Source organism: Triturus cristatus, chromosome 4_2 (assembly GCF_964204655.1).
Source record: "Triturus cristatus chromosome 4_2, aTriCri1.1, whole genome shotgun sequence".
NCBI lineage: Eukaryota > Metazoa > Chordata > Amphibia > Caudata > Salamandridae > Triturus > Triturus cristatus.
The window spans coordinates 396733192-396877370 of NC_140586.1; positions in this window are offsets into that span (position 1 = coordinate 396733192).

Genomic DNA, 144179 nt, shown 5'->3' on the forward strand with positions numbered 1-144179 from the left:
TAATCATTATGCTGACGAAGTTGCACGTTACTGTAAACTAAACGTTTATACTTTCAATGGTGAATACAGAAAGGAGGGAACAGATGAAACCAACTTCAACCTTTTGATGACAATTGCTGATACATGGGAGGAAGTAAAGAGGTTGTAAGAGAAAGTTACTGAGGAGAAACAGGAAGCCTGGATCAGAGCATGATGTGGAAAATGAGATAGTGACATTGGGTTTCAGGAGATAGAAGACCAGTACTGCCTAATAATAGTTTGTTGTGACGAGGTACTATCCCTGGTCAATGCATTTAGGAAGAGATGCCATGGTGAGGTTGTTTAGGCAGACTTGGTTTAACCCGAAGTTTCGAGCAATTGCTCAGGCATTGTGTTATCGTTTTTGATTTGTCAGCAAATGAATGTGAGAAAGCGAACTGCTTTTACACTGAGTGACATAGGGAGATCTGGAGGACCATTCAATAGAATGCAACTGGATTTCATTGAGATGTCAGTGTGTAATGGATTGAGGAAACCTTTAGTAGTAATGTGCATCTTTTCACATTGGTTGGAAGCCTACCCAACCAGAATATGTGATAGCCTCACTGTAGCTAAGCTGTTATTGAGGGACCTCATTCCAAGATTCGGATTTCCTACTTTATTGGAGTCATACCGAGGAACTGAGAATGCTATATGCAGCATTACAAGTGGAACATAGATTACATTACAGTTATTGGCCAGAAACTTCAGGTATCATGGAACAAGTCAACTGCACTTTGAAATCTAGACTTGCTAAAGTGTGTGCTTCAACATCTCTGAAATGGCCCAATGCTTTGCCTCTGCTGCTGACGAGTCTTCGCCATTAGAAAAACAATGAGAGAGAAAGGGTATTCTGCACGGGAATACTCCTGGTCCCCTTAATCAATATAATCAAACACTAGGAGGAGTACACCCTGGAGGTACCTCAGTGCCTCCGTAATAGAGAGTGGTGCACCAAAAGGACAGAATCGTCCTTTTAGAAGACCCCTCACTCACCAACCTAGTTGGTGACATGCTTCATCATCGGGGTCCCACCCGGATAGCCGAATGCCATCCGGTTGTGCTGCGACACCTGATTACAGTGGAGCTGGTATTTTCTTTTGTTGTGTGCAAGTGAAAAGAAGTGATTTAGAAATTGGCCAGTTTTAACTCTCTATGGATAAAAACTCTTTATTCTGGAGCAACTGGACAATGTTAAAAATTCAGGCGATACCATACGAGGTTAGATTGACCTCAGGTATCTAAAAGTGAAGTGAAAGATAAAAGTGGTCTACATGTTTCAACCTCGTGGAGGAATCACCAGATTTTCGTCAGGACCAGTGTTAATAACCAGGGCGGTCTACACACACTAAGGTGTACCCTACCCTTGGTTAATGTGAAACCCCATCATGTACTCACAGTGGGGATAGATCCTTTCTTGAAATTCTAGAAAGGAAAAAAGCTTGCGGCGCTAAGTTAGCGTGCCTCATGGGTGCCGGGGTCAAGGAGCACATTCCTCCCACGATTGCGTGTGGAACAATATCGGCTGTTGTGCCTAATCCAGGACCCGCATCGGCGCCCGAGTCTTCGCCATTCCCCAGATAGAAGGACAGGGCTGTTGCCTCATGAGATAATCATGGAGAGGGCTAAGCGATTGCCTGGTGTGCCTGCAAATATGCCTGTAAACATTGTGGATGATTTGAAGCTCGATTACTTTAAAGGATGGCTGACGTGGTTCTTTCTGTGTCTCACCAGGTAGAAGCGGCAACAGCACCACCACATCAGGAGCAGTACCACAACCTTAGTCACAGTGACTGGGTCGTAGTGAAGAAGCGTGTGTGGAAGAACTGTCTTGAGCCTCATTGTAGTGGTCCATACCAGGTGATCTCGGTCACTACAACTGCTGTAAAGTATGGTGGTCTTCCAAATTGGGTGCATACATAACATAGCAGGTGTATTTGTAAAGCACACAATTACCCGTAGGTGTCCTGGCGCTGAATAGCAGATGTTTATTGTTACCCAACTCAATGGTACTCATTGTATTGACCTCAGTTGGATGAAAGGCTGAGTGGACCTGCCGGGTTTTGAACCTGTGACCACGAGGTCGAACACAGGCCCCTGCAGTGGCTGCTTTAGTCCACTGAGCCACCAGACCCGGCTTACAGCACCTCTCCCAGAAGAGACACCAACAGTGGTCTAAAGGCCACAGGAAGAGGTCAGCCAATCTGTATGGGACTAGACAGTGCCTGAGGCAGCACTTGAACGATCTGAGGGGGGTCTCGATGAACCTGAAGCTGAATCCAAACTTGAAGCAGCTGATGTTGTGCTAGTGAACGAAACAGATTCTGACCCCAAAGAAGGAAATAATACTGTAGGATTTCAAGTGACAGTGGAAGAAAGCTGGCCAAGGAATGAATAAACAGAGGAAAAGGTTGAAGTTATACCCCGAAAGATCTCTTGCACCCATATCAGAAGCATCTGGTGAATCAGAGTTGAGTGGATATGATAGTGAAGGATCAAATCTCAGAAGATCCAAAAGATCAAGAGTGCCTTATCAGAGGTACTCTTCTATCAAGTGTACTTATATGACCATTAATGACATGAGTACTTCTAGACATTCTGGAATAATACTGGAAATCCTTCTGAAACTTTTGGATCTTGATTTGAACTATCTATTTACATTTTCTCTTCCTTATCCAACAAGACTGAGTGCTTCGAGAAATTTAGTGCTGAATGAAACTGAACTCCCCTATCTGAATCCCGAAAAGTCTTCTGTGCTTGTTGATGGATTGCAAATAAAGCCATTGGACATGCATAATAATGAACTTGGTCCTCACATTATTAGAGATGAAGAATGAACTTTGTTGAGGGCTTAGAGAAGTATACCTAGGTCTGAGTGGAAGAATAATAAAATTAGGGTTAACGTTTAGAAGAACATGGAGTAGAGGTAGGGATGCCTCACGAAGATTGTATATATTGTGAATAAAGAAGAGTGCAATTAACAAATGTTTTGCAGTTTGCACAAGTGGAGACCAACAGAGAACATTCTGTTGGTGCTATTTCTTTACCCACTTGGTCTGAATCAAAAAGTATGGAACCAAATAATAATAGCCAAAGACATTGATATATAATAAGTATAAAGGTTGAAAGAGAGAAAACTACATCTGTACAGAAACTATCACACAAAGTAGGTGAAGGGTTATATTTATTAGAGGAGCAAAATTGACATACTGATTTATCTAGTATAAAGGTTGAAAGAGAGAAAACTACATCTGTACAGAAACTATCACACAAAGTAGGTGAAGGGTTATATTTATTAGAGGAGAAACATTTACATACTGATTTATCTAGAGGAGATTTCACATTAAATGCTTACACTAATCTGCTTTATGAGCATGTCAATACGATGGAAGCAAGGGACTGTTATGTTTGCATGCAGATACCTTCTTCAGTGGCTAAGGAAATTACATACTATCACATACCATTGACATATGGCATTACATGTTGTTTATTTTCTATGGTCAGGGCCAGTTTCAGTATTATCATTCTAATTATGATTTAGACTTTTCAGTAGTCCCACTGGTTAAACATTTGGACCGACATTAAATGCTCAAGATGTAGAAACTGTTAGCAGATATTTTCCCCAGATTAAAACACTGGACACTGCTTATGTTCATGGCTATAATTTGACTTGTGTCCTTACTGACATTGAAAAGAAATTCTTAGAGCAGGTAGAAGATAGATATAGAGCAGTGAAGATTCATGCAGCTAAAGGGGTTCGTGTTACAAGCTGGTCACCAAAAGAGGTAGATATTCAAGCTGCAGGGAACACTGGAGCATTGACATTAGATTGGCAACACCAAGGGAAATTATGCATATACAATGATAAGAATGAATACAATACCATTGCTTAAGGGGAACATGAGTGTGATCATACTTTTGAAGTTTGAGGATCTTGGAAGTTATTTCTTGATGGAACAGACCCCATGATTCCTGGAGTTTATTTTATTTGTGGGAAGAATGCTTATTTTAAGTTGCCAAACAAATGGTACTACGGCACATGTTATGTAGGAGTAGTTTTTCCAAAGATCTAGCATATGGAGAATTTTGATCATCCTGTGTGGGAGGAGAAACCTAGGTCCAAACGAGGTGCCATGGAAATTAAGTGAAGTTGAGGTGTATATGATTTTTCCAACAATATCAGCGCAAACAGCTAGATGAACAATTGCCTGTCCTTGCATAAACTGCTTGTCAGAGACTAGAAGTATGTATAACACCAGATTTCCCAAGGTCCTTCTCAAAGAGATACCTGTTACAGAGTTTCATTGAAGTGATTGCTTTAGTAGTAAAGTGGCTTCTCTAATGGCAGGCTGCATTCTTAAGGTTCCCTAATCTCTGAAGATATCTCCCCAGCAGAAAACTATGTGAAATGCAATACTTATACCACTTTTGTTGTCCAATCAATGTTAAGGGACTTTCAAGCCCCGGCAGACTATATGATTTAGGAGTTAGACTTTGAAAAAGCAGAGCCTCATCTCAAGAAATATGGCTGGCCCTTAGTTCAGCTCTCAAGTACCAGCTTTTGCTGTATGTGCAGAATGCAGATGCCACCGACTGTCCTGAGGTATTTATGAAGTGCCACTTGACCCCAGCCGAGACCGTTGAAGGCAATCCCACATACTGTGCAAGACCAAAGGCACGGAATGGCAAGGACCTGCCACAACACTCACGCTCTTCATACTCAAGCAAGCAATCATTGGATTCCCACTCAACAATAGAGGTGCCGGTGCTGCCGCTTCAGCCATTGAATGTTAAGACACCTCAATAATTCTAACATTGGTACCGAGCTTTAGCAAAGCAAAAGCAATGCTGCAGGGGTCCTGGTGGCTATGATCGCAATCATCTTAGCTTCCTAACTACTTTGGGCACCTCCCACAGTCTAAGAGTGCTCATGACACCAAGCATACCAGCAGACCTCCCTGACAATCCCAGAAGGTGGCCATCTTGGATTGGGACCAACTTCATATGAAGAGACTTCTCTGGCATGAAGCCATATCGGAATAGTGGTTCATAACTAGCAATCCTGCCATCTAGCAGCACCCGGTAAAACTCAATCAATCAGCGTTTGTAAAGCGAGGCTACTCGCCTGTGAGGGCACTAATATTTAAACTAGCACCGAAAGGCCATAACAACTTCCAAATTATTATTACAAAACCTTTGCACTTTCTGAGCTGGGGGCAATTTATGACTCACAGCCCCCAGCTAAGTGACTCCGCAGGCAAGTAAGGATACCGCGCCAGGGTCCTAAGGATACCGCGCCAGGGTCCTCTCATGCAGTATTAGAAAGACGGAACCGGTGTGATTCATAAAGTGGCCGGAGCCATTTTTTCACTTCCCCCATCGCGGAAAAAGCTGCATCCAGTTTTTTTTCCCAAAAAGTCAGGAGCCGCGTTGTACTTTCTCCCAGTTGCACCAGAGTGGCTAAAGCCGCAACTCGTATTCCTAAAGCGGTAGGAGCCGCGTTGTACTTTCTCCCAGTTACACCATCGTGGCTAAAGCCGCAACTCATATTCCTAAAGCGGCCGGAGCCGTTTTTTTCCACTTTCACTCATTGCGGCAAAAGCCGCATCCAGTTGTGTTTCCCAAAGGCGGCAGGAGCTGAGTTGTAGCCGCAAACAGTATTTCCCAAAGCGGCAGAGCCGCGCAGCTTTTTCCTCATTGCAGTAAAAGCCGCAAACAATGCTTCACGAAGCGGCAGGAGCTGCGCTGCACTTTCCCTGTTACAGCTAAAAGCCGGAGACAGTATTTCCATAATCAGGGTGTTCAAAGTGACAGGAGTCGCGTAGCCTTTCTTTGTCATGGTAAGAACCGCAAAAAGTGTCTCCCAAAGCAGCAGGAGCCGCGTAACCTTTCTTTGTACAGTTGCAGTTTATTCACGATGATTTTTGACGCCATAATATTTTGATCCTTCTATGTCCGAATTTATTTAGAGGCGCACAACAGGAGTTGGCTGCACCGCCTCCAATGCTAAGGTACCTTGTGACTTTGTGTTATAGATTTGTTGCCTAAACTCCTAAGGAGGGATCACTGGATGAAGTGACCTGTTTTTCTCTGTTATGATTGGTACTTGTAACTGTCATTTTACCCCATTGAAGTGTGCATCGAATCACCACCACTTGCGAGGAAATTTTGCTTCAGAATTAATTCCTCACGGACGCTGCATTGTGGACACTCTTGCGGGACTGCGAGGACCAGCAGCCCTAGCTCTTCACACAGCTGGTGCCTCTTCCCGGTGACCTCCCATCAACTGCCTGCTGCCTTTAACTGCTCGCGGCCCCCGCTTCGCGGGAGCTGCTCGTAGCAGCATTGTGGACATTCTTGCGGGACTGCGAGGACCAGCAGCCCTAGCTCTTCACACAGCTGGTGCCTCTTCCCGGTAACCTCCTATCCACCTGGCGTGGTATTTAACCACGCACCCTTGACACATCGCGGGACGCGCGCCGGCCGAAGCCCGGGCCAAGGGCAGGCCCGTTTGAGCCCGTTCAAGGACGGGACGGGCCCCCCCCTTAACATCGGCAAGTAAGGTTAGTGTACCAGTTGTAAATCTATGCCTAACCTCTCTAAAAAAACTATGGCGGGTGGCCTAACAGTAGGTACTTTGGACCAGTTCCTTGTTAGAGATTCGTCCGTTTTAGCGCATGAAATCGAACTAACAGAAAAAAGACTATCGTTGGATATTGCGTTTAGTAAACGATCTTCCCTGGGTAGATTAACCCTAGCTAATTCCCGCTTACCCTCTTCGGTATCGGTTACTGATGCAATGATAGACACCGATGAAAGAGAGGAGAATTCCCCTTTACAGACGGATGGATGTCGGACTGATTTGCAGCTACGTAAAATCCGTACTACTGCCACTGCAAACTCTAAATTGGACACTAGAGACTTTGGGTCACCACTATCATGTGTTAAGACTAGATCTGCCCATGGTAATAAAGCTGGGGTGTGTCACCAAGCAGTAAATAAAACATACAAAAGGAAGCGGAAAGGAGCACAAACACAAGTAAAGGGAAGGAAAGCCAAAGTAATGAAAACCAATGGTCCTTCAGCTTTAATATCTAAGAACAACCTGAGCTAGTCAGCTAGTTGTTCTTAGATATTTGTACTGCTGGAGGGTGAACCTAACCGTTAACCTCTAATTTCCCCCCATTTTTTGATAACCTTCAGCTTTAATACCTTCAACTAGCCCCATCACATGCCATCCAAACGTTGAAATAGACATGGTCCCCCGAGCCCTACAGTGGATGTTTCGACAGATGAATTGGGATCTAACTTTGGAGCAAGTTGGAAGACATATTTAAAAAGACTTGCCTCCCAATCTATGACAGACTTGATAGCATTGAAAGTAGATTAGTTTGTCTAGAACTTGCTGTTGCATCGGGCCAATTGCGGGGTGGTGTGTGGGTAAATGGAGTAAAAAACACTAAAAAGGCTCAAGTGGAGAAAACAGGAATCGTAATGGCCCCAGTTTCCTCTCAGGGGGGAAGGAAAAAAAATGATGACAAATCTATGGGCCTTGGCCTTATATCTTTACCCATCGATAAATCTCCAATAGAACCTATTAATCCACCCCCTTCTAGCGATAGGATAGTGGCAACAAAGGCTCCGAGATTTAAGACTCAGTCTCAACTGGCGAGGGATGCTCCCACCCTTGCACCACACCCCTCACAAAATTTACCACGCATTGATCTTCCTCCGGATTCTACTCCGTATGTGGTGGTTCTTGTGGGTGTTCCCCAATTGTGTCAGGATAACGGGGAGACGTACATGGAACATAAGAACAAATGTATTTTTTGGCTTAATACAAATCGCCCTCTCCCCCCTGAAGTATTGGTGGAAATATTGTTTGTGAGAAGAGTGGATTGGGTGGGGGAGCAGAGAAAGTCAACAGACGGTGATTGTATAATTATCAATTTTAGAGATCGGAGGGCTGTTGATCACTTTTGCAAATGGGCTTACGAGGTTTCAGACACTGTGATTTAGTCATTACCCTTGACTTTTTTTTATCCAATAATAGTTCCAGCACCCAGGAAACTGTTATCGAATAGAGGGGTTTGGAATAGGAATAATGTAAGGGGTTTTACAGATCGCAATAGATTCGAGGTATTGTCAGGATTGGAAGATTGTGATTGACGTCGATCACCACCACTAGAAAGAAGTCTACGGGTCATGCAGGTGAATGATGAGAATCTATATGAAAGTATACCCCGGAATTTAGGTGTGCACCACTCAAGCTTAGAGACTATAGTTCAATTAGAACAGGAAGGTAATGTGACGGTGACTCCATCATCTCTAATTGAATTGGATGTAGGTACAGGGGGGGTTGAAAATGTTTATAGCAAATCCAATAGATCCTCATCCTTGTTACTGGTATCTTGGAATGTGGCGGGTCTCGGTTCCAAATTGAATTTGGCTGATTGGTACACCTTTGTTGACACATATGACATCTGCCTCTTCCAAGAGACCTGGTTGGTGGAACCTGCCTTTCGTGAGGGGTATGTGAATTTCTTTGTCCCTGCTGACAGAAAGGAAAGGGGACGACGGCCTATGGGAGGATTAGTGATTTGGATCAAACAGGGACTAAGTTGTAATATGCGGCAACTCCCGGTTCTAAATAAAGATATATTGGCGGTGAGACTTAGTTTGTTGACTGGTGATAGTTTAGATATTTTTAATGTATATGCAAGAGGGCTCCCAGGAGGTAAAAAATCGATGGTAGTTTTAGCCTTGGATAACTTAATTGAGATCCTACCAATTAACTCATTCCCGCTTATTGCGGGGGCTTTTAATGTTGCATTCGAACCGTTAGGCTATGAGGACCAAAAGATAACGGAGGAGGAAGACTCCAGATGGGGTATTCCCCAACTTGAGTTGGTACCCATAAAAAAGTGGACTGAAGCTGCTATTCAATTTAAGGGATTATGCATGGGAAATAATCTAAGGGCCGCCAATGGCCGTAAGTACTCTGATAGGCAGGGAAGTTTTACGTATGACAACGGCTATAGGTCTAGCCGAATAGATTACTTGCTTGTCCATTTAAAATTATGGCATTGCCTTATGGACATGGCTGTCATTACACGCCTAGAGAGTGATCATAACCCACTTACCTCTTCCTTTAAATTGGTAACAGGTAGATTGGGAGTAGTTAATTATGACAGTATAGTCCCTGAAGTAGCCCTAGCAAATGACGAGAGACATCTTAAGTGGAGCCAGGTCGCTAAGAACCCCGAGACATTGATGCTAATTAGGGAAGACGTAAATAAAGTATTGGTAGATTTGGGATCCCTTGTGAAGATTGCTGACCCCCAGTCCTGTATTGTTCAAGAGCATGGAAAACTCTTTGATCACCTGAAGTTTTACTTTTGTAAATCGGGCCTTGGAAATAGGAAAGCTGGTATAATGCGGCTTGTAAACAAGCCAGATTGAATCTGGGTGTGGCTATAAAGAAGCGGGATCCCATTTTGGTTAGAGAGGCGAGGGGGCTGTATAAGAAGGCTCAGAATGAGGCAAAGAAGCTATGGGATAGATGTAAGTGGCAGGAGCTGAAAGACGCATGTAAAGCTAAGAATCCAAAATTGTTTTGGGACATATTTAAATGGGATAGGGGGGGGGTGTCCAGAACGCCCACAGAATAATGTTGCGCAACACATGTGGGTAGAGTTTTTTAAACCACAATATGCACGTAGTGGCAGTTATGAGTGTGGTCACGCTAATCAATATACATTTTATAAAGAAGTTACCTTTAGTTTGAAAGATGTGGACAGGGCTGTGGAGACTGTATGAGATGGTAGGGCCCCAGGCATGGACTGCATTCCCGCAGATGTTTTTTTAAATGGAAAGCAAACATGACGGGTGTATAGAGCTCAACTGGCAAATGCTATAGCCCTGGGTGGGGCTGTTCCCTCCTCATGGAAGGGGGCAGAAATAGTGCCGGTTTATAAAAAGGGGGACAAGGCTGTTCCAGGAAATTACAGGCCTATCAGCCTGATTGATTCCATAAAAAAAATTATGGGAAGGCTAGTGCTATTTAAAATGCAGGATTGGATGGATGATAAGAAAATCTTGAGTTTATTACAGGCGGGATTTCGTAGGAAAACAAGTACAATTGATCAAGTTTTTCGTTTTGTAACTTTGTACTGGCGCACTGTGGTCCTAGGGAAAGGGTCCCTGTATGCAGTGTTCGTGGATCTGAGGGCAGCTTTTGACCTAGTCCCACGCGACAAATTATGGCAGGTTTTGAAGGATTTGGGGATGGCCCCGGAATTATTAACACTGATCGTCCGCATGCACAAGGACACTTTTGCACGGGTTCGGTGGGGAATACAGGGGGAGGCTACTGAAGCCTTCCCCGTTGAGCGGGGAGTGCAGCAGGGGTGCGTTATGGCGCCTACCCTGTTCTCGCTCTTTGTCAATGGGGTGGTGGATTACCTTTCTCTGACCCCCACCGATGCCCCGATGCTGGATGGTATTCGCATCCCTGTCCTCTTGTTTGCGGACGACACCTTGGTCATCTCTAAAACTCCTTGCGGCCTTCAGAAAGCCTTGTCGCGCTTTGTAGACTTTTGTTGCCTGCATGGGCTGGAAATAAACACTGTCAAAACCAAGTTCATGGTGTTTAATGAACACAGATCTTTTAGAGGCAATATAGTCATGGACAAATGTCCACTAGAACAGGTGGACGCTTTCACTTACCGAGGGGTGACTTTGCAGAGAGACATGCGTTGGAATAACCATATTAATTTGGCTGTCCTTAAACATCAGCAACAAGCAGGTTGTCTCCTACAAAAATTCAAAACATCACAGACTAAACCTATCCGCCCAGCTCTTGAGATCTATGGGATGAAGGTGTTAAGTTCAGCCCTATATGGAGCTGAACTATGGGGCTTTGAAAACGTATCCCGCTTGACTAAGGTGGAAAATGAGTTTCTTCACAAATTGACTAGTGTACCACAAAGTACCCCTTTAATCCCTCTACAATGGGATCTAGGGAGAAAAGGGATTAAAGATTTAGTAATTTTGCGGCCATTGTTATATTGGTGTAGAATATGGAGTACAGAGGAGTTAACGCATTACGCTCGCGGCCTTATGGATATTATTAATAATGATCATTTTCATAAAATAAAATGGCTGAGTGGGATTAGATCCCTATTAGAAAGATGGGAATGGTAGATCTGTGGGATAATCCTCAAAATGCAACCTTCCCATGTAAAAAACTTTTAAAAGCAAGATATTTGGAAATGGTCCACCATTCAATAATGTTGGAGAAGTTACCAACAAATCTCACGGGTCGGTTTCTCGAATTTAAGACCAGGCCTATGCTTGAAGAATATTGGGATGTTATTGAAAGGCCATATGATCGTAAACTGTATTTTCAATTTAGGGCTGGTACCCTTCCAACTAGGCAGTTTATGATGAAATGGGTGGGGTCTTCAAGTGACAGATGCCCCTGGTGTCCGGATCAACAAGAATCTGTCAGCCACATTTTGTTTGGCTGTCCTCAATATCTTGCACCTCGCCGAATGTGGATAAGACCCATTTGTCAGCTTATGGGTACTCAGAGGTATGTGGACGCCCTGAGAATTTTAAGTACAGATTCTAACCCTACATTTGCGATAGCAGTTGCGAAATTCCTCAAATGGACATGGTCAATTCGCTCTAAAAGCTGTTTTTAAACGTCTTCTTAATTTGAGGATATGGATATTTACTATTGATTTAAATGTGTTAGAAATGTTGAATATGTTATAGACTATAGTAAATTGGGAATATTTTAAAGATATTGTAGTTTTATATTATCTTTGAGAGTTGTGTCATGGAATTTATTGTTAATTTTAACTATTTTATATTTTTGGGAAATTTGTCGTATCTTGAATTTTGAATAACTGATGTATTTTTATATGTTGTACTTTGATGACTCAACCGTCGAATAAAGTTATGATGATGATGACTCACATTATTGACTTTCATCATTCAATGTCTGGGAGTAAGGTGTCTGGACAGCTCTCATACTTGGAGATTCTATTGGGTTTGAAAGGAAAGATAACCGTTACACCAGAACAACTAATTGCACCACAAACATTAGACACTCCTATAACAGAATTGAAGGACATTAAATCTTCCATACAATCAGTCAATCAATCCTCAGTGGAAACAATGAAGGAGATGAAAAACATACACATGGAACTGTCCATGTACAAATCACAAATGATTCAGCAGAAAAGAGGATAATAGTATTAGAGGAAAGAGTTCTGGGGGCAGGCATTGTGGAATCTTCAAAAGCAGCTCACTGACTTAAAAGACCACATCAGGAGGAATACTGTAAGTCGGTACAGATTTCCAAAGGGGGTGATGAAATACAACGATTCTTAGTAAACATTATGCCCAATATCTTGGGCATTGACTTTGATATCGCTATTGAACTCCAATGGGCACATAGAATGAGATAAAAATGACGCACCAATGAGGATCGTCCAAGACTCACAATGATGTGTCTGCTACAGCATTTGCATGCCAGGTTAATCCTCCAAACCACTAAACAGCATTTGCCATCCACTTACAAAGTCTTCAATACATTTTTGCTGTGGATTCCCAAATGACAACCGTGTCCATAGAAGGAAATCTTATCCTTATGCCCCTTTCTCAAGCGAGAGAGTATTCAATATTTTAGAGCTGGCCACAATGCTGTTACCCATCAATGAGAGAACAAGAGAATTCTATGATCCACAAATAGTTGAAGACTTATTGGAGACTCTTGAACAGTTCCCAATGGACTCGTCTTTATCATCATATACATATGTTCTTCCGTGGAATTCCATCCATGAGGCTCATTCTACTGCACAAATTGATTCCACCCCAGCTGTTAATGGAACCAGACATCATCCATGGGACAAGGCAACCTCCTAATTATAGAGACAAGTCAAGATCCCCCTCAATGCCTGATACCTCCAAGGTGGACTCATAGATGCATGAATCTTTAGTTAAGCTATACAAACTGATCCAAGCTCACACACATGGCCCGTACAGTGTTATTTCTCTAACGTCTTGTCAAAGGAGAGGAACGTCCCACAGCTGAATTGGGGGTTGCCTACCCTTAAAAAGTAAAGAGAGAGTAGGGAAGGTCCATTTTACACCTTAACTTGTTTCCATACTTGGAGATACTAAATAATTAATTCTAATATTATCAGTTATTAATTTGTGAAGTCCAATTCTTCGCACATTTTTCAAGATTTGTTACGGATCTTACCTAAAGGCACTTATGCCATACATCCTCGACCACTGCATTAGATGAAATGTTGTCAGTGTGGTCTCTCAATATGGAATATTGGAATATGCCAGATGAAAAATGATACTGTCGTTTTTGGGGTCCAAAACACCAGACATTGTGTTAACCCCTTCGCCGCGGGGGTAGTTCCCACGTGGCGCGGGGGTGGCGGTGCTGTGCTCATGACGAGCCCACTAATTGATTCTCCCGCACAGGTGGGGAATCAATTATGCGTGTTAGTGGCGCGACCGTTATGACGAGCCCAGCTCGTCATGAGCACAGCTCCACTGTGCCTCATGATGAGCTGGGCTCGTCATGAGCATACAAGGGGTTAATGAAAGAATCCCACATCTTCAAAGGTGATAGAGAGGATCATATATGATTGGGTGGGAATGGCTATAGCAGCCTCAACTTCAGAGCCCCCACTGGTATCAAAGGATTTTTGAACACTACCATATGGAAAAGGTGGATCAGACATCCCCCTTACAAGTAACTGTCAGCAAAATTGAAGAACACCACATACTGAGTTGATATGTATTTGTTCAATTAACATGCAAAGGGCATACATATGTTTGGTTATAGATATACCCTGAACGCGGAGAAGAAAGACTTTTCACCAAACTCAATAGAGTGATGACATAGATCTGTGAAAAACTGGTAGTTGGAAGAGTTTGGAATCGCTCAATTGATCCTGTTCTACACACCTCTTTGGCTGCTCTAATCTCAGACGCAACAAAGACAGGCATTCTTCATGACCTGATAGCTTATCACTCCCTTGTCTTCCCTTGGAAACTCACACATCTAACCAATAGAGAGTGTACGTTCCTCTCACACCCACACAAAATTGAAACGCATATTGATCACTTCTTAACAACTGCCAAAGTCTTTCCAAAAATCAGTTCAGTTCAGTTCACAAAACTTTATTCGGATAAACATAGTATCCATAAAAGTATGACAATGGTTAAAAATGACAGGGAAAAAAGTAACAATACATAATAGTTAGAATTACAGTTGTATAAACACAATATCATAAAATTCGGATGACAGAATAAAACAAGAGTCCTCAATAATCAATAAATCACTAATATATAAAACCAATCCAATCGATGGCTAAGAACTGTCCGTGCATGAATAAAACTCAGTGATTAGACATTGTCTTATGCGCCCTGGTGGCAATTCTCAAAAATGTGCTTAGACGAAAAACCAGGTCTTCATCAGCCAAGGCAAGCATACATGAATAAGCAGAAACCAAACTAATAGGCCTGCTCTTATTAAAAAATGGGAAAAGAAGCCACTTGATATATTTCATGTAATATTTGCAGAAAAACAAAAAGTGTTGAATTGATTGGCCACTCACCCCGTCACATGGGCAGGGTAGTGAATCGAGTTTCGGATGATAACCCAATGGGAAACACAAAGCAAATTTAACTGTCCTAGCCCTCAGGCGGAATAAGAGGCTCCTTTCCCACCGACTCATAGGTAAGGTGAGATAATTTGGTAGGGGGTAGCAGTGCCGTTCGTAGACCATGTAACTGGAAACAGTAGGTTTATTTGATTCCGACACAGTTCTCACTGTGCTATATAACGAATAAAGAGCGCTTCTAAGTTCTCTTGTATGTACAGTTTCTGCTTCACTAGGATTTAAGAAAATGCAGCCCTTATTGACGCTGCATAAGCTTTGATACACTCCAGATAGCCAAGGAATATCCATCCCCTTTTTCACACTTCAAACAGTCTGTTATGATGTTTTTAGTTAAGGTAGCTGCCTGATTCTTCCAGACTGATAGCCAGAAGAGAGCTGGGCGAGCGCGTATAAAATCAGATATATAATTTAAATTCAATTCCCTGTGGCAAATGTATTGTGGGGTCGAGATTGGGATACTCAACAGCTTTCTACAAACCGGTTTTCTTCCTGCTGAATGCAGGAACTATCTGCGGTGCCCCAAATCTCAGCTCCGTACGTGGCCACAGGGACACATTGTAATTTAAAAAAAAATTAAATTGCTAAAATAGCACCTATGTTCTTTGGGAGGGGAAAACTAAATATAGAATTAATAGTCTTTGAGAACTTGCTCCTGGAGTGAGTAAGATGCTCAGTCCAGGAGCTGTTCGCAGCAAAGACTACTCCGAGATAAGAGAATTTACAGGTACTTGTCAATTTTTGATTGCCGGCAACAATAGAACTAAGCTGGCGTTTTCTAGGGCCACAGGACATTAAAAATGATTTTTTTAAATTTACGCACAAGTCCAAACTATCCATGAATTTAACAAAGGACTGTACTAGGACACATAGAGAGTTAGGAGTGTGGCCTATAAGAACCGCATCATCTGCGTAAAGTAGTACAGGAAGAGGTTTCCCGAGAATCATGGGGACATCTTGGGTCATAGGTACCAAAGACTTAGTTATTTAGGCCAATAATATAAATATTAAAAAGGAGGGGGGCTAGGACACATCCCTGCCTGATCCCCCTTCCGACCTTAATGACTCCCGAAATCTCCCCCCCACTACCTATCCTCACCTGAGCCTCGAGGTCTTTATGGAGATATGCAAGAAAATGAACCAGTGTCTCATCCAGCCCATAGGGCAGTAGGATAGCCCACAGCCTTGACCTGCTCACAAGGTCAAATGCTGAGGACAAATCCATAAAGGCCAAATAGACCGGGGAGTTCCGAGCGATAGTATACTTCCCAATTACAAGGTTGAGATTAAGGCATTGTTCATTAGTACCAACCTTGCTACGGAAACCTAACTGGCAAGGCTCTAGAATACTACACTCTGACCATTCCAGGATCTTTTTGTATAAAACTCTGCCCAAAATTTTAAGGGTATTATCAATCAATGAGATCGGCCTATAATTGCTAGGCTGAGACCGATCCCCCTTTTTAAATATTGGGACAATAATGCTCTTTGCCCAGGTGCTAGGTAGCGGGTCGTGCATTAAATTGTTAAAAACATTCAAAAGGAGCGGGGCCCAGAAATCCGGGTTTCATTTGATTAAATCTATTGGTAACCCATCTGGGCTGGGGGCCTTATTCCCGATGCTGTGATGATTTGCTTCCTCTACTTCGGGGAGTGTTATCTGGATGCCGGCGGATGGGCCAAATTCGTACAGGTCCGTCTCCAATGATGAAGTGGCATAAATATACATATTAGAAAAGTGGTTTACCCAAGATTCACTGGATATGGTGCAGCTGATGAGGGTTAGTAACTGTTCTGTGGATCGGAGATCCCTTACAGCAGACCAGAACATTTTGCCCTTTTTATTTGTGGCTGCCTGAGATAAGGTTTCCCAACGATCGTTTAAGAGTACTCCTTCCTGATGCTAACCGCTGCATTATAATTCTGCCTTGCCAATTTGAACTGCACTATCAGAGTGCAATGCATTTTGAACCATGCCCCAATAGCTATGGATTTGGATCTACAATTGCAAGCCCCCAAGGACCGGACTTGGAGGATGGATGTTTTCTGAAACAAACTCCCTGATGAAAAGAAACTATTGCTTATCTATTTTAAGGAGTATTTAGATATAGATGAGAAATACACTTATGTTTGTATATTTTTCATATCAGTAAGGAAATAATGTTTCAAAGCCACAGAAGAGGAAGATAGGTCGAAGAAGATAAACAAAAAAGGAAGAACATGGAAGTCAAGGGCATTTATGTCTGAGAGTTCTGTTTTAATACTATATAGTATTTTACACTAACAATCTTTCTCTTTATAAAACGCTACTCTCTTGGGAAAAATAGATTGGAATTTCACCTCAGCGCGTTTATTTCAAATGACGCTGACATTCTGATGTTTGCGCTTAAATAGTTCTTATCTTTTGAATGCTACTGTGCCTAACTTATTATGGCGCCCAAATATCGAGAGACCCTCTTGTGCGTCACAATCACAAAGCATCACAAGACCCATGATGCCCAAGCCTGGACACGAGCCTAGAAGCTGCAGCCGTCTCCCAGTAAGAGCTGTGTGCACACCCCTAGAAGAGTTGGAATCGACCTGCCTCTTTGGAAAATTAAATGAGGCCTACATGCCCGTCTGATGCCTACATACTGGCCGGATATCGCAAACAATAAATTATTGGCTCACATGCCCCGACGACAGTTCTTTTGACAAAACACATTTTTTCTTACATCTGTCACTCATTCGCTCTCACGCAACGTTAACACTGTTCCTAGTATTTTAACTCCACAACAAAACTATTTCGCTTCTGTAAATTAGCAGCATCCCGTATTGATTAAAATATGCATACCAAAATGCTTGCCTTAACATAGAACATTTATTTAAAGCTTGAAATCCATTATTAATATCACAAAATATCTGTAAACATCAAAGGAACTTATTTGTCCAAAAAAAGTATTTAAAAGAGATGAAGAGTATTCTAAGATTGGATTACTTTTGGACTGCAGGGTTATAACTCTAGATTGTTGTTGTTGGTTTTTCTATAAAGGTGCTGCAGGAGTGGCATTAAAAGATGTTAAGCATAATGATAGCCTGCGGTCTTGAAATAAATTCAGTATACAACACCCAGACACTGTGAGCTGCTGAAAACTTTCATTTGCAGGGAATGATGATAAGGGATCCCATCTTGGATTGTATAACTGCATTTGGTATTCGGACAAAATATCAAGTAAAAAATATCGAGATGTCGAAATATTGAGTTTTTAATATTGCGATCCACAAATATCGTCATGCAGGAATATTGTTGAGAAGAATATCAATTTTCTAAGATAAGTGATATCAATGTTAAAAAAATATTGCTATTGGTAATATCATGTACAAAAATATCTATGTTGTTATTATCAATGGTATAAAATATCTATGTTGTTAATATCATTTGCAGAAATATTGTTGTTAATAAAATTAATGCGCCTGCAACATTGTTGCTACTGGGACTCCCTGCTGGGGTGGTCCTCCAATGATCATTGATACAAAAAGAGATGGGGAAATCCTGCCTAACATGCTAAAAGTGCTCAGCTGCCCTCGTGGCGTGGGACGCACCTGCAACATTGTTGCTATCTGTTAAATGCTAGGGAGACCCAACGTGTACAGCCAGTATGGTAGGTGGGCAGCATGCGCTCCGGAATCGGGGTAAGAGAAAACACACACCTACACCTTGGTTGTACTTCGGTGCACTGACCCGGATCATCCGGTCCAGCCCCCATTTATTTACTTGACCTCTTCCGGGTCACAGCCTAGACCACCCGCTCCGTGAGCAGGGGGGTGTTCCCCTAGAACATAACATTCCTCCTTTATTATAGCAAAACAAAAACCAACAACAACACCGGTTGGAGAAAACCTTCCAGTATAGAAAAGGAGAGAGAGAGAGAGAGAGAGAGAGAGAGAGAGAGAGAGAGAGAGAGAGAGAGAGAGAGAGAAAGAGAGAGAGAGAGAGAGAGAGAGAGAGAGAGAGAGAGAGAGAGAGAGAGAGAGAGAGAGAGAGAGAGAGAAAAAGAAAAACACTGCATTTCTTTTCCTCAGTCCATCACAAAACCTTTCAGTCGAGACGACACCGCCGGATTGGCTCGGAGATGATATCTGTGTCCACCTCGACCTTCGCTCCCATCTCTACTGCATTCAGCTCCCACTGCCCCTGGCGAATGTTCCACAGCTGCCCCGGGCATTGGGGGGGCTGACCCAGGTGAGACACTCTCCTCGTTGAACACGTCACCCATCGGTTCACCATCCTCAGACTCTGGCACCACCTCACTTGGTTGTGCCGGACACTGGTACTTTTTGAACTGGGAGATGTTCCGGGTGACTGTCTCGCGACCCCTCTGGGCAGTGACCATCGTGCCCTTGACTGTCTGGATCACCCAGGGCTCAGGTTCAAACGGAAGGGAGAACTTCCCTCGGGGATGTCGATTCTTCACCAGCACCAAATCACCGGCCACCAACGCTCTGCTTCTGGCATGGCGCCTCTGGGACATTCGGTCATTCTTGGCCCGCCTCTGTCGGAGGCGTTTGGATACTTGACGATATGCAGGCGAGGATGGTGTCAACTGAGGAAACACATCATTCAGCACCCGTTGATTACACAAAGACCCAGGGCTGGCCATGGTGGTCGAGTGAGGCGTGAGTCTGTATTCTTTCACGAAATTGTACAGGGCACACTCCATGTTCTGTTCTCGAGACATTGCTATCCGGAGTACTTTGTTTAGGGTGCGCATGAAACGCTCAGCCTCACCATTAGCCTGTGGCCACCGGGGTGTGATCTTCACATGTCGGACACCTCTTGACCGGAGGTATTCAGAGAACTCGTGGCTGGCGAATGGCGGGCCATTGTCTGTGCGTAGCTCCTTGATTAGCCCATGGCTGGCCATGATTTTCTTGAACCGAGGTATGGTGTTGCTCGCAGTAATAGAGTCCAGTATCTCAACCTCGGGGTATTTTGAGAAGTCATCAATGACGACAAGCATGTGTCGGCCATCCGGTAGGCTCCCAAAATCGGCACTCACCCGGTTCCACGGGTGAGGAGGTATGTCTTCCATCAGGATTGGGGCTGGCGGATCAGCGGGGCCCACCGCTTGGCAGAGCGCACAGGACCGGACAGTCCTCTCCACCACACTGTCCAAATCCGGGAACCACACCTTGCACCTCAGGCGTGATTTTGTCTTGACCACCCCTTGGTGCGCGATGTGAGCTAAGTCCACCACTCGCTGCTGTAGTGACCTGGGGATGACCAGACGCGTACCTCTCATCAGACATCCCTCGGGGGACACGGCCAACTCGGACCGGACGTTGTGAAGAGCTTTTAACGCCACTTGTGCATCATCTGTACGGTGTGTCAGGTTCTCCAGCAGGGAATGCCACCTTCCTGATCCAATCGCTGATATCACCATCTCCCAGCAGTCATCCCGTTTGGTCGCCTCCAGGATGTCCTCTAGCCTGATGGGCAGAGGCCGAGAGCATTCCACCACCAGTCTGACGTACTCCTCCGTCTCCTGTGCTTCAGACTCCTCTTCTCGGGTAACCGGCCGGGCATGTCTGGATAGGAAGTCCGCCGGGTTTTGTGTCCCGGGGCGGTAGATTACTTTGAATTGATATTCTTGCAGCTGCAGGATCCACTTTTCAATTCTTGGAGGTGGCTTCGACGACACGCCCATGAAGAGAGGAATCAGCGGTTTGTGGTCAGTGTGAAATGTGAATGGCTGTCCATATAAATAGAGGTGGAAGTGGCGACACCCCCAATGTATCGCAATCGCCTCTTTTTCGATGTGTGAGTATCTTTGCTCTGTTTCCGTCAGAGCCCGGCTCGCGTAGGCTACCGGGGCCCACTCACCGTCCAGTTGCTTCTGGGACAATACGGCACCCAAACCAATGGGACTGGCATCCACCGATAGTTCAGACTCTCGGGTGGGGTCAAAATACGCTAAGGTTGTTTCGGCGGACAACGCGTGTTTGGTGGCCTGAAAAGCATTCTCTTGAACGGGGCCCCATTCCCATGTGGCGGCGTTCTTCGTGAGGTCCCGCAGGGGCGCCGTTAGGTTCGTGAGGTTCCGGATGAAACGACCACAGTAGGTGACCATGCCCAGGAAGCTTCTCACTCCGGTAACTGTGGTCGGGGCAGGTGCCGTCTGGATGTCACGGACTTTCGCGGGGTCGGGCGACACTCCTTGTTGTGAGAAGTGATATCCAAAGAACGCTATTTCTTTCTTTAGGAATTCGCACTTTTCGCGATGCAACGTAAGGCCACTGTCCTGGAGTCTCCGGAACACGCATCGTAGACGGTTCATGTGCTCCTCCAGAGTCGGTGCATGTACTAGGATGTCGTCACTGACGTTTATGACCCCACTGAGGCCAGCCAATACACTCCTGATGGTGTCCTGAAACACTTCCGCCGCGCTGGACACTCCAAATCTGAGGCGCTTGTAGCTGCGCAGTCCCACATGGGTGGAGAAAGTGGTTATGGCCCTTGACTCGGGATCCAGCAGGAGTTGATGGTAGCCCGCCCGAAGGTCCATCTTCGAGAACCAGTGTGATCCGCTGACCTCCGCAACGATGTCGTCGACCGTGGGTGTCAGATGGCGTTCCCGCTTGATGGCATGATTCGGCAAACGCATGTCCACGCATATTCTGACTTCACCTGGTTGCTTCGGTTTTCGGGCTATCACGATGGGGGAGACCCATGGTGTCGGTCCTTCCACTCTCTCAATGATGTCAGCGGCCTCCAACTTTCTTAGTTCTTCCTCGACCTTCGGCCGCAGATGAAACGCTACTCTCCGATGCTTGAGGGCAACTGGTTGTACTGATTGGTCTATGTGCAGCCGTACCAGGTGGTTCTTTAAACATCCGATTCCATCAAACAGGTCTCGAAACTCGTCCACCAGTGACTCAACATCCTCCAGGTGCACAGCGAAGGCAAACACCACCAGTTGCAAATGTTCCGCCGTACGACAGCCCAGCAGCATTCCCGCACCCTCCTTGGTGACGTACACTTTTGTGCGAACGGAGTTAGCCTCATGTGCGATGTCGGTGGTGAAGACGCCTAGCACAGTGAGTGGTGTGCCGGAGCCATAGGCAAACACCTGTATGGACGTAGGCTTTAGGACAGGCTGTATCGGGAAGGATCTCAGCATGGACTGGGCCATTATGTTTATGGACGCACCGGTGTCAATCAGCACCGGCGTCAGATGTCCTGCAATCTTGACGTTACACTTTGGGGCCCTCCGTCTCGGACATCCATCAGGTTGCAGGGCGTGAATTACATGGACCGTGCCTTCGTCCTCATCGTCGTCCATGTCATCTTCCTCAGCCTCCTGTTGAGGGGCCTCCACCGCATTGATCTGCCGACTTTGTTGCCGCTGACGTCCCGCCGAGCGGCACACTTTGGCTAGATGGTTCAGACGACGACACGCCGAACACCTTTTCCCTTGTGCAGGGCATGGACCTTGGTGTGGGTACGGTCCTCCACACATGTAACAGGAACGAGACGAGGGTGGTGGTTTGCTGTGCTCCGATTTCTTTGCAGGTGCTTTCTTCGAGGTGGTCGCCACCACCGCGTTCACTGGCTCCGTCTTCACTTGACGTTGAAGGGCTGTCTCCATATGTGCGGCGCGCACTTTGGACAACTCCTTAGATCGGCCCATGGTGAGAATGTCGGCCATGGAGATTCCGGGCGTTTCGAGGACCCTTTCTCTCAGCTTGACGGACGAACAGCCCTGGATAAACTGCGCCCGCAGCTCGTCATCTGTGTCCGGTAGGGTACAGGTACTTGCCAGCTCCTTCAGCCGAGCATAGAAGGTGTCAACGGATTCCTCCGGTTGTTGCCTAGCTTGTCGTAGGAGAAAACGTTCGTAATCTGGATTTGCTAGGGGTTCAAAATGCGCGGTCAGAGCTGCCTTGAGCGTAGCATAGGTGTGGGGAGGGCCGGTTTCCACCACGGATTTGGCCAGTCGGTGAATGGCAGAACCACCCAGATGCAGTAGCATGGGCCGATGTCGTTCGGGCTTGAGGCCGACTGCGGCATAATAGTTCTCCAGGCGCTCCAGCCACTCTTTCCACTTAGCCACCTGGGCGGATGGCGGGCCGTCCACTATGAACGCTTCAATCGGGGGCACCGTCGTCATCCTCACACCGGCTAGGCGGGAGGTCCGATTCAGCAGGCGCAGGCGGACCTGGGCGCGACAGAGTATGTGCTGCAGGGGTGGACGCAGTCAAGAAAACCAACCCCTCACCTCCGGCGCAGGCAGTGATGAAAGTGCGGCCTACAGGCACTCAGCAGCCAGGCCTCAGGGTCCGGGCGGTCAGCGTAGGAGGGCGCGCCCCACGTGGCAATCGGATAGGCCCCCTGGGCTAAACACGGCAGTCAGGAACACCCCGCCGTCTCCCAGCAGCCCTTAAGATACACCGATGCTTCCACCACAGCCAGCAGGCCGCTGTATAGGGCACACACACAGGAACTGACCGGGAAGAGCAGGCTGTAGGTGGCGTCCTTCTTTCCTCCGTGCAGCACCACCGGGACTCAAATCTCCTGCGAGGAAGCAGCCAGGCAGCAGGCCGGCCGAAGAGAGCGCTCCCACACGCGCTGTATGCACGGCGCCAGGCACGTGCGCGTGCTTCGTCACCGTGACGACATCGGCCCCGATGCGGGCCCTGGATGAAGAGCAAAACAGGGAGGCGGCAGGTACAGGCCGCGGAGACGCACGCACGTGCGAGAATCAGCGCTCCGAGTGGCAGCCGCCACCAGAGCGGGTCAGGCAGCGCTCCGGCGCTCAGGAACACACACGGGCTCCGGGGGAGCAGGCAGCGAGGATTCAGCCTTCGTGGGTCGGGAGGTCATCAAAATCCCACCCTCGTCGCCAGTTGTTAAATGCTAGGGAGACCCAACGTGTACAGCCAGTATGGTAGGTGGGCAGCATGCGCTCCGGAATCGGGGTAAGAGAAAACACACACCTACACCTTGGTTGTACTTCGGTGCACTGACCCGGATCATCCGGTCCAGCCCCCATTTATTTACTTGACCTCTTCCGGGTCACAGCCTAGACCACCCGCTCCGTGAGCAGGGGGGTGTTCCCCTAGAACATAACACTATCGTATCTTGCCGCAACTCCCTGCCCCCCATGGTGTGGAAGGCACCTGAGCACGTGCCTGGGCAAAGACCGGACCAGGAGCCAGCTCATCTGCGCCTGTCCACGGCCAGATGAGGATGGGCCCACTCTCTTTGAGGCACATTATTGATCATTTCTGGTTGAGATCTTGCTTATTTACCTAGGTGAGGTGTGTGGAAGTTGGGAACAACAGTTAAGCGAAAGATTGCTGTGTCTACTTTGGCCCCCCGCCCCGTTGTGACTATTGATAATATGTTGGAGAGGGCGTGTTGGAATAATTGCCAACAAGATTACACTGGTTGAACGTAGACTCTCTTTGGACACTAGCTTATCCTCCAGACAGTTGGATGATCACATCTCTATTGCTAATGACAGTGTTGACAGCCCTAATCCCAAACTAGGCACCAGCCCGGTTAATGAATGCCTGGAGGGTACTGAGGTTATTGCTGATGAGCCAGATACTGCCACTGGTCAATGTATTATACATAATAGTCCACATAACAGTCCACCTAAAAGTCAGCCTGCAATAAAAAGAAGGAAACCTAGAGGGCGTGCCAGGCATCCAGCTCAACTGCCATCCCAAGTGAAGAACCCCCACAATGTTGCTACCAGAGTCAGTTATCATCCTGGATCAAGCCGCAATTTATGACCCAATCAACTCAGACATTGCCTAGTGAAGTCGTTCAAGTACAGTATCTCTCAAATACTACTGACCTGAGTGCTCAAATCAGTACAATACTGGACCAAGAACTGAACCCTATAATGGCACATCTGGTCCATTTTGAGTGCCTTATAACAGGCCTAGAACATTAGAAAACAAATTATAATGGGAAAAGTCTTTGTCCTTCAAATATGCCCATCCAGAATCCTGCCGAACAGGCGATGATTTCCCTCCTCTTATATTGGATAAATCTCAGGGAAATGATTCCCGCATCTGTAGCATCTCAGTTACAAATGACTGGCCTCCGAAAACTGCTAGTCGACCCAGGGCTGATGGCAGTATTACCCAAGCCGCTGCAACAGGTGTTCAGGAGGCAAGTTAAAATGTATCACCTAACCAAGCCTAGGAGTCTAATCTCCCACTTTGCAAAGACATATTGTATTTACTGCCTGCAGTTTGCCCATACAAGGTTATATTAGCTGGTGTCCCTGCTCTCAGAAATGGCCTTGAAGAATAATGGGTCCAACTGAGGAGTAAAACTGTGCATTGGCTACAAAGACATAAAAAGTGCGATCTAACCTACATGGATGGCATTATCATGATTAGTATGGTGAGCTGGGTGGGCAACGGTCCTCAGAACATTGTAGGGGACTGCATTGTAGTTTCATTCTTGCACGTAACATCTTGAGAATGACGGAACAGGTACATTTTACAAACTGTCAAATTGCAGCACTTCCCCTTGGTTATTTTTATAGGCCAATTGTACCTCTACTCTGCGTAGTTGCCCACCCCCCCCCCCCCCATGGCAGTTACCCTCAGTTAGCTGTGAAAATCAGTTTATTGTTTTGAGCAGTATTGAAGAAGTTGAATGACTACAAGAACCTCTGTTATTTACTAAGTTCACTTAAACAAGTTACCATCTAAAGCGGTCAGATTTGTTGATGACCCATCACACACTCAGGGTATTCCGCTCAGAACTGTGGCTGGGCTTCGTTCTAAGCTTCACCTGGCTGACTGGTTGTCATTTATTAAGAGCTACAACATTATTATGCTCCAGGAGACAAGGGACACTGTGCCCACTATGATTGACGGTTTTCAGTGTTATAGTACCCCAGCTATCCAGCCCTGGTGTGATTGAGCATCTGGTGGGTTAGAGGTATGGCTGAATGTAGCTCTAAGAGGGAATGTTGAGGTCCTAGAGGCATCAAGTGCTAGTTTTGCATTTTGTTATGGAGGAACCACTTTAGATTCTATTGCTACATTTTTATAATAATGATTTTACTAACATCTTTTAATTATCTTGTTGTCGGAAGAAGTTACCATCAGATGTATCTATGTTTAGCAGGTGACTTTAATGTCCATCTTTCACCCAGCTTAAGCTCTGCTACCTGTCCTCCCCGAATGTCTGACCCTAGAAGGCAGGAGTTAGTGTCCTTTCTTACGTCATTGGATTTAGTAGACTCGATGGAGACAGCTGGCAGTGACACTGCTGTTCTACCCATAAATAGACTTAGAGGTGCATCCTCAATAATAGGTTATATTTTTTAATCACAAAGTCTGATGGATGTAATTATGCAAGGAGCAGTTGTCCTATCCACCTTTAGCGATCATAACCGCCTTGAGATTTGTCTCCTAATGTTCCAAAGAAAATGTACAGCACAGAGATATGAGCTACTAATGTTCAGCCCACCCCGGACAACTTGCGACTGGTCTGGAGAATGAGTAATTCATCTCGATATTTGAGACATTAGTAAAGGGAAATCTAGGGCTGTTGGAAATATGCTTGACTAAGGAGGACCCAAAGCATCTGTGTCTATGCTCATGCATTAGGCATGCTCTTCTCAAGCCTGTACGGCTCATAAGTAACCTACAGTGTGGTTGAAGTACAACTGCACTGTCGCTAACCAGGAGTTAATATTGGCCTTAGCAAAGACCCCTAGAGACCAATTTCAAGTTGCTTCCCTGCAGAAACAAATTACTTCTAAACGCTGGCAGGAGGTGATATCCGAACAGTGGGAGTTCCTAGGGCAGGCAGCTTTTTTAAAAGATAGCAAGCGCTTCTGAATAACTGTCTTGGATATGACGCGCAAGAAGCAACCCATGTCCTCAATTTCTTGTCACGTTACTAGTGAGGCATTTTTGGAAAGTTTATGCAGCCTCCCCATCCGAGTGTGATTTTGAAATGAACCACAGTCTGTTAAAGACCGTTAAGATAACTATGGGTGCGGTGGATTTGGCTATCAACCAAAGTATAGGGGGAAAGACTCCAGGGGCCAACGGCATTCCAATTTATTTAATAAAATACAACACCACATTATGGGGCCCCCTTTTGACTAACATATTCAATGCTTGCTTATTCTGAATTGCCTACTTCGTAGTGTACATCGATTATTGTCCCAATATTTAAGATGGGTAATCGTACCGACCCCAGTTGTAACAGACCCATCTCATTCATTGATACCACAGTTAACATTTTTGGTCAGTAGTCTCTAATAGTCAAGGAATGGATCGAAGCAGAGACTCTATTATATCCATCACAATATGGTTTTAGAAATAAGATAGGGACAATTTAGCAATGTCTAAATTTGAAATTGGTGCTTGGTAAATATACTGTTGCTGAGCAGATGCCTCTGTACCTGGCTTTTATGGACCTGTCTGCTGCAATTGATTGTGTCAGTCACTCCAAATGTTGGGGAATGTTTTTATTGTGGGGGTTGAACAGATCACTTGGGCACTTTCTTGTTTATTTGCACATTGACATGAGAGCCAGGGTCAGACTTAGTGATATCTAAAGACATAGATATCTCCAGGGTTGTGAGACAAGTATGTGTTAACTACTCTTTTATTTAATCCATATATAAATGACCTTCACCTTTTTTATAGGCAATTACCAGTGACTTTCCAAAAATGCGAGGTAGAATAGTACCCACATTCCTATATGGGGATGACGCAGTACTTATGGCACATACCCCAAAGGTACTGAGTTCATTAATGCGTGCCTTTGTTGAGTGTATGGGCGCACGGGGTTTGCACAGCAACTTTTCCAAGTCACATATTATGGCCTATGGGCTTAGGTGCAGCCAGCTCTCAACTTTATCTTTCGGTCCCAACCGGTTGACAAATTTAAGCAGTTTCCTGTATTTAGGAGTTAATTTTGCAGCCTCTGGCTTGTGGACCCCAAGTATTATACAATGTAGAATTCAATAATCTAAGGCAATTTGCTCCCTACTTAGTCTTCAACAGCTTCTGGGAGATGGACAATTGGCACCACTGGTGCAGACATATTAGTTTCAATGAGTCCCCTCAGCGACCTATGGGGCTGAAGTATGGGGAACCACAAACTATGAGGAAGAAAATAGGTTCTGTAGACCGACTTTGGCAGTCCCAAGCTGGGTTTGTGCTATCTAGGGGATTATTTAAGACTCCGATCAAAAGTTCTATGGTTGTCAATCTGGAAGAACGAGGAGGCTGCCCTACATAGAGATATCACAATGGACTGCATCTCTTGTGATAATAGTCTCCATATCCCCAGGTCGACATTTGACAAAATGGAACTTGGTAAGATTTGTCATCAAAGGGTCTTTGCAGAGCCAGATATATGTCTAACTCTTAATAAAAAGAGGTGCACTTGCACTTTGTGATTAGGAGGAGACCTGTTGCTTTAGAAGATTAGAAGGGAAAATGCGGATTATGGCATATAGATCTCTGAAAGCACTGAATTACTCCACAAACTATCTTTGGCTGCAATGGGGCAGTGGGAACGTTCTCTATTATTTCTTCTAAGAGCAGACACTGCCAAATACCTGTTGTGCTTCCCCCTCGGTTTTAGGAAAAACGTAGCTGCCATCCCTTGTGTTTGTGATGGTAAAAGAGGACGAACAGTGATGCATTTTTATGTTTTTTTTGTAAATATTATGAGAGATTTACTAGGATGTTTTTATTGCCACTTTTCAAAGAGAAACATTGTAATGTTAGTGTTAGGCATGTTAAAGATGCATTTACGCTTCTGCAATTACCTGATGAAGAGGTTTGTCTTTACGTGGGTTGCTTCCTAAAACATGCTGTAAGTGCTCGAGGTACTATGCTGTTGTAATTGTGTTGTTGAGCTACGCTACTATTCCCTCCTTTTAAATGTTTTATCACATTTTATTGTTCTATTTTTTCTTTTCCTTTAAATGATGTATTTATACTTGTTACTTCTATGCGTGAAATTTCACCCGAATAAACTGATTTGATATTGTTTTTTTATTATTTTGATGTATTTTAGCATATATTTTAATAGTATATGTTATAAAATTTTTGTATAATTATTGTTAATGTTTTTTTAAAATAGTTTGTACATTTGTTGTTGTTTTTAAATTTCATTTAAATGATTATTGTAATTTTTAGTGTTGTAGTGAGTTGTGGGGTTTGTAGGGGTAAAGGCTGAGAAGGTAATTAGTTAATTAATAATTAATCATTAATGTTAATTAATATTAATTTCTTAATTGATCATTGTTGGACTTGGCCCTTTTTGGCAGGTTCACCCCTAAACTTTTTGCCATAAGTTCTGACATGGTGTTGGTGGTTTTGGGCCTTTGAGCACTTTTTAGCACTGTGGTCCAGTGTAAAGTGCGTGTGCTCTCTGTGTTACATTGGTAAGGTTGACCTGCCCTCCCATAGGAATGCATGGGGGATTCCCTGATAAGGTGTGTCAGTGGTAATTCCTGGTATGAGAGGAGCAGTGTGGTCAAGTCTAGTATGTGTGAATTTGTGAGAATAAATGCTGCGCAATGGTGTGCGCCGATTTATGAAGACTGGTGGAGAAATGCCACTTTTAGAAGTTGGCATTTCTGTGTGCTATATGTCTGCCTGCCTGATGTGAATTGCATGCCTGGCTTGTGAGTGACAGAGGCTGGGCGGTGTGTGTGGCTCCAAAAGGGGCAGGGTGAGTCATCGCTGGGCTGAATAGGATATCTGGGCTAAGAGTGGTGGGAGGGGTAATTCCCTGACTCTGAATAGGATTGTGCCTGCTCTGTACAATGCTGGCTCCGCCCCCTGTGGTGTGTCTGATCACCTAGCCCCCACCCAACAAAGGGGAAGAGGAGCTTCCAAAACAAAGTGCTCCAAATACCCCCTAAACCAGTTGCAACTGGTTTGCCCAAGCCCTGCACTAAAGACAAAGGAAATGTGTGTATAAATGTAGGGGCTGTGACCCCATGAAAATGTTCAGTTCTTGTTTCTGAATTCTGCCGGGGCGTGCTACTGCTGGGGCCCGGGGGGGGGCTGCCATGGGGGCTTGCCTCCCTGGGCCCTGCATTGCCCCTTGATCTCCATGGACTTATTCCTTTCTGGATAGTACAGGACCTTCAGGGCCTTTTTGTTGTATTTTGCGCACTGGGAGAGCTTTATTCTAATTATCCCCAAGTGAAGGAGCACAAGGGCTCTGCAGCGCTGAACTGCCCATGGAGGAGGGAATCCCCGGCGTAGGGATTCCCCTGTATTCTTGTTACACCGAGCTGGAGCCCACCCCGCCTATTGAATCCTAAATATGCGGACGCTCACCCCGCTTATGCGTGTATTTTTAATGCGGGTGCCCACCCCGCTTTATATCTTAAATTACAAGGGAGCCTACCCCTCATTGCCGCCTAAAGAAGAAGATCTCCGCCGCGATCCGCTGCCCGCCTGGTTATGGGTGGGGCCTGATGGACGGAAGCGGCAGACCCAAGGGAAAGGCGGCGTCAGCTCAAACAGGGATCCCGTGTGCTGGTGGGAGCACTGCATGTGCCCAGAGAAGTCCTGGGTCCCAGGAGGGGGCCCGGGTGAAGTGAGGAGAAGAGTGGGCGAGGTGAAGCAGACGAGTCCTCCCCCCCGCCAAAGAGGAAATCCTGTCCAGAGCCTCGCAGGCTCCATGTTGAAGTCCCGGGTCCGGGTGAAGTAGGCAGAAGTGCTGGTGTCAGCCCCAGTCCCCACAGAGAGCCTGTGAGTTGAGACGGCTGGGGAGAGGCGAGATTGAGGCACAGGTGCCACTTTCATGAGCGGCTCCGCCTGACAGAGGGCCACTCCAACGCTTGGGGGCAATTTTGTTTAGTGAGTCCCGGAGAGCATTGGCAGCTTGCCCTGACACTTTGGACATAGGGCATTTGAGCCCTGGAGAAGGCCAGTTGGCTGGGGGGGTCAGTGATTTATGTGATGTTAGGAAAGGGAGGAGTCGAGGACGAATCTGAGGTTGCGTGCGTGGTCGGTAGGTGTGGGTGCCGTTCCCAGCATTGTAGGCCACAACGAGTCGTCCCAGGCAGAGGGGGTGGATCCGAGGATGAGGACCTCCGTCTTGTCCGAGTTCAGTTTCAGACGGCTGCTCTGCATCCATTCGGCGACAACCTTCCTTCCCTCGTGGAGGTTCATTTTGGCAGTGTTCGGGTCCTTGGTGAGGGAGAGGATGAGCTGGGTGTCGCCGGCGTAGGAGATGATTTTGAGGTTGTGCTGACGGGCTACTTGTGCGAGGGGGGCCATGTAGATGTTGAACAGCGTCGGGCTGAGTGATGATCCCTGGGGTACGCCGCAGATGATGTCGGTGGCTTCGGATAGGAAGGGTGGGAGTCGGACTCTCTGGGTTCTGCCGGAGAGGAAGGATGTGGTCCAGCTGAGGGCTTTCTCATGGATCCCGGCTTCTTGAAGGCGTGTTTTTAGGGTGCGTGTCGAAGGCGGCCGAAAGGTCCAGGAGGATGAGGGCTGAAGTTTCGCCGTTGTCGAGTTGTCGTCTGATGTCATCTGTGGCAGCGATGAGGGCTGTTTCAGTGCTGTGGTTTCGTCTGAACCCGGACTGGGACGGGTCCAGGATGTTGTTGTCAGGAACACTATAGCTTGTCTGCTTAATTGTTCCCCCAAAAAGAAAAAGACTTTCTTTGCCCTTTACCCTCATTGGTATCAGCAACGCTTACATTCTAAGATGTTAATTTATAGTTTGTTGTCAAAACTCGCCAGCATTGGTTTTCCCGGAATTCCAAGATGGCGGCCGCCTTCAAGATCTAGTGTTGCAGTCTAGCTTTTTGCTCTCGCGCTGAAGTTTTCTTCCAGCGCGCGAGCCCGCCAACCGGCACACTTCAACTGTGGATTCAGAGCTGAGGAGAAGTGTCTTATCTATGCGCCAAATTCTGTGGAGATTTTCTTGTAGTCATCGCTTTGAACTCTGCCCTCAAATAGCGGTGTGCACACCAAGGACAATATTTCTAAGGAGACTAGTGTCTCAATTCTTCAGTCACGAAGAACTTCAGTTTTGGTTCTTAGAACTCTGGGTGAAGACTCGTTTTTTTTCAGCCTTTATGTAAACGAGTCAGAAGGTTCCGAAGCATTGAAAACTTCTCAGAAGTAAGAATGTTCTAATTTGTCTCTATGATTTCAAAGACCTTTTGTACATATTTCAATGATTGCCAAGAACTATTGAGTTTAAACACAGACTAGAGGTTGAACTCATCTATTCAGAGAGTGGCTAGCCTTCTATAATGTCCAGGTTAGTGTACCTACACATTTGTCGAAAGGTTTTCCAGACTAGAGATATTAATGAGATTCCCCTTTCAAAAAATTGCTGTATTAATTTATACACATTAATATTGTACAGGTCCTGCTCTCCCCTTTTTCTGATGTGAGTTTTCACGAGTGTTCAGTGAAAGAAGTAGCAGAGGATACTGGATCAGGAGGCGGTCTCTCTTTGTCTTCCCATTCCCCTTTCCCCCTTGTAGGTGAGTTGCCCAGATTGTTTCCTCAGTCTGGTCACTCACCTGCCTGCGGGAGTTGGGATTATAGCATCCGCATCAGTGGAAGGAAAATTTGTTCATTTGTCAAAGCACTCTGACAGATTGAAGTGCCCTAAAAACTATTAATTTCCACTGAGGCGGTATGACTGAGGGAATCGATTTAAATGCCATAGCGGCCCTTATGGATGGAATGCAAAAACAATTGACCCTAGCCTTAGAGGAGAATAAAAGTCTTAGAGAAGAAATCAAAAGATCCCATATTGAGACTCAACAGTTAATGCAAAAAGTAAGTGAATTAACTTCTCAGTCCAGCGGTACTTCAACCAAAACTGCCTCCGCTACGGCCTCAGAAGTTACTACTCAGGTCATTCATTCCCTTTCTCCTATAATTCCTTTAGCACCTCCTGAACGTTTCAATGGGGATCCACAAAAAGCCCAGATTTTCATCACTCAATGCACAATACACTTTCTGTGTAGACCAGTCATTTTTGCGGATGATCAATCTAAAACCGCCTTCATATTGTCTTATTTGAGTGGGGACGCAGCTTCTTGGTCCATGCCTTTGGTCTCGCAGGATGATCCTTTGCTCTATGATTTCGTAAGATTAAAGGCAGAATTTCTCCGAATTTTTGATTGCAGAGCAATATCCCAGGCTACCGACAATGAGTTACTTGACCTTAAACAAGGAAATCGGGATTTGGTAGCTTATCTCGCACAATTCAATAAATTGATTGTGGAAACAGAATGGCCAGAAAGCAAGAGGTCAGCTATATTCTATCGTGGGCTTTGCGATGAGTTAAAAGATGCCTTAGCCCAAATTCCTGATCGTCCTACAGAGGTGTCAAAATTGATTGACCTAGTTTTGCTGATTGATCAACGACTATTCGAAAGAAAATCAGAACGTAAAAGAGAATTTCGTCCCCTACCTCCACGATTTGACAGAAGTAGAGCTGAGACCTCAAAAACTACCGATTCCCATCTCTCTGAAGAACCTATGCAAATCGGTAGTGTGAGAGGACCTTTAACAAAGGAAGAATAAGAAAAAAGAAGATCAGGAAATTTATGAATGTATTGCGGTCTTTTGGGCATTTCGTTAAAGAATGCCCAAAGAAACCTAAAGGAAGCAATTCGGTAAAAGAGAAGTCCCATCAGTGAACAGGGTTGCCCTGATGGAAGACCGACCTAAGCCAACTCCTCACCTTCAACAAGTGGCAAACACTTTACAGTCTGCTTCCCCACATCTCACAGTATCGTTTGAAATTACTTTCGGAACCAAGAAATTATCCGAAGTCTCAGTCATGATAGACTCTGGGGCTACCGGAAATATTTGTGATATTCAATATGCCAAAAGAATCGGAATTTCCTTTGTCAGAAAAAAGATTGCTGAACCAGTGAGAGCAGTCGATGGTACAAATTTGTCTTCCGGTCCTATCACCGACGATACGGAACCAATAGAATTAAAGGATTCTCATGGACATCAAGAGACTATATCATTCAATTTGATCAACGCTCCTCAATTCCAGTTAATCCTGGGTTTACCTTGGTTGACAGAACACAACCCAGAGATACATTTTTAAAATCTGCCAAAACCTTAACCCCCAGACAGTTGAGGTGGACCCTGTACTTGCGGATTTTAACTTTACTATTACTTATCGACCTGGTTCAGCTAATGGCAAGGCGGATGCTCTTTCAAGACTTGGAATAGAATCTGGGGGTGGAGAAACTGCCAAGATACCAATCATTCCTGCGGACAAATACGCTTGTGTCCTTCAGTTTTCAGAAATCAAAGAAAAGATTCTGGAGCATATGTCAGAAGAAGAAATGACTAAATGGGCAAGTGAAGGTGATGACAGGAGGATAAAAGAAAAACTTCCTTATGTAAACGACGCTTTGAACCTACCCACTCATGAGCTTCAAGAAGTCGTTCTACGAGCTTGCCATGATGACCTTTTGGCAGGTCACAAGGGTATTACCAAAACCATTGAACTCATTAAAAGACAGTTTTGGTGGCCAGCTATGATCCCTCAAATAAGACAATATGTTCTGACTTGTGACAAATGCATTAGAGGAAAGACCAATCGACAGGCCCCTAAAGGGAAACTTATACCTCTACCTACAGCTCCTCACCCTTGGCACACCATAACCATGGATCTGTTTGAAGATTTGCCTCAGAGTCAAGGGTATAACACCATCTTAGTGTTTGTAGACACTTTCTCTAAAATGAGTCATTTTATTCCATTAAAAAGAATACCAGGATCTACACAACTAGCTTTATTATTTTCACAGCACATTGTAAAAGCACATGGCATTCCAGTAGTTGTGATTTCTGACCGTGGCACCCAGTTTGTTTCTAAATTTTGGAGATCCTTTATGACTCAAATGGGTATCGATTCCCGATATTCCACAAGTTATCACCCTGAAACGGATGGTCAAACTGAGAGAGTTAACCAGGAGATTGAACAGTATTTGCGTTGATATTTTTTGGAACAAGAAGGAGAGTGGTCCGAGTTAATTTGGACGGCAGACTTTGCTTACAATAATGCTGTGCACTCTTCCACTGGTTACTCTCCCTTCTACCTAAATTCAGGTAGACATCCGAATGTCATTTTGGGAAAATCTGATGATTCAGTCCCTGCAGTGGAAGAATATAGTAAGAAAGTTCAGGAAAGTTATCAACTTGCAATTGAACATTTGGAAAGGGCCAAGATCTCTTATAAGAAGCAGTCTGACAAGAAAAGGAAATGTAACCCAGACTATTCTGTGGGAGATTTGGTCTGGTTTTCTACACGACACCTTAATCTAAAAGGAAACAAAAAGTTCCAACCACGATTTTTGGGACCTTTTAGAGTTTTAAAGATTGTAAATCCTGTGACCATTAAACTAGCTTTGCCTCCTCAAATGAAAGTCCATCCAGTTTCCCACGTTTCTCTTTTAAAGAAAAGTCCTCCAGGCATAAGGGTTTCCACCCCTCCAGATCCAGTTATCTTAGACTCGCATCAAGAGTATGAAGTGAGCAGAATCTTAGATTCAAGGTTAAGGAATGGGAAACTGTTCTACCTTATAGAATGGAAGGGGTTCGACCCTGAGGAAAGAGCTTGGGAACCATCTCATAACGTACATGCTCCTAGACTAGTCAAACAATTTCACACTGCTTATCCCAAAAAACCCCATTTGGGAGGGCCTTCTTTGAGAGGGGGTACTGTCAGGAACACTATAGCTTGTCTGCTTAATTACAGCTAGGCACTTTGCCAAAAAAGGGTCATTTTTCGCTGTGAAATTGAGGTGTGTCTACGTTACGTCTTGCGCCGTTTCCTGTCGTGGGCACAAGGCCGACCCCCCACAAGTGAAGTACCATTTTTCTCGGAAGACTTTGGGGAATGCGGGGTGGGTGGAAATTTGTGGATCCACGCAGATTCCAGAACTTTCCACCAAAGAAATGTGGGGAAATGTGTTTTTTTTGGCAATGTTTTAGGTTTGCAAGGGATTCTGGGTAACAGAACCTGGAAGGAGGCAGTCAAGTCACCCCATCCTGGATTCCCCTGGGTGTCTAGTTTTCAAAAATGTATAGGTTTGCTAAGTTGCCCTAGGTGCCGGCAGAGCTATGGTTCAAAAACTACAGCTAGTCACTTTGCCAAAAAAGGGTCATTTTTCACTGCGAAATTGAGGTGTATCCACGTTACGTTTTGCGCCATTTCCTGTCACGGGCACTAGGCCGACCCTCACAAGTGAGGTACCATTTTTCTTGGAAGACTTTGGGGAATGCGGGGTGGGTGGAAATTTGTGGATCCACGCAGATTCCAGAACTTTCCACCATAGAAATGTGGGGAAAATGTGGTTTTTTTGGCAATTTTTTAGGTTTGCATGGGATTCTGTGTAACACAACCTGGTGGGATGCAGTCAAGTCACCCAATCCTGGATTCCCCTTGGTGTCTAGTTTTAAAAAATGTATAGGTATGCTAGGTTTCCCTAGGTGCCGGCAGAGCTATGGTTCAAAAACTACAGCTAGGCACTTTGCCAAAAAAGTGTCATTTTTCACAGCGAAATTGAGGTGTGTCCACGTTGCGTTTTGCGCCATTTCCTGTCGCTGGCACTAGGCCGACCCACACAAGTGAGGTACCATTTTTCTCGGAAGACTTTGGGGAACACTGGGTGGGTGGAAATTTGTGGATCCAAGCAGATTCCAGAACTTTCCACCACAGAAATATGGGGAAAATGTGTTTTTTTGGCAATTTTTTAGGTTTGCAAGGGATTCTGGGTAACAGAACCTGGTGGGAGGCAGTCAAGTCATGCCATCCTGGATTCCCCTAGGTGTCTAGCTTTTAAAAATGTATAGGTTTGCTAGGTTTCCTAGGTGCCGGCAGAGCTATGGTTAAAAAACTACAGCTAGGCACTTTGCCAAAAAAGGGTCATTTTTCGCTACGAAATTGAGGTGTGTCCACGTTATTTTTTGTGCCGTTTCCTGTCGCGGGCACTAGGCTGACCCACACAAGTGAGGTACCATTTTTCACGGAAGACTTTGGGGAACGCGGGGTGGGTGGAAATTTGTGGATCCACGCAGATTCCAGAACTTTCCACCAGAGAAATGTGGGGAAAATGTTTTTTTTAATTGGCAATTTTTTAGGTTTGCAAGGTATTCTGGGTAACAGAACCTGGTGGGAGGCAGTCAAGTCACCCCATCCTGGATTCCCCTGGGTGTCTAGTTTTCAAAAATGTATAGGTTTGCTAGGTTTCCCTAGGTGCCGGCAGAGATAGGGTTAAAAAACTACAGCTAGACACTTTGCTATAAAAGGGTAATTTTGCATTGTGAAAATGTGGTGTGTTCACGTTGGGTTTTGAGCCATTTCCTGTCGTGGGCACTATACCTACCCCTACAAGTGAAGTACCATTTTTATCGGGAGACTTAGGGTAATTTAGATTTGTAAAGGAACTGTTATTACCTATTGACTTTCGACGCATTTCTGCCTTCCAAATGAAAGACATTGTGGAAAAAAGAAGTCATTCTATAAAATGACTGATAATTCTCATGCTAGTATGAGTATTCCCAATTTCGGAAATGTGCAAATATCTACTGTTTCTAAACTCTATATTTTGTCCCCATTTCAGAAATACCTAGGTGTCTTTCATACCGATTTTCCATGTACACATTTTTACAGAATAATTACTATATACCCGGTACATAATAAAAAAACATTGCAAGTTGCTGCTCAGTTTTTGGCTCTGGGTTCGTCGGGTTCTTGGTAAACCTACAAGTCCTATATATCCCCACAACCAGTAATGTCCAGCGGATGTTACGATATATTGCTTTCAAAGAGCTGTCATAATTAGAAGAAGTTACAGGTGAAAACGTTGATACAAAAGGCTTTTTTTTTCAACAAATTTTCAATTTATCCTATATTTAACCGTTAGTTTCTATAAATAAACCTTGATGGATCTACACAAATGACCCCTTGCTAAAATTCAGAATTTTGTTTACGTCTCTAAAATGTATAGCTTTCCAGGATCCATTATTGCTTTTGTACCCATTTCTACCATTAACTGGAAGGAGGTCGAAAGCACAAAAAATAGCAAAAGTAGGCCATGTCCCAGAAAAATGCCAAAACTGTGTAAAAAATGTTGGGTTTCTGACAAAAGTCTGGTATCCCCTAAAAGCTGGGAAAATGGTGATTTCAGCCCCACAAACCCTTTTTTGATAACATCTGCAGGGAAAAACCCAGATACTTTCATTTGCAGCCCATGTTTCCAATTTTTCCAAAAAATACCTAAATGTTGCTGTATTTTGGCTCATTTCTGTGACCCCTCCAGGGAATTCCACAAACCCCGAGTACCTTCAGAATCCCCATGATGTTGGAAGAAAAGGACGCAAATTTGGCGTGGATACCTTATGTGGTCAGAAAGTTACAGGGGCCTCAGCGTGCACTACCCAAATAGCCAAAAAAGGGTGTGGCACAGGAGGGGGAAAAGGCCTGGCAGCGCAGGGGTTAAAGATAGTTGTTTTTCAAACAAATCAATGTCATTGCAATGAGCATTTGTGTGTGTGCCCTGAATTTTACAGGTCTATGACCCAGATAATATTTTACAGCATTTAGGCCGTCTTCATGTTTAATACTGGTGTATAATGTGGTTACATCAATGGTTGCTGACAAGAAATCCTTTTCCCATGGTAGGTCATACACCGGCTTTAAAAAATCCCCTGTGTCCTGTATGTATAACGGTAAAACTTCACTAATGGACAGAGGAAGGAATCTGCAAACTTGGATGTATTCTCAAGGGCGCTGCCCATGGCAGAAATTATTGGGCGCCCAGGAGGATTTATGAGGTCTTTGTGAACCTTTGGAATCAGGTACATAACTGCGGCTGACAATTAAAATCTCTGATTTTGTCAAGACAAGGCTTCGTCATCTTTTGTGAAAGGGAATTCCCGTTGATTTATTTCAGACCCTGCTTGGGTGGTCCACAGCGGCAGGCGATATATATATATTCACTTAAAAAACCATAGGTTTCACACATGTTATAGTTAGCTGGACATTTCACTCATAAAAAACCATTGAAATTCCCCCATTATAGTTAGTTCAGATAACTATAACTCGCGCGCCCGCAATCCACTGCTGGTGATGTCTCATATTACATCACTCATGATATGGTCAGTGGCATCACTCATGACATCACTGATGACATCATCCTTGTGATAGAGTGGCGGTCGCGCGAGTTATAGTTATCTGAACTAACTATAACGGGGGAAATTCAATGGTTTTTTACGAGTGAAATGTCCAGCTAACTATAACATGTGTGAAACCTATGGTTTTTTAAGTGAATTTGCAAGGTTTTTTAAATGCTAATTCCTAACTATAACGTGTGGGAAACCTATGGTTTTTTTAAGTGAATTTGTAAGGTTTTTTAAATGCTAAGTTATGTATGTTTTATTATATTTTTTATATATTTATTTTACAATAAGCTACCTATGTACATAGATATAGATTGACTCTATCCTGTAATATGAATGGCTCGTTTAAAATTTTTTTTGTATTTTTTTAATGCTTTTCACCGTGCACGCACGGTGCGCACACCCCGCGGTTTTTTGAAAAAAATAAGATGTTTTTTTCACCCTTCGGGGTCCTTCAGGGACCCCCTCACAAAGGCTAGGGGGTCAGGAACTCTCTACTCTGCCCCCTTTTCACGTTCTCCACCTTTCTTTTTCACTGTCACACACAAAACACACAAAATAGCGGCCGGAACTTCCTGATTTCGACCGATTCGAATGTTGACTGACATGTAACCACCAATCAGAATTACGCTTGCGCACGTTTTGGTGCGCTCACCGTGCGCACTTATAGATATTTATGTGCTTTTAAATGCGATTTTCTCAGGAACTACTGAACAGATTGACTCCATATATGCAAAAGGCACATCCCTGACCTGAGGACTACCTCTTTGCCAAATTTCAAGTAATTCTGTTCAGCCGTTCGGGCTGTACCTTCGACTAAAGGTCCTATGGGAAAATGCATGGGGAAAACGCATTTTGGGACCCCCTTTTTTCTCAGCCCCCGCTTTACGAATCACCCCGAGACTTTCAGGGTAGGAGCTGAGCGGAGCGCCCCATTAGTTTTGAAAATTTCGCGAGGATTCGTCAACCGGCGCCAAAGTTATTCAAAATAGAATTTTCAGATTTCCTATGGAAACACGGTCCTAACTATAACTATCTACTGGCGACCGCCAGTAGATAATATATATATATATATATATATATATATATATATATATTTATTACCTACTGGCGGTCGCCAGTAGGTAGTTATAGTTAGAACCTATTATCCATAGGAAATCCACAACATTCTATTTAGAATAACTTTGGCGCTGGTTGACGAATCTTCGCGAAATTTTCAAAACTCATGGCACGCTCCGGTCTGCTCCTATCCTGAATGTCTCGGGGTGATTCGTCAAGTGGGGGCCGAGAAAAAAGGGGGGTCCCAAAACGTGTTTTCCCCATGCAATTTTCCATAGGGACCTTTAGTCGAAGCTACAACCCGAACTGCTGAACAGAATTACACAAAATTTGGCAGAAAGGTAGACCTTGGTTCAGAGTCATGCCTTTTGCTTAAATGGTGTAAATCCGTTCAGTAGTTCCTGAGAAAATCAAAAGTAAATTCACATATATATCTGGACGGAGCCTAACCACAAATCTCATCGTGAGATCTGATTGGCTGTCAGCACTTCATCCGAAGACCAACATACATGATGCACCTCATTAAAAAGCTTTGCAGTTAATAGAAGGTTTTAAGACTTTAGTTACATTGTAAATCATTTGTTGATTGTACCATACTCATTTTAGGAATTGTGGTATGTTCCAAGGTGATTTTACCATGTGAAAAAGCCTTCTGCTGGGACATCATGAATCATGTTTGAGAGAAAACGATTTTCTCATGCTTTTCCCACAGAGGTTTGGAAGGTGATCTATAAGCTAAACAGAGCATTTTTTCTGTAAATTTACATTATCTTTCTCAGTCATGTGAGAATGAAGTCTGACATTCTCAGTAAAACATGTACATCCAACAAGGGCAGAGACTGTCAGTTGATTCCTTTGTGTTCTACTGCAGCTTCCCAGAGTGTTCCAAAGAACAACTAGAGCGCTAACAGTCCTACTTATGATAAACGTATGGCACACCTGAAGCCATCTTGATTGGAATAAAGTGATCACTCTTAAAACATTTAACTTAAAAAGGAACAAAATGAGGTGGTTCATTTTGCCATAGAAATGATGATTAGTGCTGAAAAAAGAAAAATTAGGGCACATTTTGAGTGACTTCTCAAATCCTCTTCTATTTCATTAAAAAATTCTGACATGCACTTCCAATACAAGCAGCAGACTTCCCTGGTGAGCAGTAGCTTTACTACAGTGATCTAATGAGAAACTAGAGTGCTAACATTCAGAATTTATGGCAAATGTGTGACACATCTGAATGCCTTCTTGATGGAATCAAAGTAAAAAACCTGAAAGTATTTCCTACTGAGGAGACTGTAGTAAATGAGGAAATTAGGCAACTTCATAACAAATAAGTCTCCCAAGATGGCCACCGGAGACAAAGAGCCCAAATGTAGCACAAATATCACCCAGATGCAGCCCAAGTATCGCCCAATGACAGAATGTCCCAGAGTGTTCTAAAGCACAACTAGAGCGCTAACAGTCTTACTTATGACAAAAGTATGGCACACCTGAAGCCATCTTGATTGGAATAAAGTGGTAACACTTAAAACATTTAATTTGCAAAGGAACAAAATGAGGGGGTTCATTTTGCCATATAAATTATAATTAGTGCTGCAGAAAGAAAAAATAGGGCACATTTTGACTTCTCAAATCCTCTTCTATTTCATTAAAAAATTCTGACATGCAAACTGAAACGTGCACTTTAAATACCAGCAGCAGACTTCTGTGGTGAGCAGTAGCTTTACTACAGTGATCTAATGAGCAACTAGAGTGCTACCATTCAGAATTTATGGCAAATGTGTGACACATCTGAATGCCTTCTTGATGGAACCAAAGTAAACAAGCATTGAAAGTGCAATAGGTCTCGCCCTCGTTTAAGTTAAAGCAATTCTGTTTGTAATTAGGTGGCTTTTTAGCTTTGCTTGTATTAGTGTTTTTCAAACTTTCATGTACATAACATGCATATGTATGCATATATGTATATGTATATGTATGCATGCATTTATATTAGTATTTATATAGATATGCAGATTATATATATATGTTTGTATATGTATGGATATATATATATATATATACACATACATATATATAAATGCATATGCATATATATGCATATATATATATATGCATATGTGTGCGTGTAGAGAGCGGTAGAGAGAGGTGTAGGGGTAGAGGTATAGAGGTAGAGGTGTAGAGGTAGAGGTATAGAGGTGGAGAGGTAGAGGTAGAGAGGTAGAGGTAGAGGTAGAGAGGTGGAGAGGTAGAGAGGTAGAGAGTAGTAGAGAGAGAGGTAGAGAGAGGAAGAGAGGTAGAGAGTAGAGAGTGAGTAATAGAGAGTAGAGAGTGAGTAGTAGAGAGTAGTAGAGAGAGTAGCAGAGAGTGAGTAATAGAGAGTAGTAGAGTGAGTAGTAGAGAGTGAGTAGTAGAGAGTAGTAGAGAGTGAGTATTAGAGAGGGAGTTGTAGAGAGTGAGTAGTAGAGAGTAGTAGAGAGCAGTAGAGAGTGAGTAGTAGAGTGAGTAGTAGAGAGTAGTAGAGAGTAGTAGAGAGTGAGTAGTAGAGAGTAGTACAGAGTGAGTAGTAGAGAGTGAGTAGTAGACAGTAGTAGAGAGTGAGTAGCAGAGAGAGTATTAGAGAGTAGTGGAGAGTGAGTAGTAGAGTGAGTAGTAGAGAGTAGTAGGGAGAGAATAGTAGAGAGTGAGTGGTAGAGAGTGGGTAGTAAAGAGTGAGTAGTAGAGAGTAGAAGAGAGTAGTAGACAGAGAGTAGGAGAGAGTGAGTAGTAGAGAGTAGTAGAAAGTGAGTAGTAGAGAGTAGTAGAGAGTGAGTAGTAGAGAGAGAGTAGTACAGAGTAGTAGAGTAGTAGAGAGTGAGTACTAGAGAGTAGTAGAGAGCGAGTAGTAAAGAGCAAGTAGTAGAGAGTGTGTAGTAGACAGTGAGTAGTAGAGAGTAGTAGCGAGTGAGTAGTAGAGAGAGTAGTAGAGTAGTAGAGAGTGAGTAGTAGAGTGAGTAGTAGAGAGTAGTTAAGAGCGAGTAGTAGAGAGTGAGTAGTGGAGAGTGAGCAGTAGTGAGTAGTAGAGAGTGAGTAGCAGAGAGTGAGTAGTAGAGAGTGAGTAGTAGAGAGTAGTAGAGAGTGAGTAGTAGAGAGAGAGTAGTAGAGAGTGAGTAGTAGAGACTAGTAGAGTTAGTAGTAGAGAGTGAGTAGTGGAGAGAGAGTACTAGAGAGTGAGTAGTAGAGTAGTAGAGAGTGAGTGGTAGAGAGTAGTAGAGAGTAGTAGAGTGAGTAGTAGAGAATAGTAGAGAGTGAGTAGTAGAGATAGTAGTAGAGTAGTAGAGAGTGAGCAGTAGAGAGTGAGTAGTAGAGAGTGAGTAGTAGAGAGCGAGTTGTAGAGAGTGAGTAGTGGAGAGTGAGTAGTAGAGAGTAGTAGAGAGCGAGTAGTAGAGAGTGAGTAGTAGAGAGTGAGTAGTAGAGAGTGAATAGTAGAGAATGAGTAGTGGAGAGTGAGTAGTAGAGAGTAGTAGAGTGAGTAGTAGAGAGTGAGTAGTAGAGAGAGAGTATTAGAGAGTAGTAGAGAGTGAGTAGTAGAGTAGTAGAGAGTGAGTGGTAGAGAGTAGTAGAGAGAGAGGTAAAGAGAGGTAGAGAGGTAGAGAGTAGAGTGTGAGTAATAGAGAGTAGAGTGAGTAGTAGAGAGTAGTAGAGAAAGTAGCAGCGAGTGAGTAGTAGAGAGTAGTAGAGAGTGAGTAGTAGAGAGTGAGTAGTAGAGAGTAGTAGAGAGTGAGTAGCAGAGAGAGAGAGTAGTAGAGAGTAGTAGAGAGTAGTAGAGAGTGAGTAGCAGAGAGAGAGTATTAGAGAGTAGTAGAGAGTGGGTAGTAGAGTGAGTAGTAGAGAGTAGTATAGAGAATGTAGTAGAGAATGAGTAGTAGAGAGTGAGTAGTAGAGAGTGAGTAGTAGAGAGTGAGTAGAAGAGAGTAGTAGAGAGTAGTAAAGAGAGTAGTAGAGAGTGAGTAGTAGAGAGTAGTAGAGAGTGAGTAGTAGAGAGAGAGTAGTAGAGAGCAGTAGAGTAGTAGAGAGTGAGTAGTAGAGAGTAAGTAGTAGAGAGTATTTGAGTAGTAGAGAGTGAGAAGTAGAGGGTAGTAGAGAGTGAGAGGCAGAGAGTAGTAGAGAGTGCGTAGTAGAGTGAGAGCTAGAGAGTAGTAGAGAACGAGAAGTAGAGAGCAAGTAGTAGAGAGTGTGTAGTAGAGAGTGAGTAGTAGAGAGTGAGTAGTAGAGAGAGTAGTAGAGAGTGAGAAGTAGAGAGAGTAGTAGAGTAGTAGAGAGTGAGTAGTAGAGTGAGTAGTAGAGAGTAGTTAAGAGCGAGTAGTAGAGAGTGAGTAGTGGAGAGTGAGCAGTAGAGAGTAGTAGAGAGTGAGTAGTAGAGAGTGAGTAGTACAGAGTGAGTAGTAGAGAGTAGTAGAGAGTGAGAAGTAGAGAGTGAGTAGTAGAGAGTGAGTAGTAGAGAGAGTAGTAGAGAGTGAGAAGTAGAGAGAGTAGTAGAGTAGTAGAGAGTGAGTAGTAGAGTGAGTAGTAGAGAGTAGTTAAGAGCGAGTAGTAGAGTGTGAGTAGTGGAGAGTGAGCAGTAGAGAGTAGTACAGAGTGAGTAGTAGAGAGTACTAGAGAGCGAGTAGTAGAGTGAGTAGTGGAGAGTGAGTAGTGGAGAGTGAGTAGTAGAGAGCGAGTAGTGGAGAGTGAGTAGTAGAGAGTGAGTAGTAGAGAGTGAATAGTAGACAGTGAGTAGTAGAGAGGGAGTAGTAGAGAGTGAGTAGTAGAGAGTAGTAGAGTGAGTAGTAGAGAGTGAGTAGTAGAGAGAGAGTAGTAGAGAGTAGTAGAGAGTGAGTAGTAGATAGTAGAGAGTGAGTGTTAGAGAATAGTAGAGAGTAGAAGAGTGAGTAGTAGAGACAAGTAGAGAGTGAGTAGTAGAGAGTGAATAGTAGAGAGTAGTAGTAGAGAGTAGTAGAGAGAGTAGTAGAGAGTGAGTAGTAGAGAGTGAGTGGTAGAGAGTAGTAGCGAGTGAGTAGTAGAGAGTGAGTAGTAGAGAGTAGTAGAAAGTGAGTAGTAGAGAGTGAGTAGTAGAGAGAGATTAGTAGAGAGTAGTAGAGAGTGAGTAGTAGAGTAGTAGAGAGTGAGTGGTAGAGAGTAGTAGAGAGTAGTAGAGTGAGTAGTAGAGAGTAGTAGAGAGTGAGTAGTAGAGAGTGAATAGTAGAGAGTAGTAGAGAGTGAGTAGTATAGAGAGTAGTAGTAGAGAGTGAGTAGTAGAGAATAGTAGCGAGTGAGTAGTAGAGAGTGAATAGTAGAGAGTAGTAGAGAGTGAGTAGTAGAGAGTGAGTAGTAGAGAGTAGTAGAGAGTGAATAGTAGAGCGAGAGTAGTAGAGAGTAGTAGAGAGTGAGTAGTAGTAGTCAGTCAGTGTCAGTCTGTCAGAGTCAGTCAGTGTCAGTCAGTCAGTCAGTGTCAGTCAATCAGTGTCAGTCAGTGTCAGTCAGTCAGTGTCAGTCAATCAGTGTCAGTCAGTCAGTGTCAGTCAATCAGTGTCAGTCAGTCAGTTTCAGTCAATCAGTGTCAGTCAGTGTCAGTCAATCAGTGTCAGTCAGTGTCAATCAGTCAGTGTCAATCAGTCAGTGTCAGTCAGTCAGTGTCAGCTAGAGCAGCTCTGCTGACCTCGTTCTCTGGCTCTAAAGCAGCTCTGCTGACCTGGTTCTCTCTCTCTAAAGCAGCTCTGCTGACCTGGTTTATCTGGCTCTACAGTAGGGTTGCTGACTTGGTTCTCTGGCTCTAGAGCAGCTCTGCTGACCTAGTTCTTAGGCTACAGGGCAGCTCTGCTGATCTGGTTCTCTGGCTCTACAAAAGCTCTGCTGGCCTGGTTCTTTGGCTCTAAAGCAGCTCTACTGACCCAGTTCTATGGCTCTAAAGCAGTTCTGCTGATATGGTTCTCTGGCTCTAGAGCAGCTCTGCTGACCTGGTTCTCTCCCTCTAGAGCAGCTCTGCTGGCCTGGTTCTCTCCCTCTAAAGCAGTGTAAGGATCGCGGATGTTCTGCAGGAGCGTCTGGAGTCGTGAAGAGAAGTCCACAGTCGTCCCCCGTGTTCCTCCGACTCTATCAAACTCTAGAGTGCGGAGAAACCACCGGGGAAAACAGGGAAACAAAACAAGGATAGGTGGGGGGATCCGGTAGGTCTTGATGGGTGATTCTGGCAGGAGGAACAGCAGGAGCGTGATGGATCGTGACAGGACAAACAAGAGGGTCTCCCAGCTGTAACATAAAGAGGGTTAGTGAAAATCTCTGCACCGCCACCTATGCTCCTTCAATTCTGTACTTCCCCAACACCTACCGGGAATATCGTCAGCTGCTTATGTATGAGTCTGTGGGAACAAGCAGGTGTATTCTAAGTAGAGGTTCCTTTGCGAGCAGTTGCGGGGAGTAGGTATAGAGAGATGGTAAACTCAGGGGGTAGAGTATGCCTCTATTTCATAGGAGAGGAGTGGGAAGATCAAATACCTTGCTTTCTGTGAAGAAGAGCGGGAAACCTAACCCCCTACTCAATGGTCCTCGCAGTTATCACCTCCGGATACCTGATAGAAACTCAGGATGACGTAGGGAATGGATATATACCGGGTGAAGGTGAAGGGGAGTAAATGATACTGGGGGCGAGGTACAAACACAAAGGAAAATACTCCACAAATGCACAACCTTGGAGTTACCTTAACCACAGGTAATAATACAACTATATACAACTATACACACGCCTGATAAGGCTTCGAATAGGACTCTTGTAAGAAGCGAGGTGTTGGTCTGAAGACACCCAGACAAGAAGCGCTGGCAAGGAAGAACACGCTCCGCCAATCTCCTTCTAATACTCAGGTAAGGAGCGACGCGAGACAGGAAACCCCTGTACCTCAAAACACCCAGCAGACCTTACTTGAATGTTGATACTACAATCGGAGGAAGCGGGTGTAATCCTCGCCGAATATCCTGGCGAGAGAGAGGACTCCGTCAGCGCCACGCGTCACCAGGATCCACAACACAACAACCACCGGAGCCGGGACTCGTCCGCGACTCACAACCGGAAACCGGAACTACAGCTACAGGAAGTCAGGCAACAATACACAGGACGGAAATGGGGCGCGAAGCGGCGTTTACACGCTCTTCGCCCCTTATATACTCACTGCCTGTAGAGGCTTAACCGTGGGGCATGACAAGCAGCTCTACTGACCTGGTTTCTCTGGCTCTACAGCAGCTCTGCTGACCTGGTTTTCCAGCTCTAGAGCAGCTCTGCTGACCTGGTTCTTAGGCTCTAGAGCAGCTCTGCTGACCTGGTTCTCTGGCTCTAAAGCAGCTCTGCTGACCTGGTTCTATGGCTCTAAAGCAGCTCTTCTTACTTGGTTCTCTGGCTCTAGAGCAGCTCTGCTGACCTGGTTCTCTGGCTCTAAAGCAGCTCTGCTGACCTGGTTCTCTGGCTCTAAAGCAGCTCTGCTGGCCTGGTTCTCTGGCTCTAAAGCAGCTCTGCTGACCTGGTTCTCTCCCTCTAAAACAGCTCTGCTGACCTGGTTTCTCTGGCTCTACAGCAGCTCTGCTGACCTGGTTCTCTGGCTCTAGAGCAGCTCTGCTGACCTACTTCTTAGGCTCTAGAGCAGCTCTGCTGACCTGGTTCTCTAGCTCTACAGCAGCTCTGCTGACCTGGTTCTCTGGCTCTAAAGCAGCTCTGCTGACCCGGTTCTATGGCTGTAAAGCAGTTCTGCTGACCTGCTTCTCTGGCTCTAGAGCAGCTCTGCTGACCTGGTCCCTTGGCTCTAAAGCAGCTCTGCTGACCTGGTCCTTTCCCTAATATAAGTTTATTATAAGTACAAATATATTATTTTTATGAATATCTTACATAATCTCTTGCCCTAATATGTATATTAAAGACACATACATATCATTTTGGAATATTATTTTTTTCTGCGCGCCCCAGCACGTATATGACGTCACGCGGGACCCGCAACCGCGCAAACATCTCGTACCGTAATGCGCATGTGTCGAGAATGCGGGGGAGCAGGAGTCGCAGACTGGTCGCATACCAATCGCGCACATCATGTGATATTAAATGTATATGATGTAACTGAAAAACACGCAGCCGTCGCACACCATACGTGGATCCTTCATGACTTTTCTAAAATGGCGGCTAGAATGCGTGCACCCATCGTGAGGTGTACGCTTTGAGCTCGCGACTCCGAAAAAAAATTGTATTTTATTTTTTTAAAGAAAATTATGTAAATATATTAAAATGAAAAATGAAAACAAGAAAATTAATCAATATTTCAGTTGTAATTTTTGTTAAAATTTTTTTTGCCAATTTTCTGAAAAATATATGTTATTTAATAAATAAAATATTTATAAATAATCGGTAAAAAAACTGTAGAAAATCAGTACAAAAAAATAGATATAACTACTATCACACTTAAAATTAGCATTTAAAAAACCTTTGAAATTCACTGAAAAAAACATAGGTTTCAGAGACGTTATAGTTAAAAATTAGCATTTAAAAAAGCTTTGAAATTCGCGGTGCGAGGGACCAAGCGGACCTTTGAGCGCCTCCTGGCGCGTGTTCCGCTGACGGCGTGCCCCAGGGGATCCTGGGTGGTGTAGTCCTCGGTGTCGGCGGAGCCAAGCCCGGCCAGTACGTCGATGAAAGTGGGGGGGGCGGAGCCAAGGCCGGCCACAGGGACAGCAGGGCAACAGCAAACAAGCAGGCTGAAAGAAACTTGCAGAGCGAACACACGGGGAGACAAGGGGCTCTGCACCAAGCGGACCTTTGAGCGCCTCCTGGCGCATGTTCCGCTGACGGCGTGCCCCAGGGGATCCTAGGTGGTGTAGTCCTCGGTGCCGGCGGAACCAAGCCCGGCCGGTACGTCGTTGAAAGCGGGGGGGCGGAGCCAAGCCCGGCCACAGGGACAGCAGGGCTACAGCAAACAAGCAGGCTGAAAGAAACTTGCAGAGTGAACACACGGGGAGACAAGGGGCTCTGCACCAAGCGGACCTTTGAGCGCCTCCTGGCGCATGTTCCGCTGACGGCATGCCCCAGGGAATCCTGGGTGGTGTAGTCCTCGGTGCCGGCGGATCCAAGCCCGGCCGGTACGTCGATGAAAGCGGGGGGGGGGCGGAGCCAAGCCCGGCCACAGGGACAGCGGGGCTACAGCAAACAAGCAGGCTGAAAGAAACTTGCAGAGCGGACACACGGGGACTAGTATATCAGATTGTCACGTGGATGATGTCATCAGTGATGTCATTTGAGATGTCATCAGTGATGTCATCAGTGATGTCACTGACCATGTCATGAATGATGCAATATGTGACATCATCAGCAGTGCATTGCGGGCGCGCGAGTTATAGTTAGCAGAACTATCTATAACAGAGGAATTTGTATGGTTTTGTATGGGTGAAATGGCCAGCTAACTATAACATCCCTGAAACCTATGGTTTTTTCTGTGAATTTCTAAGGTTTTTTAAATGCTAATTTCTAACTATAATGTCTCTGAAACCTATGGTTTTTTCAGTGAATATATAGATATGTATATATATAGTTGTTAAATTGTTAAATTAAAAACCATTACAAAAATATAATCTAAGTTAAAATGCATATTTTTTAATAGTTTTATATTATATATGTGTCTATATACATACACACTTTTTATATATTTGTGCGTTTGTTTAAAATATTATTCAAACATATTTAATTTACATTATATTAATGTTCTATGTTAAAATATTAAAGTTTTACCTATATAAACTACATATATAGTTACAAACTATATTTTTGTATATATTTTTTGATATTAGTGTGGAACAATATTTGTTTCTCAATATTTTTGTACTTACGTTTAAATGCATAGAATTTTTTTGTGATCGATATTTTTGACACAATATTTTGGTATCACAACATTTATGGTTTAGATATTGTGTCAGTGATCCACTGCATTTAGCACAAAAGCCAATCTGGACCTGGGAAAACAAACATTTACCAGAACCTACCATTCTGCACCTACTGCTGATGTTCTCCATTCTCTCGCCACAAAACATATATGAACTAAGCAAAATTCTAACAAAAGAGTCTGAAAGCCCTATTGACTACATCAGGGGTCACCATTAGGAACACAGTATAAAAGCTGGCAGGCGGTTGGCCTACCATCTAAAATAAACTATAGAAAAATCGATCATATCAGATGTATATGATAATCAAAATATACTACTCAACTGCGTCAGTGATTTTATAACTGGATTTTCTACTTCTTTATAGATAATATTTATTGGCAGCCTCATGGGATAATACCCGAAGCAACATTTCTGTGACTGACTCCCAATTCTGCATCTAACTCTGGAAAGTAAAGAGAAACTTGATTGTGAAATTACTTCAAAGACAGGCACGGCATCTAGGGAAGACAGATTCCCTGCATAATTGTATAAGCTGATGGTGAAGTACATTTTAGGAGTCCCTGACTAGGAGAGGACGAATAGCAGATTTTAACAGAGCCTATATTTCACTAATCGCAAAACTTGGTACAGATCTGCTACACTCTGAAAACTACAACCCCATTTCCTTGATTATTTCAAATATCTGCAAGAAGACAAACAATGTTCATCCCTTTACTGGTACAAAAGAATCAGTGGGATTCATTCCCCGGCACTCTTCACGTAACCATATATGCACCCTATTGTAACTGTAGTGGCATGCTAAACAAAGCGGTGGTCATCTCCCTCAATGCTGAAAAGACCTTTTATCAAGCGGAGAGGAATAGAGTGGAGCTACCTGTTTCATTTACTTACCAGCATGGGCATGGATCCTACCTTCCTAAAAATTACTCATTGTTCTCGTAAATTGGAACAGCTTTGTGGAAAAAACCATTACAATTAACAAAGGAACTAGACGGGGCTTCCCCGGTCTTCCCTGCTGTAACAACATTATCTGTAGCAGATGCCCATTGCCACAATTTGCTCACCAGATATTGTAGACATTGACACCAGAGCAGGCAACAAGAAGATGATGATTTAAGCTGAAGATACATTCATGACACTGACCTCATCTGTCACCTTTATATCAACTCTATTCGAGACCATCTCACATTTCTCCACCTTCCCAGGCTAAAAAGATTAACTGCTTTAAAAGGCTAGCTTTGCCCACAACAGCTGTCACATCAGTGCACTTGTTGAATGCCCATCCATTTTGGTGGGTACAAGCAAAAATAAATACCTGGGCATCACGGTAAGCAGTAATCTGCAAACCATGGTCAGAGATAATATGGCAGTTTTTTTTTTTAACCATTCCTACTCTACCTGACTGTGTGTGTCTGTGGCCCTACCTGCACTGATGCAGTTTGAGCTTGTCAACATGGAGAGCTGCACTGTGGCTGAGGTAAAGGAGTATTGCAAAGAGAGGAGGCTGCTTGCCAAAAAGAGAACCAGGAAGGCAAAGCTCCAGAAGGCCATGAGGGCAAGGGTAGAGGCCCACGAGTTGCCAACAGATGACAGGAGGAAGAGGAAGGATCAGAGTAGGATCTGCAGGAGGGTCTTGAAATGCAGACTTCTGAAGAGGGTGTTACCTTCTCCCAGCATTGGAAACCCTTCCCCGGGCAGAGAGTAGTGTGTCTTCCAGGGGTCTGACCCCAAAGGAGTTACAGGACAGAAGACAGAAAAGGAAGCTCAAGTTAGAGCTTGCTAAGAAGGCAGGCCACTGGGTCAGCAACAGGGTCCACAAGAAGGTATCTGAGGGGGGATCACCAGAAGGGTGGGCAGGGTACCCATCAGAGGAAGCAGGGGAGATAGAAATAAAAAAATGAGTTCTCAAAATGGCCACAAACTAGTTCCAAGGATCAGGACTCCCAATCCCCAACTGAGCAGAAAAAGAGATGGTTCCCTGATAGCAAGTATTCAGGGAAGGCACCACCTAAGTGCTATGATAGTAAATGGGAAGAGCACTTCAAGGGAGATGCCAAATGTCCCAAGGGGGCACAAGTCCCCACCGGTAGCCAGTCACTGTGGTTGGCTAGTGTAGCGCTTAGAGAGGATATTGTCCCAGTTAGTGGGGGGACAGTGTAGATGGACAAAGGTGAGAGACACTTGAGCTATCATGAAAACTGTCAGATGTCATCTGGTGACCTCAGAGAAGGGAGGGCTCCTCCATTAGGCCGGAGGAGCATCGCCCCACTGCTTTCTCGCAGTGCGAGAAGTAGAAACCTAAAATGGTAAAACTACCGTTTTATGTTTCTGCTTCTCGCACTGTGAGAAAGCAGAAGGGTTTGGTTGGGGTGGGCAGGTGGGTGGGTCTGCTCTAGGGAAGGGGAGGAGTGGCTTGCCCACTGCTGAGGGTGCTGACTGTTTGGTCGGCCCTAGACCAGTCATGCGCACTCTGCCTTTTCTCCATGACCAATCACAACGCTGTCATTGCAGCGTTGTGATTGGCTTAGGGGGAGGGAAGCTGCCTGATTCCTGTTCCTGCGGGAGTCAAGAGAGCAGAAAAATGCGGGACCCGCATACAGATATGTTTTTTAACATCTGGGTACTTGCAGATTGCCTTAACGGAGGGGGCCAAAGAGAGCCCAGCGTTTTCTACCCCAGAAGTGCACGCCCAGATTGGGGTAATGCCCTTCAAGTTGAAGACGCCCCTGCCATCTTCCAGTGGTTGGTAAACCACGTCCTGGCTGGGCTGGAGAACTTCATTGCCACCTATCTAGAGGACATTGTGGAATTCAGTTCTAGCTGGAAGGACACATGTACCACCTCAGACTCTGCAGAAGGTAGGCCTGACTATAAAGGCTAGTGCGTGCTGGATAGGGCAAGGTTCAGTAGTCTACTTGGGTCACCAATTGGGAGGGGCAAGGTGCAGCTCCTCCAGGCCAAGATTGAAACCATTCTGACTTGGGAATCCCCCAACACCCAGACAAAGATGAGGGCCATCTCAGGCCTCACTGGCTACTGCAGATTTGTCAAGGGGTACGGCACCATTGATACACCCTTGACAGAGCTGGCTTCCACAGAGCAGCCACGTCAGGTGAACTGGACAGTGTAGTGCCAGAACGCTTTTGATACCCTAAAGGAGGCCATGTGAACAGCACCCGTGCGCAAGGCCCCTGAGTTCTCCCAAGAATCCATTGTGCAGGCAGATGCCTCAGAGCATGGCATAGGAGCAGTGCCCTCACAGCTAAGCAAGAGGACCTGTAGCTTTCATTAGTAGAAGGTTATGTCCCACGGTACAGAGGTGGCGTTCAATAGAGAGTGAAGCCTTCACAGCATTCTGGGCACTGAAGAAGCTGAGACCATACCTGTTTGGTTCTCACTTGCAGGTTCTGACAAACCACAGAGTACACACCCATCCGATGGTTAATGCAGATGAGGGGTGAGAATCCCAAACTGTTGAGATATTCCATCTCCCTACAGGGAATGGACTTTATGGTGGAACACAGCCCTGGAAGAGACCACGCCAATGCTGATGGTCTCTCCTGGTTCTTCTGCCTTAGTGTAGAGAACTCCCAAGAGGTTGGGTAGTTCTCCCCACTTTCAGCTGGCGGGGACTCATGTTAGACTTGGAATCTTTGGTGTGATTTTCCCATAACCTTTTGCCATCATACCTCCTGTTTTTATTGACTTCATTTTTCTGGCCTTAGGACTCTGCACACTTTACCACTGTTAACCAGTGCTTTTTCCCTAAAACATGGTAACATTGGCATATACCCAATTAGCATATTTCATTTACTTTGAAGTCCCTAGTAAAGTAGAACTACATGTGCCCAGGGCCTGTAAATTAAATGCTACTATTGGGCCTGCAGCACTGGTTGTTCTACCCACTTAAATATCACTTTAAACATGCCTCTGGTCTGGCATTGGAGAGCCTGTGTGTGCAGTTTAAACTGCCATTTCGACCTGGCAAATAATTTTTTTTTACTAGGCCCAAACCTTTCTTTTTAATGCATATAAGTCACTCCTAGGGTTGGCCTGGGACAGCCCAGAAGGCAGGATGCAATGTTTTCTTTAAAGCAGGGCATGTACTTATAAGTTGTAGCTGCCCTGGATGTGAAAAACTCATACATTTGTTATTCACTACTGCACTGCCTATCTCTCCCATAGGATAAAATTGAATGTGACTCATTACATTTTATAAGTGTACTTTCCAAATGTGAAGAGATGACCGTTTCATGTTTGGTGTCTCTGGAATCACAATTTAAAATCCTACCATGGTGAAGTCTGATTTTAATTTGCAATACTGAAAATGTCACTTTTAGAAAGTTGCTGCGGCAACAAATGATGGACAGAATGCGGAATAAATCAAACATTCACCCCCAGTCAGGAGACCTGGGTTAAATCCATCATTCTGTTTTTTCACTACGCCACCCTAGTTTGAACCCAGCCACATGCAAATCATTCTTGACCTTGCTCCTCTTGGGAACCGTCCAGCTCGAACTATCAAGCCAGGTCCTCCCTGGACTGGAAACAAAGCTGCTTCAACCTTTCATTGTTTCCTTTCTTTCTTTCTCAAACCAATTTCTTCAGAGGGAAATAATCTACACCCACTCAATGCCTAGATTATTTTATGTTTATTTAGATAGAAATTCTTTTTTTCCTTAATCCAATTTTAACTTTGTCACTTTTGTTCTGATGGGACAGAGCAAACGTCTTCTTCTTCTACCCCCACCAAATGGATTTGTTTCACTATTGCTACAATCTATGAAACCAGAGAAGTACCATTACCGCAGTCCAGTGGCGATCCATCAGAGGGATTTCAGCTTCGTGTGGTGCTTTCAATTGAGCTTCACCAAGAAGATGTTTATTTTTAGGACTGGGCAGAGTTTGCGGACTTCCGCTAAGTGGAACTCTGAGTAGGGACAAAAAACTCTGCAGCGCTTTGCGGAAATTCGCAAGCGGCAGAGTGTGTTACGTCACGCCGTCCGTGCTGATTTTTAGTGCCAGTCTTTTGTCCTGTGCTGTAAAATCAGCACGAACAGCAACATGCGCAGCACAAGAGGGCGCTGTTTCTTTCTGCTGCTCGAGTACATGTTCTACTCGAGCAGCAGCTTCCACAGCACGAACGTAAGCGGTAGCAGCCATCCACAACAACCCACATTGAAAAATCTCGCCGGGAGGTGGTCTGGGTAAGATTTTCAACTCAAGCAAGGAAAAAAACTCTGCAGAGTTTTTCAGAACTACGTACTACTCGAAGTGGAGAAACTCTGCAAACTCCGCGAGCAGAGCAGAATTTCACACCCAGGCATATTTATTTAGCAGTCACATGGTCGTCGACTTACACTTTCATGACTCATTCTCATTTATTGGGGGGAGGGTGGTTTTCCACGGGTTTTGCTGCACATGTTCTGAGAAAGTAGTCCTTCAGTTGTCACCGTTTATTTTTTAAACCAAAGATTCCTTCATCTTGTCAGTGTTCCCAAGAAATAGTTCTCCCTTCTTTCTTTGCCAGTTCACTATCTTCAGAGAAGAAACATTTACAGGTAAACCATTTCTGAAAAGCTTTTTCTATTTATTTGGACAGAACCTCTTCTTCTCCTTAATCCAATTTTTACTTTGTCTCTTTGGGTCTGATGAGACAGGGCAAATGTCCTTCTTCTACCTCCAGCAAGTGTATTTGTTTCGCTATTGCTACAAGATATGAAACCAGAGGAAAACAGTGGCCAACGTAGAAGGCTGTGATGAACGCAAGAGCGAAAGAGATAAGAAATGGAGGGATATATTCTCAAGAACGTGTGATAACTATAGCTAAAATTACTTAACGCAACCTACAACATTGCAGTCGATCACAGGAATTTTTACGCCGTGTTAACCAGGTATTCAAAACACAGCGGTACCATGCGACAGTCACCAGATAACGCGTCAACTGACCGCGATAAAATCAACGCCACGCCGCAAAAATGCGAAATGCAAATGCAAAAAAAGCTGCGATGTGGCCAATCGCGGTACAAAAATTAGCTAAAACCAGCTACAGGCCTGCAATTCACATGCATCAGGCGGGAACAATCACCATAAAAGTAGGAAAAAAACTGACACTCAAATGTCAAACAACAGCCAAGCACAATAGATGTTGCCGGAGCAAGTATGGAGGAGAACCAGAACCCCACAAGCCCCCCGGAGAACCTGCCTGGGACCTTGGGGTCAGGGAAGGGCAAGGAGAAGAAGAGTAGAAAGAAGCGCTTCAGTCCACAGGAAAACAGGATCCTTATAACGGAGGTGGTTGAACACCATCAACTACTGTTCATCACCTCCACTTTGTCATTGGCAACAAAAAATGGACTATGGCAGGCCATCGTGGACAAGGTGAATGCAGTCGGAGTGCTAAAGAGGACAATGGATGAGGTCAAGAGGCACTGGAATGACGTCAAGAGCAAAACCAAGCTGAAACTCGCAAACAACCGGAAGGCAGCAATGCAGACTGGAGGTGGGAGCCCAGCGCCACAGGAGAAGCTGGACTAGAAGGAGGACATGGTGTCCACAGTCATCAGTGGGGAGACGGGGGACCTGACACTGCTCAACAGTACTGGAGACAACAGCACCAGGGTAAGTGATGACCAGGGACTGGGGGGACGGGGGGAGATGGGCACAATGGCACACATGCACAAGTAAGCACAGCACATCTGCGGACAAACCATGCCCCAGACCCCAACTCCCACCAAGAGAACAATGTACCCAAGGCTGCTACATGTCAGCACTGTACAAGCACCGAAGTCAAAGGCACACCGCATGAAAGGGATAAGGAGCAGCAAAACAGAGCAGCAGGGGCCACCCCCCAATGCAGCACACACACATAACATGCAGAGCACATCAACACTGACAACAAAGTAGCACAAACCCCAACAAGTCCACACCAGAACACAGGACACAACTGGTGCTGACTGGGTGTAGACATTGGCCAATCACAAGTGGCATTGCAGGGAAATCTGAGTTTATAGTGTACAAGTACAAACACACATCCTTGATGTTGTCGAAAATCTCCACTGTCCCGCAGCAAATGGGCGCCCCTCCGAAACAGCCACGTTGTACACAGTCATGCAGTCTGTATGTAAACATGTACAATGCGACAACACACATGTGAACCCATTGTTAAAAAGCATCTCCCCTTCACATTGAGAGGAACAATCAACACCTCCTGCAGAGCAGCCCGAACATCTCTTCTCCAATGACGAAGAGGACCACCACAGCTTCGACTCCGACGCCCTCCAAGAGTTCATTAACAGTCTCTGCAGCCCACCTCCAGGAGCAGGGCAGCCCAGCTGCAACGGGAACACCCAACCCCCTGCACAGACCACACAGCAGGCAGCACCCACCACCACGGCTGCCTCCCAGGACCACCACGAAGAACACATGGTGTGGGTAGGCTTCGACCACATGGCAGACAAACTAGATGCCATACATGGGTGTCTAAGTCCCATCAGGGACCACTCACAGTCCCTAACGGACACCGACTGTCCGCTCCATGCCCTCCAATGAACAATGGTTGACATCGCCAGAGTCCTGACTGTGCAACAAGAATGACTGTCTAGTCAGGGTGGCTCCAGCGAGCTCGCCCGGGAGTTGAGACTCATGCGGAGGCTCATGGAGACCATGGAGCGGGCCAATGCGGAAAGAGCGGCTGCCCCGGCTGCCACGGCTGCACACCAGCGAGAGGTAGCTGGGTTCCACAATGACCTAAAAACCATCCTCATGGCATTGCTGCCACAAGGCCTGGCGCCAATGCATGCTGCTGCTACCACTACATACACATCTCCGCCCCTGAAGTGTCAGTGCCACACAGTGCATCAGACATTCCACCTCCGGCCCCTGAGGTGTCACTGCCACACAGTGCTGGAGAAAGGCCAGCACCACCCACACATGAGGCACATGAAACAGCAGAGGATGAAGATGCGGATGAAACCGCCTTACTGGTATGGAGAAAACTGCAGCATTCATCTCCGCCATATGGCCAGTTTCAGCTTGGTTCTGCTCTCTGCATAATCACCTTCCACTGTCACCCGATACACTCTGTGACACTCACCTTGGACCTCGCAATGGACTGCCATATTCTGTTTGATCGCCAATGACACAGCTAACAGACTGCTGAGTGAACTCTTCCACTTCCTTTGGACTTGTCATTCCCCGAATGACTCTGGCTAGCCATCCACGGGCCAACATTGTAAAGTGGGCTTTGCATGGCCCTGTACTGCTCCAGATGCAATACTCCACTGAATGTGCATTTAACATTCCGAATCACACAGATGTGTCGTGTATATGGTCTTTCAAGTTTGGTATTATGGATGAATGTAGGGTCAGTGAATTCCTCTTACGTCCATGTGGCTCATGTCGTTGGACTTGGATCGCAGGGTGACACATAGCCGTTTGTCATCCGGGTGGCACCGATGCAACAAAAGCGACACATGCGTTTGTTACTTCCTTGTCCAGCCCCATACGGAACCACACCCAGAGCCCCGGGGTCATTGTTCAAACTCTTATGCTGGACTGGGATACGCCAGGCCAGCCCACTATGCTTACGCTCCAGGGAGGGACAACAACGCCACATGTGCCAGGACTCCCCTGTAGTGATCTGCAGATCACAGGTCTAGTTGTCAGCATGCCACAGCCACTCCCTCATGGCTGGTTTACACACACACCACACCCATCCAGCACACGCGTCACAGCACATGTGACCCTGCCAATAAATAGGGCCGGGCGCAAGTGCACTACGCCATTTCCAACATCTCTCAGACGTATTCGTGTGGTGTGCATGTAGGCATGTAGGCATGGGGGCCCAGGGGCCTGCAACATCACATTCTGCAGGCCAGGAGGTGACATGATGGCCTCCGCACCACGATACCCAATCATGGATGGTCCATGACTAGCGGGGCACAGACTTTGTGGCACTGGATACACTGCAGCTGGCACAGGCACACCGCCACGAGACGGTGACTTTCAGTGCACTGAGGTAGGGGCACCTTAAGTGCTGAGTGGATGTGCTGCCTGCGATGATGCCCCATCCCGGCGGTCCAGACGGCTCAGGGTTTGTGTGCCCTGCTGGACCGCAGTGTAGGCCTGAGCCAGCGGGCAGTGCGGGCCTACCGATACATGGCATTGCTTTCTGGATCACAGAGTTAGTGGCACCTATGAGGCTGAGCCGGGTGCACTGGTATGTCCTCTGCCATGCCAAATGTGAGACCTGGTGGCCTGCGGAGCGGGGCTGCATGATGTGGAGGGTGTCATGTCCGTGGGCCCCGGGCTTGTGGCTTGCAGCGGCACATGGTGGGCCCTCATTGCTACACGCCAAGGGTGGAAGGTGAGAAGTGAGGCCTGGGTGTGCAGGGGCGGGCATGCACCGCTGGGTGGCGGGAGCAGCGGGAGGGGCTGGGGTGCAGCTGCCTGGGTGTGCAGGGGCGGACAGGCGATGATGTCGCGTGCACTTGTATGTACTTTGCCATTCAGGTATCTGGACTCTGTTTCAGATGACGGGTCTGTCTCAGATGTGGGACCTGATGAACTGCACTACATACCGGCACATGGTTGGAGACACACCGGTGGCAGCAGGTGAGCAGTGTGGCCTGGGTGCGCACTGTCGGCACTCTCTCTCCCTGTCCCTCTCTTCTTTTCTCTATCTCTCTCTCCCCCTCTCTGTCCGTCTATCTCTCTCTCCCCCTCTCTGTCCGTCTGTTTCTCTCTCTCCCTCTCTGTCCGTCTATCTCTCTCTCCCCCTCGCTATCCATCTATCTCTCTCTCCCCCTCTCTGTCCGTCTGTCTCTCTCCCCCCTCTCTGTCAGTCTGTCTCTCTCTCCCCCTCTGTCCATCTGTCTCTCTCTCCCCCTCTCTGTCCGTCTATCTCTCTCTCCCTCTCTTTCTCTCTCTCTCCTTCGCTCTCTCTCTGCCCCTTGATGTGCGCAGGACACACCTTCTTATCATGATTTTTTTTTTGCAGGCTGTGACCTACGGAATGTCCCGAGGGGAGCCGCCATGTGTCTTCATTTCTGTGCTGTGTTTATTTTAATTAAATATCATTTGTTGCTTCGAAGGTGAATGTGTGATGCTCGTTTTTGTGATGACACATGCATGTCACCAGATGTGATTGTGCAACATCATGCAGGGTATTTGGTACATGATTCAGTGTAGTTGGTGTGGCATGTCTTTGGCTGGGGGGGCCGGAGAGGGGGGGGTCCTGGGGGTGGTGGTGGTTGGTGTTGTAGCCCTCTTGGGTGTCCGGCACGCATGTTCAGTGGCTCCATGGCATCTGTTGCTCTTCAGGTGTGGCTCTGGCCTGGTAAAAGGTGTTAGTTTCCTGGTGCTAACGCGCCTTATCGTCTGTTTTGTGATCTTATGGCAGATCAGGCTGGTCGTTGAGAATGTTGTGGAGTGGTGTTGTCGCGGCTTTTTGCACGGAAACGCCTACTCTGCATCTCATTAGCGATAGTTGCCGGGGTCATCTGTGACGATCTTTTTTGCTGCTGCTATCGATGGAAAACTGGTGATATGGCCTGTTAGCACCAGCTTGTGAATAGGGCGGTAAATTTATCGCGACTTTGGCTGCGTTACAGTGCCGTTAACTCGGCGATAGCACCTTGAGAATATGGCCCGCAGTGTGGTGATAGAGACATGAGGTGGAATTGAGACCAGCAGCAATGATATTTGGCAACCCCAGCATTCGTGCACCGTACTGGACTCCAAAGAAAAACTTTAATTGATTTAGTGGGAATTTCCTTTATCACCCAATTGTTTCTAGTCATTTGAAAGAGGATTGAAAAATGCAAAAATTCTTTAAAACCAATGATTTATATTGCGCACAACTGTATACTTTTCGCGACTTGACAATATTTTATTTGCAAGACAAAAAACACTGGCACTGTACAAATCGCAAATACCCACAGTCCAATACCATTAGCAGACTTTTCAAAGTCGGTTTAGCCAGGGAATGGGATGTAAATTCAGCATTATGTTCGTGCATCGAACAGAACATAGGATGTACACTGTCATCACAAACTGAAACGTGTTTTTTTTTAAACAGCTATTCCATACAACATATACTGAAGATATATTTGTCTCCGTTTTCAATATGGTTAGAGGCAATGCACTTCTTATTCCGTGGACATGAGATGAAATCTGTAGGTTTTCACGAAATAGCTAGATCTGACCCAGAAAGCGTTTCTTAAAAGATTTAGAGGCCCCGGTTGGCATGCATGTAAAATTAGTTTCTTGGATTAATTCGTTTCATACTTCACTAATGCAAAGCAGTCAGCAACATTTCATAAGTGTGACTGTCATCCACTTTTGGTTTTTTCAACTAGCATCAACAAGCATTCTGGGACTTGTAGGCCAACGCCGGAGCAACTAAATGGTTTGCTTGGGCACTGCCTGATGTCTGAAAATACAGGACTGGCTAAAGGTGACTTTCATGACACTGGTCACTTGACAGGTGTGCATTAAATGCAGACTATCCTCTAGATTTTCTGCTAAAAAAAGCCAAGCCAGGATGCTCCCAAAATATTGGCCTACTCCAGGCTCATACTTTCATTGGCTTGCGGAACTTGTGCCACTGTGTTAAAACAGCCATTTTCAACGGTCAGGCCCTTAGTGGAAAAAATACCTTTCTGCATCTGGTTGAACTGTGAGGAACTTTACAACAAAAAAATCCATACTTGCGTCTAAAGAGAAAGGTGCATCACTGCACCCACAATCTCTTTAGTGTTGACTGACATACCAATGATAACACTAAGTGGTGCCTGCTTTTTCACTTCTGGTTTCTTTACTTGGATAGCGACTTTCAATCTTAGCATTTGTTTAGAGTTGCCAAATTGTTCCATGTCAGGTGGACTCAGCCTACCAAGCTTTCATTCAACAGAGCTCTGCATTCTGGAACTTACAGTCTTAGTCTGCTTTGGTTGTAAGAAGTAGACTAATACACCACGATAATAATTATTTGTCCAAAAAAACAAAGCCGGGATTGGATGTATGGTGTTGTACAGCGTTAAGATCTTAATGTATTTGTTCTCAAATTCCCTTTCATCTCCTTCAGCTGTATTTCCATTATCATATAAGGCCTTAGCCATTCCAGGCCTTAAATACCTTTGCATCCAAAATATGTGATATTTCGATTATCAAACATGGCCACATTCACTCCAAGGCTGCCTTTCTCCTCAAGATAAAAAAACGCAGTTGCAGATGAACTGAATTTTCACAATTCTTATTCGGCCCATACTATTGGGTAAAACGAAATCTTTTTCACCTCTTTCATCAATGGATCGATCTAGGTGATCAATGCATTGCTCAAGTGGCAGAGACGGAGAAACATGGAGACCGGCGGCAGATAAGTGAACAGAGGGACACTGAATGTGAATGACATTGAAATAAAAGAACGTACTATGTAAATTACACACTAGGGTAGCTACTTACTCACCAATCGAGGAAACACTTTAAAGCCTCACAAAAGGCATGAAGAGTCCTATATAAATGCAAATACAAGACAATGGAAAATGGTACCCAATGGTAGGAAAGTAGATAAAAGGATTCTGGAACATCAAGGCCAGAAATATGGCTATATTGAAAAACTGGCTCTGTCAGATGCCGGGGCAGGTCAACCAAATCACTTCCACACAAAACTTTCCACGTACAAAACACTACACTAAAAAGGCTTAGGAACTGACTGACAAAGGTAACATGGAATGATGCAAAGTCTGTACTAAGACCTTTGTTGGAACACCCACAACGAATGCAACTCTGTCCATTCCTACAATGGTTAGGTGGAGGACTGTAAGACCTGAAACTGCCACACCACAATCCCCCCACAGAACACTCGACAAGTAAAATCCTCAAAACTGACAGATGCAGTTCTCTTGAGTTTAAGGGACAACCCAAATACTCCCCTCCTTTTTCTCCCATCCCAAGCAGCATCAATATAGGGAAACGTCACACCCTACAGGGCAGATACTTGAGCCTTGTAAAATGTCGGATGAGCCACTGCTTAGATTTGGGGGTCTCTAGTTGGCATAGGTAGGTACTTGTGACAAATAGGGACCCTTGTGTGTAGTCAGGGTAAGGGGGTACACTCCTAAAATAACCCCTGCTCACCCCCTTGGTAGCTTGGCACGAGCAGACAGTCTTATCTCAGAGGTGGTGTGTAAAGCATTTGTGAACACATACAGTAATCAAGTGACAACACTACAGATGGACACCATACAAGTTTTATATCAAAAATAAGTATTTTTTATATTGATTTATCACAAGACCACAAACGACACAAATCCACAATACTGTTACTTTAAAATGGTAGAATTTAGCTTAGTTCTCTTAAGATGGTAAATGCGACACTCAGAGTTCAATGTGCCTTAAGATGCGACACGCAGGGCAATGAAAGTGTTGCAAGGACGGTGATGCGTTGAAGCTCCGGTGCAAATAAACAAAGATGGCGCTTTCTTCTTGATGCGACACGCTTCCCGGTGATGCGGCAGCGCCTGATGCGACGTCGATCCTCTTCTCCGGTGATGCGAGATGTTTCCTCACGATGCAAGCTGCGACAGGCACTGCGACACGCTTCCCAGTGATGGTAGCGGCGTCTGCTGCGACATCAATCCTCTCCCCTGGCGATGCGAGTTGCTTCCACAACGATGCGAGCCGCAACAGGCCCTGCGACACTCTTCCCGGTGATGTGGCAGTGTCTGCTGCGATGTCGATCCTCTTCTCCAGCGATGACCTGCGACAGGCCCTGCGATACGCTTCTCAGAGATGCGGCGGCGTCAAATGCGACGTCGATCCTCTTCTCCTGCGATGAGCCGTGACAGGCCCTGCGATACGCTACCCAGTGATGCGGCGGCATCTGCTGCGACGTCGATCCTCTTCTCCTGGCGATGCGAGGCGCTTCGGTGGACCTACGATGACTCAACGATTCTTCTGCGACATGCTTCCCGGTGATGCGGCGGCGTCTGCTGCGACGTCGATCCTCTTCCCCTGCGATGTGAGGCGCTTCATGTTGTGAAGCAGCAGCGGCAGTTCGGCGACACGCTTCTGGTTCTTGAGTCGCGCTTCCAGCTCACTGTGACATGCAAGTCCTCAAAAAGTCCAGCACAACTGCAGGCACTTTAAAAGAACACTTGGGGAGCTGGTGGGTGAAGTCTGTTGTCCCTGAGACTTCAGCAGGAGGAAAGCTCTTTTACAAGCCCTTGGAGATCCTTTACAAGTTGAATAAAAATGCACACAAAGTCCTTTCTCCTTTCTTTGGCAGTCAGGCAACCACTGCAGGCCAATCCCCCAAGCAGCACTTCAGCTTACGGATAGTCTCTCCTCAGTTTCTTCTGGTTCCACTCCTCAGGAAAGGTTTCTTCTTGTTTCCCAAAGTGATCTAAAGTTCTTGGGTTTGGGTCCCAATATTTATACTAAGTTTCTCTTTATTCTCTGAAGGCAGAGAGGCCTTTGCCTAGTCCAACCCAGTTCTGGTCAGTTGAGGAGCACTTTGTTTACAAGACTCCTTCTTTCCTTTCAGAGTACAGGTCAGAGACATCAGACACACCACAGGAGGTGGAGCGAGCATTGTGGATGGAAGGCACAGCCCTATTCAGGTCCCAGGTGCAACTCCTCCCACCCATCTAGATGCAGATCTCTCTATTCAGCCCTGTGCTGACTCACCCTGTCTCCTGGAATCCCCCGGCCCCTGTCACTCAAACTCCAGACAAGGAATACACAGCCTAGCAGAGGCAGGTTTGGATGGTTAGACAAGAAAATACCTACTTTCTAAAAGTGGTATTTTCAAACACAGGATGTTAAAACCAACTTCACTAAAAGATGTATTTTATCATTCTGAGTTCAGGCATACTCAATTCGAATTTCTACCATATTCCCTGAGTCAGTTAGGATTATAAAATGTAATAATCAAACTGCCCATTCTGGCCTATGGAGAACAGGTAGCCTTGCAATAGTGAAAAACGAAAATGGCTGTAATTCACTATTAGAACATGCCACACACACCAGGGCATGTCCTACCTTATACTTACAATGCACCCTGCCCTTGGGCCTACCATAGGGGTGTCTGATATGAAGAAAAGGGAAGGTTTAGGGACTGGCAAGTGGGTGCACTTGCCCAGTCAGCATGACAGTACCAGACTGCACGCAGGCTCTACAATGGCAGGCCTTAGACACAATTTTACAGGCTGCTTCTGTGGGTAGCACAACCAGTGCTGCAAGCCCACCAGCAGTATTTGGATTGCCAGCCCTGGGCACTCCTGGTGCACTGTACTAGGGTCTGACAGGTAAGCCAAACCAACCAATCATGGAATCACTGATTCATACATTAATTTACAATAGGGAGCACTTGCACTGTGGCACTGGACAGCAGTGGCACAGTGCCCAAAGCATCTAACAAAAGCAAAAACACATGAGGCAACAGCAAAAATGGAAGGGAGACCCACGCCAAGGTGCCAGGTCTAACACCACCCCTCGTTGCATAGATCTTCATTGGGAAAACCAATGGAGCAGCATCATTCTGGCTCCATCCTTCGATGTTTGACTAGGCCACATATATATTTACAGTTGGCCTTATGTACTTGTGTGATGCAATAATACTAATGCGATATAGTGCACTGAAGGTATGGAAGTGCATTTATTGTGTGTTTTTATATATACATGTGTGCATATTAAATTGCTTCCTTTTCAGAGACATCTGGATTGCTAATATTCAATCGTCTATAGGTTTAGATTGTAAGGTGGTGAGCTAAAATGTATTTAATGCAGTGCATGTGCCAAGGATTACTGAGAATAAATCCTGTGCGTTTAATGCTTTCTTTATAGATTGTGACCAGTTGTCATTTTTGCTTAAACTTACAAGTATTAGATATTGTGCCACAAATAAGACTACTGCTCTATATAGCTTGATTCATTATTAAAGATTTAATTTATTGGATTAAAGGAAGCTTGAAGAACTAAACATTTTACAGAGGAATGTTAAGTGAGTGTGATTGTGAGCCTTAAGCTTGCAGTTGAGACATTTAACTGTAATGTGAAAGATGTTTTTCTACATATTTTTCTCTCCTCTGCAGGTACAGATTAAGGCATTCGTTAGTTAGTGAAAAGCACATTGTTTTAGATAGAAAGGTGAAGAAGAGTTGGGAATGTCAAATCATTTTTATGAAGAACAAAGGGAGTGTTACTAGTTGGTACTATTAGACCAAGGCAGGAACCAAGCACATTTTGAAAGCAGAGACTGGATGATGGGAGTAGTGTTTGAGGTGCCAAGTTCTTTTCTTGGATCTGAAAAACATATTATGATGTGTTTTGGGTCTTGTTTTCTCGAATGTTCTCTGTGTGCTTTCATTAGCAAACATACCTTGGTTTTATACTTTGGAGAGGTACATACCTCTCTTGACATCTCTGATTGTGTGGCTTCATGCTATACATGACTCTTTACTTCAGAACTTACACTGAGGCTGTGATGCTGACACCTTCCTTGCTACCTTGTTTCAATAGGGCTTCCCATATCCTTATGTTAGTGTAGGGTTCACTTTATGCTGCAAATCTTTTCCATGTATGGAGAGAAGGACCGAAATCATTGATCGACCCATCAAGTCCTTTTTTTATATTTTGTATTGCTGCAGCTGAGATTTTGATATGCTCTTTGTTGTTGAGGACCAATATTGTAAGATGCTTTGTTCTTCCTTTGATGATGTTATACTTTTACAGTACGTGCTTGAGGTTGATTTATATCAGTCTGGCTTTGAGTCTCTAATAAACATTTTAATGACAAGGGATTCAAGTTGATGCTAAATCGCTCTTTCTCTCATGCTACTACACAGGTCTAATGATCAGAGTTAAATTGGAAGAAACAGACCAGAGCATTCTCACACATAAAAGGCAGACTGTACTCAATCTACATATCCAAGTCCCACAACAGCGGCCCAAGACAACAGAATTGGCAGCACTGACCTACACAGAAACCGCAAATCATGTCAATATCAAAATGGAGACTACTGACAGGAAACGTGGTAGAGCTTGTGGGACTGTTCGGTAATGAGGCAGATTATTGGTCACATCTTTGGCAAGCCAGTGAAAGATTATCTAAATGTTCCCATTAAAATCTGAGCCATGAATATATGTAGCGTTATATAATTTTGCATTCAAGGCTCAAACTTGACTGTTTATATGAGGCAGGCGCATTGCTGCTTGTGCGAAATAAGGATATTCATGCAGCTTTAATATTTATGCTTTCGTTTTCTGGAATTCAAGCACTCTTTATAGAGATTTTCATTTATTAGCAACTTGTATTTGACAGTTTATTTCATGCAAGCCTCCAGCTTTCATTCTTTGCATAATGCGTTATTATTTCTAAATGCAAAACTAAAAGGTTCCATGTGGTCTTTAAATGGCAAGGGGATGCCTGCTGCATGCAATATTAAGAAGTAACAGAGGCAAATCATAACAGCTCTCACTTAAAAGGAAAAGAAGTGCTATGTTTGCTTCCTTGACACATTTACACTTTGATAAAGAATTCGCAATTAGAAATACATGTGTTAAACAGGCAAATTCCGTTGTGAATTTATTTACCTTATGTCTGTAAAAGATCAATGAATCAATGTGTGTTTGAGGAGGTGAGAGTGGGGGAGCGGAAGTGAGGGGAGGAGAGAGGAGAGGAGACAAGAGGAGACGAGGGTAGTGGAGGGGAGTGGAGGGGAGGAGAGGGACAGTAGAAGAGAGGAGAGGAGAGGAGAGTTGGGGAGAGGAGGGAAGGGGAGAGGAGAGGGGAGGAGATGGGAGGGGAGGAGAGGGGAGGAGAGAGGGAATGGGAGGGGAGGGAGGGGAGAGGGTAGGGGAGGAGAGGAGAGGAGCATTCCATTGGTCTAATTTAGATTCCTGTCTGCTGATGGAGAAGTCTGTCCACCCGAGTGGAGGGGAGAAGAGGGATAGGAGAAGAGAGGAAAGTAGAGTTGGGGAGGGGATGGAAGGGGAGAGGAGAGAAGAGGAGAGGGGAGGGGAGCGGAGGGGGGAGGCAAGTAGAGGGGAGGATTAGGAGAAGGGAGGGGAGGGGAGGGTAAGGAGAGGAGAGGAGAGGAGAGGAGAGGAGAGGAGAGGAGCATTTCATTGTTCTAAATTAGATTCCTGTCTGCTGATGGAGAAGTCTGTCCTCCCACGGCCAATGAAAATCAGACCATTGAGCGGGAGAGGAGGATGGAGGTCCAAATTGGTCTTCATTATGTTGCTTCTTTTACACCCCGCACCTCATCCAGTTGTGAGCAAATCTCTGTCCTTATTTCTCTCCTTTCTCCCAGTACAGTGCTTCAAACAGTGACATCTGCAGGACTATAGCCACTGTGATAATCCTCTGTAAACCCCTATTTAGTGCTGGATCCACCACCATCTGCTTGTTCAATCCCACTTCATAGTAAATCCTCTCACTTCCCTCCCCATCAGTAAGCATAAGGCTCTAGGGAAAGAGGCAAGAAAGGTCCAAATCAGTTCTCTAGTAAGGAGATAGAAAGACCTGTTTTTCAAACTGAACATGGTTTGCACCCACTATTCCCTCCAGGACACACCTCAGTGAGCAGGGTTATGATCTGGTCAAAAACATGAAGAGCTAGAGAACAGTTTCACCTGAAATGTCACTGTCACATCCTGTTTAATTCAAAAATGAGGTTAAAGCTGTCTTTCATAGCATGGTGTCATATGTATGAGCGAGAAGGAGTAACTCTAGAGGTCTGCACGAAATGCACTTAACATGTGAGATTGTCACTTCCCTTGGGATGATGCAACAATTGTAGCCTTATAGGAGCGCACCTGGAATTCATTGTGTGTTCAGAGAAAGTCAGACATTTGCATGATGCAGAGAGTAAGGTGACTGGCCTCTAGTTGGATAACATTTTAGAGTCCCAGGCAGGTTTTTTTAATAGCATAAAACATGCTTTCCTCAAATGTGTAACTTGCTGAGAGTCAAGAGACAGATTAAAGAACCCAGTGAGGTGTGGGGCAATGACATACATCACTAACTTAAGCTAACGAGCTGGGCAAGGATCGAGAGGCAATCTGGAAGGTAGGGGCACCATATTTGCAAGTATATAACTTTCTTCTATGGGTGAGGAGCACAAGAGGGTTGAAGTCATTGTCTGAGAGATGGCCTCCAAGATGGGGGTGCAACCAGAGTGTGTTTGAGAGTGCATAAGATGGCCATGGATTTCTTATGAAAGTAATCACACATGTCATTGTTAGAAATGGGGTTCTCTAGTTGGCAATGGTTTGCACTGTTGTCCAAGTAGGGACCCTACTTTATAGTCAAGGTAAGGGGGATACACTTCTGAAATAACCCCTTCTCACCCCCTTGGTAGCTTGGCACTAGCAGACAGGCTAACCTTGAAGGCAGTGTGTAAAACATTTGTACACACATACAGTAATACACTGAAAACACTACAAATGGACACCACACCAGTTTAGAAAAATAAGTAATCTTTATCTAAACCAAACAAGACCGAAACGTCAAAAATCCACAATACAGTTATCATAATATGACTTTTAAAAAGTAGAAACAGCCCTGTTTAGAGCAAATTGCAGATGTGACACTTTCAACACAAAGTACCTTGGATGCATCGAAATCAAAAGCAAGAATAGCCGCAGTGAAGGTGATGCGCTAATTCCTTACGCTCACGGAAGGTGATGCATCGGTTCCTTAATCCAGGGGAGGTGATGCGTCGGTTCCTTACTGAAGGTGAGGTAATGCGTCGGTTTCTTACTGTGCGGGGAGGTGATGTATCGGTTCCTTACTGCGGCTTTGGTGTCCTTGTAGACTTGGCGCCCCAGTGCGATGCGTGAGGATCAATGATGCGTTGGTTCTAGATGCAGAGGCACAACAGCACTTGCGTTGATTTCTTCAGCAGCGGTCCCACAATTTGTTGGTTCTTGCAGCCACACAGCTGGCCTGCATCGGAATCGGTGCGGTGCAGTGATCTCGGGCTAAGGAGATCGGTACACTTGATGCGTCGTGTGGCGATTTCTTGCACTGCAGGCAGGCGCTGCGTCAGCTTCTTCGACGATGTGTCGGAAAACAGGCATGGATGCATCCAGCTTCTCCTCCTTGCATTACTTTTCCAGCTCCCAACACCAGGAACAACCTCCAGAGGCCAGAACAGCAGCAGGCACTTCTTGGCAGGTTAGAACTCCCAGCAAGGAAGTTCAGGGGAGCTGGGAGTGAAGTCTTTGGATCCCTGAGACTTCTAAACAGGAGGCAAGCTCTACTTCAAGCCCTTGGAGATCTTCCTCAAGCCTGGGACACAGCACACAGCAAAGTCCTTGTCCTTTCCTTGGCAGAAATTGCCACTGCAGGCCAACCCCAGATAGCACACAGCAAAGGGGCAGTACTTCTCAGTTTCTCCTGCTCTTCTCCTTAGCAAAGGTTCCTCTTGAATTCCAGAAGTAATCTTTGAAGTCTTTTCTTTCCCTGAGTTTTCCAACTAGAGGCAAGGTCCACTTCAAGGCCTTGGAGAAAACTCTAACAGCAGGATGATGAAAGCACAGTGCAGTCCTTTCCCTGCCCAAGACTGAAGCAACCACTGCAGGCCAACCCCAACAGCACACAGCACAGGGGCAGTACTCCTCCTCCAGCTTTCCCGGTTCTTCTTCCTGGCAGGTTCATTAGTTCAGCAGTAGTCTAATGTTCAGGGGTCTGGGCCTCACTTTTTATAGCACAAATTCCTTGTTCTTTGATGGCAGAGAAGCTCTTTGCCCAGCCAAAACCAGTTCTGTCCTCTCTGGTGCAGCTGCCCAGCAGGAGGTGGAGACAGCATTGTGTAAGGCAGACAGGGCCAATTCAGATGAAAGGGAAATCTCCTCCCACCACTCTAAATGCAGACCGGGCCTATTCAGGTGCTAGTGAGAACTCCTCCCCCTACTCTGAATGCAGCCCAGGTCTATTAAGCCCAGCCCTGATTCATTCAGGAAATGCAGGACACATATCAGCTCCACCCCCCCCCACTGCAGCTGTCTGAGAGAATGCAGCTCCCCAACCCCTGTCACTCCAAAACCAGACAGTCAATACACAAACCAGCAGAGGCACACAGGTTGGCTATGCAAGAAAATATCCACTTTCTAAAAGAGGTATTTTCAAACACACAATATAAAAATCATCTTTACTAAAAGAGTTCAGGCATATTAAACTCCATCTTTCCATCTTGCCCCAATGTGAAGTTATGTTTATAAGATGTTATAAGTAAACTCCCATTCTATCCTATGGGATAGATAGCCTTTCTATAGTGAAACATTAAATTGGCAGTATTTCACTATCAGGACATGCCACACACATCAGGGAATGTCCTACCTTTCACATACACTGCGCCCTGCCCCCAGGGGTACCTTGGGCTTACCTTAGGGGTGACTCATATGTAAGAAAAGGGAAAGTTAGGGCCTGGCAATTGCGTGCACTTGCAGGTCGACTTAGCCGTACCAAACTTCCACACAGACACTGCAGTGGCAGTTCTGAGTTAGATTTACAGGCTGCTCATGTGGGTGGCACACTCAGTGCTGCAGGCCCACTAGCAGCATTTGATTTACAGGCCCTGGGCACAGACAGTACACTGTACTAGGGACTTACCAGTAAATCAAACATTTTAATCATGGAATCACCAATGCATCATAACAATTTACAGGGAGATCTAATGCACTTTGGCACTGATATGCAGTGGTAAAGTGCCCAGAGTCATAAAACCAACATAAACAGGGTCCAAACAGGAGGCCAAAAAGCAAAAAGTCTGGGTATAAACCTGTTGGACAAGCCAGGTCTAACCGTTATCAAATAAGGTCTGTGAAGCACACCAAGAGATGTCTATCCTTCTGGACAATTGAAGGTATTTCAAATGTTAAAAAATTCTTTACTACTATCAGCACCGTTTGGATGTTATTTCAATAATAATTACTTCTTGCAGTACGTACAGTATTGTTTAATTTCTTTGCACTCAGGAGAGAGCACAGAGTGGAAAGGCATGAGCCATGGAGGTTTAATCGGCTGATTAGGAACAGAGGTGTTCAAAGCAACATTGTCACTCAGCTTGTAAAGGGTACCTTGTTGCTCTTTATACCAGAGGAACACACCGGAGAAGCCTGTAGAATGGCTACTAAAACTTTATGACACATACTTTTGGCATAGTCTGCTTTGATGCACCAGTGCAGCTGGAGCAGGTGGAGGTGTGGAGCAATTGCAAGGAAGCATGAATATTATGGCCGAGTGATCGGTCCACGCCACTTGGAAATGTGCAGTTATTGTCCAGGTTAGATGACACAAAAAGCAGGTCAAGTGTGTGGCATTTCACATGAGTGGGTCAGAGTACTAAATGATTCAGCTTAAAGTTGGTACAGCCATAGAGAAGAGTGCAGGTTTTTTTGTCAGGAGAGATAGTGTGCAAATTAAAATCACTGAGTGTGATTTTTGGTACTGATTGTTGGTGACACCTAAGTTCGAGAAAGGCAGGACCTAAGGCCTTCATTTATGGGATTTTGGCATAGGGTAGCACAGCAAGACACTTTTCTGCGCTCCTCTACGCCAAAGCGAAAGGGCAGGAATGAACTGTATTCATGCAATATGGTGTATTCCTGTCCTTTCCCCTGTGCTGGCGCCGATTCAGCAGCCTAGCACCAACATGGGAACTCTTGCACCATGATGCAACGGTGCCTCCGTGGCCTTCAGGATTGTTCTTGTGCAGGAAGGGACACCTTCCGGAACTAAAATAATCCTAAGAGGCGTTTTCCTCTTTCTATGTGTGCAGCACACAAAGAAAGAGGAAAAAACAAGGAGAAATTAACATATCACCCGGGAGGCATATGGGTGTGGTGCTTTCCAATGTTCACATAATTTTGTACGGCGGCATAAAAATGTATGGGTGTTGCATGGGAAAACCCACTGCACCACCCATGGAAAGCCTACGGGGTGCAGAGTAAGGTGACACAGCGGTTTGTGCTGAGTTGCCTTACTCAAGATTTATAAGGCCATTCAAAGCCATGCTGGGTGGCTCTGCATGGCTTCATAAATCAGATTGAGAGCCCTGCATCATGCATCTACCACCTTACGTGGTGCAAAAGTGACACAAGACTCTAATAAATAAGCTCCAACAGTTATATTATTGTGGTAGAAGGCCAGTAAACTAGAGGAATTTTTTTAATTATTAAATTTGGAGAGATGCAACAGCTCAAAATAGAAGAGCCCAGCTTCATTCAAAAGCAGATTATTTAATGTCCTTGTAGCTAGTGTGTGTTTTATAACAGTTAATCTGCTGTCTTTGCAAAAGGCACAGTACGGTTGCGTTAGAGAATAATATCAGGAGGTTGTAGGGCTAGTGAGATATCAAGGTTGGAATGCTCTTAGAGCCATGTTTCAATGGGAACATTATGTCCACATAATTACCAATAAGATAATCATAGAGCTCTGCATTATATTTTGCTAGAGCTTGTATATTAATTAGTAAACAATTGATGCTTCCTTCAGAGAGCTGGAATGCAGGAGTGAAAGGGAACACCATTAAATAAAACGTTGTATATGGGAAGGATCATCATGTTAAGTAGATTCATTCTGCCATCAATCATTAGTGTGAGATACATCCATTTTCCAATATTAACTCCACCATCTTGGTTACTATTCTAATGTCAATGGAGGGAAGGCTAATACCTTATTCCATTAACTATATTGCTCAAGGTAAGGTCTATATTCCAAGCTTGGCTTCAGAATTATCTTTATTGATCAAATATACTGAGATCTGTCCATAGTCATCTGCCAGTTTATTCTCCCATAATATTGGCTCCTGGGACATCAGAGATGTAGTTTATGAAGAAAGATCGCATGGCATTACAAGACCTTCATCTGTACTGCTAGGCAGTAGATCTGAGGAACATTAGGGCAAGATTTGACATATTTAGCAAGGAAACCAGAAATCCACATGCCAGAGTCCTGTGTAATGCATTTGGTAAAGAAACCTTTATGTTTAAAATTTCTACTTCAAAATATATCATGGTTAGTCTAAAGGTGGCATATTCTACAATGAGGGATTCTAGACAGTTAGCAGATATCCCTTCTTATAGTGTTATGGCCCCAATGCACCCCAATGTAGACCTAGTTAGTTGCACAACCTGTTACCTACATTTGTCCTACCTTGAGCTACATGATAGCTCTGGTGTGCTGACCTTTTACCTAGTTAGGTGCCGAATAAATGTTGTGTGGTTTTCTTCGAAAACTAGCCTCATTTATTGTGAGAAGTTGGCCTGGTATATGCTGGTCACTAGATAAAGTGGCCACCTTGCACCAGTACAATTTGACTCTTATGGTAGATAGGTTTAAGACAACCTTTTAAAGAAAGCTATCCTAGTGGTAGCTGTGGAGAGCAGCCGTCAGGCTAAGTCTCAGAGGAATGTAAAGCAGCTTGTTTTACCTTATAATCTCTTGAATCACTAAATGAAAGGACACCACACAGGTATATATATAAAATATATATGTATTTATTACTAGACACACTCTACTAATCTCTTTATGAGATTAGAAGTCAAGGACATATGCACAAATCAACGTTTCACAACAAATTAAGCACTTATATGGCTGGGGCCCTAGGGGCATACCAGACCATATACTAAAAAAGAGGTATAAGAAGAACGACTTGAGAAGGGAGAAGGCCTAAGGTCTTCAGAAGCGCTGGGGCCTCACTAATCCACCCAAGGCAGGTAATTAAAGGACACACGGGAGACACATGCAGTGTGAGAACACAGCCGCGGATCCCAATAGACTTCAATGGAGCAAGTCGCGGTTGGAATTTTAAAGTTTTAGGATACTTCAGGAGAGTCTACAAGCAAGTCACTTACAGGGTAAGTAGTTCTAGAGCCAACACACACAGGAGCACTGGAGTACTCGAGTTACCTCACCAAGGGAAGCCGGGTGCATAGGTGTCTTTTGGTGTCGTGTCGCGGCGTCGTTTTCAATGGGAGCCAAAGAAGACTTGCTGCTAGTGAAGACAGGAGAAGTGTCCGGTGGAATCCAAGGCTGGATTCTGAAGAAAGAAGACCTGAAAGCAGAGGATACAGTGTTCAAAGTCACTTGCCAGTGACCCGGGGCCAGGAAGCTGGATGTCCACAGTAGTCGGTGATTTCAGGTGATCACAGGTGTGTTGACTCTACAGCCACGAGGTCCAGGAGGCATTGATGACAACCAGGAGCTGGATTCAGAGTGTCCCACAAAGTCTGCAGCTTACTGAGGTATCGGCAACTGGATTGGAGCCAACAAGCCTTGGCAACAGCAAGTCTTGTGGAAAGTTAAGAAAGTCAGCAGTGCAGACCAGCAAGGTCTGAGGGACTCCCCAGCAAAGGTAAGTCAGGGCAGGACTGGAGCAACCAGGGGAGCCCTTTGGTTCTGTAGAAAAGTATTCAGGGGACTCACAAGCCAAACGGCAAGGGATCGCAAAGACCCCTTGAGAGGATTCACTTCACAGGAGCCCACGGTCACTTGGAACAAGGCAGGCCTCTGATCTTCAATGGAAATCCTGCTGGAGGCTTGGACCACACGTGGTCCAATGCACAGATTCATAGACTGTCGTGAAGGGGTTGCACATGACAATAGGGCACGGTACCCGGGTATTGCTGTTCCTCCTCACTCGTGGGGTCCACTCACCTCAGCTTTGCTGGGGACTCACAATGGCCATCGAGAAGTCAGGAAATCTACTTCTGGGGCTGCAGGGACTTCGGACTTCGGTGGGAGCGGGAAAGTTTGCGACCGTTGATGCAAAGTTTTGGTGCCTGCCAAGCAGGGGAGTCACTCCTTGACTCCAAGGGAGATTCTTCAGCCTTCCTAAGGTAGCGGAAGGTCGAAGGTCCAGGATTCTTCTGCAGAGTGTCATCCAGGGATATCTAGTTTGCAATGGCAAGGGTTCCCTAACTTATACTACAAGGAAGGGAGGGACTAGCTCTATGACCACTCCTATGGTAGGGTCAGGGGAGTGGGTGGCTACACCCACTTCCCTTTGTCCAGTTTCGCGCCAGACCAGGGGCTGGTAGCCCCTGAACCGGTTTGAGCTGGCATATGCACAGAGGAGCCTACTGCTCGCCCAGTGCAGGACTTCAAAGCACTGTAGGAGTGCACCCACCCAGCCCCAATACACTAAATCCTGTCGAGAAGGTGGTTACACCTCCCTGTGACAGGATGCCTATTGTTGGGCCTCCTCCACTGCGAGTTTCGGTCAGCAGCAAGAGGGCAGCCCAGTGTCTGTGCTGGTGGCATCCATTTTGTGATGCCAGGGCTCTTCAGGATTCTGCCGTGTTTCCACAGTGGGTACATGTCTATCCCTCTAGAAGGGTGGGATCATACTCCTACACCAGTTACTGGTGTGGGGGTATGATTCCAAAGTGTTTGACACCACGTTTTGATGCAGCCATCCCAAAGTTAGCATTTACCGCTAGGTTATAATGCACTTAAGAGTATATGGTTTAACCGCATCCACAAACTGCTACAGAGAATGGACACTGAGAGCTGCAGAGGGGCCCTGATCAGGCAGAGGCACCCCCTCACATGGAAACCAAGCACCTGCCCTCAGGATTGTTAGGGCCTGCCTTAGGGGTGACTGATAGGTTTATATGTGTGTGTAAGGTGAGATATAGGGAACCTATACCTCAGTGAGGAGTGCTAACACTACCTCACCCAGGCTGCAGTAGAAGGCCTGTGGTGTCAGATTTAGTCTGCTTCCCAGGGGTGGCATAATACATGCTTCAGCCCCTGGTAGGCCTGTAAAGTACCTATGCCCTTGATACCTAAGGTACCATATACTAAGGGCTCATAAGGTACCACAGTATCCAATCACTAGTGCATCTAATATGCACTCCAAGTTGTTTAGAGAGAACAGAGAGGCTGGGGCCCTGATTAGCAGGGTCCCAGCCAGACTATAGCCAGAAACCAGTGTAAACATCAGAAAAAAAGTGGGGGCAACATAAGTGCAGATCCTACTCTCCTACATTTATTATGCATGAAGATTCTTGGTATCACAGCAGAATTACCATTTACTGCATAGTAACTCTGTACAAAAGTCACCACTATCATCATTCTTGGCCGACAGTCCCACAGTAAAATGACACATCTAGGTAGAACCCCCTGAGGGTACCTTTCGGGTACATACGTACCACATCTTCTTGGGCAAAGATAGAGGAGATGCTTCCATGCTGATACGAGATGCTGAATTCCCAGCATGCAGACACTCCAGCACGCAGTGGTCTGACACCCCTCGCGGGGTTCACAACTTTAGATCAAAACGGGGTCCTTCATTCTCTCCCATCAGGTAATGGGGTTGGCTCTTTCCTAGGGGGATTCTTGGCTATACATCTACATACATGCTAGGTACGCTTAGTTACATCTAGTTAGGGTTTGCATCTTATGAGTACTCATGATTACTGACATGTATCTATATGTCTGCGTATATTCATTGGTTTGCATCTTATGAGCACTCATGATTACTGACATGTATCTATATGTCTTCGTATATTCATTTCTTAGCACCATGGTAGAATTCTACCTTTTATTTACTCTGTTGCTGCTTATAACCATATATATCTGTTTCTGTCTAATGTTTGTTGCAGCACACGTATTTTATACTAGAATGGAGCTGGTTAAATAAACGCTTATTGAAAACGTCCCCTCCGTTTAGTCTGTATATCTCTATGAGTACAAGTGAGCATGAACGACTGAGCGAAAAGTACTGTACTGTATCCACGATCCCTGAAGGGTTTGAGAGTTGTCATGTTCAATAGTTGTCAGAAACTAGTCGCTCCATGGTAAGGTTGTGGGGCTTATAGTGGCACTGTGAGCTAGTTGGTCTACAGACTAACATATCCTTTGGGGGTGTATAGAATTAGTCTGGACACCAATCTCTTAGTTTATGTTGTCTGAACACACAGATCCTATATAGATTTGTAGGAACTATAGAACATGGCACCGCCAACATTGGTTTGGCTCTTTTTAAAGGTCAAATCTGAGTAGTTCAGTCGTGCTTTCTCAGAGACCTCTACTCACATTTACCCAGAGATGTCTGGAATGGGAAGGGAAAATCAGCTGCAGCTGAGTAGGTATACCCTATGTATTGACTTTAGGTTTATTCAAGCTTGAAGGATTATAGTTCCCTACATTGTGCATAAACCTTATCTATATTGCCTTGAAACTGCTTTCGCAATCTCTGTCCAAGAAGACGCTGTGGCTGCATTAAATGCAGCAGAGGAAGGAGAGTAGGAAGGTGCCATAAACATTTCAGAAAATTGCGGAAACGTACTTACTATAAAATTAGCAGATTTTGGTCTCTCATTATTAGGTGGGACCATTACCTTCATGATTGAGGCACACAAGGCATACAGAACAGAGGTGTTCTAATCTTGGGTTAAATTCCCACCTGCAGATGCACACACACATACATTTCATTCTTACACTCCGGATGATCCTCCTGAAGAGCATTGTCCATACGAGGACACAGACATTCCGCTCACTTACCAAGAGCATATATATTGGTTTAAATATGCCCTCCCACATACCAAAGAAAGAGTGAGACTCGGTCCGCTCAGCAGACACGGAGGGACTTGGCCAGCCCTAGCTGCTTACACACCTCATCCAGAGATAGATACATTACCAGCAGCAGGCATAAGTCCACTTCACAAAGAAATAATAAAACTATACAGAAATCTTACACAGTTTGTGATGCAAACACTCCAACCTACAAAACTAAGTGAAACAAGTCAACTACAAGGAACCGCACTAAAATCACCCCACAAATGCTGAACGCGATTATAGGAAGAATGTCCACTAAATGTGAGCAAATGCCATTCAGGACAGAACAGAAAATAGCAGAGATTTAGTCAGTGTTCCCACACACAGACCTGCAAGATAAACACAGAATACTGACAATATGCTTGCCAATGGGGATAGCCCCCCGATAGAGGATTGTACCACTTGGGTGCAGTCTTCGCTGATGTCTATACCAGGACTCAAAGTACCCCGTCAATAGCAGTCATACCAGAGGTATTAAAAAAAATACAGAACGAGTACGGGGCAGAACCTGCCCCGGACTTAGGGATAAAATTGATAGGCAATTTTTCCGCGGTTTCTACTATTATGTTAGCAAACATAAAAAGGGAGGAAGCAGCTGTGACTATATGCCAACACATGAGGAAATTCACTCCTGCACAACAGGAGCAAGCATTACAAAACATTATCGAAGATACCAATGCTTCACTTGGTAGAGATGACTTGGGAGCTGGACCTGTGTAACCACAATTATTGGGTAATCCCGAAAAGGATTACTTCAAGCAAGCAACTGATTCTTCTCAAAAGAAATGGGATGATAAACAATCAAAAAACAAGCAGAATACATCACAATCACGGGGTGGGTCTCCTCAACAGGAGCCCCCTGATAGGTAATATAACCTGAGAAATCGTAATAATATTAAAAAACCTGACAGGTATCAGGATACTGATACAGGTTCCTCTCGTTTCTTTCAGGGTTCATCAAAAATCTCCGAGAGGGAAGGAGTGTCAGAACGCAGATCAGAAGAGCGAGCAAAGCCAAGAGAGACACATCGCATTCAGACTATATTATCAAAAAAGAAGATAAACCCAAAAGAAAACCTCAATTTAAAAAGAAGCAAGCAGCTGGCCTTAAAATAGGAATTGTTCAGGCTACCGAGGACTCAACTTCTGAACAGGGAATGGGCTCTGACGATGCTAGGCAGCGTAGCAGAAGTAACAATAGCTCACCAGAACCTGATGGAAATTCCAGTGACAGCAGCGTTGAATGAACATATCACGGCGGAACACCTGATACTAGGGTAAGTGTACCACATCAGTTATACGAAATAACACTCCAAATGGAGGGGGACAGATCCAGGATAGTGAAGGGTCTCTGGGAGAACCTGACTTTTGGATACAATCTCCTTTTGGCTGAAAAAGATTGGCCACCAGAGTTCGTAATGGACTGCCCAAAAGGAGAATCCATAATATTAGCAGCCTTCTCTGACCTTGCTCCAGAATCACTTAAACACACATACACGCAGGAGTGGGAGGTAGCACTAGCTCCTGCATTATACCAAAATCATGTAGGGTGGAATGATGAGTCACCCACCATGAAATCCCAGTAAAAACTATTCCAACACCACAGAGGCAGTACCCAATAAAACATGATGCGAAAAGACAAGCTAGGTAGATCTTAGAACAACTGAAATTTCAAGGTGTGATTGAGAATTGCACCTCTTCCGTGAATAATCCTTTGTTTCCCGTAATGAAACCTGCCAATTCATGCCATCTAGTTTTAGACTATAGGCATTTAAACACATGCACGAAAACATTTGCAGTACAAAACACACATAGTGCTGCATTAATGAATAACATGCGGACAAAATACAAAACAACACTCTATATCTCAAATGGATTCTTTTGCCAAAATATAGTGCCAGAAAGCAGATATTTGACAGCATTTTTAGCCCTAGGCTTTTAACTCCAATTTTGTAGACTGCCCCAAGGGTATAAGAATAGCCCCGGGTTGTCTCAGTAAGAATATCAGAGTTACTTCAAAATTATGATGAGAAGGCATTGTCCTATGTAGATGATATTTATCTGACGGATGATGAGTTATTGGATCATTTGAACAGGGTGAACAATATATTTATGGGATTCACCTCTGAGGGCTATAAATGTAACTTTAAAAAATCTATAATTGTCCACCTCAATGTCCCTTTTTTGGTATATGAGCTCACGAATAAAGGGAAAAGTCTGGCAGCTAATTTGTTTAAAAAATGTGCTCGGCTCCAACCTCCAAAGATTCTGAAAAATATACAATCCATTTTAGGATTTCTCAATTTTGGCAGAACATACATTTTGGATTACACAGGAAAAGTGACACCTTTCTATAACTTAATCAGACCTGATTTTTCAGTTTGACATTGGACACAGGAACACACAGAAATTCTCAGTTCATTGCAAGCTGACATGATAGCTTCCAAACACTTACACACACATGTAAACACCACCAATTCGGAGATGCGTGTAATTGAGGGTCAATCCGGGTACACTTACCTCACCTCCAATGAAGGCAGAACAGTACCCATTGCATACAAATCTCATTTGTACACAAACACTGAAATGAGTTTTGCATCAACTGAAAAATACTGACACCAGTACACGCTATCGTAGTGAGAGAGAGAGCACTAGCTCAAGGGAAACGAATAATCATCGTGACTCAAGTACCAACCTCAGAGGCTGTTACAAAAGCAAGTGTTCCAAACGCAAAAGCCTGGTGTCCGAGATGGACACAATGGGCTAATTCACTCACTGAAACAGATGTAGACTACATTTGTTCTTGCAGTATGAACAAGGATATCCTCTACTGAATGAAATAATGCCTCTAGATCAGTATGAATATATAATTTACACTGGCAGATCTGCCCAGCCGGCCGCAGAAAGTAAACTGCAATACAGCGCTGCATGTGCGATGTATGCAGGATGGCAAGTTCCGTCCCAGCAACACGCAGACGCAGTCTCTAGGAGATTGCATGGCACAGCTGGCAGAACTAAAAGCCCCGATACTGGCACTAAAAAATATGGATCCGAATTCCCCACACTTATTGTGTCCGATTCATTGCACTGTGTCCAGTCATACAATGAATGTCTCCACTATTGGGCCCAGAAGGGGTTTAGAGATTCAAAAGGTTGCAAAATAAAGCACAAGTTGCTTTAGGAAAAAGTGGCGGTGCTGAAAAAAGGCTTGCCACGGGCTCTTGTGATTCATACATTGAGTCATCAGCATGTTGGAGTGCATGTTGAAAGGAAATCTTTGGCTGAAGAAGCTGCCAAGGCGACAGTGAGAACTGCTGCCGTTGCTGCAATCACTCGTTCTAGCACGAGGATAGACGGCCAGATAACGGTAGCTGTCAATGCTACGGGTAATAACAGCTCAGCCTTACCAAAAGGTTTTACACTCAAGTACTCCTACAAAATAGATGCACAAAATATTCCGCATGCTCAAATTCCAGGATTGGGGGATAGAGTAATAATAAACATGGATTACAGATTAGGTTTAATTCTAGCTGCACATGATGGTCTGGGTTCAGCCCATGCAGGTATTACTGCAAGTTTCACTACTGAAACAATATTATTGGTGCACAGGTCTTACCAAACAGACCAAAGGCTTTGTCCTTAAGTGTGACATCTGTCAGCAGATGAAGGGTTCCACTGTAGCACGTCCAACGCAATCACCACAACTAATATGAGACAGACCTCTCGCATGTGTCTATTTGGACCAATGTGGCCCCTTACAATCTGACGGGGCTTACAAGTACATCTTGGTGGCAGTGGATTCATGCTCTGGATTCCTGTGGGTATGGCCACAGCGCCCGGCTGATGCTCGAACTGTTGTAAAGGATTTGCGAGTCTTTATAGAGACATCCACAACGGGCACATTACATTCTGACCGTGGCCCTGCGTTTAGCCCCCAGGCTTGCAAAGAAGCTATGGGAACTTTGGATGTGGTCTTGTGGTACTCCTTTCTGTATCATCCGAAGGGAAATTTTATTGTGGAGAGGAAAAACCAGGACTTAAAGCAATCCTTAACAGTGAGGGTTCAAGCCTCGGGTGGCAGTTGGGTCAATCACCTATATTGGGTACAGAGGGCACTTAATAACATGCCAAGAAGTTCCCTGGGAGGCTGTACTCCATATGAGGTCCTGTTTGGGACTAGAATTTGGTTACCCGACCTTGATTGTGGCAGCACAGTGGCAGATAAAAAAGCATTTGACTTCATTGATCGTTTGGCTGTTTTCCTGGAACTCAAATGAATTCTGGGCAATACAAAGTCATGTCCAAGTAAAACACATCGGCACTGGGGAGGTGAAAGCTGTTCTGGCAAGACCTGCCTGGATCCCGAAGGACGGGGACCTGGTCAGAGAAAAGATTGTGGACAAAAAAGAATTTGGGCCATCTTACAGAGTGCCTGTACCTGTCCTAGCTGTCGAAGGAACAAGAAAAGTACGTCTTTCACCTCTTGCCGGCAAGAAAGAAAAGAGATTTGTCTCCATTGATCTAATCAAACAACACTAAGTGACCGATACTGAATAGCAGGCCGCTTGGGCTCCTGGGTAGATGCTGATCTCCTCTTGCTACCGTACAGGAAGTTCAGACAGAAAGACAAATAACACTTGAAGATTCTACTATGAGAAGTAATTGAGTTACCAACAATGGAATGGAACCTGTGCTTGTTGAAATTGAACCGCAACAAAACACAAATGAAACACAGATCTAAATTCGGCCTAATACTGATATCTATGTGAACATAAACCTAAGGATTCTGGGTGGTTTGATAAGAAATGTACTCAAGCGTACTGAAATTTGAAGCGTGAGCTACATAGGCAGCCTAGATCTCCTAATATTATTAGAGTGGCAAGACTGGAGTACAAACAGGCTATTAATGCGAGAAAAAGCGCTATGAAAGGTGAAGCGTGGTAATCCCTCCATTGCGAGGCAAAACATAAAGACAGTGCTGCTTTCTGGAGAGCAGTGAGGGCCCCTTTTTTAACAGCTGGTGAGGGTCCCTCAATTGAGATGGCTACATCCGAGGAATCTTGGATCAAGCACTTTTCTAAGGTCTATCACGACCAAGGAAATCTTGTCTCACACTCGCATGGTACCCCATTAGAACATACTGATAAAGTGGTGTTGAGAGTTATGCTGGAAGAAGTGAATAGAGTTCTTGCTCTCAGTCTGGGTGGTAACGTAAGGCCCCTGGACCTGACGGCGTACCAGTAGATTTGTTCAAATCCAATGTCTCCTTATGGGACCCTATATTAACTCAAGTTATTAACGCAAGTTGCAAGACAAATATTCCTAAGACCTGGGTGGAATCGATTATTATTCCGATCTACAAGAAGGGGGACCGCCAGGACCCCGGTTGCTATAGACCGATTTCTTTACTTGACTCGATGGTCAAAGTGGCTGGACGGATTATCTTGGAACGCTTGCAAGACTGGGCAGAGGATACACATACACTATCTGACTTACAGTATGGCTTTAGGGAAGGGCTCTGCACTATTGAACAAAACCTTAACCTACCAATTTTAATAGGAAAATATACAAGAGCGAAAAAGGGTAGAATATACCTGGCCTTTGTGGACCTCACGGCAGCCTTTGATTCGGTCAGGCACAATAAATTATAGGAGGTCCTTAAGGCTGCGGAGGTGGATCCACATATAATTGCTTTTTTTTACAGCGTCTGTATAGTGGATCTACTGCTAGTGTGCGCTACGGCCTGGGTGGTGAGAGCTCTAAAGCCTTCCCTATCAGGAGAGGGTCAGGCAAGGCTGTGTGCTGGCCCCCTTCCTTTTTAATCTTTATATCAATGGACTGGGTGAAGCCCTATTAAAGAAGGGCCAAGACTATCCGCAAGTTAATGGGTGACCAATACCGGCTCTGCTTTACGCGGATGATGCTGTACTGATGGCGTGCACACAAATAGGCTTGCAGTGGGTCCTAGACAGCTTTAATAACTACATGAAGGATCTTGGCCTAAGTATAAACATCCCTAAAACATATATCATGAGATGTGGCCACGGGACCCAGTGGTTGAGAGATATGTTTTTGGACGACAGGAAATTATCCTCAACTAAGAGTTTTTCTTATCTTGGCATCTTATTCAGCGAAAATGATTCATGGGCCCAAACAATAACTATAAAAAAATTGGCGTTCTCTAGGACAACTAGTGCACTTGCATCTTTTGCAAAAAAGTTGGGCAGGAAGCCACCAGGTGAACTTCTGGAAATATATAAGGCCAAGTGCATTTCCACTGCGATGTACGGGGCTGGGGTGTGGGGTTATGTTAATTTCTCTTCAGTCCAAACTGTGGAAAACTCCTTTCTGAGGTACATCTTGTCCGTTCCACTCAGTACCTCCTCTTATGCCTGTCACGAGGAATTGGGTCTCCCCTTTATTTCTGACCTCATTAAGTTGGAACCTATACTTTTATGGTATAAGTTATAGAGTAAGGATCAGACCAAACTAAATAGGGAGATTATGCAAGATACTCTCAGATTGGAGGGGGCCCTTAAGATTTCCTGGGTTAGGTTTGTACGGGATTTCATGAATGATCTGGGTCATCCAGACTACTTAACTAACCCGAGCGCCATGTTGGCGATTACCAGAAAGGCCTTAAAGAAAGACGGTCTTGAATTATTGGGCTCTATAAGAATGTCAGAGGAAATCCTAAAACCTAGCGTCATGCAACACCAACTAACGCTCACTGCCTTGGGAATGGAGCCGTATTTATCAATTGTACCCCCGTGGGTTTGATAGGTTGCTTTTAACAAGATTTAGATTGGGCAATGTTAACAGACTAGTGACATTCACAAAAATGAACGATTGGTCACGTACGTTGATACTCTGCCCTTGCGATAAACGATCTGAGCAATACACCATCCACTTAGTCCTTTTTTGTAAATTTTATGAGTTGAGGAAAGTGTGGATAAGACCACTTTTAAAACAACAGGGGTTGAGGCAATGTCCCCCGCCTCTAATCCGACTGCAGTTACTGGAGCACGAACATGTAGCATGGAGGTTATCAATGCTCCTGAAGAAGGTGCTTCAACTCAGGAAGACTATGTTAACTGATGAATTATAGCTGCTGTGTATCCCCCCTGTTTCTGTATGTGGTTTTTAATAGAGTTGATTTAATCTTTATTTAGTCTGTAAATATTGATATTTGATCATTTTACTAATTTGTATAGTTTTAAATGCAATTGTATCTGTATGTTTTATGTGCTTTTATGATTGTTTAATACAACAGTTGAATAAAGCTTTCCTTGACACCTTGAACATTACAAAACCTGCTGAACTACCAAAGATAGATCAAACAGCATCTGGCAACTTCATCGATTTTGACACCTTTTCTCTGGATCCGAGTGAACCTGAGTCACCGCCAGCTTCTGTTTCCCGCAAAGAAAAATAGACAATTTCTGTATTTGGCTGAAAAAGTCTTACTTTGTTTCTCCCTGGCTACAGCTCTGTATTGAAATTGGTCTACTTTTCCTAGTCCTTTGGATAGGTGTAGTGACTGTTTTTGTCCTGCTCCTGAATGGACACTATCTCCTAGAATGCTCCGCAGTACCACATGTGAACTTTGTCCTGAAACCACATACATCATCTCATCGTGAACAGATAGACCTGTCCTTTGTGAACATTACCGCAGTTCCCGTTCCTGAAGGAATAGATTGAGATAGGGTTTCATACGATGTATTTGGTCCAACTGAATTTTTTAAAATACCACACTTATTTATAATTTCCTTAAGTGACATAAACACCTCTAGTACTTTCTCTGATGATTGGGACTTTGAAATTGTCAATTCTGTGCTGTCTGATTTAGAACAATCTGCTGCATTCTACAGTAATGAACTCTATGACAATACGTCTGATTTTGACACCATGTATTGTTACCAACACTTTGGTCATCATTTCTTGCAGAAAGCAAGTATCCCATGTAAAATTTTCACATACCATCAATGGAAACATTGCCCAACACCACCGAAAGGTAGTTCACAAACGTTTGCACAGAAGTTTGTGTATTATTCTGAGTTTAACACTTCAGACCCGAGATCTTATTATTACAAGCTTGCACCTACACTTGCAAGGAAAAATATGCAAACTAATACGAAACAGATGTACTCTGCTTCCTTTATTTCCCAGCTGTCTTTACAGGGTTTCGACTTTTGGAAGGACACTGTAGACACAAAATCAGTCTGGGGGACTAAAGATTGGCAAGTTCAGGGAACTGAGGCATTATTTAGAAAATGTCTCATACCATTGAAGATTATCTTCCTGAACAACACTGTGTAACAAACTTCCTGTCTTGGGCTGGCCAAGATTAAGGATTTGAACACACCTCGGATTCCCTCACTCACACACTTTGAGGGGTGGCGTAACTATACACAACATAGTGAGGATGCACTAGATGACATTGTACATGATGGTTCATACAATTCTTCAAACCCAAATTGGAAGGGATGGTTGGTTTGGCCTATTGACACAAATAGGTGTCAGTCAAGATTCAGGGGTACCACGGAAGAGTTTAGTATCCATATACCTGACCAGCGCTATGTACAACGAGAACAACCGGGGTGGTGACAACTTACAGTGTTGGAAAGTTATGCCTAGAGTGGCTCAAAACCTCAACACTGTCCCAAATGAAACATCACTTGTCCTTGCTATCAAATGACATGAATCTTAGGGATTTTTTGTTCGGCCCCCAAAAACCACATCAGAAATGGTTCCTATATGCTATTTATAATGAAGTATGGAAAATCTTGCAACAGGAGCCTGCTGAGAGATTGCGTGAGATTGACAGGATTAATCTAGAAAAGGCTTTGGCAGTGGTTGACAATGGTATGACCACGCTAACATCCAGGATTTATTCACTGGGCAACATTGTGTCTTCTGCAATAGACATATTTGAACAGGATTTGTCTATTCTTCAGCATGGGCAATCACAATTGCGGTCCATTCTATTATTCTATTATTGAGCTGGACGCTACACTCATTGCGCTCTGGACACGTGCCCTGGCGGTATATCAACAGTACGTCTCTGTTTTCTACATATAATCTAACAGAAAGGCAGACAACAATGGCACGAAGATATGCAAAGTATACAATGCTGCTAATTGGGAATGTAGACCAATTACCTATTAACATGGCTGATCACCTTCCACAGAATGGTTAATCCATGGCCATACTGCACTACCAGCCACAACGTTCCAATTTCAATATTGTCTACAGTATCAACAAGTAGGAACAAAGTCCTGGACATACGTTATGAGGATATGACACTAGTGGTAAAGTCTCGTATTCTACCAATTCTAGTGGTCGACACCAGGGTACTTGTTCCAAAGTATTTATTTGAAGCAACAACAAAGAAACAACCAGCCGACACGTGTTTTGTCACATGAGGGAAGTTTCCCGTGACTCTTCAGGGCCTTGAGAGACATGTCAGCTTCTCAAAACCAAGTGAAAGATGAGGCAAAGGGCGGGTATGCCAATTTGCGGGAACAAGACGCTAAAAGGAACAATGTCAAAGAAGTCCAGAGTCTGTATTAGGCATCCGGTAATTGTTTGGAACCAGTGTCTGACTGTCCTTGAACGCCCAACCCGAGTTGGCCGGCGTACCCGCCGCTGGCCTAATCCAGACACTGGACTTCTTTGACATTGTTCCTTTTAGCGTCTTGTTTCCGCAAAACCGCATACCCGCCCTTTGTCTGGCAGCACTGTGTTCAATCTCAGCATAACATAAACAACGCATATCAGCCAGAGCGCCAAGCCTCTTGTTTTACTAAATACCCTACATCTAGATAATATCACCAAGTAGGCAGGTATGAAGAATTGGGTAGTCATGGGAATTATCGTACAAATTTAGATGCAGAAATGGGGACACTGAAGTCTTTTTCAGAGGTTCAGACTGTGATAATTCATTAAGTGGGTCTCTAATTTGTCAGAATATTATGCTTCACAGAGCTTGTAATGCGTCGGTTGCAAACCTATCATGTCACTTGTAAGGATTCCCTGCTGCCGTAATTCATCCGGTGTTCAAACTGCTCTCGAATGAGTGTTATTTGATGTTGAATGATCAGGGTTATTGTGGGATGCTGCCAGGGACCGCATATCTAGTCACAGTAAGTTCCAGGGTTACTTGTTGTATGCAAGTATTGTTTCCACTGACCCACACAGTCAGGGAGGCACCGCTATGGCCTTCATTGAATGTTTCCCTTATACGGTTTTATTCTCTCAGCAGACTGAAAGCCATACTTTTACAGAAGGACGTGGCCTTAACTTCAGCCCAAGAGACTTTTGATCTCCAGGTTGCAAGGTCTTTGGCTGAGATACAGGCATTAGTCTGAACTGACTTCCCGCTCCATTTCGGAGAAATGGTACATCGTATCTTTAACATGTCTGATACAAGTGGGATAGTACACCTATTTAAGAGCATAGGTTCTGGACTATTAAGCACCTTCCAGACAATCTTCGAAGTTATTCCATCATTTATACATTCCATATTAGGAAGCCTTTTTGGAGGGCTTCCATTGGTCCTACTACTTGTAGTGGGTATCTTTATTTTAGTTTTTCTGGTACGCAATGGACATCCCAAAGAGATGGAAAAAGCACTCCTTGTGCGACGTTGCCGTTAACGCATGGTACACCATTTGGGCACACCTCGGCTTCGGGATCAAAGCGAGCATTGGTTCCTATCGTTCAGATCAGTCTGGGTTGACTGCATCTTGCCTATGCTTTGCTGCCTATTCTGCAGATACAAATGCATGCTGGACATCTGTCTAACACTTCCATCAATTGCGTCTCCGGACATGGACATACTGCTGGACCCATTAAAGGCCCTGATAGTGCAGTGTCCTCAGCGTATTCCAATGTTGATGTCGGCATTCTTAGAGCCACCACTGGATGCTTCAGCTCCTGTCGGAATGGACACCGGCTCTACCACAGGCTCACAGGCATCAAGTACTTCCACAGCAACAGCTGTGGGAACTGGAGAAGATCACCTTTGCTCTATTGACCTGATCCAAGAGGTGTTACAGGGACCGTTATCTGCGAAAGCAAGCAGCAGTGATGTTGCATCTGCCACACAGGACATATAAACATTTGGCTCACCATGGGATGGGAACAATTTGGCCTTTTTCCAAAACAACCTAAATTGGAATTCAACAACATCATTCTTGTTTTATTTTTTTCTCTCTTGTCTCACTGAGCACTATGGATTTTAACAGTATATTGACTATATAGAGGACTTATAGAGCTTTTTCAACTTTTGCATCATTTTTTAACACATACCATGTTTTTAGATGTTTTAAACTCATATTTTATGTTTCAGATGTTTTTATACTCATATTTTATGTTGTCTTTTATGTTTTAAACAGGCCTATTTTAGCATTTGTTAATCGTGTCATTCAATCGGATGAAGAGTGGGTGTTATAGGCCCCACTGCACCCCAATATAAGCCTAGGTAAGTGCACAACCTTTTACCTACATTTGTCCTACCTTGCTATTCACAACGGCTGTGGTGTTGACCTTTTACCTAGTTAGGTGCCAAATAAATGTTGTGTGGTTTTCTTCGAAAACTAGCCTCATTTATTATACATGAGGATTCTTGATATCACAGCAAGATTGCCATCTACTGCATAATAACTCTGGACAAAAATCACCACTGTCGTCATCCTTGGCCGACAGGCCCACAGTACAATAACGCATCTAGGTAGAACCCCTGAGGGTACCTTTCGGGTATATAAGTACCACATCTTCATTGGGCAAAGATAGAGAAGCTTCCATGCTGACATGAGACACTGAAGTTCCTGCATGCAGACATCCCTCACAGGGTGTCCAACTCTACACCAAGACGGGGCCCTTCATTCTCTCCCATCAGGTAATGAGGTTGCCTCTTTCGGAGGGGGATTCTTGGCTATAAATACTACATATATGCTAGGTACACTTAGGTACATCAAGTTAGGGTTTGCATCTTGGGAGTATTCATGATTACTGAAATGTATCTATATGCCTGCGTATATTAATGATTTTAGCACCATGGTAGAATTCTACCTTTTATTTACTCTGTTGGTGCTTACAACCGTATATATCTGTTTCTGTCTAATGGTTGTTGCAGCACACATATTTTATACTGGAACGGTGCTGGTTCAATAAACTTTTATTGAAAATGTCCCCTCAGTTTATTCTCTATATCTCTCTGAGGACAAGTGAGCTTGAGTGACTGAGCGAAAATTACTGTACTGTTTCCACAATCCCTGAAAGGTTCGAGAGTTGTCATGTTCAATAGTTGCCAGAAACTATTCGCTCCCTGGTTAGGTTGTGGGGCTTATAGTGGCACTGTGAGCTAGCTGGTCTACAGACTAATATATCCTTTTTGGGTGTCTAAAATCATTCTGGACACCAATGCCTTCGTTTATGTTGTTTAAACGTGCAGATCCTATATAGATTCGTAGGAACTACATGACAATAGTATGAGCCAGTTAACTTGGGATTCACCATGAAACTAGAATATCTAAAAGATGCATTGCGTATACATGTTAGGCAAGCTGACATGGGGAGAATTAATGGGACATGGTATCTTGATTTTGAGGGAGAACATGAATAAAACAAACAAACTGTTGAAATTTAAATATATGCAGTTATTGGCATATAATTCAGGAATAAAGCAGAAAGGATTCCAGCCTAGATTTGGATGACTTTGTTATCTCACAACACAAGTATTAGTGGAAACTGCAAAGCTGTACAACCTAGTTTGTGAAGTTGCAAAATCAAAGATAAGCATCCATCAAAGATCTGAGAACAATGCTTTCCTACGCTGCAGACAAAGAATATCTGGTAAGTATCTATAGATCTTCTTCATAATATGGTGAATGCTGTGTATATCAGGAGGAACTATGTGTTTTTTACTATGCACTGGTTTAGCGTTGGTAATGCATTGGTCTGCTCAAAGTACAATCAACTGTAGCTCAATTAAATTTATATCTTCTGGCAAAGTCCAGCCATTCAGATCTACTGGGATGCAGTAAGTGCTAACATTTCTGATACACTGAAAAAAGAAATCAACAAAAAAGTTTATTCCATCTATATTTCAGGTTAGAAAATTACTCTGTGCCTTTTGGATTAAAGAACATCCTTCAGGTCTGAATGCCTGGGAGAGGGGAGTTAAATACATTCACGAGATTAACACACTTAACCTTTCCGCCAGTGACTCCAATATATGATCGTCATACAAAGAATGCCTTAACTTAAATAAGTCTAGCGCTCTCTCCCTGGCCATTTTTAACTGCAGAATTCTGTGATCATTTCTACAAAGAATTAGGCCCTTTTTGCAGATGCTCCCAACTTTTTGCCCCCATTTAGACTACTGGATGTTGGTTTTCAAATCTGACAGTGTACAGAAGCCTGCTAACCAGGCCCCGCTGCCAGTGCTCTCTCCCTTAAATGTAAATTGGTAAACCCAATTGGCAAAGGACTTTTAACCCCCTTATAAGTCCCTAGTAATGGTACCAGTAGCACCAAGGTCATGAGTGTTAAAGGGGTCTCCGGGGCCTGAATCACTGTTTGTGCCACCCTCAGTGATCCAAGTAAATTACTGACAACAGGCTTGCCGTTGCAGACTGAAGGAGCAGTGTAAACTGCTAGAACTCGATTTTGCCCGAACCATCTGTAGCAAAGTCAATGCTCTATTTTTTATATATGCCAGTCACCCCTAAGGAAGTCATCCTAAAGCCCAAGAGGCAGTGTGAATTATTTTAAAGGTGTCAGTATATAAGTGCAATCGTATGTGTCCCTATAGTGCTATTTAGCATTAAAGGATAGAATAACATGGGCTGACACCAGGACAAACCCGAGGTTGGCAGCTGCATTATGGTACAGCCTAAATATGTCATGTTTGGTATGAAACAATGTGCCTCCTCACCCCTGACATGAATCTCGTGTCAAGGATGATGTGGCATGCACCCAGATGGCTACCTTAGAGGTTGCCCTCCGGGTTTCCCCAGCCTTTCTTGTGCTCTGGCTGCCTGCCCACACTTGTTGCCACCAAGACAGAAATATGACCCCCGGCCAGGTAGTGTGAACTCTCTCAGGAGTTCAAAAGTACGCACACACCTAAAGCCCCTAAATCTAGGATTTAATGGTTACCCCTGACACCAGAACATCAGTTCTGATCTGACATGCTAGAAGGACAAAAGAAGAGTCCAGTGTCTGCAACAACAGGAGCTGCACAAACCAGTGGAGTGATGCTCTGCACTTGTGGCAACCTTTCTGGAACTGCAAGTATGCAGCTCGTCCTGAACCAGAGTTTGGTTCCCCCAGTAAGAGGGACCCATTTGAGAGCCATAGGCATCACCAGACTCCCCTGGACTAGTGGTACTAGTCCCCTGCGATTTCAGGTAAAAACAAAAAATGTATCACTGCAAATCGAGCCATCTGTGGGATTGCCCAGAAGTAGATGTCCCAGTGCATTGTGGGAATCGTAGTCCTGCCCTCCGCGAACTTTCAGGCAGCTACCGTCTTCCCCCGGACCTTCGGACATTGAATTAACATAATTCTAGGCTTACTGCTACCAAGGCTTACTGGTCACCAGTCCAGCAACCACCACCTTTACTAAACGCTGCAACTCGAGAATACTCCGCATAACCTTCATCCGACATCAATAGTGGATTAGTTGTCGACAATTTTCACCCAGTTCCTTACCAGCACCGTTTAAACAGTAAACCCAGTTCTCCTGTGGCGCCAACTGCAGCACCAATGACAGCCAGGACAACTCTGCACCTGGGCTTTTCGAGCCAGGCAAAATCAAACTGACTGTCATGGCTTGGTCCTGCTACCCGCATCCCCTTTACCTCCTTTGGGTTCAACGCAACTCGACCAGCAAGTGACCGATTGTCACTAGTGGTTTTTACCATTGACCGGATTGATAAAGTTTTACTATATTATTTTGCAATTATTTTTTATTGCTTCTAAAATCCATAACTCCAGTTGTTTGTATCTGATTCCATTCAGTTTGGTCTCTAAATTAAGTTAATATCTGCTTTATTTTTATAAATTGGTGTGAAATTTCTTTTGAGTCATGCCATTTATGTATCGCCCATGTTGTTACTCTGAAATGCTTAACACATGTTCTTCTAGAAAAGCCTGACTGTTCTTTGCCACTCTGCCAAGACTGAGATAAGGATTTATTATTGTGAATCCATGGACCATCTTTGGTGTTTGTGAGAGTTTTGCATGGTGAAGCCTAACCAGCATCACCACATAATACTACACCTTCCTACAATGCCCTCATTTGCACAGACCTCAAGGGCTTACACCCTGAAGAGATTTCTTTAAAAAAACACAGGGCCCAGCTGTAACGTGCATCCTGGGGTTGCTGGTCTCAGAAATAACACAAAAGCAGCTTGAGCACTTATGAGGATTAAATAAATACATATAAAACAAGACCTATCTAAGACTCAATTATTGGCTCAGATTATAATGCAGTTTAACACAGCTGAGCTGGTTACCAAGCAAACAGGTATGGCATTGATAGGTAAGGTAAGCACAATCTTGTGACGCAGGAAGGGATATCGATGAGATGTCTTTTTAGCAAATATACAGGAAGGTTTGGGCAGCATATGAGCGCGAGATGAAATGGGAAAAAAAGAGAAAACAAAAATGAAGCAGTGTTGGCTTTTGAAGAGAGGGAGCCAGCTGCGTCTCAGCCCTTTGAAAAACAACAGGAAGAGAAGAGGAGAGGCAGAAGATGGGGATCTCAGACTGGGACATACTATTTCATAAATAAATTACTCAGCCTATGTTTGTGTCTAGGGCTCCAGGTGGCGCATTATTATTCTCCACACAAACATATCCTCGAAGTAGCTCTGAATTTGTAGAACACCCTTGACAATACAAACTATTGTTGGCCAACAGCTTTTCTTTTGCTTTTGTTGTTCCCTTGTTTGATTGTGGAGAGCAACAGCTGGCTCTTCACAAACACAACAAATGTTCATTTGCACTTTTCGAGCTTCAAGTGAAAGGAATGCACTCGTTCCTTTTAGAAGCTTGCATTCTTGTTATGTCGTATTTCAAACCGAGGCTGTCGATTGGACTGTGTTGCATCCTTTTCATAAAATTGTAGCTTTTTTTATTGCCACAGTGTAGAACATATAAGGACGTTCTGTCTTTCCAATAAGCACACCCATGCGCATTTTGTTTGAAAAGTAAATGTGTTAGCTCACGTGGTCAAAGGCATCTTAGAGCCGAGGTACTAATGTCTGATCTAATCAGTGGCAGTTGGTGACATTTCAAAGTGGTGTGGTATAAAAGTTGGGGCTGAGTTAAACGTAGGTAGCCAACGAAATGAGAAAGGCCAACTACAAAGTGATTGCAAGTGGTAGCATGCCAGACAAGCATTGCAAGGTCCATTAAATGTTACAGTGACCTACCTTATAAACCGGGTACAAATTGCCCGCACAAGGGCATTTAGTTACATCAAAACATGTTTTATCTACAAGGCGACTAACTGCAGACAAAGAGCAAGAACCAGTGCTTAATTTGAGCCCTGGTTTCCAGTGCTTGGCACCAGTACTTAATTGTCAACAACGGTGCTTGTGACAGTCTGCCACAAGGTGGCGCTGTCTGGCTAGTTAAGAGATGACCACAACAACAGTTAATTATTCATTAAACTATACATTAAAAAAATTACTATTACCTGTCGCCCAAACCATTCTTATAGTTTTGGGGGCCTGGAATAGTCTGAATTGTCTCACTTGTAGGAGTGTGATGGTTAGTAGTTGTGCTGTTACTTTCATTTGCAGCAATGCAGGGGCAATGTGTGATGCAAGCTGCAGTGGCCTCCTGACGAAAGCCCTGGCACTTTTGACAAATTAAGCACTGGCAAGACTTGTAGACGAAAAGCTGCCACCTTGCCTCCCTCTGACCTTCGGGCAAATTCCCGCCCTTTGCCAGGTCTTGTCCATAGTGATGTCATGAATTCCCTCCTTATACCGTTGAGGAGTTCTAACAGGCATAAATGCGACCCTGTTTTTGTCGTGGAGCTGAGTTCTTCAACGCTGTCCGCAGTACTGCATTGTAATTTCTCGATCTCTGTCCATTCCTATTAACAGTAAAACCGTAATTGCCAAATCTCTAATAAATACATCCAAATCGTTTGCTGACTTGCTTACTTTCTGGTAATAGTCGGAAAAATATTCCACACTCTCAGCGTGGCGGCATAGTATTCCAATCATGCCTGAAAGTTTCCTAAATAGCACTAAACCAGTGAATTAAATTCCTGTCTTTCCCCCCTGCAGTATATGTGGTATTGTGTGTGCCACCATCTATTTTATTCTGGCTAAATCATTAGCTTTACCTGCCATTCCAATATCCAGTGGGCTACCGCTGGCACTTTAGGGTTTTGGAGAACACTCAGTCTTGAGAAAAATGCTACTTACTAAAACGGTGAAGCGCTGCAACTTGCGAAGGGCAGCAGAGCAGCTGCTTTCAGGTCCAGTATGAAACCAGAACTGCTGTTTGTGATACATATGAAGAGTGACCGCAGAAGTGTCAACATTGCTAGTGTGATTACTGATGCACAGTGACAGAGCTCTTAGTTTTTAAAACTGTTTCAGTGCAACAGTGATGGCGATTCACTTGTGATCAGCAGAGAAGTAGCACTTACCCGTCTAGGGGTCACTCACTTTGGGTCTGATGGAGCTCTATGTACTGTGCTGGTCCCTGTACAGTGGGCATTCGGCAGCGCATGCGCCATGTGTCACTAAACCGGATTCCTTCCTTCCGTCCCTCTCTGTCTGGTCACGCCAACGGGAACCTAACCAATTTTGCAGCTGCTCTATCAGTGCTATATTTGCAACTAGGTACCTGTGTCTGTAATCCCCCAGCTGTAACCACAGCTGGTGGATTGTGCAGGCAGAAGTGTGCATCTCGGGCTGGCCGTCACAAGACAGTCGGCCAATCCAACATGCGCACTGTGCACTTTTTGTGTCATCCCTGCTGCCTCCGATCAATCAGCAGCAATCAACCACAAATATACCTCTTTACTGCGCATGCGATACATCGCATGCCATTACAACGCGGTCGTTACAACGACCGAGTTGTTACATCGCGAACCATCACATCGCAAGTCGTTACAACAACTTGCTGTAGGGGGTGGATTATAATTTGCTGTTCGTACTCCAATTTGTGCAACATCAGGGAAGGTGTTGAATTGTAAATTCAACACCTTCTGCCCCCTACAGCAAGCCGTTGTAAGGACTTGCAATGTTATGGCTCGTGATGTAACAACGCGGTCGTTGTAACAACTGCGTTATAATGGCATGCCATGTTTTGCATGCGATCTAAACGCAGTATGCCATCACTCCTGTCTGGCCTTCACACATACCGGTGGCACACACAGTATAAAATGGTAATGACAGACCATGATTTTATGAATTTTTTCATTCTGTTAGCTTAGTGTTGCGCTCGGAGCAGGCGCAATGATGCTCCTCCGCCCTAGAGGAGGAACCGCCGCTGGGTCTACTCCCAGCAATCACTATGTCATTGTTGTACATTTTTCATGATTATGTTCCAGCTATGCATTCATTTTAACAAATAGGGCGGAAATAGTCCGTCAACTTATTATTTTGATATTGTGTTTCACTGCTAATTTTGCATGTTATTTTGAATGTTAATCTCTTGGGGAATCTACAGTCTGTCTGCTAGCACTATATTTCTTGCCCTTGAACCTTGAAGTAACTCTCTCTCTCTCTATCTCTATCTCTCTCTCTCTATATATATATATATATATTCTTCCAGACTCCTCGTACTTCCTTTCGGCGAACAGAGAGAGACGGACCCAAACAGGTAAGACAGTAAATGTTTTTTATTGTCTCCCTCTGCGACGCGTTTCGAGCACCCTGTGCCCTTGATCACACGAGAAAGCAAACTTCCGCCATTATTTTTAAATGCTAGGTGTCCACCCATTGGTCAATCACATTTTCATAGACATAGAAGAATTATTTAAAAACAGCCGGCATATTTGTTTGTGTATTGTAAACATTATTCGCGTCTCAGAAAACATATATAGATGCAAATACATTGCCTATTTTGATCAGCATAATGCTAAAAATAGAGACAATTGAAAATAACTAAAAATGCCAACGCATACTTATGGGTAAAAAGTGACTAAAGCATATGCGATAATAAATATACAAAAATAAATGTATATTCAATAAATATAACATTACGGTATTTGCGCAAAAATTCGCATTTGTGCAAATATGCAAGATGGAACATATAAATATAGCAGCAAAAAAGATAATTGATCTATTTCACCCCTTAAGCAATGTCATTCCTACCTACGTTTGGCATAGATAATTATCTGCTTGAGTGCTCCTTGCACTTATCAATATGTCTTTAAATATCCACCTGAATTAGGCTGAGTTGCAACATCTCATGTGTTTCCGTAATACAATAACTTATACCTGAGGTTGTAAATCGGATGTTACTGTTCCTATCATCCTGTTCTCCTATTGAAACATGTGATATCTAAAAAGTGCTTAGTGCTACTGAAAAATTCTCCAAAAACATACTGTGTGTAATATAAAACCCATGGACTTAAAAAACCTAATCTAATGGACATCTTAGTATTGATAAGAGCAACGACAAAAAAGTAATACTAAAAACACCCATAAAAAGTGCTTCTGTAATTATCTAATAAATTTACATAAAAAATAGTACAAAAAACGATTCACTAATTAATACATTTTATGATAGATGAAAACTGATCCCTTATTCTGTTACAACCAAATGTACCTGCTAAACCATCATTGGAAATATTATTGACATACAGTCACGAAATGGCAAGATGTTGATTGCCATTCATAAAAAATTATGCATGTCCTCTGTGGTATTTAAACCATGGGGTACCTTACTATCTAGATCTAGAATAATGCGTGTCTCCAATTTTCTTAGTAATTTTTCCCTATTGCCCCCTCTCCTTAATGGTGCAATAGCATTAATCACCTAATATGTGAGGCAGCTTAGATCATTGTTGTGTGTGGCTTTGAAACGTCTGGCGACTGGATATGTACTATCATTATTAACAATCGCCCTGAGGTGCTGCAAAATCCTGACATGCACCTGTAGATTAGTACTTCCCACATAACGTAAGCCACAGGTGCATGCCAGGACATAAACAGCATACTCTGTTCTACATCCAAAGCTACCTTTGATAGCCACCTTAATGTCAGAAAATGGGACTGCATAATGCGTGGTGTTAATGCCAAATTTACAGGCACGGCATGAGGAACATTTATAAAAACCCTGCCTTGGTTTAAGCCATGTGCCTGATGAGCCTAATTCTGAGCCCATTTTAACCAATTGGCTCCTCATAGATTTCGATTTTCTGTAAGTTGTTACAGGTAATTCAGGGAGTCTGTTTCCTAATATTCCGTCAGTAAGGACAATAGGCCAGTTCTTCCTAATAATCAACTTAATCTTTCTTTCTTGTTTGTTATATGTCGTAATTAGGCGAGGATTATCCTCCTCTTTAATTGTGTCCCCTAGTGTCTCTTTAGGTAAAAGTAACGTCTCCCTTGGCCTTTCTTGTGCTTTCCTTAACCCCTTCAGCGCTGCGCGGATTCCCCCGCGGTGCTGAAGGGTTCGAGCGCGGGCGGGGCCATGACGGAACGGTTCCGTCATGAGCACAGCTCAACCGATGCTCATGACGGAATCGTTCCGTCATGAGCATGGAAGGGGTTAATGCATTGCTGAGTACTCTTTCGCTGTAGCCTCTGATGCACATTCTGTTAAATGCATCGTGTGTGCAATTTTCAAATTCATGTGGTGTGCTACAGATGCATTTGAGTCCAAGTAGCTCGCCATAGGGTATGCTCTCTATGAGGTGTTTTGGGTGTCCATTGCTTGCATGTAATGTGCTATTTCCTGCTGTGGCTTTTCTGAATAGCGATGTCTCTAATTTGTTGTTAATAATCATGAGTTGTACCTCTGAAAACTCTATTCTTGTGCTACTTATTTTGGAGGTAAAAACGAGATTGCTATAGTTAGGGTCAAATTTTACACACATAAAACCACAGACATTCAGCAGTTATAGTTATCTCAAGAAACTATAACTTGTGCCCTAAGGTAACTATAACTCGTGCCCCCGCCATGCACAGTTTTATCATCAATAATTTTATTGGAAATGTTGCAGAGATATTATCAATGATATTATAGAAGATGTCATAATTGATGTAATATGTGCAGTATTTAGACGTACATGGCAAGGGCGTGAGTTATAGTTGCCTTAGAGCATGAGTTACAGTTTTTTTTAGTAAACTTCTAAGGGTTTTTTAATTCTATTTTCTAAAAATAATGTCCTTGTAACCTTTAGATTTTTCTGTGATTTTGAAGGCTATTTCCCAACTATAAGGTCCCAGTAACCTTTGTGTTTTTTCAGTTTTTTAAAGTAAAGAAATATTTAACTACCCTAAGTTAAACCAACTGCTGCCGCACATGGCACATGGCCAACCCCCCCAAATGCAGCAGACCCGTGGGCCCCTGGGTGTATAATTGGCTATGCAGGTCTGTGAGTGGATGTGTCACTAGCTGTATGAATGTGTATATTGGTGTGTGGCTGTCTGAGTGGGTGAGGGAGTGCCTGTGTGGGTCTGTGAGTGGATGTATGAGTGGTTCTCTTGGTCTGTAAGTTGGTGTGTAAGTGGCTGTGTGAGTGTGCAAATGGGTGTGTGAGTGGTTTCGGGGTCTTTGACTGGATGTGTGAGTGGCTGTATGGGTGTCTGAGTGGGTACGTGAATGGTTTTATGGGTCTCTGAGGGGGTGTGTGAGTGCCTATTTAGGTGTCTGAGTAGGTCTGTGAGTGGGTGTATGTGTTTTTTTTATTTGGGGCTAGATCTGCAAATCTGCTACAGATTCACATGAGGGGGCTGCCCTGAGTGCCATGGTGAAGCCGCAGATCCTTGCGTGTACAGAAAAAAAACATTCTCTCACAATTTCTTCCCAATGAGGCATCCCTCACAGACTCCTTCATCAGACCCACAGTGTCAGAATGCCTATATCCTGTCCCCTTCTATCCTGTTTCTACTTGAACCACCCTCGGGAACCGTATTCTGATTCACAAAATGGCAGCCAGGGTCAGCCAATCATGCCATTGCTGTTGACAAATGTATATGAGTCTCTAGTTACACATACATCTTTTTTTCTTTAATATCTCCAAAACGTCTGAACAGATTTACAGCAAATTTCAAAAAGCACTGTTTCTGGAAAATCTAGCTTTGTGCCAAATTTGGTGTAGTTCCGTTTAGCTGTTCGGGCTGTAATCATGTCTAAAAATCTCTATGGGAAATTGCATGGGGAAAACACGTTTTGGCCACCCTCTTTTTTTTCTCTGCCCCGCTTCACAAATCACCTTGAAACTTTCCAGACAGCACAGTAGTTTTATAAATTTCATAAACATTTGTTAAATGGTGCCAATGTTATTAGCAAAACAAAAAATGCTTTTCCTATGAAAACTAGGTTTTAATTATAACCAGTAGGTAAAAAAATAAATATATCTATATATAAAATTTGCTGAAAAAAAATAGGTTTCAAGGACATTATAGTAAGAAATTAGCATTTAAAAAAACATAGAAATTCACTGAAAAAAACCATGGGTTTCAGGGACGTTATAGTTAGTTGGACATTTTACTCGTACAAAACCTGAGAAATTTGGCCATTATAGTTAGTTGAGCTAACTATAACTCATGCCCCGCAATGCACTGCTGATAATGTCACATATTACATCATTCATGACATGGCCAGTGACATCACTGATGACATCATCCAGTGGCTGTGTGCGTCTGTAAAGTTTAAATATGTTTTTCTTTATATATGTGCCAAAGTGTATTGAGGAATGAGTGGGTGTATAAGTGTCTGAATGGATGATTTAGTAGGTGTGTGACTGACTGTATAAGTGAGTGATTAAAAGTGTCTGACTGAATGCATGGATTAGTGACTAAACTGTGTAAATGCCTGTAACAGTCTGTCAGTTGGTGTGTAAGCGGCTGCATGGGTTGGTGAGTAGCTACATAAGTGTCTATATGGCTTATTGATTGGTTGTCTGAGTATCTGTATGGGTGCCTGAGTGGCTGTGTGGGTGGGTGGGGGTGTGTGAGTCTGTGCATAGATGTGTGAGTGGGTGATTCACTGGGTGTATGGGTTCAAGAGGGCATCTGTGAAGGGCTGTATGGGTGGGTGAGTGTGTGTATGGGTGTGATGGTGAGTCATTGGATGTCTCAGTGGTACATGTGTGAGTAACTGCATATGTGAAAGGCAGTATATGTGAGTGTTGGAGTATATAAATGACTATACGTGAGAGTGAGTGATTGTGAGAGTAGCTGTATGGATGAGTGTGTGCTTGTATCATTGATTGTAAAATGTAAATGTAAATTTGATACTTGTATAGCGCACTACTCACCTGCAAGGGTGAGTAGTGCGCAACCATTGTTTTTATAAGAGTGTAAGTATGTGTTATTATCTGTATGAATAAGTGAGGTGGTGTGTGTATAACTGTATAGGTGAGTAAATGGGAGTGTCATTGATTCTTTGCATGACTGACTAGGTGTGTGAGTAACTCTATGGATGAGTGGCGGTGTGTGAGTGTCTGTATAGGTGTATGAGTGCAAATGATAGGGCTGTATTGATGAGTGACTGCATGTGTGAGTGACTGTATGAGTGAATGAGTGGATGTGTGCATAGACCTAGGAATCAGTGACTGGGTATGTAGTAACTGGGATTGGTGTCTTTATGGTTTCGAAAATGGTAGTCTGTATTTTAGAGTAGGTGTATCAAAGGTTATATTAGAGTATGAGGAGGTGCATCAGATTAACTAACTATAACGGCTGAATTTCTCAGGTTTTGTATGAGTGAAATATCCAACTAACTATAACGTCCCTGAAACCTATGATTTTTTCAGTGAATTTTTCTATGCTTTTTTAAATGCTAATTTCTAACTATAACATGCCTGAAACCTATGGTTTTTTCAGTGAATTTCAAAGGTTTTTTAAATGCTAATTTCTAATTATAACGTCCCTGAAACCTGTGTTTTTTTCAGTGAATTTCCAAATTCTTTAAATGCTAATTTCTAACCATGCCTACAGAGGTAGGACATGTGCAGAAAGAGGAATAAAGGCACAGAAAGAAGTAAGAGACATGCAGAAAGAGGCAACAGAAGTCCAGAAAGACAAAGAAAGGTACAGAAAGAAGCAAGAGATATGCAGAAAGAACCAACAGAGGTGCAGAAAGAGGCCTTGTTGCAAAGTCATCCTGTGCCCCCAACTTTTTGCTGACTGGTACTGGTGGTAACTGACTCTGATTAACCAGGCCCGGAGCCAGTGCTATGCTAAAAGACACCTAAATACACTAGGGTACACTATGGGTAGGAGTACCCCTGTGATTGGCATGACCGCCCCTGTAAGGCCTTAGTATATAATAGGGCAGGGGGATTAAAACTACCTCTAAGTCAAAGGTGCAGCAAGATGCTTCTTTAAGTAGTATTTATGTTTGCACAGTGGTTGAGAAAGGGTGCTGGGCCTCTGACCAGGGCTCTTGAATTCAGTTGCGCAGGACTTACTGGAAGTACCAGGAGGGCTTCTGGCCCCCAAAGTCCCTCGGGAGAAAATTGGACTTCATCCCCCATCCCGTAGTCTTCCAGGAGGTGCGTTTGCCTAGTGGTGGCGAAAAAGTGACATGGCTTCTGAAGACGTCTTAGCAATCCCACTATGTGGGACTTACTGGAGGTAACAAGAGGGGTAGTTGGCCCCCAAGGGCATCCCTGGGGGCCAACTATCCCTCCTATTATCTACAGTAAGTCCTACACAGCAGGATTGCTAAATTCTTATAGCAGGCCACGCCCCCTTTGCCCACCATTGTGCAAACGCACTCCCTTTGCACGCTCTTAGATGGGGATTGAAGTCCTCTTTGCTGCTGGGGGTCCTTTAGGGGCCAACTAGCCTGCCTCTTTCCTCCAGTAAGCCCCACACAGTGGGATTGCTGAGAGGTGGACACAGGCCACTCCCCCTTTCTCTACCACTCCTCAGATGCACCTCCTAGCGCATTCTGGGTCGGGGGATTAAGTCCCCTTGAATCCTGAGGGTCCCTGGGGGCCAACTAGCCTACCAGGTATCTCCAGTAAGCCCCACAGAGCTGCACTGCAAAGAGGCCATGCCTCTTTTTACATCACTCTGCAAATGCGGCTCCTGGTGCAATGCTGCTCGGAGGATGAAGTCTACTTGTGTCCTGAGGTCCTCAGGACACAAGAGGACCTCATCGCCCCACCAGCAGTGTGCCAAGAGGTGTGTTTGTAGAGTAGTGTAAAAAGGGGCATGGCCTCAGACCATCTCTCTGCAATGCAGCTCTGTGGTGCATACTGGAGGAACCTGGTGGGCTAGTTGGCCCCAAGGGACCCTCAGTATTCACGGGGAATGAATTCCCCAACTTACAACGTGCCAGGGGGCATGTTTGCAGAGTGGTGCAGGGAGGTTGCGAGCCACCGGTGAGATGTAAATTTTTGTTAACTTGCTACAGAAAATGGCCACACAGCCCCCCTTCTTTTACTATTTTTTGGGTCCTGGGGACCCCATCCCCCAGAGCCTAACCCCTTTTTATAAAAAAAACCAAAAAAACGGGAAGGGCCCCGGGAACCCCATACACCGGGGCATGCCCAGACTTAAAAAAAAAATGTATTTAATTCTTTGAAGGGGGGCCACGCGGCCACCCTCCTCAGGCCTATTATGGCCCCAGGGACCCCATACCTCAGGCCGGCCTTTCTGTTTTTCATTTTTTTTTATTGTGGGAGAGGGGGGCCACGTGACCCCCCTCCCAGGCCACTTCTGGCCCCGGGGACCCTAACCCCCAGGGCCTGGCCTCACAGTTGGGGATAGTGGGTAGAACCCAATGCCCCCACGGTCCCACCGGCTCCCCGCATCCTGCGGGAGCTGACATTGCTTTTGCACAAGGGGAACTGCTGACATGCAGCTCCCCTTGTGCAAAAGCAATTCTGCTTGGTTTTTGGAAGCGAGAGCAGGTTTCCTGCTCTCATGTCCAAAAACCAAAGCAGTGTATGCTATGGCAGGGCGGGAGCCGCAAGGCTCCCGCCCAACCATAGCAATCAGCAATGTCCCAGTGGTGGGAATCCCGAGATAATGCAGGAGCCGACTCTAGGGGGTGGTGGTCCTCAGGGCCATCAAGGGCTCCAGGAGGGAGGCCGCGCAAACCCCCCCTTACATTTCAAAGCCCCGGGGAGGTGGGGGTCTTCAAGTCTCCCATGAGTGCTAGTACTTGCTGTACAACGTAACTGGTATATATATATATATATATTTTTTTTTTTTTAACACAATTGCCCAAGCTTTTGGAGCGCACTCTCAGCAGGATTGAACCATCCGGTTTATTTTCACAAGGCATAGACTCGCATTAGTGTCCACTGGTTACATTGCCTAGACCTGACGCGTTTCAAGGTTTCCGCCTATCTTCAGAGGTCGCTTGTGAATGACTCGTGCAGGTACTTCTGTCAATTAAGTAATGAAACATGCCCCACCCTTAGTGGGCTTCGTTTGATGTTGTTAGCACATGCTGGGCTTTGTAGTCCATAACAGAACAAGTAACACCTTTAGTAGGTCCCGCTCTTGTCACATTTAACAGCATAATTTTCTCGACCCTTAGTGGGCCCACAGGACCCCATGCGAGTTATTGTTGCCGCAATCTTGCCGAACCGCATTCAAGTCCGGATAGAGTTCCGGACACGGCCAGGACCTATTTTCCATAGGAAATCCGCAACATTCTATTTGGAATAACGTTGGCGCCGATTGACGAATCTTCGCAAAATTTTCCATACTTTTAGCCAGCTCCGGTCCGCTCCTATCCTATAAATTTCACGGTGATTCGTCAAGCGGGGGCCGAGAAAAAAGGGGGTCCCAAAACGTGTTTTCCCCATGCCTTTTCCCATAGCACCTGTTGACGCAGCTACAGCCCGAACTGCTGAACAGAATTACACCAAATTTGGCAAAGAGGTAGTCCTCAGTTCAGACTCATGCCTTTTGCTTAAATGGTGTAAATCCGTTCAGTAGTTCCTGAGAAAATTAGAGTTAAAAAGATAGATATAGCGTGGCCAAGATGGCGGGGTGAGCGGACGCTTCCTCCCGTAGCTCCTCCGGCCCGGCCAAGCTTGAGCCCTTTTCTTATGGTTTTCTCCCCCCGCTAAGGCTCAGCGTGGAAAAGGAGCGTGGCGGAGCACCTGGTGCGCACGTTGTTGCCGTTTTGGTTCTGATCGCCTCGGGGGAAGCCCCCAAAAAGTCCGATCGAGCTCGAGGAGCGAAGGAGGGCCTGAGAGGCGGAGCGCATCGGAGTGCTGTCCGGGCGCCTCGGCTGGGCCTGGTGCTGAAAGTTGCGATCTGGAGGGAATCTGGCCCGTCGCTCGACGGAGGGTGAAGGAGCCTGGCGGGAGGGGACCCGACGGTGCGGAAGACTTAGGACGGGCGCTTTGGCACTCAGACCTGTGTCGGCGACACTTCGCACTGTGTAGGCCCCTGTCCCTTGGCCGAAGTACGGCGGACTCTCTGTTGGGGTCGGACCATCTGGGCCCCTGCGTGTGACAGACTGAAACCGGCGGTGGAACCTATTTGATTGCTGTGCGTTTTGGGGGCCCCGGTGGTGTCGTCGGGCCTGGTCGCTCTGCCCTGCCTCGCCCTGCCACCATCTTGTCCCCGTGGGATCAGTGGTGTTGGCCTTCGCCGGAGCCCTTGCTGGCGGATGTATGTGACCGCCGCTGCTGCCGGGCTGACTTTTTGGGGGATGTGCTGATGAGGAGCCCCCCACTGTAGCTTCCATTCCTGTCTCGGATGGGCACCCGCGGCTGGCGGTGACCGGGCTGGACCGCCATTTTGTCACCTGTGACGCAGCGACCCTGCTTGTGGGGGGACACCCACGTCGAGTGCTTGCCAGCGGCTGGGCATCCCTGGGGCGGCTGGACCAGTGCCCGACCGTAGTGCTTGCGATGTCTGGAAGAGGAGGCTCGAAGAAGGGGGACCGCACCCTGCCGGACATGCTTGGCAGGGCCCAGCAACTACGGGACAGAACACAGCCTTCGCCGGGGACCTCCCAGGCCTCGGCGGACGTGACTGGGGGGGAACCACCCGTCACGAGGACCTTTATGGAGGAACTGTTTAGCTCCCTCAGGGAGGACTTCCAGACACTGAAGCGGGAGGTGGCCAGCGAGGTCCGGGAAGTGCGCAGGGAAGTGGAGGGCCTTGGCGAGTGCGTTGAAACGGTGGAGACGGAGGCCCAACGCCAGGAGGAGGAGATAGTCCACCTTCAACAGGACGTTCTCCGCCTCCGGGAGCAGTGTGTTGAGCTCCAGGCCCACTCTGAGGACCTTGAGAACAGATCACGGAGGAACAACATTCGAGTGTGTGGTGTGCCGACTGCAGACGAGGGGTCCGATCTGGGGAGCTACCTGCGGGACCTGTTCCGAGAGATCCTGGGGGAAGCTGCGGACTTCCCCATTCGCATTGATAGGGCACATAGGGTTGGCCGGCAGCGCCAATCATCGGCACCTCCACCGGACATTCTGGCCTTCCTGCCCGATTTCCCGCTGAAGGAACGCATCATGACTGAGGCCCGCAGGAAACAGCCCCTGACTTTCCGGGAACGGCCGGTGGCGCTTTACCAGGACCTCTCCGCCATCACGCTGCAGAAACGCAGGTCCTTCAGGATTGCCACTGACTTTTTGCGAGAACACGAGACGCCGTACTCTTGGGGTCATCCCTTCCGCCTGATCTTTCGATGGAACGGGGTGCTACACCAGCTACGCTCCTTGCAGGACATTTGTGGAGTCTTGGGGCTTACGGCGGCGGAGGAGGAAGGAGCTACACCGTCGTGGAGGGCCTCGGAGAGACGGAGCCGGCGGAGGTCGGCGAGGCGACGATCAGCGGCCAGCGCAGGGCGTCCTGATTCCCCTACCATCAGGGCAGACATGGCCGACGCTTTGAGGGCGGCGGCCAGGGACTCGGCCGGCTCCACCGGCGTGGCCTTGACGGCCTAATACTCACTCCGGGGGGAGATGCCTTTAGCTTCTTTAAATGCTGGGTGCGGGGCGGGGGGGTTGGGGGGGAGCGGCTGGAGGTGAGTGGCTGGACGTCCACTTTGTTCCTTTCTACGGACTTGCCCGTTTTGGGGCTTGACTGGGACAATGGGGTGTTTGAGTTTGCGTTTGGCTAGTTGCCAGGGTTGTGTTTTGGGGGGGTGTAGGGGTTGTTCTGGGGTTGGGGAGGTCCCGTCCGATGTTGTCCATGCCCACGCTTGGTATGTTATGGCTTGTCCTGTGCGGCTGCCCCGCGCGCCCCACCCGCTGATCCCCTGCCCATTGCACGGCGCTCCCGATCCCCGAGAGGAATGTCGGCCCTAAAGGTAGTGACCCTTAATGTTCAGGGTCTGAATAACCCCGTGAAGCGCAGAGCGATCTTATCTTTGCTGGAGGGGACGCAGGCGGACATTTGCCTTTTACAGGAGACCCACTTATTGTCCCGGGACTGCCACAGGCTGCGCTCTGCTAAGTTCCCTACCCAGTTCTTCTCCTCAGCAACGAACAAGACGGCGGGGGTAGCCATTCTTCTAGCGAGCTCCTTTAGGGGGGAGGTTTTGTATAAATGTGCTGAACAGAAGGGGAGGCTTCTTGCGTATTGCATGCGCTTAGGGGGCATAGCGTTTACGGTCGGCTCCGTTTATAGCCCAAACGACCACCAAGAGCGTTTCCTAGACTCCGTGTTGGTGGATGTCACTGCTTCCCCCGACCGCCACGTCATTTTGGGGGGAGACCTTAATATTGTCTTCGATTCTGTGATGGACAGATCGGCGCAGCGCTTCCCGCAGACGGGGGAACTGTCCCAGGCTGTGAAGGCCCGGATTGCGGAAATGGACTTACACGACCTTTGGCGTTCCATGCACCCCACGGATAGGGACTTCTCTTACTTTTCACACGCACATCGAACCTACTCACGGCTGGACTACCTTCTGGTGAGTGGACCGATGCATGCCGCTGCCACGGCGGCGGACATCGGGGTCCTGACCTTGTCTGACCATTCGCCAGTCACCGGCGTTTTCCAGTGGCCGGCGGCCTCCCCCTCTCGGGGGGTGTGGCGCCTCCGGGATACCCTTTTACACAAAAAGTCTGTCGTGCAGCGTATTGGGGAGGTCATACAGGACTACCTAACTCACAACAGCAACACCGACACTTCGCAGGCGACACAGTGGGCGGCACTGAAGGCAGTCCTCCGGGGGGAATTTATCTCTATCTCCGCAGCCGAAAATAGGGAGCGGCAACGGAAGAGGGACGAGCTGACCGTTCAGGTCTGGGAGCTTGAGCAGGTCCACCGCCGCACGGGGGCGCCAAGGGTGTGGAGGCAGTTGAAGGCTGCGAGGAAGCTCCTGTCGGCATTGGATCTTGATAGGGCGGAGTATGCCGCCTTGCGCTTGAAACATGCCTTCTACACTGGGGGGGACAAATGTGGCAAGCTTCTAGCACACCGGCTCCGGGTCACGCAGCAGCGTGGCGTCGTGAGGGAACTGGTGGGCGCGGACGGGGTGGTAGTCTCCGGGGACTCAGCGGTAGCGGAATCTTTCCGCGGCTTCTACGAGGCGCTGTATGCGGAGGAACCCTCCTCGCCACGGGACGCCGAAGGCTACTTGGAGTCGGTGACCCTTCCGGTGCTGGATCCGGCTCAGGCGGACCACCTGGAGCGGGATATCCATGTTGAGGAGGTGATTTCCGCTATCGCGCGGCTGAAGCATGGTAAGGCCCCGGACGGGTACACGTCTTTGTTTTATAAGACTTTTTGCACGGCTGTGGCCCCTGTCCTTACTCGGCTATTTAATTCCTTTTCCGAATCGGGAGCCATCCCACCGGATCTCCTGAGGGCGACGGTCGCGGTAATTCCGAAACCTGGGAAGGACCGGGCCCTCTGCGGTTCGTATCGACCCATCTCGCTCTTAAATGTCGACCTCAAGTTGTACACAGGGATTCTAGCGTCCAGGCTGGGTCCACACCTCCCCGGATTGGTGGAGGCGGACCAGGCAGGCTTTGTACCCGGGAGACAGACGGTTGACAATACCAAGCGGGTGGCGAATGTTCTGGAGAAGGCCTCGCGGATCCCGGGGGAGCGGATGTTGCTGTCCGTCGACGCGGAGAAGGCCTTCGACAGAGTTCACTGGCCGTATCTCGAGCTGGTTCTCAAGAAATTGGGAATCGGGGATAAGTTCCGCACCATGGTATTCAACTGTTATAAGCATCCTTCAGCGTCGGTGCGGGTCAACGGGTGCAGCTCCGGTGGATTTGCCATCGAACGCGGCACGAGGCAGGGCTGCCCCCTCTCACCGCTCTTGTTTGCCCTCTACATGGAGCCGTTTGCTCAGAGGATTCGCGATAACCCGGATGCGGTCGGGGTCCGGATGGGCCAGTATGTCCACACTGTCAGTCTCTACGCGGACGATGTCCTGTTGACCTTGGACGACCCTAGGAAGTCGCTGCCTGCTTGCCTCCAGGAACTAGACGCCTTTGCCTGTGTGGCCGGCTTCAAAATGAATATGAGCAAGTCGGTGGCGTTAGACGTGTCCCTGGCTGCGGACACCAGGAGGGACCTTCAGCGACTCTTCCCCATGCAGTGGTCCTCCTCCACGGTGCCATACCTGGGGATTCTGCTGGCGCCCACATTACCGGAGATGGTTACGGCTAACTATGCCTCCCTCAGCAGGAAGATCAAGGAGGAGCTTGGTCGCTGGAGCAAAGGCCTATTGTCCTGGTTGGGGCGAATCGCGGCGGTTAAGATGACGGTGTTGCCCCAGATACTGTATCTTTTCCGGGCCCTCCCTCTCCAGCCCCCGGTGGGCTGGATACGACAAATGCAGGCTGACATCTCCCGCTTTGTCTGGCAGGGCCGCAAGCCACGAATGAAGAGGGTCCTCTCCACGCTTGCTCCGGAGGCGGGGGGCCTCGGTATTCCAGACCTCCGTAAGTACTTTCAGGCGGCACAGCTGCGATATTTGGTGGAGTGGAGCAGGTGGGAGTCCGACAAACACTGGCTCTTTCAAGACCAGGCAGTGGCGGGCCGCACTTTACAAGAGGTTCCATTCTTGCGTCGCGCGCACCGCCCCCCTAACCTTTATGCTTCTTTTATTACGCGGGTCCCCCTGCGGGTGTGGGACGCAGTCTGTGAGGCTCGGGGCCTCACCACCTTCCCTTCGCCGTTCACACCCATAGCGGGCAACCCGGACTTCTCCCCAGGGATGGAGCCGGGAGTTTTCTCCCATTGGGTGCAGGCGGGCTGCAGGGCGCTCTTCCAGATCTATGGCCCGGAGGGAGTGATTCCGTTTCAGCAACTCCGCCAGGAGTTCGGCCTGACGGAGCTGGACAGATTGCGCTACATGCAGGTTCGGCATTGGGCCCTCCAGCCCCAGGTGCGTGACACCGCTGCTCGTCAAATTACACCGTATGAGAGGTGGCTGGCTACCCGGACCTCCGACGCTAAGCTAATTACCGATCTGTACAAGTACCTACAACCCCCGCCGTTTCACTATTACAATCCGGGGAGGGAGCGCTGGCACAGGGAATTGGGTAGGACACTCAGCCACAAGGAATGGGACAAAATTGCGTATCGGGCGCGGCACTCTGCATATCACACGGGCCTTACTGAGACCTTCACTAAGGTGTCCACTTATTGGTATTACACCCCGGAGCGACTGTATGAAATGCATAAACACACTGACAAGGGGTGCTGGCGGGGCTGCGGGCAGGAGGGTACCCTCTCACACATTCTTTGGGATTGCCCCGTGCTGACCGCTTACTGGAAGGAAGTTTTGGATGAGGTGGATAAGCACTTTGGGATAGAGCTGCCGCGCTTCCCGGCGTATGTCCTGCTGGGCCTCCCCAATGACCTAATGTACCCACTGAAGTCCCGCAGGGGCAGGCAGATCGCGATTGCGCTGGGGTCTGCGGTCCAGAACATCCTTATCCACTGGCGCACCGACACTGTCCCCTCCATCACGGGTTGGTTGCATAGGCTTTGGCATGTGCTGGGAATGGAGAAGCTGTCGCTCACGGTGGCGGGGGAACTAGACCAATTTGAAGAGCTGTGGCAACCCTTTCTAGCGCTGCTGTCCACCGAATTCCGGGAGCTCACCTGTCCGAGGTATCTTAGGCTTCTCAGGCTGACGCCGCCGGTGATCCCGGCGGACTAGATTACATGTGAGACAGGGGCCTCCGGGGGGGGGGGGTGCGGGGCTTCTTGGTAAGGACTAATCTGACGTGGGACCATAGGACGGGGGGGGTGGGGTATTGTTTTTTTTCCTTCCTTTCTTTACTGGGGGGATGGGGGATGGGGGGGGGTGGATTGTGCTTTGTCGAGTTGCTGCTGGCTTTCATTGCTCAGATTTGGGGTGTTGGATATGCACGCAGGGATTCCACAGTTTGCATTTCTAGCCTTTCATTTATTGTGCTTTTCCCCTGGCCCATCGAGCTATCCATCGCTAACCCTCTTGAGTTGCACCTTTTTTCTTTGATTGTATCAAGTGTACCCTAACCTCCTATCCCCCTCCCCCATGGTTTGTTTTGTTTCAATAAAAACGTTTTAAACATAAAAAGATAGATATATCTGGGAGGAGCCTAACCACACATCTCATCGTGAGATCTGATTGGCTGTCAGTACTTCTTCCAAGATGTTTTGGCAGCCATCTTGGGACCAATCTACATGATAGCACCTCATTAAAAAGCATTGCAGTTAATAGAGGGTTTTAAGACTTTAGTTACATTATAAATCATTTGTTGATGGTACCATACTCATTTTAGGAACTGTGGTGTGTTCTAAGGTGATTTTACCATGTGAAAAATACTTCTGCTGTGATATCATGAATCATGTTTGAGAGAAAACTATTTTCTCATGCTTTTCCCACAGAGGTTTGGAAGGTGATCTATAAGCTAAACTGAGAGCATATTTTCTGTAAATTCACATTATCTTTCTCAGTCATGTGAGAATGAAGTCTGACATTCTCAGTAAAATATGTATATCCAACAAGGACAGAGACTGTCAGTTGATTCCTTTGTGTTCTACTGCAGCTTCCCAGAGTGTTCTAAAGAACAACTAGAGCGCTAACAGTCCTACTTATGACAAACGTATTGCACACCTAAAGCCATCTTGATTGGAATAAAGTGGTAATTCTTAAAACATTTAATTTAAAAAGGAACAAAATGAGGGGGTTCACTTTGCCATAGAAAGTATGATTAGTGCTGCAGAAATAAAAATTAGGGCACATTTTAGTGACTTCTCAAATCCTCTTCTATTTCATTAAAAAATTCTGACATGAAGACTGAAACAGGCACTTTCAATACCAGCAGCAGACTTCCCTGCTGAGCAGTAGCTTTACTACAGTGATCTAATGAGCAACTAGAGTGCTAACATTCTGAATTTATGGCAAATGTGTGACACTTCTGAATGCCTTCTTGATGGAATCAAAGTAAAAAACTGAAAGTATTTCCTACTGAGGAGACTGTAGTAAATGAGGAAATTAGGAAACTTCATAACAAATAAGTCTCCCAAAATGGCCACCAGAGACAAAAGAGCCCAAATGTAGCCCAAATATCACCCAGATGTAGCCCAATGACAGAATGTCCCAGAGTGTTCTTAAGAACAACTTGAGCGCTTACTGTCTTACTTATGACAAAGTATGGCACACCTGAAGCCATCTTGATTGGAATAAAGTGGTAACACTTAAAACATTTAATTTAAAAAGGAACACAATGAGGGGGTTCATTTTGCCATTGAAATTATGATTAGTGCTGAAGAAAGAAAAATTAGGGCACATTTTGAGTGACTTCTCATATTCTCTTCTATTTCATTAACAAATTCTGACATGCAGACTGAAACATGCACTTTTAATACCAGCAGCAGACTTCTGTGGTGAGCAGTAGCTTTACTACAGTGATCTAATGAGCAACTAGAGTGCTAACATTCAGAATTTATGGCAAATGTGTGACATATCTGAATACCTTCTTGATGGAATCAAAGTAAAAAACTGAAAGCATTTCCTACTGAGGAGACTGCAGTAAATGAGGAAATTAGGAAACTTCATGACAAATAAATCTCCCAAGATGGCCACCAGAGACAAAAGAGCCCAAATGTAGCTCAAATATCACCCAGATGTAGCACAAGTATAGCCCAATGACAGAAGTGTGCAAAACACTTATTTTTTGTGTTTTTGCAGTTTTATATAGTGCAGACTTATCAGGTATTGGAGTGCTTTACATGAGCATTGGTTACATCACACAAGAACAAATTCATTTTGGTTATAGACATGGGGAGATTAGGTGATTTGACCAGAATCACAGAAAGTCGAGCTGAAGCAGAAACTCCAACCTGGTTCCCCAGTTGCAAAGTCTGCAGCTCTGGAAGTAACACCAGATCCTCTCCCCTAAGTGCAACATTTAATCAAGTGGTCAACTGGATAAAAAAACATAAAGAAAACAAATAATTTAAAAGTGCTTTGTCGCTATTTGAAAACTCAGAAAAAATGTCCTCATTTTAGTTTTTTAGAGCACTAACCATAATTTTGATGCAAATTAGACCCTCTCATATATGTAATTTCTAAAGGAAATGCTCTAGGTATTACAGTTTTGATTACATCAAGATGACGTCAGGCGTTCCACACTTTTGTAATGAATATAGAATGTTAGCAATCTAGTTATTCATTAGGATACTGTTGAGAGGCAGAGGCCAGGGGCACCGACTCTGAAAATTGAAGGCAGGTAGGAGGGTGCAGAGGCAACAATTTGACCACACTGGGCAGGCAGGAAGGGCCGTGCCAGCACAACAGACTATAGAGGGCAGTGGAAAGGGGGGCAAGGGCAACAAACCAACAATACAGGACTGGCAAGAGAGGCTGTGGCAATATAATAGACCATTGTGGGCAAAAGGAAGAGGCAGTGGTAGTACAACCATACATGTCAACAGACCTGATTCAGCCAGGAAACGCCCAATGTTTTTAAGCTCAAATGGGCTTTATTTGATCTTTCTCCTGTTTACAATCTCCTCTTTTTCTATGTAACTCAAAGGGGAAAATCAATACCCCAGTTTTTTTTCAAAATCTCCCTCTTACCAAGTTCAACATTTTCCCAACTATGGTACATTGGATCATGGAAGGCAGGAGGAATCGGGGTAGGGACATGGACTTGGATAACAGAAGACAGGAGGGACATGGAGAGGTGCACCAAACTGACCCTGCAGGGCAGGCATCAGGGTTTGCAGCAGCACAATACACCACACAGGGCATGCGGGACGGGAGTGCAGCACAACAATCCATAGAAAGCAATAGGGAGGGGACAGGACCATGCACATGGACAACAGAGAACAGAGGGGAAAGAGGCAATGGTAGCTAGCTGACCATAATGGACAGACAGGACAGAAAGCTGCAGCATAACAGACCATAAAGGGCAGGAGGGACGGAACAGGGGCATTACAATGGAACAGACAAGCCAGGAAGGAGGGAATAGGGGTCTGCACATGGAAACAGAGGGCTGGGGGCAAGGGGGCAGTGCAGGAGCAGCAAGATGACCATGGAGGTCAGGCAGGATGGGCACTAGAAGCAAGACACACCATGGAGAGCAACAGTAATAATATGATGGCATACACACAGACCATGGAGGGAAGGTGGGAGGGGGTCAGGGGCAGCTAGTTGACTACACAGGGAAGGTGGGAGGAGCTGTGGCAGCACAGAAGACCATGCATAGCAAGAGGGGGGGGTTAGTGGCAGCACAATGGCTATGATGGGCAAGAAGGAGGGTGCAGGGGCATGCACAAAGGACCATGGAGGATAGAAGAGAGGGTCAGGACCTGGGTACAGACAAGAGAGTTCAGGGGAAGGGTCCTCACAACAGACCGTGCGGGGCAGGCAGGAGGAGCAGTTGCAGCACAACAGACCAGGGAGGGCAGAAGGGTGTGGCAGTAAAATGGACCATGGAGGACAGGAGGAAGGGGATAGGGGCATGGCATGTGGACAGGCAGGGTGGAGTTGGCAGGGACAGGTTACAGTCATCTGACAATGCTAGGTAGGTGGGAGGGGAGTGGTAGCTCAACAGAACACTCAGAGTAGATAGGAGTGGCAGGTCCATGGAACATGGTGGGCAAAAAGGATGGAGCAGGGGCATGCACAAAGACATCGGAGGGCAGGGGGAAGGAGAATAGCAAGCTAAGCACAGAGGCAAAGCAGGAGGTCAATGATGGGGCATAGAATTAGGCAATGGACGGCAGGAGGAGTGGACTGCTACATCATGCTAAATGGAGGGCAGTGGCAGCACATCAGACCATGCATGGCAGGAGGGAGGAGGCTAGTCCATGGATTCAGACAACAGAGAATAGGGAAGAGGTGGCTGGGGCAGCAAGCTAACTGTTCAGAGAAGGTGGGTTTTAGGAACTTTATTGTTTTTAAAATGTGTGTCTGTGCGAACTACTTAAAATATGAACAAGTATGCAGCATAATCTCACTTTTATTCAGGAAGAAGAGGACGTTTGTGACTGTGACTCCGGGCTCACTTGGCAGAAACAACCCCTGACCCTCCACCCCCCATCGCAAAATGTAATACACGTGAAAAGGGTAGGTGGACCCATTGTTATATAGAACATAGTCCTGAGAGCACGATTGAAAATGAAAACTAGATATAGTACATAGTATAAACTATACACCAAAAAGTGTGACATAAGATGAACCGGGCATGAAATATAATATGCAATTCATTGTGCGCAGTGACAGATTCATTGGAGAGTGTGAGATAGCACAGGCACTAGCGCGTGCTATGCGATATGCACCTTGGACTGTAATATGCACAGGGCAATGTTGTGTAACCTAACTAGTCTCTAAAGTTGTAATATAAAATATGTGCTGGAGAGTGGAACGTTGCATATGCACTGTGACAAAGATATGGAACCCAGATTGTAATATTTATGGCATAGCGCTGTGCGTTATAACATAGGCATCAAGGAAGGCACGTTAGATGGGGCAATATAACCCGTGCAAAGGCAAGTGTGGCATGACATATTCACGGGGTGGTGTTACAGTGCACATGGGCTAGAGACTGACATAGCATACGCACTAGTTGGTGGAATACAACACAGAGGTGTGTGGCACTCGGCGGGCACTGGTGGGTGTAACACAGCATTGGGCTCAGCCAGGAGTATGCTTTGACTCTCAAGTGAGGTTTGTCTCCTTTCCAGAGAGTAAAATAAAAAATATTACACATCCGGCGGTGGATGTGTGTTTTATTAACCGTGAGGGGGGTTTCTTGCATAGTTTGGTCTAATTTTTGTCAAATCCCCTTTGAATGGCTTGGTGTGCGTGTGTATTAAATGTGCCCGTCAATAGCTACCCATGTTTGTATAAATAAACGACAAGGGTGTCTACTAGGAGAGTACCCACCGGCAGGGGCGCTGGGATTAGGCACGGTAGGGCGTCAGACACGTCAGAGCTTCACTAGCGGTGTAAATACATTCCACATGGATTCCTTGTATGCATAGTCGCCTTTTAATGAATATCACGCAAATCCTCATGGTGATAGGTACATACAGTTTGTCCAGCATGTCCTAGGTGTTTCTATAAATATATATATTTTTTAAATAATAAAAAACAAAGGCTGGCCCCGGGGGATGGGGTCCCCGGGGCCATAAGTTTCCTGAGGATGGGGGCAACGCAGTCCCCCTCCTAAAGAATAAAAAAAAAAGGCTATGACCCGGGGGTTGGAGTCCCCAGGGCCGATTAAGGCCTTGGGAGGGGGGCCACACGGCCCCCTTGCAAATTAATTTTTTTCAATAACAAAAAATGAGGGTGCAGGCCCTGGGGGATGGGGCCCCCAGGGCCAATAAATTAGAAAAAGAAGGGGGTCCACACAGCCCTCCTTCTTAAAAAAATAAAATAAATAAAAGACCGGCATCACGCCGGAGTCCAAGCGCGCTCCTTGCAGCACTCTGCAAACGTGCCCCCTGGCCAGTTGTAAGTTGGGGAATTAATTCTCCTTCAATACTGAGGGTCCCTGAGGGCCAACTAGCCCAACAGGTATCTCCAGTATGCGCCAGGGAGCTGCGTTGCAGACAGGTGTTCTGAGGCCACACCACTTTTTACACCTCTATGCTACGCAGCTCTGTGGTGCTTACTGGAGGTACCTAGTGGGCTAGTTTGACCATAAGGACCCTTAGGATTCAAGGGAACTTAATCTCTCAACTTAGAATGGCCACAGGGCACGTTTACACAGTGGTGAAGGCAGGGGACGGGGCCTGAGGTGACGTTTGCAAACACGCCCTGTGACATTGAGCTGCGTTGCAGAGAGGTGGTCCAGGCTGTGCCACCTTTTACACCTCTCTGCAACGCAGCTCTATGGCGCTTACTGGAGGTACCTAGTGGGCTAGTTGGACCCTAGGGACCCACAGGATTCAAATGAACTTAATCTCCCAACTAAAAACGGCCACAGGGCGTGTTTACACAGTGGTGAAGGGAGGGGACAGGGCCTGAGTTAACGTGTGCAAACACGCCCTGAGGCATGTTTTAAGTTGGGGAAATAATTCCCCTTCAATCCTGAGGGACCCTGGGGGCCATCTAGCCCACCAGGTGCTTCCAGTAAGCGCCACTGCGCTGCGTTGCAGAGAGGTGGTGTAGGCCGTTCCCCTTTTTACATCCCTCTGCAACGCAGCTCTCTGGCGCTTACTGGAGGTACCTAGTGGTCTAGTTGGACCCTAGGGACCCTCAGGATTCAAGGGGACTTAATCTCCCAACTTAAAATGGCCACAAGGCGTGTTTACACAGTGGGGAAGGGAGGAGACGGGGCCTGAGGTGACGTGTGCAAACACGCCCTGTGATGCGTTTTAAGAGGTAGTTTTAATCCCCTGCCCTATTATATACTAGGGGATTACAGAGGAGGTCATGCTAATCACAGGGGGACCCCAATGCATAGTGTTCCCTAGGGTATGTAGGTGTGTTCACTGTATTCTGAGTGTCTTTTAACATAGCACTGGCTCTAGGACTGGTTAGTCAGACTCAGTTACCACCAGTATCCATCTGAAAAAGTTGAGGGTACAGGATGATTTTGCAACAAGGCTTTGAGGACTTCTGTTGCTTCTTTCTGCTTTTCTTTTTTTTTTTTCTGTGCGCCTTTTCTTCTTTCTTCACATGTCCTATCTCTGTAGGCATAGTTAGAAATTAGCATTTAAAAAACCTTTGAAATTCACTGAAAAAACCATAGGTTTCATGCATGTTATAGTTAGGAATTAGCATTTCAAAAACCTTAGAAATTCACTGAAGAAAAAAGAGGTTTCAGGGGCGTTATAGTTAGCTGGACTTTTCACTCATACAAAACCATTGAAATTCCCCCGTTATAGTTAGTTTAGCTAACTATAACTCGCGGGCCCGCAATGCACTGCTGATGACGTCACATATTACATCACTCATGACATGGTCAGTGACATCACTCATGACATCACTGATTACATCATCCTTGTGATAGAGTGGCAGACCTCCTCTCCCCCTAATATAACCTTTGATACACACATTCAAAAATAGAAACTAAAAATTTTCAAAACAATGGACATACCAATACCAGTTACAACAACTTATTCAGTGATTCTAAGATCCACATACATATCCACTCATTCACCAACAGTCCTATACAGTCACTCATACATGTACTCATGCATCATATGTACTCATACACCTATACATCCTGTTACACAACGCCACTCATCCATAGAGTTTCTCACACACATAGTCACTCATGCTAATAAGGAATCACACATCCATTTACTTGCATATACAGTTATATACACACCACCACACTTTCTTCTACAGAAACTTACTTACATACTTAGTCTTTTAAACAATCACTTATAGAAAAACATACTTATTCATACAGGAACTCTTCCAATCTCTCACTCTCACATATACTCACTTATATACACCAATAGTCACATATGCTAGTTTAAAACATATGTAGTTACTCATAAAGACACTATTGAGACAGTAATTCGCTCACTAACACACCCATGCACACACTCATCCACCCATACAGTCCTGCACACATTCTGTCTTCAACACATACAAACAGTGAGTCACTCATTCATGCACCTATGCACTACGTAATACCCCCCACCGAACCATACAGACACTCAGACACTCATACTGATGTTCAAAAAAACAACTAATAACCTATATAGACACTCATGTAGCTACTCACCAACCCATGCAGCCACTTATACACAAAGTGAGAGACTGATACAGATATTTACATATTTAAACATTACTCACTAAGCCATGTATTCACTAAAATACACTTAATCAGTCAGTCATACAATCGATTTTTCAAAAACAAATCATTCATTTAGACACTTATATACCCATGTATTCTTCCATCGACCTTGAGATATACATATATAAAACATAAGAAATTTTCAGAAAAACACACATTCACTGAATGATGTCATCAGTGATGTCATTTGAGATGTCATCAGTGATGTCATCAGTGATGTCACTGACCATGTCATGAGTGATGTAATATGTGACGTCTTTAGCAGTGCATTGCGGGCGCGCGAGTTATAGTTAGCTGAACTAACTATAACGGGGTTTTTTACGAGTGAAAAGTCCAGCTAACTATAACGCCCCTGAAACCTATTGGTTTCTTCTGTGAATATATATATATCTATATAGATATATATATATATATATATATTCGCAAACACTCTCCTTTATCGAACAGTGTCCAACAAACCGAGTAAAGAGAGCACGGACCACAGGATTCTTGTTAAATATCTGCTTTATTCGTTGACTCAGACAGACAAGATGGCCATTACGCTTTTCATCCCTCCTGGGGGACTTGATCACATGACGCAGATCTACCAATGAAAGTTGGTTTTTAAAGGTTGCATTTTTTTCTTTTTTTAAGTGTCTTTCAACGTGATTGGGCAACAAATAATCCATGCTTTTCAATGAAAGTAATATTAAATTACAAAGCAGATTTGCATAAATTGTTCAACAATTAAGTTATTTTGTCCTAATATCGGGATAAATCCCCGTATACTCGTTCAAAAGTCATTTGAAATATCAGTTAAATATGCCAATCATTATACAGCTTAGTATTCATACCTTCATAAATTCTTTCACAATGGAATGAGGTAAAATAAGGCTGTCAATGTGCAAAATATGGCCATAAATACACTTAAAATTTCTTCCACTTGATCAGGAGACATACATGCTTGATTCTGAATATGTCGTTTACGGACCAGAATAAATACCATGAGTAAATAAACATCCAAATTTTGACACGATCAATTAAATGGTAAAAGAATATATATATATATATATATTCACTGAAAAAACCATAGGTTTCACACATGTTATAGTTAGCTGGACATTTTACTGATAAAAAACCAATGAAATTCCCCCGTTCTAGTTAGTGCAGGCAACTATAACTCACGCGACCGCAATCCTCTGCTGATGCTAATACTGTATTTAGACACTTATTTGCCCATGTCTTCTTCTATTAAATTTTAGCTATACATATATTACAAATATTTTTTTTTCATAAAGACACATATGTCATCAGCAGAGGATTGCGGTCGCGTGAGTTATAGTTGCCTGCACTAACTAGAACGGGGGAATTTCATTGGTTTTTTATCAGTAAAATGTCCAGCTTACTATAACATGTGTGAAACCTATGGTTTTTTCAGTGAATTTGCAAGGTTTTTTTAAATGCTATTTCCTAACTATAACGTGTGTGAAACCTATGGTTTTTTCAGTGAATTTGTACGGTTTTTTAAATGCTAAGTTCGTGGCGTGCGCGCCCAGTTAACGCAGTTCGTTCCGTGCGCGCATGGTGCGCTTCGTGCACCGTGCGCGCACAGTGAGCATGCGGTGCGCTTCGCGCACCGCGCGCCCACTTTATGCAGTTAGTGCCGTGCACGCGCGGTGGTCACGCGGTGCGCTGCGCGCACCGCGTGCCCACGTTACGCTGGATGGGCCATGTACGCACGATGCGCTTCGCGCACCGTGCGCACATGGGGGACATATTATGCGCTTCATTGTGAAAGGTTTTCTTTAGTCATTTCCTAAAAGGTATATGCCATGCGCAAATGGTGCCATTCGGGCACCATTTGCACACGGGGTGGAGAGAGTGTGGATAGTTGGTTTTTTTTTTCAATAATTTTTACCGTACGCGTACGGTAAGCGTAATCGGCGATTTTTCGAATAAAAATAAAATTGTTTTTTTGGCCTTGGGGGTTGTTTGGGGACACCTATATCAATGCTGGGTGGTTAAGAACTGAATATACTGCCCCTTTAGATGTTTTTTGTCTTTGTTTATGCTGCCCCACTCAGAGTGCGAGAGAGAAAATGGCGGCCGCCGCTTCCTGGTTTCGACCGATTCTAATGTTTACTAGGATTTAACAGCCAATCAGAATCGCGCTCGCGCACGTCACCGTACGCGTACGGTAAGCGCACCGTAAGCGCACCGTAAGCTGGCTCAGATATATATATATTGATTTAAAGGCTATTTTCTCAGAATCTACTGAACAGATTTACACCAAACCTACAAAAGGCACTTCCTTGACCTGTAGACTACCTCTCTGCCAAATTTCAAGGAACTCTGTTCAGCCGTTCGGGCTGTAGCTGTGTCTAAAGGTCCTATGGAAAAATGCATGGGAAAAACGCGTTTTGGGACCCCCGTTTTATCTCAGCCCCCGCTTGACGAATCCCCCCGAGACTTTCAGGGTAGGAGCGGAGCGTAGCGCCCCATTAGTTTTGAAAATTTCGCGAGGATTCGTAAACCGGCGCCAAAGTTATTCAAAATAGAATGTTGCGGTTTTCCTATGGAAACGTGGTCCTAACTATAACTACCTACTGGCGACCGCCAGTAGGTAATATATATATATTCCGCACACAAACCTCCGAATAGGGAGCCACCAACCTTACAGGGCGGCCTCTTCAAGACGGGCACGGAGACGCCCGCCAATTTCACACTCCATGAAAAACACACAAGAGGCCCACTTCAGGATACGGAGCTTTTAATTCAAGATTTTCAGCACAGCGCTTCCTGCAGTCCAACTAGTTTCGGCATTACAGCCTTGATCACGGGCAGGAAGTTTCACCAAGTGCCTCTGTGCTTAAGCTTTTGTAATGTCTTTGATCACATGACTGATAATAGCCTGCATCTCCCAGAGTGCATCATTCCGTGCAGGTAAGTGTTGTTTTTGAGGAAATACTCGTTATGCTGTCAGAAAGATGGAACTTTGCTCAGCTACCTGATGCACACGTTGTTAAATGAATTCCAAAGGAAATCATTCTGAATGTTTTCAAATTAGCATAATGCTGGATGTTGAGACATCTCGATTTTCAGGCTCCTGTCTCCAGAACGATTGAAAGGGAATTCATCCCCAGCCAAATCCCTTCCAGCGCTGCCTTTGATTTCACCATTTGGGTTTCTCCTAAGTAGGTTTGGCGGCAGCGTGTGGGTCATGCTCCCTCATCAAATTCCGCACACAAACCTCCAAATAGGGAGCCACCAACCCTACAGGGCGGCCTCTCCAAGACGGGCACGGAGACGCCCGCCAATTTCACACTCCATGAAAAACACACAAGAGGCCCACTTCAGGATACGGAGCTTTTAATTCAAGAGTTTCAGCACAGCGCTTCCTGCAGTCCAACTAGTTTCGGCACTACAGCCTTGATCACGGGCAGGAAGTTTCACCAAGTGCCTCTGTGCTTGCGCTTTTGTAACGTCTTTGATCACATGACTGATAATAACCTGCATCTCCCAGAGTGCATCATTCCGTGCAGGTAAGTGTTGTTTTTGAGGAAATACTTGTTATACTGTCAGAAAGATGGAACTCTGCTCAGCTACCTGATGCACACGTTGTTAAATGAATCCCAATGGAAATCAGTCTGAATGTTTTGAAATTAGCATAATGCTGGATGTTGAGACATCTCGATTTTCAGGCTCCTGTCTCCAGAACGATTGAAAGGGGAATCATCCCCAGCCAAATCCCTTCCAGCGCTGCCGTTGATTTCGCCATTTGGCATCTCCTAAGTAGGTTTGGCGGCAGCGTGTGGGTCATGCTCCCTCATCAAATTCCGCACACAAATATGTATATATATATATTCACTGAAAAAACCATATGTTTCAGGCACGTTATAGTTAGGAATTAGCATTTAAAAAACATTAAAATTGCACTGAAAAAAACATAGGTTTCAGGGGCGTTATAGTTAGCTGGACTTTTCACCCGTACAAAACCATTGAAATTCCCCCTTTATAGTTAGTTCAGCTAACTATAACTCGCGCGCCCGCAATGCACTGCTGATGACGTCACATATTACATCACTCATGACATGGTCAGTGACATCACTCATGACATCACTGTTGACATCTCAAATGACATCACTGATGACATCACTGATGACATCATCTAGTAAATGTGTGTTTTTCTGAAAATTACATATGTTTTATATATGTATATCTCAAGGTCGATGGAAGAATAAATGGGTATATAAGTGTCTAAATGGATGATTTGTTTTTGAAAAATTGATTGTATAACTGACTGATTAAGTGTATCTTAGTGAATACATGGCTTAGTGAGTAATGTTTAAATATGTAAATATCTGTATCAGTCTCTCACTTTGTGTATAAGTGGCTGCATGGGTTGGTGAGTAGCTACATGAGTGTCTATATAGGTTATTAGTTGGTTTTTTGAGTATCAGTATGAGTGTCTGTATGGTTCGGTGGGGGGATTATGTAGTGCATAAGTGCATGAATGAGTGACTCACTGTTTGTATGTGTTGAAGACAGCATGTGTGCAGGACTGTATGGGTGGATGAGTGTGTGCATGAGTGTGTTAAAGAGTGAATGACTGTCTCAATAGTGTCTTTATGAGTAACTACATATGTTTTAAACTAGTATATGTGACTATTGGTGTATATAAGTGAGTATTTGTGAGAGTGAGAGATTGGAAGAGTTCCTGTATGAATAAGTATGTGTTTCTATAAGTGATTGTTTAAAAGACTAAGCATGTGTAAGTTGCTGTAGAAGTAAGTGTGGTGGTGTGTGTATAACTGTGTATGCAAGTAAATGGATGTTTGATTCTATATTAGCATGAGTGACTATGTGTGTGAGTAACTCTATGGATGAATGGCGTTGTGTAACAGGATGTATAGGTGTATGAGTACATATGATGAGTGAGTACATGTATGAGTGACTGTATAGGACTGTTGGTGAATGAGTGGATATGTATGTGGATCTTAGAATTACTGAATAGGTTGTTGTAACTGGTATTGGTATGTTCATTGTTTTGAAAATTTTAGTTTCTATTTTTGAATGTGTGTATCAAAGGTTATATTAGGGGGAGAGGAGGTCTGCCACTCTATCACAAGGATGATGTCATCAGTGATGTCATGAGTGATGTCATTTGAGATGTCATCAGTGATGTCATGAGTGATATCACTGACCATGTAATGAGTGATGTAATATGTAATATGTATCAGCAGTGCATTGCGGGCGCGCGAGTTATAGTTAGCTGAACTAACTATAACGGGGGAATTTCAATGGTTTTGTACGGGTGAAAAGTCCAGCTAACTATAACGCCCCTGAAACCTATGTTTTTTTCGGTGAATTTTTAAGGTTTTTTTAAATGCTAATTCCTAATTATAACGTGCCTGAAACATATGGTTTTTTCAGTGAATTTAAAAGGTTTTTTAAATGCTAATTTCTAACTATGCCTAAAGAGATAGGACATGTGAAGAAAGAAGAAAAAACGCACAGAAAGAAAAAAAAGAAAGGCAGAATGAAGCAACAGAAGTCCTCAAAGACGAGGAAAAGTGCAGGAAGAAGGATAACGTGCAGAAAGAGCAAACAGAAGAGCAGAAAGAAGCCTTGTTGCAAAATCTTCCTGTACCCTCAACTTTTTCAGACGGATACTGGTGGTAACTGAGTCTGACTAACCAGTCCTAGAGCCAGTGCTTTGTTAAAAGACACTCAGAATACAGTGAAAACACCTACATACACTAGGGAACACTATGCGTTGGGGTCCCCTTGTGATTAGTATGACCTCATCTGTAAGCCTCTAGTATATAATAGGGCAGGGGATTAAAACTACCTCTTAAAACGCACCACAGGGCGTGTTTGCCCCGTCCCCTCCCTTCCCCACTGTGTAAACACGCCCTGTGGCCGTTTTAAGTTGGGAGATTAAGTCCCCTTGAATCCTGAGGGTCCCTAGGGTCCAACTAGACCACTAGGTACCTCCAGTAAGTGCCACAGAGCTGCGTTGCAGAGAGATGTAAAAAGGGGCACGGCCTAGACCACCTCTCTGCAACGCAGCGCAGTGGCGCTTACTGGAAGCACCTGGTGGGCTACTTGGCCCCCAGGGTCCCTCAGGATTGAAGGGGAATTATTTCCCCAACTTAAAATGCGCCACAGGGCGTGTTTGCACATGTTAACTCAGGCCCTGTCCCCTCCCTTCACCACTGTGTCAACATGCCCTGTGGCCATTTTTAGTTGGGAGATTAAGTTCATTTGAATCCTGAGGGTCCCTAGGGTCCAACTTGCTCACTAGGTACATCCAGTAAGCGCCATTGCAGAGAGGTATAAAAAGGGGCACGGCCTGCACCACCTCTCTGCAACGCAGAGCAGTGGTGCTTACTGGAAGCACCTGGTGGGCTAGTTGGCCCCCAGGGTCCCTCAGGATTGAAAGGGAATTATTTCCCCAACTTAAAACGCGCCACAGGGCGTGTTTGCACACGTCACCTCAGGCCCCGTCCCCTCCCTTCACCACTGTGTAAACGCGCCCTGTGGCCGTTCTAAGTTGAGAGATTAAGTCCACGTGTATCCTAAGGGTCCCTAGGGTCAAACTAGCCCACTAAGTACCTCCAGTAAGCGCGACAGAGCTGCGTGGCCTCAGAACACCAGTCTGCAACGCAGCTCCCTGGGCATACTGGAGATACCTGTTGGGCTAGTTGGCCCTCAGGGACCCTCAGTATTGAAGGGGAATTAATTCCCCAACTTACAACTTGCCAGGGGGCGCGTTTGCAGAGTGCTGCAAAGAGGGGGCGTAGCCTCCGGCACGATGCCGGTCTTTTATTTATTTTATTTTTTTAAGAAGGAGGGCTGTGTGGCCTCCCTTCTTTTTCTAATTTATTGGCCCAGGGGACCCCATCCCCCAGGGCCTGCACCCTAATTTTTTTTGTTGAAAAAAATTAATTTGGAAGGGGGCCGCGTGACCCCCCCCTTCCAAGGCCTTAATCGGCCCCGGGGACCCCAAACCCCGGGTCATGGCCTTTTTTTATTTTAATTCTTTAGGAGGGGGGCTACGATGCCCCCCTCCTATGGCCACTTATGGCCCCAGGGACCCCATCCCCCAGGGACGGCCTTTGTTTTTTATTATTTAAAAAAAATATATATTTATAGAAACAGCTAGGACATGCTGGACAAACCGTATGTACCAATCACCACGACGATTTGCGTGATATTCATTAAAAGGCGACTATGCATGCAATGAATCGACGTGGAATGTATTTACACTGCTAGTGAAGCTCTGATGTGTCTGACGCCCTACCGTGCCTAATCCCGGCACCCCCCTTGGTGGGTACTCTCCAAGTAGACACCCTTGTCGTTTATTTATACAAACATGGGTAGCTATTGACGGGCACATTTAATACACACGCACACCAAGCCATTCAAAGAGGATTCGACAAAAATTCAAACTATGCAAGAAAACCCCTCACGGTTAATAAAACACACATCCACCGCCGGATGTGTAATACTTTTTATTTTACTCTCTGGAAAGGAGACAAACCTCACTTGAGAGTCACAGCGTGCTCCTGGCTGAGCCCAATGCTGTGTTACACCCACCAGTGCCCGCCGAGTGCCACACACCTCTGTGTTGTATTCCACCAGCTAGTGCGTATGCTATGACACTCTCTAGCCTATGTGCACTGTGACACCACCCCTTGAATATGTCATGCCACACTTGCCTTCGCACGGGTTATATTGCCCCATCTAACGTGCCTTCCTCGATGCCTATGTTATAACGCACAGTGCTATGCCATACATATTACAATCTGGGATCCATATCTTTGTCACAGTGCATATGCATCGTTACACTCCCCAGCACATATTTTATATTACAACTTTAGAGACTAGTTAGGTTACACAACACTACCCTGTGCATATTACACTCCAAGCCGCATATCGCATAGCACGCGCTAGGGCCTGTGCTATCTCGCACTCTCCAATGAATCTGTCATTGCGCACAATGTATTGCATATTATATTTAATGCCCCGGTTCATCTTATATCACAATTTTTGGTGCATAGTTTATACCATATACTATATCTAGTTTTCATTTTCAATCGTGCTCTCAGGACTATGTTCTATATAACACTGCGTCCACCTACCCTTTTCACGGGCATTACATTTTGCGATGGGGGTGGAGGGTCAGGGGGTATTTCTGCCAAGTGAGCCCGGCGTCACAGTCACAAACGTCCTCTTCTTCCTGAATAAAAGTGAGATTATGCTGCATACTTGTTCATATTTTAAGTAGTTCGCACAGACACATATTTTAAAAACAATAAAGTTCCTAATACCCACCTTCTCTGAACAGTTAGCTTGCTGCCCCATCCACCTCCTCCCTATCCTCTGTTGTCTGAATCCATGGACTAGCCTCCTCTCTCCTGCTATGCATGGTCTGATGTGCTCTCACTGCCCTCCATTTAGCATGATGTACCAGTCCACTCCTCCTGCCCTCGATTGCCCAATTCTATGGCCCATCATTGACGTCATGCTTGGCCTCTGTGCTTAGCTTGCTGCCCCTAATCTCCTTCCCCCTGCTCTCCGATGTCTTTGTGCATGCCCCTGCTCCATCCTTTTTGCCCACCATGTTCCATGGACCTGCCACTCCCCTCCCACCTGCCTAGCATTGTCAGATGACTGTAACCTGTCCCTGTCACCTCCACCCTGCCTGTCCACATGCCATGCCCCTATCCCCTTCCTCCTGTCCTCCATGGTCCATTTTACTGCCACACCCTTCTGCCCTCCCTGGTCTGTTGTGCTGCAACTGCTCCTCCTGCCTGCCCCGTGCGGTCTGTTGTGAGGCCCCTTGCCCTGAACTCTCTTGTCTGTGCCCAGGTCCTGACCCTCCCTTCTATCCTCCATGGTCCTTTGTGCATGCCCCTGCACCCTCCTTCTTGCCTATCATAGCCATTGTGCTGCCACTAACCCTCCCGCTTGTCATGCATGGTCACTGTGCTGCCATGGCCCCTCCCACCTTCCCTGTGTGGTCAGCTAGCTGCCCCTGACCCCCTCCCACCTTCCCTCCATGGTCTGTGTGTATGCCATCATAGTCTCACTGTTGCTCTCCATGGTGTGTCTTGTTTCTAGTGCCCATCCTGCCCGACCTCCATGGTCATCTTGCTGCTCCTGCACTGCCCCCTTGCCCCCAGCCCTCTGTTTCCATGTGGAGACCCCTATTCCCTCCCTCCTGGCTTGTCTGTTCTATTGTAATGCCCCTGATCCGTCCCTCCTGCCCTTTATGGTCTGTTATGCTGCAGCTTTCTCTCCTGCTTGTCCATTATCGTCAGCTAGCTCCCATTGCCTCTTTCCCCTCTGTTCTCTGTTGTCCATGTGCATGGTCCTGTCCCCTCCCTATTGCTTTCTATGGATTGTTGTGCTGCACTCCCGTCCCGCATGCCCTGTGTGGTGTATTGTGCTGCTGCAAACCCTGATGCCTGCCCTGTAGGGTCAGTTTGGTGCACCTATCCATGTCCCTCCTGTCCTCTGTTATCCGAGTCCATGTCCCTACCCCAATTCCTCCTGCCTACCATGATTCAATGTGCAATACTTACGAACATTTTTAACTTGGTAAGAGGGAGATTTTGAAAAAAACTGGGATATTGATTTTCCCCTTTGAGTAACATTGAAAAAGAGGAGATTGTAGACAGGAGACAGATCAAATAAAGCCCATTTTAGCTTAAAAACATTGGACGTTTCTTGGCTGAAATGGGTCTGTTGGCATGTATGGTTGCACTACCACTGCCTCTTCCTTCTGCCCACAATGGTCTATTATATTGCCACAGCCTCTCTTGCCAGTCCTCTATTGTTGGTTGTTTACCCCTGCCCCCCTTTCCACTGCCCTCCATAGTCTGTTCTGCTGCCACTGCCCTTCCTGCCTGCCCAGTGTGGTCAAATTGTTGCCTCTGCACTCTCCTACCTGCCTTCAATTTTCAGAGTCCGTGACCCTGGCCTCTGCCTCTCAACAGTATCCCAATGAAGAACTAGATTGCTAACATTCTATATTTATTACAAAAGTGTGGAACACCTGACGTCATCTTGATGTAATCAAAACTGTAATACCTAGAGCATTTCCTTTAGAAATGACATATATAAGAGGGTCTTATTTGCATCAAAATTATGGTTAGTGCTCTAAAAAACTAAAATGAGGACATATTTTCTGAGTTTTCAAATAGTGACAAAGAACTTTTAAATTATTTGTAATCTTTATGTTTTTTTATCCAGTTGACCACTTGATTAAATGTTGCACTTAGGGGAGAGGGTGTGGTGTTACTTCCAGAGCTGCAGACTTTGCAACTGGGGAACCAGGTTGGAGTTTCTGCTTCAGCTCAACATTCTGTGATTCTGGTCAAATCACTTAATCTCCCCATGTCTACAACCAAAATGAATTTGATCTTGTGTGATGTAACCAATGCTCATGTAGAGCACTCCAATACCTGACAAGTCTGCACTATATAAAACTGCAAATACACAAAAAATAAGTGTTTTGCACACTTCTGTCATTGGGCTACATGTGGGCTATATCTGGGTAATATTTGTGCTGCATTTGGGCTCTTATGTCTCTGGTGGCCATCTTGGGATATTTATTTGTTATGAAGTTTCCTGATTTCCTCCTTTACTGCAGTCTCCTCAGTAGGAAATGCTTTCAGTTTTTTACATTCATTCCATCAAGAAGGTATTCAGATATGTCACACATTTGCCATAAATTCTGAATGTTAGCACTTTAGTTGTTATTAGATCACTGTAGTAAAGCTACTGCTCACCACGGAAGTCTGCTGCTGGTATTAAAAGTGCATGTTTCAGTCTGCATATTAGAATTTTTTAATGAAATAGAAGAGGATTTGAGAAGTCACTCAAAATGTGCCCTAATTTTTCTTTCTTCAGCACTAATCATAATTTCTATGGCAAAATTAACCCCCTCATTGTGTTCCTTTTTAAATTAAATGTTTTAAGTGTTACCAGTTTATTCCAATCAAGATGGCTTCAGGTGTGCCATACTTTTGTCATAAGTAAGACAGTAAGCGCTCTAGTTGTTCTTAAGAACACTCTGGGACATTCTGTTATTGGGCTATACTTGGGCTACATCTGGGTGATATTTGGGCTACATTTGGGCTCTCTTTTCTCTGGTGGCCATCTTGGGAGATTTATTTGTTATGATGTTTCCTAATTTCCTCATTTACTGCAGTCTCCTCAGTAGGAAATACTTTCAGTTTTTTACTTTGGTTCCATCAAGAAGGCCTTCAGACGTGTCACACATTTGCCATAAATTCTGAATGTTAGCACTCTAGTTGCTCATTAGATCACTGTAGTAAAGCTACTGCTCACCAGGGAAGTCTGCTGCTAGTATTCAAAGTGCATTTTTCAGTCTGCATGTCAGAATTTGTTTATGAAATAGAAGAGGATTTGAGAAGGCAAAATGTGCCCTAATTTTTCTTTCAGCAGCACTAATCATAATTTCTATGGCACAATGAACCCCCTCATTTTGATCCTTTGTAAATTAAAAGTTTTAAGTGATACCACTTTATTCCAATCAAGATGGCTTCAGGTGTGCCATACTTTTGTCATAAGTAAGACTGTTAGCGCTCTAGTTGTTCGTTAGAACACTCTGGGACATTCTGTCATTGGGCTATACTTGGGCTACATCTGGGGGATATTTGGGCTACATTTGGGCTCTTTTGTCTCTGGTGGCCATCTTGGGAGATTTATTTGTTATGAACTTTCCAAATTTCCTCCTTTACTGCAGTCTCCTCAGTAGGAAATACTTTCAGTTTTTTACTTTGGTTCCATCAAGAAGACATTCAGATGTGTCACACATTTGCCATAAATTCTGAATGTTAGCACTCTAGTTGCTCATTAGATCACTGTAGTAAAACTACTGCTCACCAGGGAAGTCTGCTGCTGGTATTGAAAGTGCATGTTTCAGTCTGCATGTCAGAATTTTTTAATGTCATAGAAGAGGATTTGAGAAGTCACTCAAAATGTGCCCTAATTTTTCTTTCTGCAGCACTAATCATACTTTCTATGGCAAAATGAACCCCCTCATTTTGTTCCTTTTTAAATTAAATGTTTTAAGAGTTACCACTTTATTCCAATCAAGATGGCTTCAGGTGTGCAATAGGTTTGTCATAAGTAGGACTGTTAGCGCTCTAGTTGTTCTTTAGAACACGCTGGGAAGATGCAGTAGAACATAAAGGAATCAACTGTCAGTCTCTGCCCTTGTTGGATGTACATGTTTTACTGAGAATGTCAGACTTCATTCTCACATGACTGAGAAAGATAATGTGAATTTACAGAAAATATGCTCTCAGTTTAGCTTATAGATCACCTTCCAAACCTCTGTGGGAAAAGCATGAGAAAATAGTTTTCTCTCAAACATGATTCATGATATCACAGCAGAAGGCTTTTTCACATGGTAAAATCACCTTAGAACACACCACAATTCCTAAAATGAGTATGGTACCATCAACAAATGATTTATAATGTAACTAAAGTCTTAAAACCTTCTATTAACTGCAATGCTTTTTAATGAGGTGCTATTATGTATATTGGTTCCAAGATGGCTGCCAACACTTCTTGGATGAAGTACTGACAGCCAATCAGATCTCACGATGAGATGTGTGGTTAGGCTCCGCCCAGATATATCTATCTTTTTAACTCTAATTTTCTCAGGAACTACTGAATGGATTTACACCATTTAAGCAAAAGGCACGAGTCTGAACTGACGACTATCTCTTTGCCAAATTTGGTGTAATTCCTTTCAGCAGTTCGGGCTGTAGCTGCGGCAACAGGTCCTATGGGAAAATGCATGGGGAAAACATGTTTTGGGACCCCCCTTTTTTCTCATCTCCCGCTTGACGAATCACCGTGAAATTTTCAGGATAGGAGCAGACCAAAAGTTTGGAAAATTTCACGAAGATTCGTCAATCGGCGCCAACGTTATTCCAAATAGAATGTTGCGGATTTCCTATGGAAAATAGGTCCTAACTATGACTACCTACTGGCGACTGCCAGTAGGTAATATATATATATATATATATTACCTACTGGCAGTCGCCAGTAGGTAGTCATAGTTAGGACCTAGTTTCCATAGGAAAAGCGCTTTTTTCTTTTGCCAATTTCTTTGGCGTCGTTTGACAAATCTCTGTGAAATTTTCAAAACTAATTGTTCACCCAGATCAGCTCCTGTCGTGAAAGTTTCAGGGTGATTCGTCAAGCGGGGGCCGAGAAAAAAGGGGGGTTCCAAAACGTGTTTTTTTCATGTTAATTTCCATAGGAAACTTTAGACAAGGCTACAGTCTGAACTGCTGAACGGAATTATACCAAATTTGGCAGAGAGATAGCTCTTGGTCCAGACAGCAGGCTTTTCTTTAAATGGTGTAAATCCGTTCAGTGGTTTTTGAGATATTTAAAGATTTACAGATATCAATATTTGAGAATTGTGAGACCTGATTGGCTGAGCTGTTCCGAGCACGAGCTTGCCTCTGATTGGCTGCCAACACTTCAAACTAGTAAGCGTTGGCAGCCATCTTGTGACTCAGTTGAAATGGGTAGGGGGGAAAAGGGTGAAAAAAGTAGAATAGGGCAGGGTTTGAACAATGTGACCTCCCTAAGGTGCTCAGGGGGTGGCACAGGGAGTCTGAAGGTAAAACAAAACATTTTTAATATGCTTTCGGCATGATTTGCGTTATTCGCGTAGGGCCTGAAAATCACGGCTGGAAAAAGAAACACAAACCGAGGTGTCGCACGCTTCGTTTAATTAAGCCCACTGGTGGGCCAGTTCCCGGGAGCAATGTTTAGTTATGATGCGGGTTTACTTCTGTCACGGGGAATGCCACTTTCTCGGAGCAAACATAATGGTATGGGGGTACGTGTCTTCCCTTCCCCTCCACTCCAAAGAGCAGCACTTCATTGGAGGTATTAGTAAAATTGAAGTGTCACTGTCCCGGGGGGGCACTACTTCCCCGGGCATTCATGAATTAAAATGCAGGGGTCTGTTGCAGACTGCTGGCCCTGGGGAGTACGATGTTCATGGGCCTTTAAATAGAATGGAGGCGTATCATCCAATTTCCCTTGAGAAGCTTTCCATGGCCCTGGGTATCGTTATCTCCGAAGGCTGGTTTCAACAATGACCCATGGTGGCTAACCCTGGGACATTGTAGTTTGGTATGGCAGAGCGGGATCTATGCAGAGTTGCCGCTCTATAATAGCAAACTTCTACTTCACTTCATGGAAGCGAGAGGAGGAAATTTACTCTCGCTTTTATGAAGCAAAGCAGATTTGCTTTGGGCAAAGGGAGCTTGCATGGAGCAGCTGGCTTTGTTCAAAAGGAATGCCGGGTGCAGCAGGAGGCGGGGAGGTGGCAGGGAGTGCGGAGGATTGAGGTTCCTTGCACGGTTCCCAAACATTGTGGCCAGGCTCCAGGGGATGAGGGTCCCTGGGCCTAAAATGACCCGGCTGAGTTTTGAGTTATAGGGTGGCTCTAAAAAGAGCCCTTGTTTTCATTATGAGTTTGTTGGAGCTACATGTAAGTGCGGATGCACAGCTTCAGGTTGTTGAGCAAAACTCTGTTTCCTTGATCTCTGAAATGAGCTCCATCAATTCTGTATATCTCATCCATATCAAAACGTAGTTTGTTGTTGTTGATGGACCCCATTCTATGATCTCTGAGGTATGCAGACACAGCTTTATTAACATTCTTCCGATCTTTTCAATCTGAGGACAGAATTGATTTTACCATTTCCACTTCTGTCTTTGGCATATATTAGAGTGTACAAAGACAATTTGAGGCAAAAGCAACATCAATTGTGCAAAGGTATCCTTCATGAGCATTTCCAGACCTACCCCTGTCAATGTGCCTAGGTCAATGCCACCACAGTGCACAATCATGAGGTCAGGGTGTTGGTGATACAAAGAGGTCTTAACCAACAATTGGTGCCACTTTTATCCTCTCTGTGCAAACCATTTAATGTCTACATTTTGTAAACCTAGATCTTTGTCAATACATCTGTTTTCAGCATACCTTTTGCCAAGAAAACATAGCTGTGTCCTATGATCCATACTAGCATTTTGAAGGTATGGCTGGAAGGAATCAAAAGATGTCTGTAGCTCATGTAGTCCATTGGTAGAATGAGCGATATGTTGAAAGGTGGAGAAGAAGCTTTTTTTTTGAGATAACGATAACTGATTGGCTGATGAAGAACATTGTGCAGTGAAAACTAGGGTGCATGTTAGTTTAGTGAAAAAGTATGTTTCTGATTGGTTAATAATTTTTGGGTGAAAAGAACACTACATACGATAAGATCAGACGTGCAGAACTCAACCACACCTGCTACTTGCATTTGGAAGGTACTGTTCTGAACTTAACCTGCCGTTGAATGTTACAGAAACTGTTGGGATGAAGTATGGTGAACTTGTGATGTGCACCTGCCGTTCAATGTTGCAGAGATTGTTGGTATGGAAACTGGCAATAAGGTGATTGGGGGAGGAGTAGAAATAACTGTGGTTTTAAAATATGAAATGCAAAATTAATTACAACTGATAAGCTATTAAAGTTAGTTTTTCAAATTGAGTAGTATGTCTAGAAGAAGTGTGTTGTTCAAAATTTGCAGTAATATTATTAGAAATAGGCTTCTGAATTGTCGTATGGGTTCGGAGCTGTATGGCAGCAGTGTGGGGGAGTCTTCAAACCACAAAATAAAAGAACCAATTTGAGGCGTTTTAGAAGAGAGTTAGAGAGGGTTAATATGAGTAACCAATAGAAATGTGTTTTGCAATGTAAAATAATGAAGGAAGGATTTTGATTTGCTTTTTACATCTATTTCTGTGCGGAAAGAGAGGGAAATTTTGACATTACTGGGTCTATTCTTGATGAGAGTTTTGAATTACATTTTTTGTGTGAGAAAGAAAATATTGCATGCGTTTGTGAAATTTGAAATCTGCATAACAACTGCAGAGGTGAGTTACAAATTAATAAGGTGTATTAAATATTATGTAGTAGTGGTTAAGTCTTTGAGGCGATGTTTTTAAGTTTAAAAATATATATTTTTTAAATAACATAGTGTTACCGAAGTGTGCTGTTTCACATTTGTTTCAAAATGTGCATAGACTGTGAGTAGTTGCTGAACAAGTACCCCATATATATTTAGGTGTCTTTGAGAAAGAAGAAGTGTAGTTTGTCATGTTCAAAGGAGTGCATGGTTTTGAAAGTGAGGTACAGGGTTAATTTGGGTTCCAAAATCGACCCGGGCAACTTAAAGGAAATGTCGCATGTTTGCAGATTGTGCCTTGTTGAAAAATACTGGTGGGGGGGTTTAGAAGAGGCATGTTTTATTACCTGGAGGGAGATGAAAAAAAATGGAACAGTTGCGTGCAGATGTTGTGCTCGTACTTTTGACACTGGTGAGCTATATTTGAATATAAGTGAAGGCAACTGTCCCACTCCCTGGCCGTGCAGAATGTGCAGACATTAGAAGGCCGTCAGGTTGAGAGACTAAGAATGACACGTCCCTTTCTACATGTATTTTTACACGTGTTATGCATCGGAAGATCCGATACCTATAAAACGCTGGTATATATCTATTTGTATGTTACTTTTAAGTATGTGCTACTAGGAAAAGGCACAGCCCCATGTACGCATGCTTTGAGTAATATGGTGAGACTTTCAACTGTGATATGGAAAGGGTTTCTGCTTTGCATTTTAGGTAGAGTCAACACTGTTAGTAGTTGCTGAGTGATGAAGATGCAAAGGACAGATGAGGTCAAAGACTTGCTGATAAAGGGATTAGTGATTATGGTACTTTGTATGAGTCTTTGGGGAGGTATTGTTGAAGTGCCCCATATACATTTAAGTGTCTTTGTGAAATGAGGATGCAGTCTCTTATGTTGAATGGACTGCATGGTGTTGTGACTAAGGTACAGGGTTTAATTAAGAACGAAAATCAGCCCAGTATATGTTAGAGAAATAGGAATGTTTGTAGATTGTGCCTTGTCGGAAAATACAGAGCGCGGTGTTTCTTTAGAAGAGATATGTTTTATGAATGTCTGGGAGATAAAAAAGAAATGGAAATATTCCATGCATATTTTGTGTACGGATTTGTTCACACTGATGAAGTACATGTGTATGTAGGTGAAGATAATTGTCAGGCTCTCTCCCTGTGCTGAATCTACGTATATTAGAGGGGCGACAGATCAAGAGTTTGGGAATGACACATCCCTTTACTCCCTCCTCCCCCATTTGTCACCCCCAATTGTTCCTCCCTCTCCTCTTTCTAAAAACAAAGTAAGAGAGACTCATCTACTGTGAAAAATAGCACTTAAACCTTCACTGGCCGGTTGGTGGGATCTGTAGAGCACATAGAAAGTCAGAATCGGTGTGAATGCTACACGAGTGCAGTGTGTCATGTTGCAAGGACTACATGGTCTTGTGACCAAGGTACAGGGATGAATTGGGGTCTAAAATTGGCAAGGGAACTGTAAAAGGAATGGCCTTCTGCAGATTAAAACTTGTGGGAAAATACTGGGGCGGGCATTAACAGGGACATGCTTTATTAACTTCAGGGAGATGAAAAGAATTAGATATTGCCTGCACACTTGGTGCACGGGTTTGCACACGTGAATATAAGTGAAGGTAATTGTCAGGCTTCCTGCTCGTGGTGAAGCTGCGTACATCACAGGGACGGCACATTGAGAGACTGGGAATGAAACGTCCCTTGACCCCCCTCCATCCTCCCGCTCTCTAACGGTTCCTCTCCCGTCGTTTGAAAAACGAAGATAACATAGGCCCATCTACCGATAAAAATAGCACTTAGACCTTCACTGGCCTGGTGGTGGCATCTGTACAGCACAGAGAAAGTCGCAATCGGTTTGAATGCTACACAAGTGCAGTGTGTCATGTTGCAAGGACTACATGGTCTTATGACTAAGGTACACAGGATAAATTGGGATCCAAAGTCAGCTCTGGATATGTAAAAAAAATGGGCTTCTGGAGATTGAACCTTGTGGGAAAATACTGGGGGGGGGGGGTTAACAGGGATATGCTTTATTAACTTCAGGGAGATGAAAAAACTGAAATGTTGCCTGCACACTTAGTGCACAGGTTTGCTCACACTGGTGAAGTACACGTGAATATAAGTTAAGGTATTTGTCAGGCTTCCAGCTCATTCTGAAGCTGCCACATTACAGGGGCGGCAGGTCGAGAGACTGGGAATGACACGTCCCTTGACCTCTCCCTCCTCCCTCTCGCTCTCTAACCGTTCCTCTTCCCTCGTTTGTAAAAGGAAGGTAACAGAGGCCCATCTGCGCTGACCCTCACTAGGCTGCTGGGGGCATCTGACGAGCACAGAGAAAGTCGTCATCGACTTCTATGCTAAACAAAAAATCGCACACAGTTGCAACTCACAGATCGCCCCAATTTACATTACTCGTTGATTCGTCTTAACAGTTTAATTTTGCTGAGGTATGTCTATGCTTCAACATGTATTTTCAGATGAGTTATGTATCAGAAGATCCGATACCTATAAAACACAGGTATAGATCTATTTGCATGTTGGTTTTTAATAATGATGATGCCACTAGTAAAAGGCAGAGGGAAATGCATGTATCCTTTCAGTAATATGGTGAGACTTGAACTGTAACATGTAAAGGGTTTATGGTTTGCATTTGGGTAGGCCCAACATTGTTAGTAGTTGCTGAGTAGTGAAGATGCAACAGGTGTGATGTGCACCTGCCGTTCAATGTTGCAGAGATTGTTGGTATGGAAACTGGCAATAAGGTGATTGGGGGAGGAGTAGAAATAACTGTGGTTTTAAAATATGAAATGCAAAATTAATTACAACTGATAAGCTATTAAAGTTAGTTTTTCAAATTGAGTAGTATGTCTAGAAGAAGTGTGTTGTTCAAAATTTGCAGTAATATTATGAGAAATAGGCTTCTGAATTGTCGTATGGGTTCGGAGCTGTATGGCAGCAGTGTGGGGGAGTCTTCAAACCACAAAATAAAAGAACCAATTTGAGGTGTTTTAGAAGAGAGTTAGAGAGGGTTAATATGAGTAACCAATAGAAATGTGTTTTGCAATGTAAAATAATGAAGGAAGGATTTTGATTTGCTTTTTACATCTATTTCTGTGCGGAAAGAGAGGGAAATTTTGACATTACTGGGTCTATTCTTGATGAGAGTTTTGAATTACATTTTTTGTGTGAGAAAGAAAATATTGCATGCGTTTGTGAAATTTGAAATCTGCATAACAACTGCAGAGGTGAGTTACAAATTAATAAGGTGTATTAAATATTGTGTAGTAGTGGTTAAGTCTTTGAGGCGATGTTTTTAAGTTTGAAAATATATATTTTTTAAATAACATAGTGTTACCGAAGTGTGCTGTTTCACATTTGTTTCAAAATGTGCATAGACTGTGAGTAGTTGCTGAACAAGTACCCCATATATATTTAGGTGTCTTTGAGAAAGAAGAAGTGTAGTTTGTCATGTTCAAAGGAGTGCATGGTTTTGAAAGTGAGGTACAGGGTTAATTTGGGTTCCAAAATCGACCCGGGCAACTTAAAGGAAATGTCGCATGTTTGCAGATTGTGCCTTGTTGAAAAATACTGGTGGGGGGGTTTAGAAGAGGCATGTTTTATTACCTGGAGGGAGATGAAAAAAAATGGAACTGTTGCGTGCAGATGTTGTGCTCGTACTTTTGACACTGGTGAGCTATATTTGAATATAAGTGAAGGCAACTGTCCCACTCCCTGGCCGTGCAGAATGTGCAGACATTAGAAGGCCGTCAGGTTGAGAGACTAAGAATGACACGTCCCTTTCTACATGTATTTTTACACGTGTTATGCATCGGAAGATCCGATACCTATAAAACGCTGGTATATATCTATTTGTATGTTACTTTTAAGTATGTGCTACTAGGAAAAGGCACAGCCCCATGTACGCATGCTTTGAGTAATATGGTGAGACTTTCAACTGTGATATGGAAAGGGTTTCTGCTTTGCATTTTAGGTAGAGTCAACACTGTTAGTAGTTGCTGAGTGATGAAGATGCAAAGGACAGATGAGGTCAAAGACTTGCTGATAAAGGGATTAGTGATTATGGTACTTTGTATGAGTCTTTGGGGAGGTATTGTTGAAGTGCCCCATATACATTTAAGTGTCTTTGTGAAATGAGGATGCAGTCTCTTACGTTGAATGGACTGCATGGTGTTGTGACTAAGGTACAGGGTTTAATTAAGAACGAAAATCAGCCCAGTATATGTTAGAGAAATAGGAATGTTTGTAGATTGTGCCTTGTCGGAAAATACAGAGCGCGGTGTTTCTTTAGAAGAGATATGTTTTATGAATGTCTGGGAGATAAAAAAGAAATGGAAATATTCCATGCATATTTTGTGTACGGATTTGTTCACACTGATGAAGTACATGTGTATGTAGGTGAAGATAATTGTCAGGCTCTCTCCCTGTGCTGAATCTGCGTATATTAGAGGGGCGACAGATCAAGAGTTTGGGAATGACACATTCCTTTACTCCCTCCTCCCCCATTTGTCACCCCCAATTGTTCCTCCCTCTGCTCTTTCTAAAAACAAAGTAAGAGAGACTCATCTACCGTGAAAAATAGCACTTAAACCTTCACTGGCCGGTTGGTGGGATCTGTAGAGCACATAGAAAGTCAGAATCGGTGTGAATGCTACACGAGTGCAGTGTGTCATGTTGCAAGGACTACATGGTCTTGTGACCAAGGTACAGGGATGAATTGGGGTCTAAAATTGGCAAGGGAACTGTAAAAGGAATGGCCTTCTGCAGATTAAAACTTGTGGGAAAATACTGGGGCGGGCATTAACAGGGACATGCTTTATTAACTTCAGGGAGATGAAAAGAATTAGATATTGCCTGCACACTTGGTGCACGGGTTTGCACACGTGAATATAAGTGAAGGTAATTGTCAGGCTTCCTGCTCGTGGTGAAGCTGCGTACATCACAGGGACGGCACATTGAGAGACTGGGAATGAAACGTCCCTTGACCCCCCTCCATCCTACCGCTCTCTAACGGTTCCTCTCCCGTCGTTTGAAAAACGAAGATAACATAGGCCCATCTACCGATAAAAATAGCACTTAGACCTTCACTGGCCTGGTGGTGGCATCTGTACAGCACAGAGAAAGTCGCAATCGGTTTGAATGCTACACAAGTGCAGTGTGTCATGTTGCAAGGACTACATGGTCTTATGACTAAGGTACACAGGATAAATTGGGATCCAAAGTCAGCTCTGGATATGTAAAAAAAATGGGCTTCTGGAGATTGAACCTTGTGGGAAAATACTGGGGGGGGGGTTAACAGGGATATGCTTTATTAACTTCAGGGAGATGAAAAAACTGAAATGTTGCCTGCACACTTAGTGCACGGGTTTGCTCACACTGGTGAAGTACACATGAATATAAGTTAAGGTATTTGTCAGGCTTCCAGCTCATTCTGAAGCTGCCACATTACAGGGATGGCAGGTCGAGAGACTGGGAATGACACGGCCCTTGACCTCTCCCTCCTCCCTCTCGCTCTCTAACCGTTCCTCTCCCCTCGTTTGTAAAAGGAAGGGAACAGAGGCCCATCTGCGCTGACCCTCACTAGGCTGCTGGGGGCATCTGACGAGCACAGAGAAAGTCGTCATCGACTTCTATGCTATACAAAAAATCGCACACAGTTGCAACTCACATATCGCCCCAATTTACATTACTCGTTGATTCGTCTTAACAGTTTAATTTTGCTGAGGTATGTCTATGCTTCAACATGTATTTTCAGATGAGTTATGTATCAGAAGACCCGATACCTATAAAACACAGGTATAGATCTATTTGCATGTTGGTTTTTAATAATGATGATGCCACTAGTAAAAGGCAGAGGGAAATGCATGTATCCTTTCAGTAATATGGTGAGACTTGAACTGTAACATGTAAAGGGTTTATGGTTTGCATTTGGGTAGGCCCACAATTGTTAGTAGTTGCTGAGTAGTGAAGATGCAACAGGTGAATGAGGTTAAAGACATAGTGGCAAAGGAATTAGTGATTATGGTACTTTATATGAGTGTTTAGGAAGGAATTGTTGAAGTACGCACTATATATTTAAGTGGAATGAGTAGTGTTTTGATATTTGAATCAAGAACACATTAATGTAAATAATGTCTTGGGAGTTAATATCAGTAACCATTATTTTAAAATATTGAATAGCTGTAAGAAACTATTGAAACTGGTCTTTGTTTTTCAGAATATTGTTTTGTTTGGATCACAAAAGCAAGATGCCAAGAAAAGATGAAAAGAGAAGGAAACAAAAAAAAGAGATCAAAAAAGAGATCTACTTAAAGAAGAGTAAAAAAAACAAATGAGAATGTTACTAAGGATAACGTTTGGTTAGGTAAGAGCACTAAACACTTTCTCAAAAGAGTTTTGGAGAAATTACATGAACAGAATAGAAATGAAAGAAAAAGAAGAGTTTTGAACTAAGGAGAAGGAGAATGACACTTCAAATGGTAAAAAAAATAGCTTTTGAGAAAACAACACATGTTACACGAAGACAAAAACAATTTCAACAGATTTGACAATGAGTCTTTCGTAGTAGAGTAACTCAGAATTTATTGAAAGATTGTAAGATGTATGAAAGAAGATTACAAAAACAGCAGATTGAAACTATAGATAAACAATGAAGTTTCTGAAAGACAAAAGCAGAAGAAAAAGACTTGTTAATAGGAGTAACTGTTGTAAAAGTTTCAGTGGTAACTGGAAACACTTCTACTAGTGATCCTTTCTTTAATGAAGAAAGCTACTTTCAACAGATTACATTATCGTTTTCAGTTGATACTCGAGGTCGCTGTTACGAATTTCACAATGGTTGTCCAATTCCAAAAGAAAAAATAGTTGTTAGGAGTGAAGAAGAATTAATGGCTGAAGAAGTGCAAGGGAATCAAACAAAAGCTCCTGTATATAAGTGGGATTGTAGCAGTATTCGACAGGAATCTATTGACATAATGTGAAATGTTTTATGACAATATGCAAACAAAAGTGTTAAACTGAAGATTAGGTTGTTACAAGGAGTAGATCCATGTAAGATAAGACAATATACTAAGTTGCACAGACATTCTCTGGCTTGTCTTTCAAGAAAAGTGTGTAAAAGTTATTTTCATCACTTAAGAATGTTAGCAGTACACCACTCAGGAATGCGGATGTTTGTAAGGAAAGTGTACTATGTAAAAATTCCTGCATTATGTTTAAGTGAATTGAACAGAGCTCTTTTACACAGTTGTTTATCAGATGTAGAAAAAATGTGTGATGAAATTGAGTTTCGTTTTTTTGGTTCAGAACAGCAGTGATTAGAAAGTGAGAGCTTGACAAGAGCAGATGTTGAAGAACATGGTAAAGAGATTAGCATTGATCAGTTTGCAGAAGAAATTAGAAAGTTTAAGACAGTGTGTTCTGAAAAACCAAACTATGTTTGTATTTGTTGTTAACGCTCTCTTTATAAGAGTCAAACTAGGAATGTTAATTTATATTTAAAAAGTGAAAAGGAGAACAATGATAGGTGGCAGCGATTTGGAGCTTACTTGTTGGTGGAAGGTCAATTTGAGTTGGGTACTGATCGATATGCCAGCTAGAGGAGTACATCAAAACTTAGAATTAGTAGCTATTCCAGTGGAACTGGCAGATTTGAATACATATGAGTCAGTTCTTATTCAATCTGTTCACCCATTTCAAGCTATAATTCGTATGGAGCCTAAAACAGGTAAACTGCCACCAACAGATTTTCAAAGAGGTCTGAAAGGAAGAGTTGTGCACTTACCTTTAGATTTTAAGAAAAATATTTAAACTGTTGGTGGAGACAGAGAGGAAAATGAGCTATTTGTTATTCTAGTAAATGGTGTACCAACAAAGAGTCAGAAAATATGGCAAGAGTTTGTAGATATTAATAAACTTCAAAAGGCTGCGTTATATCTTGTAGAGAACAAAATTTATTATAAAACTGTAAATGTTGATAAACAGGTAATATGTTTAGAAGATGAATCAGAAATTTTAAGTGGTCAAATAGAGAAAGTGGACAAGTCAAGGAGTGAAGAGATTTATGAACATTACACAATATGTCCTCTACATTCAAAAGAATTAATAGGAAACAGCATTGAATTATTTCAAATGAAAAAAACAAAGGGAACTCCAATGAGTGTATGGGAGAAAAGCTTAGAAGCTTGTTGTTTTCCACAGCTGTTCCCCACTGGACAAGGTGGATGATTTGATGAACGACCTGTACAGATTCCAGCTTCAGAATATCACTCAACAAGATTATAATC